At 37.5% G+C, this 144,179-nt stretch overlaps 2 protein-coding genes across 7 annotated transcripts; one reads left to right on the top strand and one right to left on the bottom strand.

Annotated features, from left to right (window-relative positions):
* Positions 1-26,019: 26,019 nt before the first annotated feature.
* On the bottom strand, positions 26,020-87,169 carry LOC121303595 (protein Hook homolog 3). Of its 4 annotated transcripts, none has more exons than XM_041234400.1 (24): positions 86,842-87,168; positions 67,414-67,499; positions 66,021-66,093; positions 64,045-64,095; positions 63,462-63,594; positions 61,200-61,267; positions 60,160-60,222; positions 57,272-57,355; positions 56,298-56,360; positions 52,117-52,280; positions 50,536-50,676; positions 49,334-49,535; positions 48,873-48,983; positions 48,191-48,275; positions 47,680-47,749; positions 46,369-46,509; positions 44,100-44,187; positions 41,764-41,798; positions 41,177-41,259; positions 36,619-36,719; positions 36,297-36,401; positions 34,358-34,429; positions 33,483-33,619; positions 26,020-27,786 (listed from the first exon to the last, which is right to left on the bottom strand). In XM_041234400.1, the coding sequence occupies exons 1-24, from the start codon at positions 86,899-86,901 to the stop codon at positions 27,771-27,773; spliced, it is 2,232 nt and encodes a 743-aa protein (XP_041090334.1). In that variant the 5' UTR covers positions 86,902-87,168; the 3' UTR covers positions 26,020-27,770. The 4 variants fall into 4 exon arrangements, with proteins under 4 accessions (XP_041090334.1, XP_041090318.1, XP_041090324.1 ...); XM_041234384.1 differs by lacking the exon at positions 26,020-27,786 and adding an exon at positions 29,642-31,195 and having other exon boundaries at positions 86,842-87,169; XM_041234390.1 differs by lacking the exons at positions 26,020-27,786; positions 56,298-56,360 and adding an exon at positions 29,642-31,195.
* Positions 87,170-87,350: 181 nt separating this feature from the next.
* On the top strand, positions 87,351-100,586 carry LOC121303619 (E3 ubiquitin-protein ligase RNF170-like). 3 transcript variants are annotated; one of them, XM_041234424.1, is made up of 7 exons: positions 87,351-87,448; positions 88,050-88,221; positions 88,591-88,666; positions 93,301-93,409; positions 98,354-98,427; positions 98,851-98,970; positions 100,196-100,586. In XM_041234424.1, exons 2-7 carry the CDS (start codon positions 88,085-88,087, stop codon positions 100,463-100,465), a joined length of 786 nt encoding a protein of 261 aa, XP_041090358.1. In that variant the 5' UTR covers positions 87,351-87,448; positions 88,050-88,084; the 3' UTR covers positions 100,466-100,586. The 3 variants fall into 3 exon arrangements, with proteins under 3 accessions (XP_041090358.1, XP_041090348.1, XP_041090366.1); XM_041234414.1 differs by having other exon boundaries at positions 87,400-87,502; XM_041234432.1 differs by lacking the exon at positions 87,351-87,448 and having other exon boundaries at positions 88,199-88,221; positions 88,591-88,742.
* The last annotated feature ends 43,593 nt before the right edge of the window (positions 100,587-144,179 follow it).

Below are 144,179 nucleotides of genomic sequence, written 5' to 3'. Positions count from 1 at the left end.
GTGCCTAAATACAAATATACATTTTAAACACTCGTGTTACACAGACCCGTTTATATCCCGTGTACCAATGACTATACACCAACATTTAACATACCACATGCAACATATAATAGAAAATACACACAGGGGCGGGCACTTCGTCACAAAGTTTTAAATGCTTTTAAGCATTGGCATCATCAAGTATATCAAATCAATTGAGTGCTCAATAATTTAACAGTACAAATAAGATGGAGGCATTGTAATGTAATGAAGCAACATACATGTCATAGAGCTTTAAATGTTACAACTTTAATTGCAGAAGTTACCTTAGTGTAGCTCCTCCCTAAGCAGTGCTGTTACTGGAGTGTTCACTTAATAAAGTGAGCTCAGTAAAGAAGCTGCAATACTGTCTGGTCTTCGTTACTCATAATAACTAACATTAAAGGCATATCTTCACATTAGTCACAATTACACTGGTAGCATTTGAATTAAAGTATATGTGAAAATGATTTAGATGAAATGTATAACATTATTTTGTGCAGTTATGTTTACAGAATTGACACCAGGACCACGGAACCAACCCTATCACAAATTGCAAGTCACAGCACGTCTCTGCACACTCCACGTCTGGATCCCCTGTTCACCTTACCCTGATCAGGATTTTTTTTTCTTCACAGAAGGTGCTTCTTGTTTTGTTAAGGTATTATCATTGTCACATTGCCCAGTCGTGATTAATGCCTGATGGATTTATTTCAACTAAAGGAAACTTACACAAGCAATAAGATATGTATCCTATACATATAATGCTTTTTTAAAACCAGTATTATAGAAAAACGATACTCTTCTATGTGAAAAGTAAATATTTATATGACTTATTAACCTATGTTGGCTCTTAGTGATGGACAATAAGAATAGAAACACAAGTAATGGAGCATGAAATTATTAATTTAAAGTTAACTACCTGTCACTGACAGGGATCCATTTATCACATAATAGGGTCATCCTGTTGGGTATTGCTATTTATTACTGTCTGGATGCAAGACAGATCTAAAATTAGGACTGGAGTCATTGTATTTTGTATCTTGCTCTTAATTATACTGTAATTCTTCATGTATTTTTTTGTATACAACTGTAAGTCGCCCTGGGTAAGGGCATCTGCTAAGAAATACATAATAATAATAATAATTTGATTGTTGCAAAGCTCTTTTTGCAAAATGTGCAACAAGTTCTCAGCCATATTTATAAGACCAAACCCGTTAACACTCTGTTTCTCATATGTCTTGCTTTTCAATGTAAAAAAAACAAAAAAAAAACAGCATTGATGGAGAGCAGTGCAGCAGAAAGACAGAAGCCTCCATTATGTGCATTAGTTTATTCCAGGATAATTTGCCCTCTGCAAAGAAAAGTATTACAGATGCTCTCACTGATCTCTCCACTCGCACCCTGACCAGCAGTTCACACAGCACCTAATAAACAGGCTACAACACGGCTTCCACACAGGTATCACCAGCCTCCCAGCTTCCTCCTTCATTTACAAAAACCTCAGCTCCGCCAATTCAGAACCACAAGCCATCTCCACCCTTATTCAAAAAGAAATCGAAAAGGGCTTTATGGCTGGCCTCTTCCCCTTCCCACCATTTCCGGAATACAGAATCAACCCAATTGGCATAGCTATATGAAAAACATTAGGGAAAAATCAATCTTTCAGCTCCTCACGGTCAATCCACCTGCAGCATTAATGCACCAATTCCCCACAAACAGTTCTCACTACAATACATCACTCCATCAAACACCACTAAATTAATAAAAATAGCAGGGCATGGCTGGTATACAAGTTGTGTGTGTTTGGTGACATTATATTTTACAAGGGCTAGATTCTCAAGCTATTTATTTCAAATTGTCATAAACCATTATGAAATAACTTAAGACTACTTACAGCACCCTAAATTTGAATTGTTTATTTGGTGGTAACTTTATTGCAGTGGAATAACGTTATGTGATGTATGTCCATCATTCAGGTAAACCAGGTTTACTAGCCCGTTTTTGCCTAAAACCATGTTTGAGACTTCCTCTTAAGAAAGTTTGAACTCGGTTTTTGAGTGGGATTACAAGCCATGTTTTAGATAGGTGCAAAATGTGTTAAAAACTTTTAAACCGCAACACAACTTAAAAACTCTAATGGGGTCAGAATATTAACAGTAGAAGAGATGACAGAAAAACATACCACTCATTATATGTATCTGTGGCAAAGTGGCTGCTGATTGTGAACAGGTGCAGAGGTGATGCAGTGCAGGAATAACAGACAGACAATTGTAATCCGGTTTGGGAAAAGGACGTTTATTTTGTAAATCCAGGTCTGGCGACCAAATAATAAGCTCTGGCTATACACAGCAATGTGTAAAACACGGAGAACAGAAACAGGGATTGCAACCCAAATATTAAACACACGTTCTCGATCCCACAATAATACTTGCCACGGTCACCAGTCCGGGTGCTTGAAGTAGTGCTTGTGGTGAGTGATAAGAATTTATTTATAGATACTGTGGTGCAGTGTTGATCCGGTTTTGTGCTGGCCCAAGGCGACAGCTCCAGATATGTGTTAGCCGTCTAGTGGTTTACAAACACAGACAGTTACTAACAGACACAAACTAACAAAACACTCATGAATATATTTTAAACGCAGGTTTCTCTGGGTCTCTCGTGGTCCTTCCAGTCTCTAACACAAAACCAAGCAAAGTAGTAGATTGCGATTCTCCGGACCCTTTTATGCTGTCACGCATGACCCCTTGGTAAACGAGTGCAGCTGTCCCTACAATCTGTAGCTGCTACGTCGTTTCCCTTCCAGGTCAATAGAACTTTCGGGCCAGCCTGTGCAAAGGACCCAACTTTTTGTTGCTTAGCGCCCTCACAGGTCGGGAGGGAGATTTACAACCAAGATTCATCATATTTCTGCCATTATATTTCTGTCACAGGGATACGGTGAGCGTCTGTTCTGTTGTTAGGCACACTTGGAGCCCTGTGAAAGTATTTTTTATTTGTTTGTAATTTTTTTTTTTTTTTTTTTTTTTTTACAACTTTAGTTTTATTACAGGTACAAGTTAATAAAAACAACTCTAATACGTTTATTATTTTTCTGTCACAGTATCTGAACAACTATGTGACTAATACACTTCTACTGCATCATCCTTGCATTTATAATGGTTTCCTACAGCTTTATATAGATTAATAATACAGATGTTTTTCCAAATTGACTTTTAAAAGTATTGTGTGTACAACTTTATTGGGTGCATTTCCTTTAAAAAGTTGGGCTGATGAAGATTTTGAATAAATTATTTAGCCTAAAATTGTGTCTAAAATTGCAGATGGCTATGCATACATGCAGTAACATAATGACAGCATGTTTGTTATTGTGCAATTTTAGTGTAATTACAATGCCATTAAGGAGATGTTCAAACCATATACATATTGAAAAAAAGCTGTCTGAAACGAGAACATTTATGAACATGGCTTCATTTGAAGGGCATTTTACAAACTATTTACATAGATTACATATTAATATCTGAACTTTACAATTGAACTACCATACAAATGTGAGCATTAACATATACGTCCTGGCTTTTAACCAATGCCACCACTATGCTGTACAATGATGCACTTGATAAGTTGCAAGTTACTTTAAATCACTGTTTGATGACAATGATTCTAAATATAGCTAAAAGATAACATAGTCACTTAGCTCTGCCGGGAAGCAAAGTGCTTATTGAACCCAGCAAGGCTGTTATCTTCATCATATAATTCACTGCCCACTTGCTGAAGTTATCTACCAGCCTTCATTGCTTAAACAAGAGTGTTTCTTGTTGACAGACAAACGTAGAACACAGGGTCAATAGACATGGGTCACATTTCAATTAGTGTACTGGAAATAAGGAGGTTGATGATGTGTTTATTCAACAAATAAATAGTATTATACACTTTGTGTATTTAATATACTTAGTTATGCTTTTTTTTTTTGTCTTATGATTTATTATTTTTTTAAAAATGGATTAGATTTATTAGTCGCAGCACTTACCAGTTTGTCATCAGTGAAAATCTGTCTCTTTATACAAGATTGCGGCTACTGCCCCGAAAGTTCACAAATCTCCAGACATTTATTTAAATTCTAAACACAAATTGTACAAAAAAATTTACTCACAGATCTCGACTGAACAGTCTGAATCAGGATGTCCAGTAGGTGAGCATGATCACCAGTGTTCAGACTGTGGTTTGGGTTGAAGTTTAGGCATATTTAAGAAGGTTTAGATGCCTAGGAATAACACCTGCTCTTGTGATACAGGTAACTTTGATGCTACCATTTTGTTGCCTCAAGTTTCCAATTTATCTGAAATGTTTTCCTATTTTTATAAAACAGTAACAATAGTCCTGATAGTATTTTATCAGGGGTGTGCCAAGTAAGGTGTATTAACACGTATTTGTAATGAGTATTGTCAAGACGTATTAGATAACTCTATCAGGATGTCAGTCACAGAAATTTGACATGGCCAGAGCTGTCAAATATTCATATACAAATGTTAAAGTTCTCCCCAATCAAACTGCATGCAAGTTTTGTGAGTGTTAGACAGGTTGTTCCATATATCCACAGATTTTGATATATGATTATTGAATTAAAATATGAAAACAATAGTGAATGTGTTTAAAAAACATACACACACACACATTCCTACACACATAGTAGGAAGCAACAGCATGTTATATATTAAATTATCTCGACATATTTCCTCAGTGAACATGATTAATATTACCACAGTTATTAGACTTTAAAAAAGCATGTGATATTTGGTGTCAATGCTTGCCCATTTTGCTATCTTGAATGAAGTTGTAAACTATCATTAATACATTGTTCCATGTGTATGCTTTGAACTTGACACGTTTCATTAAGTGTAACAAGGCATTGACTGAAAACGGTGGTTTTGTACAGGGTTTTTGTTGGTTTTAGAATGACTTTTTCATTAAAACAGGAAATGTAAAAAATAATTTTTAAAAAATATATTTTGTAGTGGTTTCTAGCAAGGGGTCAGGTATATTATATATATATATATATATATATATATATATATATATATATATATATATATATATATATATATATATATATATATATATATTTAAAGTTCTGTTTGTTTCTTGTTATATACATAGCTCTAGAATTAAAGTTTGGATGAATTGCTTCCTTATTAAATATATATGTTTAATATCTATAGAACAGTATGTAATTATTCTTTTTGGTCATTTACTTAAGTTTAGCTAATTAAATAAATAGGTTGTGCTTGAGCTTTGTCTGGTTTTCTCCTACTTTAAAAACTTTGTTTAGAAAATATTTTATGCAAAGTATATTAAAATGACATGGGCTTGAAATCTAACTCTAATTATATACAGTGCATTTAAAACATACGCTGGCAGTGTGTAACTGTTAAGCTTATTAGAATAAACCATGATGGGCTACTATTCTCTTTTCAATGCTGGCTAGTGGAGAAATGCATTTAACAGCCACACTGGAGAAAACATTAAGCTGTTGGGGGTTTAAGGGGACCCCAAGCCCTCTTTTTTTTCTGGCTCCCCATTTTTTTGGCCACCAGCCACCACTGGTTAAAGATCACTTTTGTTTTACAAAAGAGAAGTTTCCAAAATTTTCAGAGTACCACTGACCAACCTTTACAAACCCTAGTTTGATAACCACTGTTCTATTTTAAGGAAAGTAACGCATCCATCTCCTAATATGACTTTCAGTGAACAGATTGCTAGGGAGTGGACTTTAGACCCTTTGATCTTTTCAGTCACTGTAAAAAGTGTTTATTTTGAAAAAGATGATGACATATTCATTAAAAAAAAAAACTCATTAGTGCTCAAACTTAATACAGTATGTTTGTTTGTTTGATTTGAATTTGCTCTCTTTCAAAGTAGATTAATGTTTTAATTACATTGACAAGGCTAGTAATCACTAATGCTCAATTTCCAAACCACAAGATAAGAATTCCCCAGCTACCCACATTACAATAAAACATAGTTATACCATTCTAAGGAGTCATACACACCAGATGCTGCAAAGGAGATGCGTCAGCCACTGGTATGGGTGGAAAATATTAAAATCGTAGTGCTGCAGTTGTCATGTCAATTTAAGACATTGAGAAGCTTTTTTATTACAAAGTTCAAATTACCTTTCAAGGTACTAAATGAGAAATAAGCAAACTTACTTAAACTGCATTAAATAAATCAACTGCCGTGTTTATTTAGTTTTGTAACTTAACCAGGTGTTTTACTCAGATTGAAAATAAGAGTAATTTAGTCTTTAGAATAAAAGGCTTTGAAAATCTGCCAAAAAACCTTGGGGAAAAAAAAAGAAACATTAACTAGAATGTAGAAGTGCGGTACCGGTATAAGCCATCTATTAAGCCATTTATTAAGGGAATTCATCTTTAAAAGTTTTACATATACAATTCCAATCAGATAATAAAAAATACAATATTTCCTTTGCTTCTGTTTCTACTTTGAGATTTATGAATCATCTCGTGCAAAACTACAACTGGAAAAATGACCTTTGCTGGCAGATCTGTTTTAAATTTAAAAAGTTTACCTGAGTTTAAAAGCAGTCATCCAGTCTCCGGGTTTCAAATCAAATTTATTGGTTCATTTTTTTTCCATCTGTATGAGCAGCTGTTCTGCTTTTATTATCCCCCAGGACGCTCTTAAAAAGATGATGCAGCACCTACTGAAAAAATGGCCAGCTGACTCTTTTAAACAATGAGTATACCAGAAATAAATGTCTGTGGCCATCATTTGGGATTATGTGGAAGTGTTGTAGTGTGTGAACATCTGTGAGGTATAATAAGGTTTCTATCCACAAAATTCCAAGAACTTTCTACTGAGTCTGGTTAAATATCCAGTGTGTGGATTTGAACACAAAATGATTTTCTATGTCAAAACCCATTATAATTTTGTAAAGGTAGCTTTCCAGTCTTTGCCTCTCAAAGAAAATTGTCATAAACACCTTTATCTGCTGCTTGGCTTTTGCCAACTACAAATGGCATCTTTTGAAAGCAAGAAAAAAAACTGCGTGGTGAAAACTGATGTGGCAGGGGTAGCCCACACTGAACTATATCATTAGTTTAGGGGTGATTGGTCACCCTGATCCCCTGTAACTTGGGTTCTAGTTCCCAAGCTTACATGAGGTAGCATTTTTACCTAAAAAACAAAAAAATGTCTTAATCAGTGTTGTTATTTGTTTCTTTTAGTTTTACCACATAATTTATGAATTAGTGTTAAAAGTTAAGGATGGTTTTCTTAAAATAATACCGTATTGGCAATCATTGGTTTAAGTAAGCCTAGATGATTATTACCAGAGCCAGTTACACTACCTTCCACCTACAGCCAAAGGTCTGTGTAATTTACAGCTTTACACAGGCATAGGCGCAATTTACATGGGAGGTGCAGGGGACATATCTCCCTCACAGGAGTACTAAAACTTTTATTTCACGATAATTTATTGATATACTCACTAGTCAGTTAGACATCAATGGGAAGAAAAATGGGGTTGGATTCAGGATCACTGGAGCCGGATAATGCGATGGTGTTTTACTACGAGGATCTGGATCGGGCTCCACTTATCCGTAATGCTGATCTGATCCTGAAGATGCACATACCTGATGATATCTTACAAACTCGAAATACATCACCTGGACAAATGAATAAAATATGGAATGTGTGGTGGCTTCTTAATAAACAAATGTACCACTTCAGAGTTTGTAGTAGGTTGTAAATACATTACGACGCATCATCCAATTACTGTGCTTCGCATATTAGGTCAATTATTAAATTTCGTATAGAATAATTCCAGACTTATAGACTTTTCAAACTTCAGAAACAATAAGTTTTATTTACTTACATCCATGGCAGTGAAATGGTGGATAATCCTTTCATTGCTGTACAGCATTATGTTCAACAACAATACAGCTGTATATGAACAGTCTTCAATTTAACTACGACATATCTTCTTAAAGTGTTATGCAGTTACAACTCTCCTATTTCTTATGTTTCTCTGTATTTCTTACTCTATGTATGATTTTAAAGCATATCTGCATGAAATGTATGGTTGAAGAAAACTGTACTTGTGTCATGGGTGGGGTGACCAGGGGTAACCACAAGTAAATAAATCATTTGAATAGTACCAACTTCATCACCTTGAGTTTGAAAAGGGGCAAGGACCTTCTTACTCTCTTCCACCATTCTTATAATAATGCCTACACTCTAGAAGTAAAGGCTCTCGTTAGAACCTTGCTTTGCCACTATGGGGAGACCTTTTTAGGTGCTTCTAAAACCTTTTTTTACATGGATTCTAGATTCTCTATTTGCAGACCTTCTGTTTTGTCATGTAAGCTATGAAAGATGTATTGAAAATTGAAGTTTGCAAAACAATATGGTATCAGTATTATAAACCATAATTTACAAACTGACTTGATCAGAAGAGTTAAAAAATGAGCTTTTTGCAAAATGTTATTAAATGTTTCTTTGTCTTTGAAAACGATGTCTCCTTCTTGCAGCAGACAAGTCTCCCACATCACCTTGCCTTTTACATAGTCTACTGTCTGACTGCGGCAAATTAGCACCTGCTTTTCAGAGTTCTTAAAATAATCAAGCAAATGCGCGGCCCACAATTAAGTCAGCTTTAATAAATTAGATAGAATATTTAATAGATCTCATTTGCAAAATCCCCTCCCAATTATAACGGTTTTGTTCAGAAACGCCCCAGAATTACATACGCATATACAGAATTACATATGCATATACAGAATTACATATGCATCAAGGGCTAAAGCGCACAGAGACATTGCCCCCGCAAATCACGTATTAATTGCATGTTTATACCATTTATGCCAAGAATCCAGAACCCTCAGTGTCCGTTTTCCGGTCGTAAAACATGCACGATCCTTTTTAAATCTAGGCCTCAGTGCAGAAGTTAATTGCCATTGATTGGTACTCAGTTGTAAAGGTGAGGGAAGGGTAGCTTTTCTTGTTTTGAAATCAACACATTAATAAATAGGTGTGTTTTAAATTATTTAATACATGCCAACAAATACTTTTTAAAGGTAATTACTTGGGAAATATTAGCATTAGCACACCCCTAGTTGAAACTGGTTTGATCTTGTTCTGCTTCTAATGGAAACAAATAGAACAAATGGAAACAAGGCATAAAAACTCCCTAGTATATCACAGAATAGTTGTGTATGTTTGCTTGTGGCATTTCTTGTGCCTGCTAATTACAACAACCGGTGCTGTGATGGTAGAAAAAAATAATTACAATGGAACAACAGATTGTTTTCCAATGCTCCACCTACACTCTCTGTACTTTAAAGTTCAGCTGAACCCAACTGTGAATCTGCCAGGGAATTTCCACAGTGCATTAGCACAAAACAAAAATGATCTTAGATTGCAATGTGAAAAGTATACAAAAACAGAAGAACTTTGTATTTGTGGTTTTTCTACTAATTTCCAAAAATATTATTTCAGGGCTGTGGGGGGTTGGAGCTCAGTCAGACAGGAGGCTGGGGAAGTGCCTTGACCCACACTCCCTACTAAGTCCTGACTCAGAAGGAAATTGTGCCACATTCGCCCTGCAAAATGCAGAGCACGTTTGCTTTGTTATGCCTGGGAAATTACTCCTTAAGCAGGACGATGAAATGTAATTAACCTTAGGAAATGATCTTTACAGAAATAATTTAGCACTGGGATTTAAACAGCAAACCAATCAGAAAGCTCCACTCCCCCTAAGAATAATAGCCGGTAATAGCAGGAAAAAAGCAAAGAGACACCAAAGCCATCTTTGTGGTCTTTCTCTTCTCGTATATCTGTAGACTCAAAGAGTTTTGACAGTCCCCTTAGTGGGTCACTACAGGGCGTTGGTTATCAAAAATAATCTACTGGGTGGCTTCACTGCGGCCTAGTCATTTGAGAAAGTCCTGTTTGTTTGTTTTTTTTTTAAATATCAGGTATGGATATTTACTTGTGACCTTCACCAACCAGCTGTAAAACTAGGTACAATTAGAACCACTGCTCCAAAACAGATGTGGACAAATTGTTTGACTACCTTGAGAATTTGATTTATTTGAAACTTGTTTAATTATTGTAGGCCTTTTAGAATGCATGCTCAGTTCCAAAGAGGTTAAACCCTCCTCACCCCAGATGGGGGCAGCTGGCTGTGTCGATCGCTGCTCCTGTTCAACATGCACTGTGTGATCTTTAATAAGTAGATAGAATCTTGATTCTTCACATATGTAATACAATCCAATTCCAACAAATATCAATATCTACTATAACTTAACCATTCATGAATTGCATGCGAGGTAACATTATTCAAAAGTTTTCGTTTGACTTTATGAAGCAAAATTAGTTAATTTTAAAGGGTGATGCTAAACTTTTGGCCATAGCTGTACCATATTCCCATGTAGCCCTCAATATTAAAATTAATAACTTCCAAATGTAACTTGTAAGTACCTTATTGTATGGAGTTATTAACCCATCAACCTGTGCTACTTGCTTGGATCAAACCAGGTAGAGTCCCCTGGTTATGATCTTTGACAGCCACCTAACCAGTAAAAAATTATAATTATCCCTTCTTCAAACAGTCATCAAAGATGGAATCCAGTGCCTTTTTTTTGCTGTCAAACTGTTAAAGGCAGCTTTATAAAGCGAGACTGCAACATTCTTACAAGTAAATGTATGGCAGATGTGCCATTTGATTTGTTAAGGGATTCACATATGTTGACTGCTGGAATTTAAACCTCATGGAGATTATAATCACATTATAATATATATATATATATATATATATATATATATATATATATATATATATATATATATATATATATATGGGTTGTCTACCATAAAACTTTGCAATGCTTGTCTGTGCTTTACTACACTTTTATTTATTTTTTTTCCCATGGTAATGTACCATAAACATGTATTTCTTTAGAAAGTTCTTTGTTCTCCTCTATTCATTTGTGTGTGTTGGCAATTAACATAGTGCCAAATACTTCAGGAATATCTGTGCTTCCAGGACCACCTACACATAAACTTAATCCTACCCTTAAATCACAATTTTATCCCAACTTAATCCTACCTTAAAATCACTGAAATGAGATTGCAAAATTGCTGTTCAGTCCCGAAGTATGACAATTGTTCTCTTTTAAAGAGATCCTATTAAAAGTGTGGATGTTTCCGGGTGCATTTTGTACAGGCCACATCAACAACCTGCTTAATTTGTGTTTGCTTTACAGTATAGACAAGGTCCTTTATGTTTTAAAAGCAACTGTATTCCCTGTGAATATAAGTATGGACTCTGCCTTGCCGTCCAATATTAACCCGTAAGCAAAACTATGTTTGGTGTATATTTATGTCTCAGTCCCGTAACAATATTTTAATGATCTTGACAGATACACATCTACATTCTGCCAGAATTTACCTCCATACTAGTTCACTGGTGTTATCCCCAGGTAAATAGGGTAAGGGTATATTACCCCATTCCACTGTATTGTTTTTATAAATGATCTGACACTATTTAGTCATTAAAATTGACCTGAAATAAGTTTTGCACAGAATTTCTAATAAGTTTGGAGACAACTTTTCTAAACTACCTTTCGGAAATGCAAACAAACAAGCATTACTGATAAAGTAGAGCAAATCCCTAACTTTAGGAGAATACAGCAAACTTTTGCCAAAGAAGTATTTTTACTGGTGAGTAAAATTGAACATCATTGTGGGTCACTGCACGCGATGTATACGATGTTGTGGGCCTGCCTATGAAGTAAGTACAAACATTTCCAGTAACCAAAGCAAAGCAAGTCAGGCACTGCATTTTTTATGGCCATATGATGGTTTAAGATCCTTTCAGTCTCCAGTCCAAGGCTTTGAAAATAATTTTTGTGAGTTCAGCTTGCCGTTGTCTTGCGTGATTCTGAAAAGGCCTACAGGATTTTAAATGAAATCTTGAGTACAGTAAAGTTTATTGAACCCTGCGCAGTCGGGCTCACGGTGTGTCTCAAGCAACACAGATATAGCGAAACAGAATAAACAGAAACCTTCACGCAGGCATGACTGTTTGTTATTTTGTTCCCCGTCATGCATTTTGTCTTGCTAAACCAGGTCAAAGCATTTTGACCTACATCCTGAGGTGGGTCACTGAGACCAGAGTTAACCCAGATATGACCCAGGTCAGGACCCGAGTAGGAGTGCCAGTGTGAAAGGGGCTTTACTGTGCTTTAAACTTTACTCACCCTTACAGAAATTACTTTGACGTTGAAAACATGCAAATATATGCAAGGTTTAAGTCAACATTTACAAAGACAGCTTGTGCATGTTTAAAATGATTAGCCAGGGCTGATTTTGGCTAGACCTAAGTAGTCTGAACTAGACCTAACCCTGAGCTTTACAGTGTAGGGATCACAGTCTATACAGTTGTGTATTGAACAACTGTCAACTTGCACATTATGCCTATGTGACACATGCTGTTATGGGACCCCAAGCAGCTACATGATGACACTGAATTTACACCCCTTGAAGCCAACTTTGCTTTACTTCTCATTTTACAGTATAATTTGTGGCAAGGATTTAATAATATACAGGTGCAAGATACAACACTAAGAAGTAACTAACTAAAACCTTATGCTTGAAATGTTTATATAAAGAAAAAACCCTCAAAACATACTGACCCAAAATGCAGTCAAGACATTTGATGGATGTCCTTCTTCAGAGTTATACATGGCTTGGTTTCACATGGCCTGCTTTTATTTATGTGTGTTTAATTAGACTAGAAGAGACCTCAGACATAAATCACTGCTCCAGGACTCTTTTCTGCAGGCTTAATGCTAAGCTCCGGAGCAAAATTACAGTCAAGCATTATTTTAGGGGGTCCTTTGAATTAACACATTTTGTTAATTTTTTGTACAGTTAGTTAATTATTTGTAGCAACATATTTGTAAACTAATAAAAAAATAACTTTCAGCAAACATTAGATACCTACTTTAGAAATGAAAACATTGTAATGGAGTATGTTACTGTGGTTATGTTTAACAAGTGAGATCAAGTTTTATTTTATTATACATTTCTATTGTTATTTTATCAACAAGGTATTATATATTTACTTAACTTATAATTTACTTAAATATATTAATCATATACTTAAATAATATATATTAATATATATATATATATATATATATATATATATATATATATATAATATATATATATATTATATAACATATATATATTATGTGTAAATTGTTGTAGTCAGTAAACATGTTGTTAACAGTTAATAAACTAAGAGTGCCACCAGTTATTAGACTTTAAAAAAGCATATGATGTTTGGCGTCAATGCTTTCCCATTTTGCTATTTTAAATCAAGTTGTAAATTATCATTAATACATTGTTCCATGTGTATGTTTTGAACTTGACATGTTTCATTAAGTGTAACAAGGCATTTACTAAAAACGGTGGTTTTGTACAGGGTTTTTATTTATTTTAGGATGAATATTATTTTATTAAAACAGGAAATGTAAAAAGGAATTTTCTAAGTAAATGTTTGGTAGTGTTTTCTAGCAAGGGGTCAGTATATATTGAAATCCTATCATTGCAGGGTTTTTTTTTACCTTTAAAAGTAACTAAATGCATTTTGTCCTTCATCACAAATTATACAAATTATTTTTGCTTTTTCTATGCCTGCAAGTACCAACATCTAACTACTCCAGCTATGTAAGCTACCACATATGTATACATGTGGCATGGTACTTGGTTCTTTTTTTTTTTGAAGCCTGTGATTACTGCTGCACTGAAGAGACAAGAGACACACCATGCCCCGTGGACGCAACGTTAACAATGGAGCTGTCAACCTAGCGTGCAATAATGATGCCTTCTTCTTTGCTCTGCACACTCTCTAATGTTCCTTGCTGGAGGGAAGGGGACAGTCTTCATGGATTGTTCCTGATCCAGTGTAGCCTGACTCCTTGAAGTGACTGAGCAGCTTGAAGCCTGTGAACAGGTTGTCAAGATAGAAGTCGAATAGGATGTGTCTAAATTCGTCTGGCAACTAGTCAATCATCACGGCCAACAGCGAGGCAGTCTTCCCGAACTTCCCTTCATAGTTGGTGTTCCCATGTGGGTTCTTGCCTTTGTAAATATCAAAGTTGATGAGGTATCCCAGGTTTGTGTTTAGACACCAAACTTTGTATCCACACCTGATAAGTTTACAGAGAAAAAACTGCTTGCCAACATGCATTCGTCAAAGACGAGATATTGCACAGGCTTGAAGTGAGAAAGAAATCTTGTCCTTAGGATCCATCTAGGTGTTGTCTACACAGTGGATAAACCTCGTGATCTGGACAAAAAGCCCCTTCATCATGGCTGTGTAGACCAGTTCATTCCGCACATCACCCCCACTCTCCCAGTACAGGCACCTGCCAGGAAGTTGGTTATTACCACTAAGAATGAAAATTGTGATGAAAACCCTAATTTCAGAAATGCTAATTTTAGGATCTGGACAGTTCAAAAATAGCGCGCAGCGCATACATTCCTCCTTTAAAAAGTTCAAAACCTCGTCTTCAAAGATGGATCCAAAGATTTCTACCAGTGACATTTGGCAGAAAGTGGAGTAATCTGCTGCAAGAAAGAATGCATCTCCAGGTCTTGAGATCATCTTGTGTCCTGGTAGTTTTCAGGGCATTTACTTTATCCTGTTTGGCTGTGGCTCAGGAACATCATCTTCCATTTCATTGAGGCCCTCATCTCCTAGATGCTTCTGACTGGCAAGAACAACAACTGCTCCAGATGGTTCACCAAAACTCCCTCATCATCATCAACCAAATCCTCGTCCTGGATCAGTTGATTCTATATAGAGCTCTTGTGCATCCTCCTCTTCAGCCTCAATTATATCAAGGGCCTCCTGCACCATCAACTTCCCAGAGACAGCCATAGGTGAAAAAAGCATGTATTAAAAAATCGCTTGCATTGTTCTGAAACATGTTATTAAGCAAATAAAAAAAAAATGTTACATGAAAAGATTATCCATTTAATGACAAAAGATTTTCAAACTTACCGAAATCGTACTGCCATGTTTGGTGACCCAGCAACAACTGAGAACGCCTATGTGGTCAGGCAACTGAAGTCAAATAATAAAATCTAATAGGAGGCTGTGTGGTCCAGTGGTTAAAGAAACAGGCTTGTAACCAGTAGGGCCCTGGTTCAAATCCCGACTGACTCATTGTTTGACCTAGAGCAAGTCACTTAGCCTCCTTGTGCTCTATCTTTCTGGGTGAGACGTTGTTGTAAGTGACTCTGCAGCTGATGCATAGTTCACACACCCTAGTCTCATATCTTGTAAAGCGCTATGAAAGGCACTATATAAAGATTATTATTATTATTAATAGCCTTTAACAATGTCAATACTAAGTGCCGAATACAAAATTGGACAATTGTTGGCAATATTGGCTGACGTAATGGCTGTCACATGAGAAACTAAAATGGGTTAATATGGATTATTGGAACACGAAAGTCACACTATGTAATTTCTGTTAGAAACAAGTGCATGATTGACATTGAACCAGCTAGCTCAAGAGTTGAAGGCATCTTGATCAAGGGCATGTTTCCACCTTGCCCCCCAGACATGTTGTACAATACAATATTACATTTCCCATGAATGAATGGAGATGGCACAAAAGTTCTCACCACTCACTTGTTTAGTTCAGGTTCCAGGGGTTAATGAGGTGGACAGGCACTTTAAAATGAGTTTAGACAACAATAACCTGAAACCTCTGAGAACTGTAGACATTACTGCCTCCACCTTTGTAGCTTTGTTAATGAAGGTTCTAGAAGTCAACAGCAAATCCACTGACCCACTTCCTCCCACAACACTCCATGGTCTGTGGAATTCACAGTACTTGGGGGAGTGTTGGGGGGATCTACCATATATGATGTATAACTTTAGCAGCATTAATGAGGTTCAAGTTGGTGGTTTGGTGCCAGTTGGAGGTCTCTAGTGAAGGGTTTGGCACAGTGCAATGGCTGTTGCTAAGAGCATTACTATTGGACCACAACTAAACAAAAACAAATGGTGGAGTGAAACTATGAAGAAAAACACTTCAGTTAAAGTCTAACTGGTTAGAATGATGTTTCCAACTATGAGTGCTGCTCAATTCGTTTAAAGTGATGAGAAGTCCAGGGTTCCACTTGTTTGCAGGGTTGTTTAAAAGGCTGTGTTCTGGCTTCAACAAAGACACACATTGTAATTCTGTTATTGTGATACCGAACACTGCATATTATTTTATACTGAGAACTTACAGTAACTAGTGTTGTTCTCTTTTTGAATTATATGACAAGTGTCCTTTTTGAATGTCTGAAACTGAAAAAAAGACACATGTTAAAATGTTTTTATTTTTTATTTTACTTAGATTTTATTATGTTTTTTGCATCTTTGTTTAAGTAAAAAAAGGTGCGCACACTATTTATATTTAAATATCAACAGTATATGCTAAGTGTGGTAAGCCTTTCTTCAGGCAGCTGGATGACAGCCCATAATACACCTGCTACATGGCAGCAACATATTTCTGCAATAAATTACTTAAAACTAGCTAATGTGCTCTCACATTTAATAGGTCTTCTCCCAGCTGCTTTATGGAATTATGTAAGTTATTAAGTTGTGTGAAGGGTGTCTCTTATTGATTGGAGACGTCATCTCATGGTGTACACAGAATTCAATGAATAACTGTAATCGATGGATTTAGTACTGGCAATAAATAAAGAAGTCTAACATATACAGCTATGTCCAAAAGTGTTGCACCACCAAGAATTTTAGGATTGAGATGTCATTTAAAAAAACAAAATGTAATCAAAGAAACTACAAAATGATATAGCAAAAGTCTACTGGAAGTCATAATATCAGTACAGTATTTTATGTTAGATTTCAAAACATCAAATTTTTCATTTTCTGTCAGTTTTTCTTTAAGTATATGGAAAACTACAAAGCGGTATGTAATTCAATATGTTAACGTAACATTATTCAGCAGGTTTCATTCAATGTGTTAATTCTATAGGGTGATGAAAAACATCTGGCTAAGGCTGTACATATTTGGAATTTGGAAATCAGTCAATGAATAACTTTATTATAACAAGAAAATACACCATGTTCATTATGAATTTAAGTAGTGCCAGTCATATTGGACTGCACATTTTTTGTAGGTTTACTTTGCTAGTTTTGGTACTAGTTTGTTGCCAGTTTGTGACTATGAGACCTAATTTCAATACTAACCAAAATAACCACCAGAGTGAAATGAAAGGGCTGGATTCAGACCAAGGTCTCCTGAGGAATATGTTTAGTGTTCCAATTTAAACATAAAGTGCCGACACAGAGGTGATTAACAGTGATTGCAAGTCATTGAGGGCGAGTAATGACGCCTGAGGCAAAGCTGTCATTAATGAGTGGTGAGCACCAATGTGGAGGGTCTTTGTGTTTTTTTTTTTCTGTTAGAAACATAAAATTGTGTTTTCCATTTTTTATGTATAGAATCGAGACTTTTTAATTTAGTTTCAAGAGTAAGTAATTTCAGATGACCTTTTAATTGCTTTTTATTTATTTTTAAGTGTTACAGGGTTTTGTTGCTCTACTATTGTTTTTATCCTTATTCTTTCAATCTACCTTTAACTGGCTTTGAGCTTGTCTAGAGAATCTTATACTGAGAATGAGCAGGCTTCCTCATTTCTTGCAAATCATGTGACAACATGATCTTTTAGCTCCACCAAACCCACCTACATTAATATAAAGAAAGAGTATATGGGGCTGAAATGTCACATGATTTGAATAAATGCGTTTAGACCTAACATTTGGGATTCTCTGGACAAGCGCAAAGTAAACATTAACATATTGAGAATAAAAACATATTTACAACCCAAATACCATATGCTCTATATATTCTAAATGTTTATTTAATGTCACTGTTTAGCAACATTTAGGGTGTGCTTTCAATGTCCTAATCACACCTACTTACATGGGCTCATTCACTGTATTCTAGCAAGATGTCTATTATGGATATTTTTAAGTTGATGGACAAACTTTTGATTGCAATTACACTACATATTTATTTGTGATTAACAGAGTGGCCTTAACTTTTACTAACAGCACTATTAATTAAGATGTTGGAGGTCTATAATGGGATGGTCATGAACTTCTTTCAGCAGAGACTTTAGTAAAACATTGGCCAGGCATTTGTCTTTTCTTTCCTTTTCAACAAGGACCTATATGCTGATTTTGACACAATGTAATGCAATTGTGGGCATATTTAACAAATAAAGATGTTCAGTTCTTAATTATACCAAGCGTTTCCAGAAAGAATGTACGTATAATGTTAGCACACTGCAACTAGCAGGTATTTCACTAGATTGTAAGGCTGCTGTTAGTCTGCAATGTACAAATTATAAAGCAATTTTAGAATATCATGACCATGCAACTTTTATAAATTATATATATTTATAATAGGCTTGGATAAATTAAGTGTATGTATTGGTTTTAATTACTTCAGAAACATGATGCCTCGCATTTCAGAGCAAGTTGGACTTTCAGTATGTTACTCAAAGCATTGCAATCCACATATTATCTAATGCTGGTTTAAAGTTCAGGGAAATTATTTTGGTTACCAGCCATCGGCCGCTGAAATTATTGGTCACCTTCTCTTGACGATCACAAAATCTGTAGTGGGATTTACAAAGTCGTCTCCTCCATCCATGGCCTCACACTCAGAAGCCCCTCCCTCGATGTCGGCCCCACAGTGCCAGTGCAGTGGCTGCTGGCTATTCCGTGAACCCTCCCTCAGATGTGGAAAATCATTCTGCTTTCAATTTCAAATGCTATTTAATCTTGAATTGTTACTATAAATGGCAACGTTCAATTTAATGTTTTTATGGTAAATAGAAAAGTTAAAATATACAGTGCTGTGAAAAAGTATTTGCCCCCTGTCTGATTTTCTGCATTTTTGAATTTTTTTGACACTGAATGTTATCAGATCTTCAACCAAAATCTAATATTAGATAAAAGGGACGCTGAGTCAACAAATAACATAGAATTTTGATACTTAATTCATTTATTTATTAAAAGAAAGTTATGAAACACCCAATGCCCCGTGTGAAAAAGTAATCGCCCCCTTAGACTCAATAACGTTACACCACCTTTAGCAGCAATAACTGCAACCAAACCATTCCTGTAGTTATTGATCAGTCTCTCACAGTGCCGTGGAGGAATTTTGGCCCACTCCTTCATGCAGAACTGCTTCAACTCAATGACATTTGTGGGTTTTCAAGCATAAACTGCTCGTTTCAGGTCCTGCCACAACAACTCAATGGGGTTTAGGTCTGGACTTTAAAAAGCTTTAAATTTCCTTTTCTTCAACCATTCTGATCAAGACTTGCTTGTGTGTTTTGGATCATTGTCTTGGTGCATGACCCAGCTGAGCTTCAGCTTCGGCTCAAGGACAGATGGCCTGACATTCTCCTGTACAATTCTCTGATACAGAGCAGAATTCATGGTTCCTTCAATGATGGCAAGTCGTCCAGGTCCTGATGCAGAAAAGAATCCCCAAATCATGACGCTACCATCACCATGCTTGACCCTTGGTATGAGGTTCTTACTGTGGAATGCAGTGTTTGGCCAGACATAACGGGTCCCATTTTGACCACAAGGTTCCAATTTTGACTCATTTGTCCATAGAACATTGTTCCAGAACTCTTGAGGATTATTATCCAGTTGCTTTTTGGCAAACTTTTTCACACCTGAAAATTGCATGTTTGATCACCTTGCACACCAAACTAATGAAAGAAGCATCAAACTTTGGTGCTATTTTTCTCTCAGACTCCCTCTATATACTACTACAACCCACAAAAAGATCTGACCAAATTCAATGTGAAAAATTCGTAAAAATGCAGAAAAATCAGACAACGGGCACTGTATTTTTCACAGCACTGTATATGTCAGAATTAAACTGTCCTCAGGGACTATTTTTTCTCAGTGGAAGGATACAAAAAGCTGGTTTGTGTAATTATTTAAAAAAAAATAAAACTTGAAATTTTCATGTATTTTTTTAATAGTTTTGTTCAAAATTATTTTAGCACATAAATCTGTCATTACTGTAACACAACTAAAAACTGTTGTATAAGAGAAATATACATCAAATTGATTAGGCATTATGACATTACACATGAGGGAAAATATTTCTTTCATTTTTCATATTTATTGACTAATAAAATTAAAGTTAAAGTTTTGGCACTTACATCAGGTTTTGTACTGATATTTTGTAATGAAAAAATATGTTACCAATGATTAAAAGAATACCAAAATATTTTATTGTTTTTAAGTATGCCCTCCTCAACCCTTTGCTAATATAACTTCCACTCCTGCCAATGGTACTGCAGTTTTATTTACTAAAATAACTATTGTTACTGTAATGACATAAGGATTTAAACAGTAATTTAAAATAAATATGTAAAGAAATAAACCATTTATAATGACACTACCCAGGTTTCAAAATACTTTTTCAGTCGTTCAGGACAAACACCAAGCACAATATGTTTTAGTACAAATATTTATTGGGAATAATGCGGAATATGCAAAATTACACAGAAGTATGTTGTATATATGCGCATTCATTTGGCATCAAACCTAACTTGGTTTGACGGCTCAGTGCCTGGCCAACTGGACGAGGCAGAGACTCCCAAAAAGAACAAGCAGGTCTCAATGCTGCAAGTAGTACTGGATATAGCCCAGGTTTAGCCAACCTTTAACAAATAATCATCAGCGCACAGGAGAGGAAAACAAAACCCTTTTTTGGGAAATAAACCTCTGAGAATCCATGGCTGGTCCGATTGCCCTTCCTGCGGGCAGGCTACTAACGCTTAAGAGCACATTTTAGTAAAAGCATTTTTAAGATCTGTAATATTTGCTCTAATGAAAACCTGGTATTAAGGCACATAATACAGGATGATACGCGGATGGGAGAGTGTGCCGGATGTTGTTCTGGATGATAGAGGACAGACAAGGGATTGGATGAAGGCACTGGAGGAGTAGACATGCGAGCGAGGAAAGTTGGGGTAGTAAACACCGCCGATTGGAGTTGTCGTGAAGTTAATTCAGGCTCTGAAGGAGCTGGCTCGGTGGAAACAGTGAACAGGTTATCATCCGATGAGACGGAATAATCAATCATATTCTCCATGGTGTGTGTAGGCACAATGAAATCAAAACGCAAATGAGAGTTAAGAGAAAGAAGAGGGTATTTATAGTGCTAACAATGTTAATTAGTTAATGTGTAAATTGAATGATTCAATTTCAGGTTGGTGGTTGACCATCCTCCCGACCTTTAGTTATAAACTTCATTTTTTGGAAATCATAAAACTTTAAAACACATTGGGGCTGATGTAGGGATAAGCATTGTGCAAACAATTGCGGCTACAAAATCCAAACTGCCTAGCGGCCAGGCAATTAATTTGCACTGCGGTCTGTGTAAGCTTAAGAGCAATGCAAATTACTCAACATACACAAATAACGAGCTGCAATCATGATAATGAGGGTCGCAATGAGCACTACCTGTGCATCGGGGTATTAAGCGACTACACTTACAGCCCAGAGGTGAGATGAGTTAGGAGTACAGAGAGCAGTAGGCACTGTATAAGATTTGTGGAGCACGATAAATCAAACCAAACGAACACAAATATGGCAGAGTAATGGCAGCAAAGTCCTCTTGGTGCACGGAAAAGTAAAGTTCAGTGCTTACGACTGAGGTCACTCAGGATGAAACTGAGTTATTTGGAAAAGCCTCAGCCAACATCAGGTATGCTACTAAAGATGCCATATGGTCCTCTGTAGTGGAGAAAGTCAATGCTGTCGGTGTTACCAGGACAGTCAACCAGGTGATGAAAAGATGAAATTCAGGTATTAGGTCTAGGGTGACCTGCGGAGTGAAACGATAACGCCTTACCACAGCATCTGGCATCCCAAACAAAACGACCCTGGGTTTGAATATGCAGGGTCTGACAAAAAAGCACAGACGCCTAGCTGCCAAATCAGTGGAGAGAAAGCATTTAAAAACGAGTGTGGCAGGCTGGTGAGTGGATAGAGGCCCAGAGACAGTCTGGAGTTCAAAAAAAATAACTATTTTATTATAAACACAAAAATGAAAGGGCACAAGGGCCAAAACAAAGCAATTTAAACACAAAATAAAGCAAAAATACACTCACAAAAATAAAGGTTTCCAGGCTGGGCAATGCCTTCACTGGATTCAAAAACATTCAAAAATCACAAACACCAAAACACCAACCTGCTTCCTCAGCTCCCTCCTCCCAAATGAAAAGCAGAGGCCTCCTTTTATGTCAGGTGGCTGGGCGCTGATTGATCGTTAATTAAACTAGTCATCTAATCAACCCCAGCCACCTGAACGCAATGAACCAAGGCAGGTAGGGGAATTTAACCCCATCCCTGCCAATTTCTAAAGAGCAGAGCTGTGCTCTGCCACATACATCCCCCCATGTACAACGTACAACGGCCGCAATCGGCCAAATCCCCCAGCAGCCCCAGCCGATGCGGAGCAGCAGGCGACCCCAGCCGATGCGGATGGTTCATCCCTGAATGGTGCAAGGCAGGCATCCTTGGGCCATAGCTCCTCCCCTCAGGGCTCTGGGAGCGGCGGCTCCTCCTCCTTCTCGGGCTCTGGGAGCGGCGGCTCCTCCTCCCTCTCGGGCTCTGGGAGCGGCGGCTCCTCCTCCTCCCACTCTGGCTCTCGAGACGATGGCAGCTCCTCCTCCCTCTCTGGCTCTTGGGACGACGACAGCTCCTCCTCCCTCTCTGGCTCTGGGAGCGACAGGATGCATCACCAGTCCCAGATCTCCTGGGACGGTGGTGAAGGTGGTGGTGCTGGAGGTAGTGGGGTGGCCCCTAATGCCCGGGGTGAACACTGCACCTCCTCCTGGGCCTGGTTGTAGGGGCATCCTGCCCAGTTGTGGCCGTCCTCCTCACACTGGCCACATCAGTTTGCCGATGGCACATCTGGGCAGGACCGCCAACGATGGTCCTCCTTCCCGCACCAGGAACACCAGGGGAAGAGGCTGGCTGGGTCCTCCAGCGGTGGCTGCAGCAGCTTACATTTCTTCAGCTGCTGCTTGTCCTGCCTTTGCCGCTGTCTGCTCTTCTTTCCCATGTTAAAAAAAAAAAAGATCCCAAAAATTCCAAAAAAAATATAAAATCACACCGTGATTGGTCAAAAAGACTGCTATGGTAGTTGTAGTGTTAAAGGCTATTAATAATAATCTTTATGTAGCACCTTTCATAGTGGACAACCATCACAAAGCACTTTACAAGACCACAGTGTGTGAATTAGGTGTCAACTGTAAAGCCACTTACAACAATGTCTCACCTGAAAGATGGAGCATAAGGAGGTTAAGTGACTTGCTCTGGGTCATGCAATAAGTCAGTTGCTGAGCTGGGATTTGACCTGGGGACCTTCTGGTTACAAGCCTGTTTCTTTAACCACTGGACCACACAGTCTCCTTTTTTTTTTTTTTTTATAAAGTGCATTTCTAAAAGTGACAATTTTAAACATTTTTATGAATATATAAAAATCTGAAGCCTGCACACACTGACCTTTCCTAACTTTGAACATATATAGATCATGAAATAATCCTAACCTATAATCTTTTGTTTAGTAAAACATTTAATCAGAGCAGAATAACGGTAATGTTACGTGAAAGACGCATAATAAACCTAATCCATGATTGTCAGACATGAAACAATTTTTTAAAAGAAATGTTTGAAACTGATTCTACTCACTGATCAAAGGTGTGGCCTAAGGCATGTTTTCACTAGGGGGCAATACACTGCCTGTTATGGTAATGATTTTGAAAACTGGAGACAGGTTTTCAATGGCTTATTATTCAAAAATAGAAAACATATTTCAAAATAATAGTTCAACATTATACTAGGACACAACATTGCTTTTTAAAACACATTGCCATGTTTTAAAAGGATTCCATGAGATACTTTTGTTTTGATGAGAAAGTGTAAGAGCTGGAAGTGGGGACTGAACTTTTACAGAAAATTACCCTTAAAGTTTAATATTGCACACAAATAATTATGCACATTTGTTAAATTTTAATGAAAACCGCTAACAAAATTAATGTTTACTGCATTTGCCAAATTATTATTTTTTTTAATATTTAAATACACTTTACTTTGAGGTGGGGGCTCAATTTATCCCATTTTTGTAGAATGACCCTTATACTAAAACATAAGCTTCCATTTACACACTAAAATATCAGTTCACTAGGGTTGAATATTTTCTGTTTGTTAATTTAACAATGCACGTAACAGCAAGTGTGTAGGATGAGATGTTGCTCTATGTTATGTATGTGTTGATGCTCATTTAGTCTGTGTACAGAAGCTTTTTTATTTTCAGCAATAGACAGTCTAATTTCATTGCCACAACACATTGAAATTCTGGGCAAATTAAGTTCTAAACACTAACAATTAAATGTTTCAAAAGGTAATGTTATAAATCTCAACTATATTAAGAGCTCATTCTATAACATTACCCTTGTGGAAATGTCTAGAATGATAATTTTCAAGTGCCTTATGTATACAGCTTTCTTTGAAAAGCTGCATCATTTGCTAGCCATTGCCTTCTTACAGCTGTTTTACACGTTGTCCTAGTGAACATTAGCTGCAAATTTGTAGTGGCTAAACAGCTGGTTTGCAGATGCCATTTTGGAAATTAAAATACTTGTATATGAAAAGAGATTGTATTGGGCACTGGATGCTATAAGGGTCTACTGATAAAGAAGCAAGCAACATACAATCTGTATCTGTTTGAACATGAACACGTGTGTTATTTTCAACCCAATCTATTTTTGACCTAACCTGCATGTTTAAATTGGCTACTATGCACTGTGCACTTGTTTATTTCTCATATGAATGCAGTTAAAGGTTTAAACGCCAGATTGCAGGAAAGGTCAAGGGTGGCACAAACAGATAAAAGTACAGCAGGTACTCTCCTTTACCTCATGATTTCCCACAAGCTGCAATTGACCCTTCACATCCAGAACTATGTTACCATGCATATTCTTTGTGTGTTTGCTGTCCAGTGGTTATTTTTATGAGTTTGGTCTAAGGCTGTAGTATTTAATGCACTTGTGACTGTTCCATTAAAACTTCTAGAATCCTTTTCCAACATTACACATGATTCGGGCTTTCCTTTAAAGGGCTGGATTATTTTTCTAACTTAAACCAAATCAGTCATTAGGCTTAGTGACAACCTAGCCTCTGTATAAAGTTTCTTTGTTCGAACCATGTACATATTTACACCATGTTTTATTTCCAAGACCCTGTCAATAGAGCACATTTCTTTACTACTGTTGTTTTTTGCTTGTGGTAAAATATGTAGTTTCATCAAAGTTTATTATTTCTCATTAAATGTACCTACTTAACAAATAACAGCCAAATAATGGATCATTTGAAATTACAGAATATCAATACTTGTGGGCACACTGTATTTCAGTATGTTGCATATGCCGAAGTTAACACTGCCCTCTAGTGACAAAAGAAGTATCTGTACAATGGGCAAGTTACAGAAAAAATACAATTTGTCTCAGGATTTCATTTCCTGTAACATACAGCCATCTGGTCTTTATTTTCGTTATACATTCTTGTATACCATAAAAACTCAAATTATGTTATAATTATGTTGTACATCAACATATAACAAGTGGTTTGAGAATTATAACATGCTGATTAGCATGGTGGTTTGTGATGACTGGTCAACTCTACAGTTCACTTACTTTGTGTCTTGAACAACCTTTCACTTTTAGAAAGTTATCTTGGGGTTATTATGAGAGTTCATAAACTCCAACTGCCTTGGGGGAGGTAAACATGGAAGTTTTTGGTGAAATTTAAAATAAAATGAAGTTACACAAAAGTAGCATTTTTATACAAGCTTTATTTACAACTTGTTTAACAACTGTACATTTTTGCAGCATAAAGATGTATATTGTATTTCTAAATGGAAAGAGACTGTGACACCCCCCCCCCCCCCCCCATTAAACCACATATTTCCACTTGACCCATATGAACTCCTCCTGAAACTTCTCACATTATGTACATATATGTATACAAGCAATATAAAACTTGGCAAATGGAAAACCTTACTTTAGAGTCCTGTTAGAGAAAAAATTAAAAAAATAAAAAACAACAAAACCTATCAATTAAACACAGTGGCCTCTCCTTTCATAGATTTTGTTTTACGTGTCTTCGTTGTACTAAAAGAGAAGCAAACAGAATTACATGCTCTAATTATGGATGGGTTTAAATGGGAAACTTTTAGATCAACATTATTCTTGTCAAAACCATCAAACAGAAAATAACTTAATTGCTGCTTTTGAGTGTGGTAGATGGATTCCAAGAACATGGTTTTATAACAGAACTCCAGTGGCATCCTGGTTGTAATCAGTTGTATAACTGTTAGGGAATGAGGCAAAGGAATGCTTGAATTTGCAACTAAAATATCCTGCTGGCTCACAGGCTGCTGCATTTATATTCATCATTCTGTCTCAATGCATACATGCCAAGCAAACAGCAGTACATGATTTAAGGTTAAAAAAAATACCTTGCTCAGTACTTTGTTATTAGCAATCACCTAATAAAAGCTTTTTAATCTAAAATAAAATATACACAAACAAAAGTGAATGCATCAAATCTTGCTCAATACTGCATATGTAAATAAGAATAGATAATTTAACCAATATAAAAGGCATAATTGTTGAACAACCTATAACTTTTAGCTGAACACATTTTCCCCCTGATAGATCAATGCTTTACTTTAAGTTAGTCATCTATTGTTGTAACAAACTTACTATGAAAAATAGAACAAGATTGCATTTGAAAAGAAAATGAATGGAAGAAAACCAAGCAAATGAATGATAAAAATTGTTAGTAGGTCAATAACATTTAGGGAGACATGCATTTCAATATGGAAGCAGCACAGGGTTAGTGTCCATTTAAAATAAATTGAATTAAAATAATAATAATAATAATAATAATAATAATAATATAATAATAATAATAATAATAATAATAAATAATAATAATAACACACACAGAGATAAAGATCTCTCTGCCTGACCTTGTATAAAGTCATTTCCTCAATATTTTTGGCATATGGTCTAACTAGAAATGTACAACATAAAGCATGTTTATCTTTTGTGTTTCTTTTCTTTTTTAAATATAGCAATCGCAAGCTGAGAAATACAGATTTTGTCAATGCAACTATTCAACATTGATTCAGCATACCAAGTGTTTGAGAATAGGCTCTTCTGACTCTCAATATCTCCAAATAACATCCTTTTTGAAGTGGAGACCATCCAGGTTGGAAATAACAAGAGCAAGAATGGTGATAATAAAGTGACATGCTCTTGCCCTTTCCACAACACATTACACAGTAAACAGTGCAGCCCTTCCTTTAAGAGCCCTGGCGCGTGTTCTGTATTTGACAGGAATGCAGCATTTTAGTAGCCCAGGCAAGCTTCGGCTTTTGGGTGGGCGAATATCTCCTCTTTTGAGACCACTCCACTACGCGTTAAGGTAACTGTGATGGGTTAGTTGATGGGTTATGCAGGCTGAACTCAAAAAGTCATGCAACTGCTGGTTATGCAACCATCACCCAAGCTGAAGGTCATGCTATCACATCACTGCAAACAAGAAAAAACAAAGGAACAAATATATTAAAAACCAAATACAGATGGAATTGTTAGTACTACCGTGTTAGATAGATTGGTTATTATACATACATATTTAAAATGTGAGATTGTCCCCCATATTGCTTCTATACAGTACTCAATGGGGGGGGGGGGGGGGGGGGGGCATATCTGATGATAACTATTTAGAACACTTATTGCCAGTAGGCACAATTCATATATTTTTAAATGGATATTGAAAATAAATTAATAAATGTATGCCTACCTGTTTAAAAAGGCTAGAACACAATTTTCTACTAACTTTAAACAGCTGTAACAGTCACTGTATCAATATGGGGTTTGAAAACAAAAACCTCACAGGATTCCACATGTGTGAAAGTTCCACTGGTTGAGCCAAAATGGCACCCCAAAGGGGAATTTGGCAGATAATGGCTTAATGTAATTCAACAAGACCACTTCATCAGCAATACAATACAATGTGCATTGGGCCTTCAATCTTATATTTTGAAATTCTATGCTTCATGTATTAAATGTGTATACGCTTAACTACACTAGCTAAACAGTTAGTAAGACAAATTGGAAGGCCAGTAATTTGTATGTGCAGAGCAAACAAAAGTGAGTGGCAAGTATGTAAGACTAAAAGAGAACATTTTATCTGTTAAACCCTTTTTTTTTACCTGTGCATGTAGAACACTACCAGATTATTATTTTTTTTTTTAGTAGCTTTAAAAAACACGATTGGCAATTAACTTTTAGAGCAATAATTTTTTGGTTACAGTAACGTCTATGGCCCGTTTGGTTGTCCTTGTAACCCACAGTTTGTCCTCCATTTGCCAAGTACCATTACTCTGTAGTTTTATTTTATTTTCAGATCTGACAAAGTGACTTTGTACTAAGCCTGCAAATGTCTAAAAAAAAAAAAAAAAAAAAACATTTCCTTCTGGTAGACTAGTCACTGATCAGTCAGTCAATAACTGGAAGACTTCTTGGAGACCAATACTAAAACAGTCAAAATAGTTCTTAAGAAATCGTTTCTGTCAACATTGACCGACGGTAACTGACTGCTAAGTTACAAACCCCTATTATACAATTTACAACACAATTCTAGCGACATTATGTCTTGGAAAAACAGCTACGGGTTCTGCTCACTTATAAAACGAATGATACTTTAATTATGATGTGTGTGCTTAGTAGATTAAAAGAGGATGGGCAAACTGTTCTCTTTCACTATATTCATAACAAAAGAGCCACCTAAATCTAAGTCTTTAATATTCATGTCTGTGGATCTGAAAGCTGGGGAAAAGTTTTGAAGCCCACAATATGCTATGCATTTATATCAGCTCTGTACAGTACAGTGTCCCTTTAGGGCCTTGTCTGTCCCCATTCAGTATAATGGTAATGCACAAATCTAACTGACAGTAAAACAAATCTGTAAAAATACATTTTAGCAATAACACAACAGTATCAAACTTGGGAACCACCACAGAAATTTAGCACGAAGGAGCTTCACGGCCATAAAAATCCTTCTGTCTACTTCAGTGGTTTTGGCAGATAGTCCACGTGGCAACATGATTCAAACTTACAACTCTTTTTAAATGGGGAACACATGGTTTCCATGTTGTATTGAAATTAATATTATACTTTTAAAATATGTATATATTTGGAAAGTGAAAATAAAGTTTTAATATTTCAAAATTTGTACGAAATAATAATAATAATAATAATAATAATAATAATAAAAAACTTAAACAAAAAACAAAACAAAAACAAAAATCTAAAATTAGAAACAGGCAGCTTCTTGGCTTATTTGTTCTACTGCTGCAACTTAAAACCACAAATCACAAGTTTATACACAAAGACACTTAATTTATTTAAGTCTAAATCAGAGTTTGTGATAAACACGCTCACCATGCTATACATTTGTGTTAATATAAAACCTTGTTAGGGTATACTACCACATTCTGCTAAAGGTTCACTGCATAGAATTGTGAATTTTCTAAAACACAAAACCAAAAGGACAAAGACAAACAATAATGATGTAACTCTTTACCCAGGGCTAAACAAAAAAAAAACAAGTGGAAGAATCATTGTAATTATTTGCTAGCAGAGACGGAGACCGAGTTACATACTGTGGCTTTTGTTCAAGGGACTTTTAAGCAGAGATGCCAATATAAAATAAATTGACAAACTAATGGATGCACACAATTGTCAGTGGTACTGATGTGTGGTGGTTGCTAAACTGCATGCAATCTGGTCCTCTGTCAAATTGCTAAATTTCGGAAAACCATTGTGCAACTATTATATGAACTTTCCCCAAATAAAGAGACCACATTTTGTCACAATTGAGAAAAGTAAAAAAGAAAATAAGATAGCTCACCCTAAGTAACATATAATTGTTTTTTTTGTCCTATCCTGTGAAATAATTTAGTGTACAGTGAATTTTTGTGATGGTGCTCATTTGAGTGCTTCCCTACCATGCCCTGAAGGTGTTAGAGGTCAATCCTTGGTCTCTCTTGAGAGACTGCCTGTTCCCATGAGTGCCCAATGGGTGTCCCTGATCCACTAAGTCCCTTCCTTTACAAACAAACAAACAATCAATAACAAAATCAGCGCAAACCCTTTCATTCCTCAAAAATAGAAACACAGTTTTCTGTCTGTTTTATGCATACATTGATATAGAAATGTAAAAAGTGTAATTTATATTCAGGTGCATATAGTAAGGCAATTTTGCAAAGATAGACTCTGATTTGAATTTTTATTGATTGCTTGGTGGTATTGTGAAATGTGTTTTTATTGACTACAAAGCCATAGCTATTCAAATACATTAAAATGTTTCTTCCTAACGATCTTATTCTAACTATCTAATTATCTCTTATTTCTTAATTTTAAAAACATAAACAATGTTCTGGATTCAGGGGTACCTTGTCACAAATGAAGAAAACCACATGACAAATGTATGCTTCCATTACTGTACAAAAGGTGTGGTTTTCTCTGCTGAAACCAGGTAATCTTTCCCCAGTTATAAAAAAGGGAATCCCTATTTGCACAATATAAAATATAATTTGTCCTAGAGTTTCCGTCATTCATATATGGAAGTATTGCTCATGTTTGGAGATAATTATATCTCAGATTAAATCATTTGAAATATATTAATAATAAATATTACAAAAAATTGTTTTAGCCAAATTGTTAGCCTGCTTGTAGTTTTACTGATAGCATAATGTCACTTTGAAGTTAACACTAAGTGGCTTTGTTTTTTTGTTAAGAAATAACCTGTTATATAAAAAAAAAAAATACAGAGTAACAAAATAAATGTGATCTTAACTGTCCAGGAAGCAGCTGTTGAGGTAGGGTTAAGCTACAATCCACTGTTAAGCCTTTTAAAAAGGTTAGGCAGCCATGGCTTGAAAATAAATAAAAAAGTTATTAAAACAATCAATGTTCAATTATTAAAGGGTTGGTAGCTTCAAATGTTACTTTTATTATTTTCTCACCTATCCCTTACATTTTTATGCAGTTAATAATTATTCCAACTGGTTCGGAGTTATTTTGCTCCAAAATTGAATTTAAACCATAATTTCCCAGAGCCTGCGGAATCTTATTTGCAGGCTGCTTTAGTGCCTACGGAGTCCAAAAAGATCACGTAATGCGGTAACCTTTCCACTCTGCTGAACCAACTGAAATAGCAGAAGGAGGGGCCAGAAGAGTGAAAAAATCAACCAATCATGTGATGTCTTTGGAATCAGGAAGTAAAAAAAAATGTGTCTGTTGCTTTAACTTAAAATTCAATATTCAAGCAACATCACTCGGAATGGCTGTAACCCTAATAAAATGGTAAGGGAAAGCTGAACAAACAAAAAAATGACACAAAGTTATTTAACCTTTAAGTACAATCCATTTTGAAGAAAAAAAAAATTTAGTAAAATGTACAGGTGTTGGACAAAAACACATTTGAAAGACCTGTCATTAGTGTCTTTAGCGTGCTGGGCCAAAATGGGAGGCCTAGATAACAGTGATTTGACATACAAAGGATACATGAACATTCCTCAATGATTACCAGCATGTTATTCTTTCAGGGATGTACTGCAGGTGGTGCAAATCTGCAATGAAAAATGTTCCCAAGAATGGCCGACTTATATTTCCCAGTGAAACATTCATTTTTGTGCAGTTTCAGATATGGAAGCACCTGCTATCCGAGTGTCTACTGTACCATCAAGACTCAGATCAGCTGTCTAGCCCATTATGACTGAAACTGACCTGGAGATTCAGCATTGATATATTTCAAAACAGATGTTAGGGATGTCAGTTACACAACAAGCTAGTCATCATGTGAGTAAGAGCTAATTTACAGAAAAGTGTGTGCTATATATCCAAGGTGTTTTTAATTTTTTGTCCAGTCACTGTGTTTCTATTATTTTAAAATTAGTAAAATATTAAAATTATAATTTCAGGTACAATATTAAAACCAAACGGATTTGGCCATTATCAACAAACAGCAGCCTACAGCACATACTAAAGTTTAGTTGACGGTTGGCACAGTAGGTTTGAGGTGAATGCAATACTAATAGTGGCAATTCACTCGAAAGAGGAGTAAAGTGGCACAGTCTGCTATGGATTTAGGGTAAGATGGCAGTGGACGAATCAAATAAATATTTGCATTAGCTGATCTGATGACAAAGGTATAAAGGTGTTAGAGAAATAAATCTGAAACATTTGTCATAACGCTGTCAATAGGGTGAATAGCCACTATGGGCTGCAAAGGCAAAAGTCATCCAACGTTAACAGTCTGCAAGGTGTTTAAAATGTACCATTCTTTTATGCTAACTCCCTCTAATTCCTTCAGGGAAGTTGTGAGTCTTTTTTTGAGAATGTTCCCAGTGAAAAATCTGTAATTTGAGCAGTTTTTTGATAAGGAATAAGCTGTCAACAAAACCAACCCTTTATCAAAGCTGGTCAGATTTGTCACCTAGAGACCATCATGACAGAAACTGACTTGCAAACAGCAAGATGCACCATTTTCATTTTCACAGAATGTCAAAACATGAAATCTGTCATTTGAGGGGCAGTCTACTGACACAAAAGTATATGATACATATTGAAGGTTTATTTGTGTTTCTTAATATCTTCATGTATTTTATTAATCTATATATTTAAACATTGGCAGTTTTGTTCAATATGTTTCATTTCCCCTCCTTTATCTGTCTTAAGTATTCTGCTTCACTTTTGTAAACTAACAGCTTTTTTTGCTTTTGAATGTTTTTTAACTCCTGTTTTGTTGCAGATCACTGCACTGCACAGCACCGCCTCCAATTTGTAAGGACCATATTTAAACATGTTTGGCTGGTTTCACAGACCCTGATTACCACTAATAAACTACATAACATTTGGTAAGGTATACGAGCACTTAGAGATCTGTGGAACTCGTCGATTATATTAATCTAGAAATGGTAAATACATCTAAATCTTAAAGGTTGGCATCTCTGTTTAAATCCATAGCATAATATAAACGCATATGAAACCATAATACAATTGACTTTAAAAGTTAAACATAAGCAAAGCAACAGAAAACTCCTGAAGCTGTACAGTACTGAATGTTCACCAAAATTAGATGTTTTCTCCCGAATTGCTATGATGTGCAATTACAGATTGAATGGCTGATGTGTCCTCAGGCTAAGCTCCAGCTTCTCTACCTGGCTGTAGCTGGCTGGACATGCCCAGGATATGACCTTCTTGCGGTGGTTGCCTGCCTCTGACGTGCAAGAAACGACTGGCCTGTACCAGTGCTGGCGAGCCTGTCCTCTGCAGCTTTCTTCTGGAGGGCCATCCCCTGAGAAAGACAAGTTTACAGTCTACATACAGGATTTGTTAAGCATCATTCAGTGCCAGTAAAACAAACTGTGGTTAAAAACAAATATTGTAGGGTTGCTAAGTTTCACTGACCCCAGAGTGAAAGTACAGGACTTTGGACTGTTTATAAGGATTTTAAAGTATTCTTTTTGGTTTTTACACAAGACTCCTTAAAAAATGTCCTTAACATTTTATGAATACAGGGCCCTTTGCGTCAAGAACTCAAATGCATGGTACAAAAAGGCTGAGAATCAAGACACTGAGCATTAAAAGTAAACAGGATTGAGAGATATGGCGCCAAAAGCCTTGCAGCAGGCATTTATGTGGATGCCTCTGCGAGAGGTTTGTTGATTTCTGGTTTAGTAGAAAATACTCTAGTAGCGGTTGAAAAATCTAAAATGTTCATTAAATTAAACCAACATATATATATATATATATATATATATATATATATATATATATATATATATAATATATATATATATATATATATATTTTAAATCAGTGCTAATATTCATTAAACATTCCAGGTTGTTTGTAATCCATGCTTTTTATCTGTGTACACGATTAAGACTTGAAGGAATTTGAAGAAATATGCAGACAAACTGGTGGGCCGGGTCATGTTTATTATGACAGATTTCACAGCTTTGCTGTAGATTAGTATGTAACCGTGTCTTTACAGTCTTTCTATCATCACAATGTAGAAAAGGATACTCACCATATTGTACCAAGCAGAAACAATAAGCTTCTCTTCCTGATCTCTCTGGCCTTTTGTCTTCTCATATTCTTTCTATTCATTCAATAAAGAACAAGGAGTAACAAGGAAGCCACTTATTAGCATTTATATGTAATACATCTACAATACAAAACTGAAAGTTCAGCTTTTCTAAAAATAATAACTTGGACGGCCTGTGATCACAGACGATCTTAAAAGAACGACAAATAACAGCACTTCATGTGATGTAGGTCATGCAGGCTATGCTCATCATATAGCCGCAGGGACATTTATATTGTAAGTGCTTCTTATGCTGGGAACTGCTCTCCTGTATATGGTATACAACAACACTATGTGCATTCACTTTTTGTAACCCTAAGTATACATAGAGCAGGCACCTCTAATAGGGATGTAATAGGTTAAACGGTTTAATGGTTAACCTTAAATAAATTCATACCGTTTTTACATAACAGTTAACATACAATACAAATTAATAAAATATGTCTGGCATTTTGTGTTTTAAAAGTAAATATCCAACAAAGCATGTGCTCTTTACGCAATGCCTCTGAAGTTTGAAACTCCTCTGTCTGTAACTTTTTTAAATTTGGCAACACATGACATTGGGTTAGGCATGATCAGCCAACTGAAACCTAATCTATCAAACTAGTCTCAAGCTGTCGATTTTCAGAGTATGTACGCGGAGCACAGCAGCTGGAGTCAAAATAGAAAAGGGAGGACAGTAAAGATGTAGTGGTCAAAATGAAGTTAGTGCTTCGTTTTGACTGAGTGCTGTAGCTGTATCTGAACAAACTGTACCAGACCATGTGGAATAGACAACAGTGTCAAGTCGATGCTTTTAGATGAAGACTATGTTCTAAAACCAGACGGCAATACAGTTGAAAATGAAGTGGAATGTTACTTCAGGGAGCCTTGCCCTGCATTTTATTGCAATCCATTGGAGTGGTGGAAGGCCAATGCGCACCGCTTTCCCACACCGGAAAAAGTTACCTGTGGATTCCAGGATCCACTGTGCCTGCAGAATATAAATCGGTTGCATACAAGACTGACACCGGGTCACGCCCACGTATTCATTTTTTAGAATAAAAACCACTTGTAAATTGCAGGTGGGTTTTTTTTTTTTTTTTTTTTTTTTTTTTTTTTAAATATAGCTGATTTTACCTCAGCAGGACTTTGAAAAAGTACTTGCTTAATCACAATGCGACCATATTTTGTTTTCTGAGGGAACGTTTTGGATCTTTAGCAAAAGATTTGGATTTCCTTGTGTAAATAGTTGCTGCAGACATGTTCATGTTATGTTTCATGTTGGATGACATCTTTGAATACAGTGGTTTAAATTGATTTATTTTATTATTATTATTATTATTATTATTATTTATTTATTTATTTATTTATTTTTTTAAACTAATGTTGTTTTAGTAGTAGTTGAGGGCACAGTTTGCTAAAGTTGCAGTTTATCTGTAGTCACTTCAAACAACGGGAAAAATATCTTGTCTTTTACATACATGCTTTTAAAATGGATTCAAAGCATTAATTCATAAGAATGAATTAATGAGAAAAAATGAATCGTCGATTGTTATGCTACATTTATGAGATGGTAACATGTATTTATTTCTTTTTTTAAATGGTGTTTTATTTTAGGTGAAACCAGTGCCCTCTGTAGTGGATTGAGATTAACTACTATGAAAGGTGTATCAGTACACATATCAATGTGATACAATCGTGATGCAATTAAAGAGGATTTGTGCTCTAAGCTGCCTCTTTTTATGTTTGGTAAACAAATGTCAATGCATGACAAAGACCAAATATATGTGGAAAGGGTATTTATTTAAAGGGTATTTAGTATGACAGTGTAACTACAGTTAACTGATAGAAATCAAATAGTTTAACTGGATTTCTTATTAAACAATATTTACATCCCTACCTCTAATGAATGCAGCATCCTTTCCCTCTCCTGCAGCTGGTTCTTAAGAGCCTGAACTTCAGGTGCCGATCCCTGGTTCTGTTTGGGATCCAAGGTTCTGATTACCTGGAACAATGTTGTATGGAAGGTCGGTCATTAAGAGGTTAATCATGAAAAGAATAAAAAAAAGTACATTTATAAATAGTTGTATATTCTAATCTAATGTTATATATATAGTGGTTAAAATCCCGCTAGGAGGTCACTATTTAACTACGTAAAAGCTGTGACAGAAAGTACATGCCTAAGTATATTATAGAACCTGAAAAGGAAAGGCTTTACTTACACTTTTAGCTTTTTCCAGATATTTCTTATATCTGTCTTCCATTTGTTTCATATCTTCATCTTTCTTTCGTAAAGCTTCTTCTAACTCTTCAACTTTTTGAGCTTTAAGGGAAAAGACAGGTGAAACGATCATCCAGTCAGTGATTCTGTGAAGCTTCACTCAGTGGGATGCTTTCAATACAGATCCTTTTTATTTCCGTAGTAATGACCACTAGCAGATTACAGTATGTGTTTAAAATTACAGTATCTGCTGAGAAAATTCATTTGTCACACTGATCGAGCATACAATGCAAAGGACAGAAGGGGTAGGTTTAAATATTTAAGCAATGGGAATCTCTCAATTATGCTATTGGGACATTTTGGAAGTGGGTGAATTCATTAATAAATTTTACAAAACATGATACATAAACACAATAAGCCCCAGTTTGATATTGGAACAAGATGAGTTCTGTAGGGTTTCATAGTTAGGGCACTGTTTAACCTTATTTTAGTCTTACAGTCCCAAGGTGTCGATATAGCCTCCACAGTAAACCATGTAATGAGCAATCATTAAACAATCATCTCATTACGTTACTTGAACCATTTGAATGGCTCATCCCATTACTACAAAGGACGTATGAGCAGATTAATAAACTGAACGCTGTAGATGACTACTGACATTTATTTAACCCTTAAGTCCCTGTGAATATGTATAACAGGATTTTAAAAGGAATATTATTTCAGAGAACTTTACATAGTGTAAATTTACATTACTTAGAGGTTTTAATTTACCAGTACACTTCTACGCAATTAATTTTGAACAAAAAAAAAAAAAAAAAGGGACGACACTTTCTTGATATCTGGATTTTACCAGACACAAATATTTTATATTTATATACACACACACACACACACACACACACACACACACACACACACACACACACACACACACACACAGCTCTGGAACAAACTAACAGACCACTGCAAAATGATCAGTTTCTCTGGTTTTACTATTTATAGGTATGTGTTTGGGTAAAATGAATATTTTTGTTTTATTATATAAACTGCTGACAACATTTCTCCCAAATTCCAAATAAAAATATTGTCATTTAGAGCATTTATTTGCAGAAAATGACAACTGGTCAAAATAACAAAAAAGATGCAGTGTTGTCAGACCTCAAATAATGCAAAGAAAAGTTTAAACAACACAATGCTAATGTTTTAACTTAGGAAGAGTTCAGAAATCAATATTTGGTGGAATAACCCTGATTTTCAAGCACAGCTTTCATGCATCTTGCCATGCTCTACACCAGTCTTTCACATTGATGTTGGGTGACTTTATGCCACTCCTGGTGCAAAAATTCAAGCAGCTCGACTTTGTTTGATGGCTTTTGACCGTCCATCTTCCTCTTGATCACATTCCAGAGGTTTTCAATGGGGTTCAGGTCTGGAGATTGGGCTGGCCAGGACAGGGTCTTGATCTGGTGGTCCTCCATCCACACTTTGATTGACCTTGCTGTGTGGCATGGAGCATTGTCCTGCTGGAAAAACCAATCCTCAGAGTTGGGGAACATTGTCAGAGCAGAAGGAAGCAAGTTTTCTTCCAGGACAACCTTGTACTTGGCTTGATTCATGCATCCTTCACAAAGACAAATCTGCCCGATTCCAGCCTTGCTGAAGCACCCCCAGATCATCACCGATCCTCCACCACATTTCATAGTGGGTGCGAGACACTGTGGCTTGTAGGCCTCTCCAGGTCTCCGTCTAACCATTAGACGACCAGGTGTTGGGTAAAGCTGAAAATTGGACTCATCAGAGAAGATGACCTTACTTCAGTCCTCTACGGTCCAATCCTTATGGTCTTTTGCAAACCTCAGCCTGGCTCTTTTCACTGATGAAGGGCTTTTTTCTAGCTTTGCACAACTTCAGCCCTGCCCCTAGGAGCCTGTTTCGAACCGTCCTCGCCGTGCACTTCACCCCAGCTGCCGTTTGCTATTCTTTTTGTAGGTCGCTTGATGTCATCCTATGGTTGCTGAGTGACATTCGAATGAGTTGGCGGTCATCCCGGTCAGTAGAGAGTCGTTTTCGCCCTCTGCCGGTCTGTAGCTTTGTTGTCCCCAATGTGTGCTGCTTGAGCTTGTTCTTATGAACCACCGTCTTTGAAATTTTAATGATGGAAGCAACCCGACGCTCACTGTATCCCTCTGCCAGTAAAGCCAGAATTGAACCCTTCTTTTCCTCACTCAAAACTTTCCTTTTCAACTCTTTGGGCACGGTCAATAGTTATTTTTTGATTCCAATTACTTTTGAGGTACTACTAGCACTGTTTTGCCATCCAGCTGGTCCTATTGCCAGAGGATAGTGATGACCACAGGAGTGGTTTTTATACTTTTCCTCGTTAAATAAGATTTGGTTCAGGTAATCCCCTAATCAGTACCTCATTCAGTAGAATGAGGTGTGCCTGTGTTGGAATTCAACAGACACTGGAATGGAATGGCTGCCATGCATGTAGAGATGCTGATTTAAGAAAAATTTGCAGTGGTCTTTTAATTTTTTCCAGAGCTGTATATATATAGGTATGGGTTGTCTACCATAAAACTTTGCAATACTTGTCTGTGCTTTACTACACTTTTATTTATTTTTTTTCCCATGGTAATGTACCATAAACATGTATTTCTTTAGAAAGTTCTTTGTTCTCCTCTATTCATTTGTGTGTGTTGGCAATTCACATGGTGCCAAATACTTCAGGAAAAGCTGTGCTTCCAGGACCACCTACACATAAACTTAATCCTACCCTTAAATCACAATTTTATCCCAACTTAATCCTACCTTAAAATCACTGACATGAGATTGCAAAATTGCTATTCAGTCCCGAAGTAAGACAATTGTTCTCTTTTAAAGAGATCCTATTAAAAGTGTGGACGTTTCCGGGTACATTTCGTATAGGCCACAGCAACGACCTGCTTAATTTGTATTTGCTTTACATTATAGACAAGGTCCTTTATGTTTTAAAAGTAACTGATTTCCCTGTGAATATAAGTATGGAATCTGCCTTGCTGTCCAATATTAACCCGTAAGTAAAACTATGTTTGGTGTATATTTATGTCTCAGTCCCGTAACAATATTTTAATGATCTTGACATACACATCATCAACAGAAAAGAAGAACATATTGTTTTTTTTTTTTTTTAAATAGATTTCCCATTTCTGGTACCGATACCTGAACAGTATAGATATTATAGCTATTTATTGAAATCTGGGCATTTGACAGATTCTGTAATATATTTAAGCTGTGTTTTTTCTTTGTTCTTTTAGTGGTTTTGTTTTGTTCTTTGAATATAATGTAAACAAAAAAAGGTTGTTCATAAGAAGCCAATAACTGTTACTTATGTTTGCATGAAAGACAACAAAAAATAAAAATAAAAAATCCATCCTCAGTTCTTGTGCATTATATTCTGCTATTAAGCATCATCATTTGGTTAACCCAGACTTATTTCATGGATTGATGTTGCTCTGTGAAAATGTGCCCATATGAAGAAATACTTCTTTCAGTAAACACGGAATTGACAGCAACTGACAAATATCTTTTAGGCATTCTTGTCAAACTGGGAAAGAGTTCTGCATTTCTACAAAATTCAGTCAAAGAAATTCCACTATGGTTTTCTTTTGCATACAGTTGATATCCCTCCGTTACTGATTTACAGTAAGCACCACACCCTAGAATAGAATCTAACAGGAGGGGTGCTTTATCCAAACTTCAAACAAACAAAAATCCTTACTGCAGTCAGAAACTTGTGAGCTGGTTAAATAAAACACGGTTTTACTCTGCACTGACCAGGGTTGTAGTACTGCGTCAATTTTTCAAAAACTTAGTGGAAACATCACACGGTTCGTTTATTCTGCCATCTGTGCAGTGCTCTGTATGTATTTAATATTTCTGCAACTGTATTATACATTTGATGAATTCTAATGTTGTGCAGCTCACCAGGTGGATATTGCTGCGTATGATCTCTCAAACAAATGCCTTTTCAGTTTGTTGGCGCATTTATTTGCTCTAAAACAGCAAGTCTCGAGATCAGCTTTTTCTTTAAACACACCCATTTCTAGAATGGCAATAACTGCCCCTCGTAATTAGGGGGTGTTTTCTAATTAGCCAGAATTTCATGGGTTGGTTACTTATTATTTTGATCAATTTAGCTGGAGTAGCTACACAAACATCTGGAGGTTTAGGACTATATTGCAGGTTATAAAAGGAAGCTGAAAAACGCAGGGCCCTATTGATAGTACTTAAGACGGTAACGGCTGGTTTTACAGAATGTAAATATTGGACTACCTCACCTAAAGTAGCATTTGTTTGTCCAAACCAGGGTTTGAGAAAGAAAAAAATATAACAAAAGACATGAACCAAGGTTCCGTCCCACATAATGGGGGGGGGGGGGGGGGGGGGAACGACCATCTAATAAAGTAGGGACACATCTGCAACAGAAACAGGTGAATACCCCCGTGGCTAGTCATTTTTACACATTACTTCCAATGAATAAAAACAGCTGATTCACCTTCAGAAAACATTATACTCACAGCTGTTGTTGTATTTTGGCTCCAAATCTTCAATATAAGCTCTTTTCTTCTGAAGCTCACTATGTACTTCCCGCAACTTTTCTCTGTTACATACAAGGAAAAAAAGTGATTAGAAACAGGAACCCTGTACACACACACACACACACACACACACACACACAAATAAAAAACACAATATGGTCAGATCGGAATGTACTAAACTGCCAAATCAACCTGGTAATTCAAAACCTGGACACAGAATTATCCGACTGATACTGGGCAGGCAGAGGGGCAGCTAGATAACTATAATGTAGACGGATTACTACCTACTTAAATTAATTTCAGTTAATTGAAAACCCCTATCTATCATGCAGGCGTACGTTACAATATGTAATATCCAATTTTAGAGAATTCGAGAAAACTGCAATCAAAATAGTTCCAGTTTTTCATTTTTAGAAAACCTATTACAATTTGCCAAAATGTCTCTGCGCACCTGATGCAGAACGGAATGCATGTGCACACAACATTCTTCTTACATGGAACAATGCATAAAGATAAAACAGAGAAACCTTAAATATTATGGAAACACAAAACAAAGCTATACTTACAAGTGCTCTTCATATTTCTTCTTCAGAATTATTGACTACGAAAGAAGAAAACAATTTGAAAAAAATATTAACATCTTAAACATGTATTTTTGTAATGGCAAAATTACTGAATGTATTTGGTTGTGTTGGTTTAGTGCCCTCTGCTGTTGTATCTATGTTACTGAGGTCTTCAACAACAGTTGACACATTAAATCTTAATTTCTCAATTCAATATTACACACCCTTATTTGCTGGTCAGTCACTCCCAACGTAAAGTTGGACAGTGTATCAATTTGATCTGGTGCATTCTAAATCATTTTGCATAGGCCTGTTACATCCTTTTACCGGAAATTTGTTACTCTACATTGTGAACAGTTGCATAGCACCACAAAACAATGACGCACGCACGCACGAATACTGCAAACAACTGTTTAAAGTGAATCGAACTGTAAAGGTTACACAGAGATCCAGGACAGATGAAGGGTGTGTTTAGAATAACATTTGATATTTAAGCACAGACCACTACCCAGCACAACACAGAACTTTTCAATCATAAAAATCATACAAATACTGGTATATTTAGACAAACAGATACACATAATACATAGACCTACAGATACCATTAGTATATCAATATGCAGCATGTCTGTTTACAAATGTCATATAAAACAGAAGTTAATTTTTAAATTTCTATAGTGATATTGAGCACAGGAATGCTTTTTCTTGGGTTCGCCTTACCTGTTCAGGTATTACCTGAACGTGAAACGTGACTATTTTAAAAGGAAATTATACGGATTAACACTTAACAATATGAATAAAGGGAATATAACAGTTTGAACTAAATTTGGCATAAATAAATTGTACAAAGGTTTGAAAGCTTCAAGTAAAACAGAACATTACAAAGCATAGAGTTCATATTAATTAAAATGCAGGCCATACTCACAATAGCCTAGAATTGAAGCCCACACCAAGAGAAGCATGATTACAGCCCCAAGATGTCGATATAGAGAAGCGTGATAGCGCGAGGAAAAGCAGACAATAGAAGGAACAGTAATTAGTAAGTGTTAGAAAGCAATAAAAGCAATATATTTTGTTTCACACATGCATTTTTTACTTCTTGTCTTTTCATCTGTGGAGGAACCCACTTTGAAGATATACTGGGCATATCCACATTGTTTTCAAGAAATAGAATGCCTTTCTGCTTCCACACTAAAACATAAATGACATCACAGGAGTGAAAAAGCAAAACATAGACCACTACACAGTAACACAAAAAGATGTACATCAGTTCTGAATTAAGGTAAATGTCTAAAATGTGTTTAAAAGCAGTAGAACTTAGAGAATAGCACACTGCTTTAAAGTAAATATCAAAAATGTGGTCATTTGCAGAGATATTTCTCTCACTAAATGTACATTTTACTTTCTTAGATTATATACATAAGGTACAGTCTCTACGGCAAAACAAAAGTCTTTGAGCCAAACATTCAGTTTTAACGGCTTACTACAAGTTTCCATAGGGAATGTCCCTACGAAAACGCTTTTGATAAAGAAAATGGTTACATATTGCAATTACAAATGTCAGACGTTTCCTTAAATCAGCACTGGTGAAGCCTTTCTCTCCATTCTAATGTAACAAAAGCTAAACTAAAAGAGAAAGATGGGGAATAAAGTCATACATCTTTTAGAAAGTGGTATTTCAACATAACTTATTGTGGTTTAATTAAAAAAAGATATACCTTTTTGATTGCTGTAAAAATGTGGATATAGTAAGTGGAACATTTTTAAAGAATATAAAAAAATAAAAAAAACATAAAAAAAACATTAAAAAAACCCAAACACATTCATCCCAACACTACTGAGCAAATCAGTCCTTAAGAGCAAATCACCACTGGCTTCTGCAGCAGTTTCTAGACTTCACTGGCAGGCTCTGGGGAGTTGCTGCCAAGCGCTTGGGAAGCCTCACTAATGAGCAGTTGATTCCAGAGGCACAAAACAATATGCTGGCAAGTAACAAATGCAGCAGTAACTAAAGATATTTACAAATAAGTAACAATATATTACACAAGATTGAATGTCTCTTGGAAGGCAAGTAATTTCTTCTGATAGACGCTGTGGTATGGCCCACTATGAACATTGAGATAATACTAAGAATATGATTTCTTGTTAATTATTTCCCTTTTTGTTAAGAGAAGCAATGTGTCTTTAGTGTCGTATGGTTAGAACATAAACACACATATGCAACATGCTTTGTTAAATTGTTAGTAGTGCTGAAGGTTAGGTGTCAAATGTTAGAAAGTTTAAAAATATTAAACCAAAACGTATCTATTGGAGCACATTATTTTTGAATGATTACTCACGTCGTCCGTCTTTGAGCCCTGCTCTTGTAATGATTTCTGAAGTTCATCTACCTGGGATTGTACCTCCAACAGTCTCTGGTTCACTAATCTGAAACAGTATGTTAATATAAATCGTTATACATTGGTTGTCACAGGCACTTTATTGTCTTTGTGGTATTTTGTGTGGGGAAAAAAAAACAAAATAAAAAAAAAAAAACACAATTATATGAATTAAAACAGGGCTGTTCAACAGACATCTTGAGCCACACATAATATTACCCTTTTTAATGATCCTACTTAGGTTTTTTTAATGAGTTTGAACAGACTGCAAGGACAGTATGGCTGTGAACTAAACTACTCAAAGAGCTAACTCAGCTCAAATTAAGTGCCGACTTTCACACCCACTGTATTCACGGCCCTACATGTTCCATTTAAGAACTTTCAAATTAAACAAATACAGGGTTAATACTGTAAATTATTTTGATGACCAGTCAAAAGAAGGAGGTCATGCTATTACTATAGCGGAACAAGTGACAGCAAACCGCATGACACATTTTGGCATTTTAAACGGTTTGTATTCCAATGAAGCATGAAAGCAGAAAGCGAGTGCACTAAACTAGAAGTGTAATGCAATGTGAATTGCTGAGGGACTTCCTATCCCTCACAACACTCCTGAAAATGAGATACTCTGCTAAAAAGTCTTTCTAAACATGTGTTCCAATTCATTTAACTTCCCAGCACAGCCTACTAGAGAAGTTTTGAAAGACCTTTTCTTTGAGTGTTGCTGCAGTGTCTGGGGGTGGTGATGGATTTGGTGTATCACTCACACCAATGTTTTATACAGTTAGCACAATGTAGAAAGAATAGAATACTGTATTAAGAGATATTCAACTATTTAACAGTGTTTATGACGTTCCTGGTACCCCCATTGTCGCTGAGGTCGGTTGTCAAATTGCATGCAAATCCCGTCCGAGTAGAACTTCAGGTCATGGTTTTCAAAATAGCAGATTTAACATGTTGGCTTCAAAAGTGTCCGAGACGTGTTGTAACATTAAAATAGTTTATGACAAGGAAACACTTCTAATTTAAAATGTCACCAAGATTTATGGGAGCAAAAAACTATCTAGAACACAGGCCCACTGTTGGCTCTTGCTTAGTATGCTGGTTTATAATAGCCTGTTACTATATTATATATGATTCTATGGAAAGATCATATACCAACCGAATGCAGGAACAAGTAATCAGACAACCTAAACTAATTTCAATACATGCACAGTAAATAAAGCTGCCTTAATAAAAAATAAAAATGACCTGCTCACAGAAGCGTCTAATCTAAAGCAGCTTCCAGATATTTGTCAGCAGTAACCCTTTCGCTGGTTTGTAGATTCTCCCAGTTTGCTGGCCATTACAGTCTCACAATCATTTGGACCTCAACTTACATTTGTTTTCTTTCAATACTTTTGCATATGGCTGTTTTAATCAGTTTTGCATAATTATTAAATTTTTTTATTAGGTCTAACAGAATTCCATTGTCAGCCTTTTGCTTCTTAGGATGCTTTTTTTTTTTTTTTTTAACAAAGGGTTTAGGTTGGGGTATAGAATTTTTACATAAGCCTGCAAGTACTAGCTTCATCACCTGTCACGAACAAACCTGAAAAGTAAACACCTCTAGACACCCAATGTATGAAGCTACAGTTAGCCCTACTGAGGGCAATTAGGTAAGTTTGACATAACTTTTTATTTATGTAACTATATTAATTATTAAGGCATGTTAATATGAACTGTCTACACACAGCAAAGTTTGTGCTGGGCTCCCGAAAATGTCGCTGGCTTAGAGCTGAGAATGGCGATGCTGCTTCATTGTTCAAAACTATTCTGTTCCAGGTTGGTTTTACCTTGTGTGGGCATTGCTCAGTTTGGAATTTTATGCAATGCTGCTTTCAATTAGGTTTTAGTTCAGAAAAATCATAACCGTTGCATCCCTAGAAAAAAAAGTGTGCATTTTTCACTGTTACTAAGAAGTTAAAAGTGTCCTGAAAGTAGTGGTAATAGACCTGGGATGATCCCACCACTTTAAACAAAAATAAAATTGTTTGTGAAATATCAAGCGCAGCATTTTAAACAATATAAAATCCTACTGCTGTTATACAAAACAATAGCATGCTGAAATCATTTTTGGATTACTAAACTGAAAATAATCCAAAAGTAACTGTAGAACACAAAGCACAACCCAAAAGTGTTAGTAAACCCACAGAATGAGTTCCACCCCTGTGAATATCAATATCTCGACCTGTTCTCAGTCTCCAGTTCATTCTTTCTGCTGTTGGCATCCTCCAATAGGCTCTGTAACAAGGCAATCTTTTCATTGTCTGAACCTTCCTGATTCAGCTTCAGTATCTTGTTTTCATGCTGTAGCCGAATGAGCCTCTCTCTGATAAACAAGAAAAACAAAAATAAACAACCAAAAAATAAAATAATAAAATAAAAAACCTCCTCCGGACGGTATACAACTTGTTTGGGCCCCTAGCTCAACAGTTGTAGCATCTGGCAGGTGTTTGCAATCTTTAGTTTATTTGATGTAAGAATGTAATTAACTTTTAGCTGGGGAATTTTACTTACTTATATTTTTAAATCAATGCTAATCAGAAGAATAAAAACCTCACTCTGTTTAATGTACTAATGTATGGTTCCAATGCAATATTTATGTAACAACAACAATGCAATGGTTGACTTTTAAAAAAAAATAACTGCTGTACAGATTTTCACAGTGTACATGTTCACCAGGTTTAAGCTTTCTAGTCTGACTGGCAAAAACAATAAAGAATAGTCTGAATATCCCACAATGTGCTACCTGGTGCATTGTCCTGGTAGAAACAGGTACGCCTAGTCCAGTGTTAAAGGTTTCTGTGATTTTAGCCACTATAGCAAGCCTGTTGCTTGTCCCAATAACAGCCTGTAAACTAAGCTTGAAGATTCAGAGCATCATTTCAGTTGAAAAGGCGCTAGTTATGTCAACAGAGATTTTAATTTCCTAGACATACTGCGGCAGGGCTGAGCCCTGCACACGTAAATAGGGTTTTCTGCATTTTGTTTCTTTTTATTTTTCTAAATAGTTTATTGAAAAAAGTTTGTGTTAATTACAGCAGTGCTGGGACTAGAATCCCCTCCCTGATTACAAAAAGTGTGGAATGTGGCCAGGTGTTAATTGGTGTACTGATTGTCAATTAACTCAGACCACATGTCTTTCAACAGTCGTTGTAAAGCCAGTTCCTTTGTTCTCTACAAACTGGAGGTAAAGGGCTGTGAGTTGGTGGAGGACCCGCATGGCAGTGTGTGGAACCAGGGTGAGCAATAAATCACTAGTCGAGGTAGCACTCAACTCTATTTTATTAGCTTTGTTTTGGCTTTTTTAAAATTTATTATTGTTTGTGTATTTTCTCACGCACTTGGACTACCACTGATGGTATCCTAGTGGCGGCCACCTATTATTACAACTTGTAAAGATTGCAAATAAAACAACGTCAACCTCTGTGTCCCTCTGGTCTCTCAGCGGATACCCACAACCCACACAAACAGATATCTATGAAATGAGAACACACACCTGTATTCAGGTGTAACAATTTCTGCAGCCAAACAGTCAGTGGAATCCTGTCTGCCCAGTGGAACGAGACCTGTAAAAACATCACATTCATCTGTGAGTATGTGACTGATCAACAACAGGCTGCTTAATACCCTTCCTAAAATCATGACTTCTTACTAAGGTTATTAACATTCCCACTGCCCCCTTTTATTATGTTCATACTAGTTCAGGTATTAACTTTATTTTTTAAATACAACGGCTACATCCTGGTACTTACCTGTACAGACCATTAGTCAGCCTAAACTATAGTATAGGATAATGACCCCTTTAAATATGTTCACATTCTGAACTGAAGTATAAAGAAAAGCAGGCAAAGAATCAAAGGGTTTTTAACACATTAAAAGGCAGAGTGAAAATTGGAACCACACAGAAGATGAAAGTTGTTGAAACTGAAACACCTGTGGAAGCCAGTGCTCTATGTACTGTATGTTCAAGATTGCACACATGTGTATTTCAGAGCTCCAGTCAGTACCTGCTGTGAGTTGGCCTTCCTGTGCTTGTACACATCGCAGCTCTTCAATCGTTTCTTTCAGGGAGTCTCTCTCTGTGCGCAATCGCTGAAAGAAGAGACAATAGGAAAAGTCATGAGCAACAGAAAGAATGAACAGCTGGCATTATAACGAATGATCAAGGATACTTCAACCTACTAAAAGAATAAGGTCAACATCATTCACTAGCTCAGAGCTGTGAAACCTATTTGCCCAAATGAGCCATACTGGTTACCACAGACTTCTTAGAGAGCGATACAAATAAATAAATAAATAAATAAATAAACAAACAAACAAACACATATAACTTTTTTCTTTTGTTTAAATACAAGCTTATTAAAAAGCTGGTAGCAAAGACAGGAACCCCACTCCAGTATACTTATTACACAAACAATCTGCAGCATTTTGACATAGCTGCTTCTATATAAGACTACAGATTGTCCTTTCAGTCTTGTCAAACCCGTAAAAAACAAAACAAAACAAAAAAGATCTTGAATGACAATTCAAAAGAGCCATCGGTCAGATCAACTGCTCTAGTGGATATAAACTGTGAACTTTCTTATATAGACCAACTACATCTACACAACGTTTTCCTAACTAAATCTAACTTTGTCAAAAGCTGAAAATGTAATTTAAAATGTTTGAAATGAAAGTAGAACCAATTACATCTTTTTCTTTCTGTAGAGAATCCACTTTTTCTTTTAACCGTTTGTATTCAAATTCCATCTTGTCTGCTTTTTTTGACTCTTCAGACAACCTGTTCTGGAGCTCCACAACCTGCAAGATGGAAATATAAAATGTTACTCATTAATCTGTACAGTTTTGATACACTTACCTATTTACTTTATCGACACTAAGCAGAATTTTTCAAAGCATTTCTTACAGTCCTAATTTCAAAGAGAAAAACTAGAACCAAAACAACCAAGAATTAAATTCAAGGTTTATTAAGAATGCTAAAGTTGTTTGTGGAAACAAAATCAAGACAATCAACATTTTGGTTATTGCCTTCATCAGCCAACATGTGCACCTGTTTTGTTCATGTTCACTACTAAACTACTGGAAACTGAAATTGAAAACATTGGTCTAATTTTACTTATTTTAGTTTTCCCTCAGCATGCAGTCTCTACCTGTCTCTTGTATGTTTCCAGCTGCCCGCGTGCTGCATTAGCTTTCCTCAGCTCCTCCTCCAGGCTGACTGTGTTCTGCATGTACAGAGTATTCTTCTCCTCCAGCAGCTTCACCTGTCTCCTCAGGTCTCCCAGATCCTCCAGCTTCTTTTTGTAGGAATCCACCATGCCCTCCAGCTTGGCTACCTTATCTGAAGAATGCCTGGATGAAGCAGAGACAGGCGAAACATCCCGACATCCATAAGCAACACATCTCTTTATATGAGTGTAGTAATAAGCTAAACTTTGATTCAGTTCTTACGTCTGCTGAACAAAAAAGATTTGGGTTTGCAAAACGCCTCTGCCTGTTTTATTGGACAGACCAGAATATTTGCTCATTTTGGGCCCACTCTAAGATGACCAGGACACATGCGCTTTGCTCCTGTAGGTTATATCGACAGGCTGACCTTGATATAACAAAAACTAAATTCACACAATGTTTTTGAATGAATATGAGCAAAAACTCAAATCTTCTAGTACATCCTAACAGCTGCATTGTGCATTTTAAAATATAAACTCACTGTGTTTAACTGTCAGTTTATTTGTTTTCTATGTATTCATGTAAAATCTATTTTTGTTCAAAATACCAGGGGAAAGGTCTAGTAGCCAGAATGTATACCAAGCATCTTCCTGACTGATGTGAATGTTTAAGTGGTTTTCCTGTCCTAATAAAGCTCTGTTTTCAAGGACTTTCAGTAAGACATGCAAGTAATTTCTTGTCAGATGAATGCAGGTCACATTTGCCAGTCTTGCTTTGGAAAGTCTGAGGGTGCCATTGCAAATGTAGGATGTTACAATCAGGAGAAGTCCATCTAAAATATTAGACTGTGGAAAAGCAGATTACAAGAAGGTGTGTGTTGAAAGACATTTGGGAACACCTGTCTAACTAAGTTACAAGGGATTCTGAGCACCTCTGGAATTTTTAAAATCAGTAAGTGGATTAAAGTAAATTTAATTTTCATGTATTTGTAGGCAAGTGAGGTGGGGAAGCATGTCAATGTTGCACAGGTTTCAGTGAATGATGCTTCATGTATAGACACAGTGCAACATTAATATGCTTCCCACTTCATTTACTATATATAGTACATTACACATTTTCTGCTGAAATAGTTATTGTATAATCACAAAACTGACAAATACAATATAAGCTGTTTATACTGTACCTAAGGACATCCATCTCATCCTTCAGAGACTGGGCTTCATCTGCCAGCGACGTCAGCTCCTCATTTTGCCCTCGCAGCTCCCCGATTTCTTTCTCCAGCTCCTCGCACCGTATCCTGTAATCATCTTTAGCAGCTTCTAATCTGCAATGCAGAAAAAAACAAAACAAAACAAAACACCATTAGCTTGTTGCTGGGGAGAAAACAAAAGAATGCTTATTTCTAACACTGAATTAGTGGAAAGACGCACATGCAGCACAGCTGTGTGGGTTTGTGGAGAACTAAACCAAGGCTTCAGCAGAGGTGCAAGTGGACAGTTGTGCTGACGATAAAGAACCCATAGACTTTTACCTCCTTGTGGACATTAAAAGTATAGCAGTTAGAGGACTGGGATGCAAGGTGGAAGGAAATGGGTGCACATCCCAGCTCAGATTTGCACTGTCAGAGAAGGACTGCCTGGTGTAAAAGCAATGAAGACTGAAATCAGCTGCAGGGTTAGTGACTAGTCCTGGTAAATTTTAGTTTGATTGTCACCACAGTTTTAGTAATAGTATTTTTTTTTTCAAAATGTTTTGCTGCACCAACAGCAAGTCATGCTTATATTTTATGATGTTTCAACATTTTTCTGAACAAGTTTAAATAACCAATTTGCCAAACCTGGTTTAAAAGTTCAGTGTACAGTTTAGCATCGGCACTTTGCTGAATACAGAGACACAAATACTGAACATACTTTTGGATATGCAAGAGCCATATAGATCCATGTTACAGACAGAATAACACAAATGAAAAGGTGTTTTCCTCAAGACACACATTACAGTAGTTAATTCCTGCCTTCCTTCAGACTATTAATATCTTCTTCCACTTAGAATGTTTACAAAGAAAAATGACCTACATGCATTTGGTTCTTCAGTATTCCTTCATATGGATGAACATACCAATTATAAGAGAATAATGCTGTATATTCATTACCCTCTTCATTGGGTCATGCTTTGGCACACAGGTCTGGAATGGGAGGTTTCAATCAGGGGAGGATTGTTTTTTGGATCTCAATCATACACAGCATGGGGCTTGTGGACAGTGGGGTGGAGGTAGGGGAGGATATCCGAGCACGACACAGATTAACCCACCACTATCTGCTGAGCCAGAATATCCTCTAGTATAAAGAAGTGCACATCTATTCCAGTCCCAGTTAACCCCAGCTGAACTTGCTTAATGCTAGGGTGTACACAGTACTTCCTAGTGGGTATGAATACAAGGAATGAAAATTATCATAGATTTGAAAAGTCTGAAAATTGCATCCACGAGGATGGAACAAATGGTGGAATTTATAGGACAAATTTAATAACATTCCTAATGGCCATGCCTTCTATTCAACAAAAATTGAAATGCCCTTAGAAAAAGGCAGTCATTGCTTATTCTAGAGTCACATTCAGTGAGGGTCAATTCCAGACAGGTTAAAACCACAGCTTGCTAATTAGACGTAAGCGAAAAAAAGAAATGTCATTTGATTGGTAACATGACGAGTGAAGGTGGTTATTGCTTCACACCCAGAAATTCAATGACTGCAGTCCCAGTATACTGTACCTGAACGTTTCTTCCTGGAGCTGTTCTAACTGGGACTGCAGCTGCAGGTGTCTCCTCCCAGCAGGGCTGTTGGGGTCTTCGATGGAGTCTGACTGGTTGAGTCGTTCCATAAGGATCTGGTTTTCTGCCAACAAGCTGCCTTTCTCCTCCTGCAGAGTTGCAACCTACAGGAACAAAACAACATGGTCGCCTGTTATTTTCAGTAACCGAGAAAGACCCCCCCCCCCCCCCCCCCCCCCCAATCAAATATAATTTTTATGAAATTAATTGAACTAATTGTTATACACTGTCCACTTAGAACACAGTGAGACTGTCCACTGTGGACAGGTGAATCAAACAGAAAGATACTATAATATTATATATATATATATATAGATATATACATGTGTGTGTACATACACACAACACAGTAACTTTCCATTCAGTAATAACACATTTGTAGGTAAAATACAAGTAGACAAATGTCAAGTATAAGTCAAGTAGGCGAAAGGTCTTTATTATTATTTTATTATTATTTATTAAAAGAAAAAAAAAAAAAGCTATTTGAATATTGAACCAGTAAAAAAGCTTCCAGCTGCAGTGAACTCTCATTTTGATCACCACTGTAGCTGTAATGTACTGTAGATACGTTTGCACTGGAAAATTATAACTGCATTATACAACGTTACAATAAATAGACCTTTATGTTATAAAGATCACATTTTCACTAGAAAAGTGACTGATCCACATTTACAAGTGACTTTCAAACACTGTAAAGAAAAAAATTACATAAGTGCATGGAAATGTGTTATTGCATTTTGTTATTGTAAGTTTTACAAAAGCTTATTTACCAGCCTATATATTGTACTGTTTAAGAGAATACCTCTAGTTTAAAGTATTTCTTAAAGATAAAATCAAATATATGTTCAGGGCCCAGTGAAACTGTTATAATGAAAGCTGACTACATTTAAATAAAGGCTCAATCAAGCATGACAGATCATAAAGGAATAAAGAAACGAAATCGAAGAAAAACAACACAACATTGAAAAGCTAATCTATTGTTTAAAAAGCTCTGGAGGTCTTGTTTAATTGTCTCTAATCAGTAAACTACGATTAAAGGGTGTTACCTTTGAAGCTTGCCTTGTCTGCACAGTAAGTGCCTGGACCTCTTACCTTCCAGATTATAATGATAGGGTTAGGGTTCTATTATTTACATAGACAAGATTTGTTGTCATGATAAATACTTCTTGTTTTCCTCAGAATTAAATACTTGAGGACAACCCTGTACCTAACATCATTAGAAGTTCTAATTGTTATTATTATACAGTGTGTGTGTGGGGGAGGGTGGGGTTGTTTCCACTCTGCTGCTCACACATTTTGTGGATGAGAATTTTGGTGAAGTTGATTGGTGAAGAAATGTTGGTGGGAAATAAACTATTACATTTTAAACTAATTTTAAAGCATAAAGCACACAACTATAACAATAATAATACATAATGAGAGAAACAAGTACCGTTTGTAAAAAAAAAAAAAAACAGCATTAGTGATGGAAAAACAACTCATGCATTTCAATAGGTGTATGATTCAATTTGATGCATTCCATAACTTAATGACTGAAGCAGAAGCGACAACATGGCTGTATTGCAGAAGAAATGTCAGAGTGGCAGAATTAGTCAGGTCATTGTCTAAAAAATACTGTGCCTCCCATGAAACTGACAAAGGCTTAAATCTGCTCCTCGAAAACAAGATTAAACAGTGGTCCTGGGGTGTGGACTGTTAACATCCCTACAGTTCTCTGTGCTTTTCTTTAAGACTTTGGTGTGACACTGTGTAAAATGCTTACACAAGTGCAAAGGCAAAGCCACATTATCTGAAAGAAATTAAAACAATGTTAACAGTATAAATCAAGCAAGGAATAACTTAGAAGAATAACTTAGCTTCAGCTATGTTGTCCTTGCACTTGCTGAATTAGGGCCCAATGAGTTTAAATACCATATTCTGAAAATTAAGAGTAACTCACACACACACAGTTTATTTACAAATAAACTCCACCACCAGCAGATTAGCTGTACACCCCACTCCACTCCCCCACTTCTAGTGCCCGTTCCTTCTCCACCCTTGCCCCTCAGTGGCGGAACAACCTACCCACGGATATCAGGACTTTTAGTCCCAGACCACCTTTTGGTGCCTCCTCAAGACACACCTGTTCAGACAGCATCTGTAAACCCCACAACTCTGGACTACACTGGACTAGATGAAACCCAATTGTACCAGTACTTGCACTGAACTGAACTGCTCCACACTTTTCCATTAACTGTTCTTAGTCGAACTTGCTCTTAAATGTAATTACATACTGTATTCTTTATTTTGCTCTTATTTTAAATTTGTTCTTATTTTCTACTGTATTTTATAACTGCTGTTATCTGTAATGTGAAACTTTGATGTGATATTTTGTAACAATTGTAAGTTGCCCTGCATAAAGGCGTCTGCCAATAAATAAAGAAATACATAAATAAGGAACTAAATAAAGAAATATAAATAAATAAATAAATAGGTTAGGTCATTATATGGGTGCAGTACATTAGTTATTACAGACAATTACCATAATCGTAGTAAAAACAACTTAACTACTACACAGTCTGGCAGTTGGAAAACAGCTTAACGTGTTATACAATTTACAATATTTATTATAAATGGCTGCACTATAAACATAAAGACATACAACAAATATTACTTAATTTTTTTATGAGATTATATATAACAAAGTATGAAAGGGCAACAAATAGCAGATGGAAGACAAATCATATATTAATCAAACCAAAATTTAATAAACAAGCCTGAAATCAGTGAAGTTACTTTTTAATTATATAACTAAAATACTGTCCTGAGGTAAACCTACAATAAACTAATTGCCCAATTCCATTAACTATTAACTTTTTATTTTCAACGACTGAGACATATTTGATAAGGCATACAATAAACATAAAATATATCTCCTCATCCTTGTTTACTAATTTTGTATTTTCCTAAAATGTTTTTTTCCCAGCTAAATGTTAATGGAACTTGGCCGGCCCTCATTCAAGTAAAAAAAAAAATCATTCCATCTAATGTCTTCAGTGTCCTGCTAATAGAAACTCAAGAGTTTGGTCATCTTTGTACTCAGAAATGATCTCAGGACTGACTTGCTCTGGGGTTTTTAATGTCTCCTCTCTCAGATCTTTAATCCCTCTCCCCATATTTATATCCCTACTGTACCTTACTGTCTGAATATTTAGTTGGACAGTATTGCCATGTTTGCTCCTCTAAACGTGGCTGTCTTGGCTTTGTCCGGACACCGGCAAGCATTCCTCCACAGTCTGAAGTGGCGTAAGTAAACAGACTGCAGCCAATGCCTCCATGGCTTGGATGGGCAATCTATGTTTGGCCATACTGCCCACTGTCTGTTGGCGTCTGTCTTCTTGGTACTTCTGCTTGGCAGGCTGTTGGTTATGAGCTAATGCCAGAGCACCCAGGAACATTTGGAACATATATATCATTCCAGAACTCACAGCTAGCAGGTCAGGTATCCTTCTCGCAGAGGTCGCCAACCAATGACTGCTGAAAACTTTTGAGTAATGGTGAAAGATTTTCAAACTCATAGAGCTCCACTCAAAGGAAAGCTTGTTCAATAAATCTCCCAACAAACTTAGTTTAAGGTCTTGTTCATACAAAGCACATTATACATGTTCTATTGTACTGCACTGTATATTGTAATATGACTGTCCTGCAGGCCCAAGGCTACTTAAATATTTGCCAGTATTGGAATGTTAAATTTTTTCCACAACGTGAGAGGAGTATCTCTCAGGCTATTAAAAGTGTAATATGCATTATAACAGGAATATCTCCAATGCAATTCTGAGTGTATCAAGTGGCTCAACTTCATAGTCTTATTTGGAAGCATGAGTATGGCAATACAAAGAAATAATGACTTGGGTCCTATAGTGCCAAAAAACTTTTGGTCCTATATTATTAGGTTAAAAAAAAAAAAAAAAAAAAAAAAAAGAAGGTACAGTATTAGTTTTAGCATAGTGGCCAAACAAAACTCATTGTGACAGACTAATGCGCACACAGTGTTAGAGGGTTTCCCAGGGATGCTGTTAAAGCAGACTACAATTCCAGCGCCATGGAAGCCAAAACGAAAAGAAAAGAAAAAGCAGAATTACCCTTTCGTCTAGTTCAATACACTCTAATCTCAGTCTACCTCGCTCCTCTCGAACAAGGTATGCCTTCAAAAGCAAGGCAAAGTGAAGAAGTAGTTAAAAGCAAAAGGTAGGGAAACAAAATATGGGTATATAACAGAAAGAGATCAGATTACTAGAAAAAAAGGGTCTCCACAGCACCGGCCAAAAAACAATATACAAATTATTTACCTTTACGTTTCAGTGGTAACATTGCAGAATACTTAAGATATTAAACGACATTCCGTTCGCCTTAAAGGAGTGCTAACCAATATTTTTTATGCATTAGCAGCCTTGTCACTGTCCCCCTTTTTCTTGGTTTCATTCAGGACATACAATTTTTCAATGTGAAAATGTGTAGTAACTGCCTGCGATTGGTTACACGATCTGATTGCAGCAAGACCATTTGAATGAAATTGCCATACAGCACCGGGAGTGATTTCATACCACTGATGAAGCAGCAACTCTGAAGCATTGTCTCTGAAATATCTACACAATCCAAATTAAACCAAAATTTCTTCAACATAAGAAAAGGGGATCAGTGATGGTGATGCCAATAAGAGGTAAGGAAACATATTAACAATCCTTTGAGTTAACAGTATTCATGTGTTATTATTTTGAGCTAATAACTGACCATTCAGTTTAAAAGTTTTTAAATATTGCATTTAATAAAGTTTGCCCAATGTGTGGGAACCCAATAATAACATGGCAATTGCACATATTAAGAAGCAAAAAAAAAAAAAACTATTACCATTCAGAATAAAAAACACATGTGAAGCTGTGGTTCAGGTAACAGATATGAAAAAAAAGTAGAAGCGCAGGACTCATAATGAAGAAAATATCTCATCCATAAAGCCACATGGTTTGTTAAACACAGCTCACTTAAACAATAGCAACTCAGCCACCATTGTTAACATCCAATTACTGGACTTTCATACATAGGATGAGTCCAGACTCACCTGCATATCCAGCTCATGACACCTTTGTGCGATTTCTTCTTTTGTGGCCAATGCATCATTCAATTCCTCTACGGTTTTCTTAAGCTAAAAAGAAAGCAAATTCACCAAAGTTATAAATATGAGAATGGCAATTTTAGGATTTAGTTAACCACTTCAGAACAGTGATGAGAACATCTGTATTGTATTTAAAAAATCTTGTGTACTTTCTACAAATAAAAAGGTATACCTAAATTCCCTTTATCACCTATTGTTAGCTGAATGTTTAAGTGTTATAATACAAACTGTGGCTATGCCGAAATATAGTATGTCAGTAAGATGTATGATATATACCCTGCCCTGCCATGGCTGTAAAGATAGAATATATATATATTATATATATATATAGATATATTTTATATTATATATATCTATATATCTCATAAGATATATAGATATATATATATATATATACACACACACACACACACACACATACATACACACACACACATATATATACACACATATACAGTGCCTTGCAAAAGTATTCAGACCCCTGACCAATTCTCTCATATTACTGAATTACAAATGGTACATTGAAACTTCATTCTGTTCCATATTTTATTTTAAAACACTTAAACTCAAAATCAATTATTGTAAGGTGACATAGGTTTTATATTGGGAAATATTTTTAAGAAAAATAAAAAACTGAAATATCTTGCTTGCATAAGTATTCAACCCCCACACATTAATATTTGGTAGAGCCACCTTTTGCTGCAATAAAAGCTTTAAGTCTTTTGGGGTAAGTATGCACCAGCTTTGCACATAGTGTTGGAGTGATTTTGGTTCATTCTTCTTGGCAGATTTGCTCCAGGTTGCTCAGGTTGGTTGGATGACGCTTGTAGACCGTAATTTTCAAATAGTGCCACAGATTCTCAATGGGATTGAGATCAGGACTTTGACTGGGCCACTGTAGGACATTCACCTTTTTGTTCTTGAGCCACTCCAATGTTGCTTTGGCCTTGTGCTATGGATCATTGTCCTACTAAAAGGTGAATTTCCTCCCAAGCTTCAGTTTAGGTTTGTGCCACACATAGCGCTTTGAGCTTTGGCCAAAAAGCTCTATCTTGGTCTCATCTGACCACAAAACCTTTTCCCACATCACAGCTGGGTCAGTCTCATGCTTTCTGGAAAACTCCAGATGTGCTTTCAGATGGTACTTTTTGAGTAACGGCTTCTTTCTTGCCACCCTCCCATACTGCCAGTGTTATGCAGAGCTCTTGATATGGTTGACTGGTGCACCATTACTCCACTCCCAACCACTGAACTCTGTAGCTCCTTCAAAGTTATTGTTGGCCTCTCTGTGGCTTCTCTCAGAAGTCTCCTTCTTGTTTGAGTGCAGAGTTTTGAGGGACGGCCTTTTCTTGGCAGTGCCTGGGTGGTGTGATGCAGCTTCCACTTCCTGATTATTGATCCAACTGTGCTCACTGGGATATCCAAACACTTGGATATTATTTTGTACCCTTTCCCTAATCTATGCATTTGTATTACTTTATCTCTAACTTCTTCAGAATGCTCTTTGGTCTTCATTTTTCTTCAGATTCACAGCCTTACCAATGATCCTTCAACAGTGGGGTTTATATCCAGAAAATGTGACAGCAACTTTAATGGTTCACAGGTGGAGGCCAATGGTAAGGTAACTGTGTCCTCGTTAGGGCAATTTCTTTCATTGGTGCAAACTGGGAGCTTCCATAGCACAGGGGTTTAATACTTATGCAAGCAAGATATTTCGTTTTTTTTTTTTCTTAAAAATATTTCCCAACATAAAACCTATGTCACCTTACAATAATTGATTCTGAGTTTCAGTGTTTAAAAATAAAACATCAAACAGAACGAAATTTCAATGTACCATTTGTAATTCGGTAATATGAGAGAATTGGTCAGGGGTCTGAATACTTTTGCAAGGCACTGTGTGTGTGTGTGTGTGTGTGTGTGTGTGTGTGTGTGTGTGTGTGTGGTGTGTGTGTGTGTGTGTGTGTGTGTGTGTGTGTGTGTGTGTGGGTGTGTGTGTGTGTGTGTGTGTGTGTGTGTGTGTGTGTGTGTGTGTGTGTGTGTGTGTGTGTGTGTGTATATATATATAAAGCACCTCTACTGCATCTATCCCCTGATTCTGGTAAAGAATATCCTTACCATACTGTGCCACAACTGAATAAGTGGTTACCTAGATATATCTTAAACATTGTAAATTCTCAGAAACACTCTGTTACTTCTGCCTTTTTTCACAGCTTGCCCTGCCCTATAACTTGGCTTCAGGGGAAAAGGTTGTGAGTCAATATAATATGTACATATTATAATATATATATATATCTATATATATAGATATATATATATAGATATATAGATATCAATATATATATATATATATATATATATCAGTTTATATATATAGTCGGGATGGAATCATAAATCAGTATCAATGATGAAATCAAGGAAAATGTTGTTATCTGAATTTAAAGCAGTAAGAAGTTATTGTGTTTGGTGAGCTGTCTACGTATAAATACAGAAGTTGTGATGTTAGCTCAAGTCCTGTGGTTTTACAAAATAAGTGTATCGTTTCTGGATTACTGGAATACCTGCTTCTACTTAGGACAGTAGCCTGGCAACAAAACTCACCTACACAACAGGATTGTAAGAAAAGCCTACTCTTTAATATATGAAACAATTAATACAAAAAGTGGCTCTTGATGTTGCTCCATCATTATCAGACCAATTCACTTCAAATTCCTTTTTACACCTGTTTCGTAAAAAATTTTGGTATTTGTAACAACTAATATTTTCATACACAGTCTGGTACCAATATTTACTTCCATTTACATATTTTTTAAATCAGTGTTAGTGCAAAGAAATACCTGTCTATCAAGGTCAACATAAGCGTAATTTCCTGACGCCACTGGAGTTTCCTTGCTCATCAGCTGAAATGAAGAAGTCAGGATTACTCAAAAGAAAGAAGATGTACATCACAATATAAGGCAGTTGTTCAAACATGTACAACTCATGTGATGCTACACGTTTGTTAGGGTTTCTCAACCTTAAAAAGACCACACTACCTTACAAGCCCCTATATGCAGGACTCCAAAAAATGAAAGTAGCAATATTTCAAACTTGACTTTTTCCAAAACACAATTTACAACAAGAATCACATTTGAGTGTCAAGGGGGCACTTTTTACACACTGAAATTAAGACGCATTCATTTATTATATTCATATTACCAGTGACGTGCATCACACGAGACCCATGGAAATCAAGATTCAGCAGGAGTCATAACAAAGTGACAAGCTACTGTCTTTGTGTATCCACAGACTCCAGCATTTGAACAGCTCTGGCAGTGTGGACTTCAGCTAAAATCATCAACTGCCGATAGAACCTAAGACTCCAAAACGAATATCAACAAACAATGTGGAAATCTGAAGTCTAATAATGGGGGCACATGCTTTTAAGGTGGGGGGTAAAGCCAGTGCAAAATGCATCTCAACAGCCGTCACAATTTATTGAAAGGACATGTAAAAGGTGAATGCCTGAACAACTTTTTTTTTGTATTTATTTATGTCATATTTAATGTTTGCTCCTCACATTTTTTTACAGTACTGTCATATCTACACTGTTATACAGTATGTCTATCATGAGTTGTCCTCATTCAAACAATATAATCAGTTTAAACAATATAATCGATATTATCAGTTTGTTAAACTACTGCAAAAAGTTTATATCCCGCTAACAATATTAACTATGCAAAACACAACCTGAAAAAATGACTGTGTGTGTTGTTTTGGGGGTTTCTTTGCCAATAAACTTAAAGCTCAATACAAATTGAATGCACACACCTATTTTGCAGTGCCCATTTGCCAATCACATTTTTTTTTTTATACTGTAGTGTTAGTTTGTGTTTACCTCTTGAATTGCTGTCATGACAACATGTTGAACAGACTCTTCCATCATCATAATTGTCTGGATATACTCTATGAAATACAAGGAAGAACAAGTCTGACATGAAAAGAATACCACAGTATGCTACACACTTTGAAAGGTGTGTTTAGCAAAGAAATACAAGCAAAGGGATCTCTATGAAAGGGTAGCGTAGTGGCCAAGGCTTGTTACCGGGCAGGAAGGAAATCTAGGAGACAGAAGCTACAGTTAAATGCAATGCACACTTTTACTAATAAACAAATAAATAAAATAAATAAAATAAACAAAAATGGCACAGGAACAAAAATAAACAGTTTAAACAAAACAAATACAAACACTGCTATCAGGATGGGCATTCACCTTCACTGAACAGGGCACAAAACACAGTTCATAAACTCACCCTAAACTCCTGCAAACAATTAGGTTTTCTCTCCCTTTATGTAGATGGCCAATCCCCAATTATCACTCAGTTAACTAATTAGCTAATGGCCACACCTGTGATTGTTGGCAGGGGCAGATTTAACCCCATCCCTGCCAAACTTACATTTATGCAACTATTTACAATGGCACTTTTCTTCCCTGCTGCAATCTTAAACAGCTATAAATCTGAAATCAATACCAGTCTGCTGTAAACATGTTAACTACTGTGCATTATAAGTAGTGTTCCGTGTTTTCGGTTTTTATCTCAGTTTTTTTTCCCCCGGGAATTCTGTAAAAAAAATAGTTTTTTGAAACATCGGTATAAAGTCGGGGGGAAAAAAATCTCAGCATACACACTTTACATGTGGGATATTATGTGTAGCAGTTGTGGTTTCCGATTAGGTTTAATGTCCCTGACATGTCTGATAAAGCACAATCTGTGCAAGTTGAAGCCACATTTTCCCCAAGTTAACTGGTACTTTGGGCAATCGCTGTGCTGACGGAAATAGTATCTACAGAAGGTATGAACATGACATCAGCACAAAACAAGCCAGGTTTATTTGCCTCGAAATCATAAAAATAAAATTGACAGAACTAGGAGTTGCAGACATCGGAAGATGCATCCAAAATCACACTGGACATTTCCATCAATACGTTCCATGTGTAAGTTTACCAAATAAAGCATCACCATTTTCTGTCAAATATTAACGATTAAGATTGTCGGCATTAGGCAGTGTTTTAGATGATGGGCAGACAGTACGGTCGCACTGTCACCGATACATACCTCTCTGTAATAAACAGTGACTGTCCAGCAAAGCACAGCGCTCTGACAATCTCATTAACACAGTCATCATGTGCTCTATTTTTATTAAAGCGCGTGTAAAAGCTGCAATGGATTGCTTGTCTCTCAGTTCACTTTCTTGTTTTAGTTTAATGTGTCGCTTATTTTTCAGTACGTTTTTTTTGTCAGCACGAACATGTACCTCAGTGCAGCAGTATGTGCAGCGCTATGCATTCTCTGCCTCACCTGACCCACTTCTGCTATTTTTGCTTTTTGTATACCTCGAAACATTAATTTTCTTTTCAATATTCATAAACCGATTTAAGTTTTCTCCCCATTCCTCATCCACTAAAAATATTGTATTTTCGTGTAAGTATTTCAATTTAGTTTTTGATCAAGCTAGTAGTTACTACGCCTAGCAATTGCCACAATAATCAGACATTGATTGGCCAACGTAATCAGGTGATAGTGTTTTTGTGAAGTGACAGAGAACCACAGTTGAACATTATTTGATCCTGTGACATCTAAACATCTGCTGTATCCTAGGATACACTGTAGGGCTGCTTATTACAATGTTGGGAGTCAAAATAAAACAGCATTTATTATTACAATTACTATATCAAATTATTGTGTACTTCCTAGAAAATAGTACCAGGATAATATTGAATAAGAGACAAAAATCAGTAAAAAAAATGTTAGTAAAATTCAGAATAAACCAGAAACCCGGAACACTAACTATAAGATAACCCTTTTGGCTCTGGGTTTAAAATACACATAGCAGTTATATTTAGAAACAAAGCCTGAGTGTCAATACTGTGTTATCACATTCAGAAACGTTTAACTTGGCCCACTTAACTGTGAACCAACACTCAAGTGTTGCTTTCAGAACATGGCCTTACGTCTCATTTGAAAGAAGTTTGGTTGAACTTATCTTTGGACAGCAGTCCATTTCACCACCTTAAATTGACCCAGCTGGCATCTCAAAAAGAGAAAGTCTCAAAATAGAAAAAGAAATCTGGCACCAAAAATCAATCACAATTCCCCACCTTGTTTCTGGTCGCAGTTAACAGCACAGCCCAAAATGAGCTGCAGCATTCTCCCGAGCTCAGCAGCATCAGAGTGCTCTCCAACCAGGTTAACATCCGGGAGTGTGAAGTCATTAATCTGCTGCCCCAAAATCTTAAAAAACAACAAAAAGACTATATTTATACTAAATGAACAGATTGACTGTCATCACTGCAATTACAACAACCCTCCAGAAGACTATTCATTTAGCGCAGAGACGGTCCTCTGAAGAACAACGGAGAAAATTGATTGCTGGCTTCTGCAAAGCCACAGTATACAGTACACTGATATTTTTAAATCATATCACACAGAACAGCTACAGAATGCCTTGTATAGCGTAGTGCTGTGAAGTTACTGATAAAACTGGTAGACATTTACTCCAGCCCCCTCATTTTAAATCATCCATATTCTACTTCTTCTGTGGAAATAAACAGAAGCTGTTTGTCAGCAATACAATGGCTTTTCAGCCAGGAATGATGACACATTTTTCATAACTATAAGATGTACCTTTTAGATATCTGACTGAATACTCTAATGTGGACAATTTCACTCTATTTTTCTCACCTCATGATTGTAGTCAAGAATGCCTTTTAAAATTTTCTTCAAGTTGCTGATCTGCAAGAGAAGAACACTGATGTATAAGGATACATCTATACAGTAGAACAGTGGAGGATCTCTTCATAAAGCTTTAACTTGGGACTTATTTAAATAATGGTTTTTCAAAGACTTTTGTGTATATCAATCTTGTATTTTATTCATTTTTCCAGTGGCTACAAGATCCAAGACCACTGATTCTAAATTTCTAAATCCTCTAAAGACAGGAAATCTCCAATTTAAAACATTCAGCAAAGTCACCATTTACAGTATTTTTTTATAAATAATGATACACTTAAATATAAAATATAATGCAATCCATGTAATACAGTACACTTTGTATTACAGTAACAAAGATAAAAAAAAAACACTGGTTACATACAAACAGAAAAAAAAAACAAAAAACAAACACAACATGCCTTTGATGTATAACAGGATATTTTAATACAGTAATACTCACATTTCCTGCCTGAATGGTAATACTGAGTCAGGCTCTAGCATTAACCACAACTAACAATACAGCAGAATATAATAGACAGATTGGTGACACTTTATAAAACTTGAAAGGAATCTGTCCCCTTTGGCTGGTCATTAAGGCCAGCATGTAAGCTCTCTGTAGAGTGCTCTGAGGAACACTAATAAAACACCACATTCGTTCTAGAGCTACAGTAGAGTTCCACTGTAGCCATTCCCCAGACTACACTCCAATAGCAACATCAGAATGCAAATCATACACTGTACAAGAGACACACTTTCTATCAGGAAAAAAGTACAAAAAAATACTGTAATATTGTAAAATACTCACAATGCTTCACATTCATTGTTGAATTACTATTTTTTATTACGTTTTTAATTTCATAAGTTTTCATAAAAACAGTACAATAAGCTTCATTTATTTATTTATTACAGGTAATAAGTACTAGAAACTTGTACATGCTCTAGTCAATTAGGCTAACCTTGTAAATAATCCTCCAGAGGTACAGTATTCATAACCATGTGTTGTTATATATTTATTCCTCATTTAAAACCATTTGGTGGTCCAGAGGTACAGGACAGGTTTGATCTTGCATCATGATATATAACTGAATAACAATGATGACATTAAAACTAAATTACCATGAATTATCATAATGAATCAAGTTTTCTCCTATTAATTGATGGGGAACAATTAAAAAACTACTGGGCAGCCTTTCTAACTCACCAGAGCTCCAGTTGAACCACACAGAGAAAAGTCAGGTAAGGATACATGTTTCAAATTGATTGCATAGCAGGGAAACACATTACCAGACTGCTGAAAGCAGACATGTAAAAAATAACAGCCCTAATAGCGTTCATCAACACATGTACCAAGTCATCATGAATACACTGGACAGCTTTAAAAAGCTCAGCTCTAATCAGAACTCAGATCTGTACTGTTTGCAGAGATAAATCATAACTCTTTGCAACAAATTGCTTGTTTGATTGTTAGTACCAGGCAAACGGCAAATCATCTTCTCATATGAAGGATATTCATATGCGATAAAGATGCACAAATGGTTTGAGGGCAAACTATAAAAAAAAGAGTAAGTGATACTAAAAAAGCAAAAGTTCAGTTGAAGCTTGCTGTTTGAACAACGTATCTTGAAGATAATGTGTTGGCAGGCAAACAATTTGATATACAATTATATTCTACGTGCCAGTTAGTGGAAGACTGTTCACAGAAACTAATCAACTTTTTGTATTAATCCATGGCGATTTTATCACCTATTCTTGAAAGACAAGTACTGTATATTTTTTCCAGAACTCAACCAATTCAACAAAAACAGTAGGCCCACTGCCTAAGACACAACAACTCCTGCAATAATTTAGCCTTTTTAAATTTCTTTTTAAGAAGTGTCCTTGAATACTATACTAGTACATGCACTATGCTAATTTTCCCAATTTAAAGAAAACCCCTGGTACTCCACCTTTAATCTCCAATTATCTCCAGCCTCTGTTTTGATCCTGTTTATCCAGTTGTCATCAAAGTATGCAGGATCTCTGTGAAATAAACAGTAAACATGTTAAAGTAACAATAAAATCAGTCATATATATATATATTATGTGTTTGTGAGATTTAGGGACATTTACCATAGGTTTAAGCAAGCTGTCTAGTACTTGTGTGAATGTCAGGGCATAAATTAATTTTAAGTTCCTCATTTAACCCTTTCAGTTCTGAATTTCTTTTGTTGCGCTGAAGAATATGATATGGAAATAACTCCTATATTGACAATATGTGATATATATATATATATATATATGTGTTTATTTATAACCCGAAATATTAAATGCTCTAATTAGCCAGCTAATAGTTCGATTTCTCAACTAGCCTCTAATTAAAAACAATGTTAAACTTAACACGAAAAAAATAAATATTGTATTCTATTTTTTTTGTTTGGTTATCTTCTAGATGTACAAGAGGAACCGTCAGGTTCAGAATTCACTCTCCTCCGGCCTGTTGTCATTGAAGGTCTTGAGTAGGTTTAACCAATGGGAGAGTCAAAGATCTGCCCCTTGTAATGCAGCTGTCCAATCATTAGTGAGCAGATGCGGGACATATATATGATAGCGTGTGCAGTGTAAGAATAGCTGAATTTCGCATGATATTGCTAATATTATAGAGACCGTTATTGAGAATTATATTGAGAATTTCAAAGTCATATCTAGAATTGCTTTTTACAAACAAAAATAAAAATAAAAATGTTATCAGACAACAGAGGCATCGTAGTCGATTTGGCTACGAATCCATTTTCTAGAACTTCCTCAGAATAATTGGAGATTGATAAAAAAAGGGAGGTATACACCACAAATACCCATACTGACACAGGAAGGGAAGGGATATACCTGCAAAAGAAATGACTTGTACAGTAATCAATGTTTTAATTTTCTTTTGTGATGCAATCCTAGTTTTTGTTAAATGGAATGCAAAAAAAGAGAAATAAAACAGCGAGTAATTTTTTTCAATGTATAACACCCCCTTTTGCATGATTAGTTTGTTTGAATAGTGTTTTCAAGTTAACAACTAATGTTATTGCTTTATGAAAATGTGTCTATGGCCACTTGTTTATTGCAAAGACACAACAATGGCAGATAATGTATTGTCAATTTTTCCTAAACTCAGACCCCTTACTTATTAAATACCCTGATATCTCTGAATAGAAAATCGTCTCCTTTAATGAGCTAGACATGTTTGAAAAGAGAATATTCTGGAGAAAACAGTGAAACCTACAAGACAAATACGAAAATAAAACAGTATACTGTACTTATTTATTATCTAAATTATGAATTTAAAACTAGCAAAAAAGCATATGTAGTACTTACATTTTTTGAAGAACTTGAGCCATCACAACCCCATTCGTGAGATCATCTATTTTTTTACATGATGCTTCAACACCAAAGGTTTGTATCTGAAAAATAAATCAATAAATAAATAAATAAATAAAAGGGATTCATCTCCAGGCTATGGTTAATTTACAATAGCATTCCCAGATTTCGCCAATGCAAATTTTGGATAAATGTTCATTTTATTTTTCAAGGAAGCCGTGGACCAAAACTACGCCTTATTGACTCTTTTCACCCATTTTGGGAATTTATATTGCAACCTTTGAGTTAACTGCAAACACAAAATAATGGCAGATTTACAGTAGTAAAGAAACTTTAGCCTACTATGTTTTGATTAATGTTTCTGAAACATACAAGTAAGCCTATGTTATAATAAATCTTTTTCAGGATCATTTCAAGTATGAGCCTACAGTGAAGAACGCGAGACAAAACCAAGAATTACTGAAGTGGTAAAAGTCTTGTGCAACAACACCTCCCACATTTCCATTCTACAAGAATACAGGAATCAAGGACACAGGCACACAGACCTACAGTAGCTGAGAGAAGAAGTAAAGTAAAAAGCCACACAAGTTTCAGTGATTACAGATGCAGTTCCACAACGGTACTGTACTTGTGTAAGCGTACAGTAACACTAGAAGTAAACAATAGCCCATACAGGCTCACAGCCTATCCAGCACACCCAACTTCCTGTCCTCACACTCAGGAAATAATGCAGGCACATTTTAAAGCTAGGAGACTTTGCCATTCTACAGTGATGTGTCCAATTACAGGGCTTAATGTTCCAGCTTCAGTCTAGTAATTATGTCCTTTGTGTGCAAAACGCAATTAGCTACACTCAAGCTCCAATGGTCCTGAACTGTATAATCGTGTTAAGAAACTTATTTTTCACATAAAGCAGACATCTGTCTGCTGGTAACCTCCAGACTTTCCATGTCCTCTATGCACTCTTTACACAATGCATGTACAGTAGATTAGGCCTGCGTTATAACAATCAGTAAGTACAGTGCATAGAATGGCTTTCATTGTCACAATTTTCCTCCTGTTATAACTTTAGTACTGCAGTAAAAATGCACTGTTGGCTTACTTTACAAAATGAATTTACTGTACTTGCATACAGTTAGCCAACATGTAGTGTGAGCTCCCCACATTTATTACTGTCACTGGATAAGATGAACAAAAGGTATAATGGACAAAATGTGCATTGTGGACAAAACACACACACTCCCTCTCTACAATCTAGAAATATTTTGAGAACAGTTTAATCATACAGTTACCCAACACTGACAAGTCATGTGGAGAGGCTTTAATATTAGGTTTCAGTGCAGTGGGATCCTGTTTGAGCCTGTGTTAATCTCAATGTGCTTCTTTAAAGTCAACAGTGAGATAAAGGTTCTGTACTTTTTGGGACTTTCTGTAAGAAACTATCAGTGTACTAAATTATTCATTAAATTGATTAGGGTCTTGTTAAAATTAGTATATTCACTTAAAATAGCTACTGCACTTGATTACCCTTAATCCATACTAAACTGTGTATTTTTTCTAAAGATCTGGAGTTAAAATAATACTGACAATGTCTGTGTTTACATGGAGAAAGTATTCAGTAGTACCCAGCGTTCCCACTAGGCTTTTTACATACTGAGAAACTTGCCATTTTGACTGAGAAAGAGTAAATTCTTAGTGAGAAACTTTCAGAAACACATCAACTGTTTAATTTATTATTGTTGACACATTATAAAATTTTGAAACAATATTCCAACACAGGTATCTCAACAATGTTACAATTTTCTTTAAACTGAAACATATACAAGACATTTATTCTGGCTCTGCCACCGATTCACCCTCCGAGAAAACATAAATATAGAAGTTTTATGAAGTGTGTATTTACCTTTGTGAAGCCTGTCTGAGAGCCTATCATAACTCCAGCCCATCAGTTATCATAAATATAGACTGCATGCTTAACTAGTGGTCTACATAGAACTGCTTCATAAAACTGTATAAAACACTTGCGTCTGCACTGCCCTCAATTAAGTGGTGTAGTGGTAAATAAAGAAGTGGGTAAACTCCCCTATTTGGTGGAGTGGAACAGACAGATTGAAGAACAGACAAACATGAACAGATACATTGTTATTGGCCCTCAGCCAACCACAGCCCCCCATACGTTATTTCCCCTCTCAGGTGCTGTTCACGTGTGAACAGCAGGGATCGGCAAGGTGTCCGTGGTAAAAAGTTTGAGGTCCATGGTAATTTATTTTAAAAAAGTACGATTTACAATCTCTGTTGAAAAAAGACATGATTTATCTATGTACATATTGCAATTGCGATGCTTACTGCAGAATTTTGATGACACTGAACCGCCTACTGAAGCCTTGTTATACAATCCGATTAAGCGTTAGGTACGTTCACGTTGTGCACTGTTTTCTTTTTCTGAACATTGAAAAAATACATGGCGTTTAAAATTTTAAAAAAAAGATCGTTCAACCCAGCTTGGGAAAGAGAATATTTCATTTTTGAAAGACCCACAGATTATTTGATGGAGTGCCCAAGATGTGGCCAAGTAAAGAAACAACTCAAGTCAACAGTAGCTCGCGACCATGCTGAAAAATAGTGCAAAAAAATATCTAAGACTTCAAACATGTCGAGTGTAGAGAAGGATAGATTCATCAAGGAGGCCAAAGCCAACAGAGGAAGCCAGGTAAAGTAAATGACCGACTTTGTCAACCGCAATCTCAAAGATGCACAGAATGATCTTTGCCTTGCCTATGGTTTAGCAAAAGCCAAACTGCCATTTACAGCAGGCATCGTTTTTAAAGAAATAGCTGAAAAAATTGACCCAAACTCTGCTCCTTTTCAAAGACTGCATTGCAATGCAAAAACTGTGTCAAGAAACACTGAGGATTTTGGTGGCTATCTTTACAGTGAAACTGTTCAAGCGACTGCAACTGAAAGTGTTTCAAGGCGACTGAAAGATCGCTATGGCGATTTATTTGTCCAGCACTGTATGACTAATCGCCAAGTCTTAATGGCTAAAGACGCTGAATCAGTCATACCTGACTGTGGAAGACACGATCAAAGTAACACTGAGGCATTTAAAAAAAGGAGTTTAGACAGATCTGTGAGCTAAATGAAGAGGAATACTCAAACCTGGTTAACTACAAAAAAAATTTGCTGGTTAAGTTTGGCTGCCTGCGTTGAGAGGTTTGAGTTACTGCGGGATTCTCTAGTGCAATACTTTGAGAGAGAGGCATTTGGGAATGGGTCACCGAGTTATAGAACAAGTTGCCAGAACATCCATGACATGCTACAATCTCCTAAATTCATTCTATATCTAAGTTTCTTGAATTGGGTTTTGCCACTTCTCGCATCAACGAATCTAGCGCTGCAGAAAGAGAATTCAAATCTACACAACGCATACTGTTCTCTGGAGAAACGCTGCAAGGTAATTTTAAAGCTGTTTAAATGGCCTTCAAATGAGGATTCTACACGGGAATCTTTCATAACTCCAAGCGACCTGTCTATCCCTAGTGCCACGGTCACAGAGATACTGAGGGAGTGTGAGGAGCAGCACTACTTGCCAGAAACGGAGATTGCTAAGGTAAAAACAACGGCAGCAAGGTACATTCAAAAACACAAAATGAGTTGAATTTATTATTATTATTATTATTATTATTATTATTATTATGATGCCTAGATAACTACTGTAGCTATATACAGTTGTGCTGCTCTTCATTGATATTTGTGTGCTTAGGTCCTCTATATATATATGGGAGAATGTGCTTTAAATCGGACTGTGCTCTGCTGTTTGCTATACACCCCCCATATCCGTCACTGAGTCCGGTAATTTTGTTAAGTGTCCGTCGCGCAACTTGGTGGTGCCGACCCCTGGTGAATAGTCACAGAGCCGATGGTGCGCTTCATGTGAACAGTTCTGCGAATGTCCTTTCGTGGGTTAGAATGAAGGCTGCTCGCACCGCCCTGCAGGTCCAGTGTGCCTAACAACGAACATTAACAGAACATAAACAACCAATCACAGAACACTCACACAAACAAAACACACAGTCCAGTGGCCCCGCTGCCCACTTGCGCAGCACAGTTCTGACTGAGAGCTCTCAGCAATCAGTCTTACGCACAGCAATACAAAAGACACTCACCATTAAAATATCTTGTCTTTAACCAAGGATTTGCATATCACAGGAAAGTACAAGTGAGTAAACTCTGTACCCCTAATATGTTGGTAAACGTTATATTGCCCAAATTAAAAGTGGGTAAACGCTGTTCTGCTACGTAGATCCTTGACCCCATCACTGCTCCAGTTGTAACCATCTTGAGAAACTTAACCTTAAATTCTAAATAAAAAGCATAGAAATCAAATAAAAAACACAATAGTATACTCAAAAGTTTAATGCACCTATTTTGGTTGGATATATTATTACATAGTTGGATTTATTTTTAAACCACACTAAAAGAAGAAAAAGGCTGTGATATGGAACTACAACGAAATAACTTAACCACATAATAACCACACAAAGGCCAACCATAATTATTAATAAGCTATAATTAGCATTTCAGTTTTCACACAATCACTTTAAAAGTATGGTCTAAAGAAAACCCCATTTGTCAGGAGCTACATTACAACAATCCCTCTGTGCATAAGATTTCTGAATTTACTAGCTATTTGCTGCTGCCACATTGTTAATTCTTTAATACAGTATATATTTTTACAATTCATAAATATGTAGGACTGGAAGTACAAGTTAAATGTAAAGTTACTTCTGACAGATATATTTTACGAAAAGCAGCAGCTGCCTCTGTTGCTATGTCTGTGCTTTCGTCTAAAATTAAAGTATGGAACCTCGACTCCCGCAAAGCATTCACAATTTCTGACACAACTGGTTCATTTAGCACATCCACAAACTGCCAGGCGTAGTTTTTTCTTATATAATCAGCACCCATTGAAACCCCATGACTTTCCATCAGCTTTACAGAAAAACTGCAGATAACGTTTTGACACGACGAACAACTGTTTAATTAATGCTATTATTGTAAAATAAACAAGCAAACAAACACTAAAAAGAAACCTATTCCTACATGTTGTAATTTATTAGCCAGATATCATTTCTGAGGACATGTGAAAATGTGGCTTTGCTATCATTTCCCCACACGACAGAGTATCCCGTGCCCGAATATGCTCATTTGTAGAAAAATGTCAAAGCAAATATTCTTTCCAGATGTCCATTCATTGGATAAGCTGTTACTAAAGCAGTTTTCAAATGCAATTGAAATAAAATACAGTATTAAAATGTGAACATTTAAAATAATAATAATAATAATAATAATAATAATAATAATAATAATAATAATAATAATAATAATAATAATAATAATAAAATATAGCGAGAAAACAATTCTTGCTGACAGAAGATTTGTTTTGTTCGTTGTTGAACGAGAACTCTGAAAGCCTTGGATCAGACCGTATCCAGTAAAGAATCCCAGAGCGCGCTTTACAGGTTGTTTACCTGTGTGCTTGATTTTAATTCGGTTGATGGACCGATATTTGTGGAAGGAGGGTTGTTGGATGTTTTATCAACACTGCCAGTATTTTCACTTGAATCCTGCAATGATGTTGCATCTGTTAATAATACACTCATGACTGCTATAAAAAGTACTACTAGCAAACAACGCAGGTATAACACATCCAGTTTCTATTGTGCAATGCATACTTGACATGCTCCAGTACTGTACTGTACAGCTATGGTCAAAAGTTTTGCATCACCCAATAGAATTAACTCATTTTGCTTTATAAAGTCAAATGAAACTGGCTGAGTAAAGTTAACATATTGCATTAGATACCACTTTGTAGTTTATACTAAATGAAATGCTGACAGTCTAACACTGGACTACTATTATGGCTTCCGGTAGACTTTTGCGATATCATTTTGTAGTTTCTTTGATTACCTGATGTTAAATAAAATATCTAAATTAAGTTCATATAGGGTATTGTTTTTTTTTTTTGTTAATGAAGGTCTCAATCCTAAAATTCTGAGAGATGCAAACTTTTGGCCATAACTGTATGCAAAAAAGGGTTGTGTCCTCTGTTGTCTGAAATATGTTTACCCCAATGCTATTTATTTTCCATAATGAAAATGATGTCTATACTAGACAAACAAACAAAAAAAAAAATGTTTATCTCTGGAAAAAGAAACTGAATGAGTGCTACACACACACACACACACACGCACGCACACGCACACACACACCTTAGTCCCAGTATAAAACCATGCTTGAACTGTTATACCAAAGACCAAACCAAGGAGATACAGTAGCCATAGCAGCAGAGAGTTATAAAATTATTATGTTTGTCAAATTTTCATCCTAGAACATTTCTGACATTTAATTGTAACAGAGGTCAAACACCTTACAGTACAGTCTGTATACTAACAAAAAAAATACACTTTGTTATTGACTGCATGTGTTTGTTTTTTTTCATTCATTTACATTTCTATTGTAGCACACGTGCCTCAGTCTTTGCAATGATGTCCGCAAACAGCTGCTTGACACTGTGTTTCCCAAAGGCATGCTAGGAGATTCATCAAAGCTGATTAACATAATTGACTGCCCCACTGCCAATTCTCCATTGCTAAATTAAACATATCGCTCAAGGAAATCTCTTTATGAAACAATAAATAGTAGTCTAATTTTATAAGTGCATATTGAGGAGAGTATTTTAATTGCATTTTCTCCAGCACAAAATGTGTGTGTGTCTCTCTCTCTCTCTCTCTCTCTCTCTATATATATATATGCAGAAATTAAATGAGCTTTCTGGTAGAAACTTGGTTAATTCATTTATAAATTCATTTACAGGTTTAATCAATCAGCAAAAGCCATTCAACTGTACAGTGCATAGAGATGCGTCTTTGAAATGCTATTCAGTAAGGCTGTTTAAATTGTAACAAAATCCTAAAAGACATAAAAACTAAAAAAAAGTCATGATTTAAGAAAATCTTGCATTCACTATTACAGTTTTTTTTTTTTTTTTTTTTTTTTTTTTTTTACACCTGTGTTCCTTTATTATCTTCAGTTGCAGAACAAAAATCAAACCAATGTGAATTGGGACTTTATCGACCTAATTTAGATTTTGGGCAGATGACTTGGGTGCTCAAATGCAAATGAAACATTGACATACTTTAACCATTTGATCACAAATTGGGTTTAGACTGCATGGAACTGGCAGAAGCCTTTTTTTTTTTTTTTTTAAACATAATAAGACTTGACTTGTACAGACTGGTTTCATGAGCAGAGATGGAAACATACAGCATAATACCATTAGTTGCTACAGCCTGGTTTGCAGTGCTTTGCTCTCCAGAAACCAATTTTTAATTTCTTTGAGAAGTTCATAGATTAATTACATTCCATTCTATCAAACCCATCAGCTAAGAACAAAAGCATTTGGCAGTACATTATACGGAGCACACTGCCAGTAGAGCTGACGGCACACACTTCGGAGGACAGCATGTGTTCGTCTTCGCCGCTCCCGAGTCAGCGCAGGGGTGGCAGCGGTGACCTGAGCCTAAATAACAATGCTGGCATACAGCAAGGACCCTAGCTGTCTGCTCAAACCAACAATTCCTGTGAGTATAATGCCATTAGACACATGGGGGCTAATGTCACAGGTGCAGATTTGGCTCTATGGCACTAGTTTCTAGTGCCAGGGTACATCATATAGTGCCAGCAACATTAAATCCCAGCACCAGTATAAGTGTCTCATTTTTTTTTTTTTTTGCACAGCAACCATAGATGGTGATAGTTTCTCACAGGGGCTGTACTACTCACATGGCCACTTACGCCCGCAGTCGTATGCACGTTACGCACGGTGCACACCATTGGTTTGCAAAATTTCAGCTTTGTAAGGGTGGACTTGTATATAATCTTGTGCTATTGGTTGAAACGAAACAAACAGAGATTTGAAGCTTATAGGATTGTACTGTTTATTTAGTGGTAGTAATGAGCAAACAGAAGCAGATATGTTTGGTTGAAGCTTGAAAGAGCAAAAATCTTTCTTCCGATAATCCAGAATGTCAGATGGAAAAAAAATAAAAATAAAAAAAATCAGTAAAAGCACTAACCGTTTGTTTCTTGCACAACTGTGGTGGAGTTTTAAGCGCCAAAAATACATTGGCTGAATGTTAGTACTGAACATTTATACAAGTTTCATTTGTATTTTAATTATCATATTTAAGTGTCATATTAAAATGAATAATACATTTCCTAATCAGTAACACATAATTGCCAAGTCGTGTTATTATTATTATTATTATTATTATTATTATTTATTATTATTATTATTATTATTATTATCTGCCTGTTTTGTCTATACGCCATGCTTAGGGAGCGAGTATTGATTACATTAGTTGTAGTAATTGTGAGTAATAATTAGAAATGGAACCAGCACAACAGATTTGTGAATTAGGTTTTCCCCTAGTTTAAGTCTGTATTTCAAATAGGTTTCTTTGTACTTTTTATTGTTGTTGTGGACTATTCTGTGATAATTTAGCACTGGTAGGCTCTGTGATGATAAACTTTTAACAATTTGCACCCCTGAATGTGCTTTCAAACTGCTGTACAACCCCTCATACTGACATTCTGTAGAGGATTAGAGGCAGCCCCTGGCCCTGGCTGTACTTTCATCCCTAATGGCAATGAACAGGCCTACAACCAATTAGCCAAGCGAGGAATATTGATTTCCATTGTGTGTTGGAGAAAAGAAAAAAAAAAAGAAGGTTGAACTTGGTCTTTTTTCACACTTACCCTAGTGCAGATATTCATTATATTCCAAACAGTTACAAAAAACATACAGTGGCCAAACTATAATTTACTGGAGGCTAGAACATTTTCAAATATGAGACTACCGGATTTTTGTGAAGAGCCTGATGTTGCTGTTTATGTTTAAAATCTTCATTGATCTGTATAAATGATCCTGCTCTATACTGTATTTGGGGTTGTTCTGGTACTACTGTAGGTAAATAAACCCCCTTCTCGCATTATGTTTTACTGTCAGTTTTGTAATACCGTACAAGGCTCTTGGGGACGCGTCCTTTGCACATGCAGGGCTTGTCGAGAGTCTCACGTTTGCATTGTCTGTGTCCCCGGGAAGCGTGTCTGTCTAACATGGGCAGCCCTATTATTATTATTATTATTATTATTATTATTATTATTATTATTATTATAAATCAAGCTTCAGGATGTTAGCAAGCAATACTCCTTGTTGTAGTTCCTGCTCTGGAGAACTGGAAAACATGGACCTGGGAATACCTGGATCAGAGCGGACCAAGGACTGAACCTATACTGAGTTGCACCCTTTTCGCGTGACTGCCTGTGTACAGTTGCTTGTTTTACAGAAATCCATTTCAGGTTTTCTCACTAACCGTTTCCAAACCATAAATAATTGTTTTTGAAAATGTTATTGGCTGCTGACAGAAATAAATAGTTCAGAAGTTTCATGGATTTTTTTTTGCTGTACTATAGTAATACTGCTAAGTTTAAGGGTCTACTGGTTGCTTATCAATTCTGGCAGAATTAATGGTAGTCCTGATGTTGTGCAGTTTTTTTTTTTCTTTTTCTGATGACTGTAGCTACAAAGTAACAAAGAAATTCGATCATTTAAATCTCCCTTTGTTGATTCGGATTCATTCGCTCATTCTCACAATCTCCCTCTCGAACTGAGAGAGCACTGTATAGCAGGAATTGTGTGCCCCGTACTGAATGGTTGGGCAGTTCATTCCTGGGGCAGTCGGAAGCCATTCAGGAAAGGGACGGGTCACGGTACCAGGCATCATCGCTCTACTACGGTAAGCAAAGTTTCATTCATAAATTGGAGGAGACGTGATTGAACTAGCGGAGGGTGGCGGGGCTGAGGATACTTTAGGGGGACGTGACACCGTAATCGGTTCCTTTGTTGTGGTTGATGGGAGGAAACAAGGACTGTGGGATTGTAAGTGTTTTCATGTTTTTGTACCTGACAAATTGTTGCTGTTTGTTCTTGGTAGACAGCTAAAGAGTTCGGGAGCTGTTGCTTGTGGCCAGCACTCAAGCCCGGAGTACACAGAGTACCACTGACAACCTGCACCCCACTGCACCGTGAGCACACACTGTGTTGAAAGTGTGTGCTTCCTTTTTGTGTATTGTTTGTTTGGTACTGTAGCCCTCCTCTTAAGCATGATGCAATACACATTATTGTGTAGAGCCTCTGCAAATTATTATTTAAAGTGTTGTTGACACGCAACACAGCAAAAAACTAAAGCTGGGAACTGTGAACTGTCTTGTGTTTGTTGTTGTCTGGAGCACCTACATCACCTTTCACTACTAGCCGATCATACGAAATATGTTACAAAAAAATCTGCTCCCATCGAGCTAAGTTTGATATAAATTATGTTATCCAGTTTTAAGAAATGAAACGAAAGCAGGAATTCACTTCCCACTTTCCTACAGCTTAGTGTTCTGGCACTGAGAGCCGAGCATGCGTAGTTTGCAATACTGAATAAGCAAGTTAGTTAGTTTGGGGAACTCGGTAGAAAAATATAACTTCTGAAGAATTTGGTCTCCTTTAATATTAAGAGCAGTGGTGGATGCTCTTCATTCTTTTAGACAGAACAAAAAAAAAAATGTGTGTGGCTTTTAGTGTTTGTTTCTTATTGTTAAAAACTGACAATTTTCATAAATTAAAAAACATGAGATGTACCATAACATTAAGACTTTGTACTTTACTGTGTCCACCAACATTTTCACTGGGACCCCCAAAATTTCTCCTAGGACCTTCAGGTTTTTTTTAGTTGAGAGGCCTACAGCCTCAATGGGAGTTTTGGAGAGCCCTGCTGTAAATAAGGATTTCTGAACCAATTTATGAACAAATTGGCACTTTTCAGTAATTAACATAGATGCAGGAAATGCCATGTGTTACTGTTCTCAGTGGCCAGTAAAATTCAAGTAAGCACATAAACCCCCTCTTTTATACATATAGGGGGTGATGTAAGGATACGCACAAAGTGATTTGTGGGGTGCCAAACCCCCATAATGCTGCTGTAAACGGCATTTAGCAGCCATAGAGTCTGATTTTACCAGTATCTAAAAATGCAAACATTATGTGATGTAAGCATTTTGCCTTGCTGACCCTCCAAAAACTTTACACCTCTTCTTACAAGGTGCAAACCATAGTAGAAGCGAGTAATTAAGAGCTGTATAAAAGCACACACCTGCAGAGACCTATCAATGGCTTCAGGATGGCTGCTGTGGTACACTTCCTGATATGCGGCAACACTTGGCTCTTGTTAAGGAGAGGCAGGAACACGTTCGGAGAAGAACTGATGTTGGTTGAGGCTTTTTCAAACAACTCTGTTTCAAACCGAGTAACCTGAGACATAAGGACTCTCAGTACTTCTCAGAAAACCTCAAACTCCCCCACCCCACCCCATATGCAAAGAGGACTTTGCTGCCCTTCTGACATTATTTTTTTGCTTCCTATTTTCGTGCTCCAGAAATGTCATACAGCGAATACTGCTCTCTGTACTCCTAACTCTCCAAATGCGTCCGCTAAATAGACCGATGCGCTCATTGAGACCCTCATTATCTTAATTGCGTGTGCAGTGTAATTTGTATTGCTCTTATGCTTACATAGGGCGCAATGCAAAATAATTGCCTGGCTGCAATGCAATTTTAATTTTGCATCCGTAATTACTTGCACTCGCCTATACATCCCTGTGACGGAGAGCGAATGAATCCAAATCAACAATTTCCCTCTCGACCGGTGAGGGCACTGTACAACAGGAGCTGCGGGCTTCCTACTGAATGGTTGGGCAGTTCATCCTGGGGACAATCGGGAGCCGGCCATTCAGGAAGAGGGGGGCGTTACGGTACCTGGAGTCATCGCCCTAGTACGGTGAGCGAAGTTTCAGTCATGAATTGGAGGAGACGTGATTGAACTAGCTATCGGAGGGGGCGGGGCTTAGGGTACTTTAGGGGGACGTGACGCCGTAATCGGCTCCTTTGTTGTGGTTAATGGGAGGAGACAAGGACGGAATCTTGAATGAAGTGTGGGGTCATTGAGGAGTATTGTGTTTGTTTTGCCAGACGGCTGATACGAAGCTGGAGCTGCAGCAAGAAGCCCGGACCTGAACGCGCACGAGCACCAGCACTCAGCACCAGCACTCAGCACCAGCACCCAGTTTGGAGACGTGTTTTTGTGTTTATTATTTCGGGACTGCAACCCCTTTGTTTTGTAGCTGGTAATACCCATTGCTGGGTAGAACCAGCTTTATTATTTTGGGTCCAGTTTTCAATGGCAATACCCATTGCTGGGTAGAGCCAGCTTTATTATTTGAAACCCGGTTTAAAGGGCATTAAAAGAAACCTGACCGGTAGACTTCGTGTTTGTCCTTTGTTGGAGCACCTCAACTCACCTATACACCGGAGCACTACAAACCACTTTGCCACAATCCCCCATAATGCATTACTGGCGCGTATTAGCCTGGATGTACACTGTAATTTACTAGTGTATTTTAAGCACTGTATACAATAATAAGATTGTATTCACCTAAGAGTAATGTTGTAAAACAGTCGTTTCATGTCACACCATTGTAATCTTGCCTACAGAAAAGGGCTAGAGGGGAGAAGCATGGAGTTATGTAATGAAATTTAAGATGTGTTCACATCCAGTCTGCTTAAATATAGACAAATAGAAGCCACCCTGAAGTCACTGAAAGTACTGTATCTTACAGCAAGTGAATGTTCAAATAAAAGCAAAATTAATGCAGATTTTGCTGTTTTTTATTTGTTACTGTACATGGAGAAACAAAGTACTGTATACCAGGGGCGTAGCTAGGAATGGAAATATAGGTGGGCCCCAACTTCGGGTGCACGGGCAAGTACCTAAGGTCTGACGTCACAGGAAATAGTTTACATTACAAACATGATTTAAATCAATTAACTCTGAATACATCAAAAATCTCCCCAGGATTTGAGCAGAGCAAAGGAGCCAAGACTGAGGATGTATGGTGCCGAGTGAAGCAAGGCAAACATTTTTTGCAGTTTATAACATTAGTTGCACATATGCAGTACACATACAAAGCACATTTGCATATAACCTACCGAAACAAACACACCGTGTACAATAACTGCAAAAATCATTTCATTTGACATAAAAAGTGTAAACAGAAACTAAAAAAATCCCCAAACAAAAAGCTGTACTGCTTTTTTTCTTAGCTGTATTGTAATCTCTTAGCTATATTGTAGCTATATTGTAATAAATAACTTGTTAACTCGCCCTGCATAAGGCGGGCATCTGACAAGCAAAAAAAATAAATAAATAAATCAGGCTCCTGCTGCCGTCAAAAACATTCTGAATAAACCTAATTGCAAAAGTACATATCCAAATAATGTGAAATATTGGGATAACATTACTGTATTTGGAAACCTTAGACTTTATCTGCATTGGATTTGCAGACATGCACAGCCAGGGTAATAAAAGACTCCTGAAGCCACATTTTTCCCAAGGGTTGGTTTACCCCCAGGTCAAGCAACAGAACCTTCTACAGAGTCTGGAATGCATCCTCTTTGTTTTACAGTATTTCCCCAACAGTTAACAGGATGCAGACTAGTCTATTGAAAAAAGGAAGCAGGGAGTTTTACTGGTTCAAAGTAAACCAGTACACAGGATCAGGCCTAAGGAGGTGAAATGGCATTACCCAGGGTCACACCCAGGATCTACTGATCACAGAGCCTCATCTCTGACTACAGTTCCTTTAGTATTCTGAAGTCTCTTTTCAAATTGTTAAATGTGATATAATAATCCCAAATGTGAATGTCTAATACCACAGAGATTACATTAATAATAAATGTGAAGCACCTTCTACAAACTATAGACACAGAAAAACTAGGGCTGTAAATTTACGTTACATAGATTATACATTTAGGCTAAACATTTTGTGGATGTTTATCATTTAAACTACTTTACCATACTATATAAACACTTTCAATGAAAAAGAATAGCAATGTAGATATTCTGATTTTGTATTTATTTAAGAAAAAAAATCACATACAATAAATATTCAATTACAGTGGTTACTACATTACGATTAAATAATTCAACTTGGCAAAATGTAAGAAAGAATTAATGCAAGATACATTTTTGGAAAACGGTAGTAAAGTAACATACTATTTTGTTTGTAGCTTTGATTATTGTTTACTCTCTAACGTTTGCGTCAAGGCTTCTCTCTGAAAGTAGGTAGATACCTGCTTATATCATTCTGTAAGTACTGATTATTGTCCCTGTGCTGTTCACGTAGCTCAGTCTTATTGCAATGAGTGAATTTTACTGTTTTAATGTCTACTTTGGTAAAATGACCCCAAATAAAATGCTTTATTTGTCGTAACTAAAAATTGCAAGTCAGTTATGTGTTTGTCACAGAAAACCAATAATGAATACTACATATCAATTTAAATACAGTACATCATGGCAGTGCCACATTTCTTTATATTAGGCCCAGGAGGGTTTATAGTTGAGTGGAACGAGGTTTACATTTCTGTATTTAGGATGTATGTTTTCACCACCAATCCCATCCTTTGTATAAGCATGAGGGCTGATCCAGCCACGCTCCTCTATTGACACACGCATGGGGGAGTGATCCAGCCACACTCCTCTATTGACACATGCATGGGGGAGTGATCCAGCCACGCTCTTCTATTGACACATGCATGATGGCTGATCCAGCCACACTCCTCTGTTGACACATGCATGGGGGAGTGATCTAGCCACGCTCCTCTATTGACACATGCATGGGGGAGTGATTTAGCCATGCTCCTCTATTGACACATGCATGATGGCTTATATATGTTGGGTGCGCACAGCTTGTTTGACATTGCACCCCATATTTTTAACAGAAACCAAGGCTAATGTGTAGGAACTTTAAACCAATACTGGTAGCGCCCTCCTTTCAGCAGTTCAGACCCTTTAATACAAGGGCACACTGCTCAGTGGCTTGCATGGTTTTGTTTTGCATTTGTCTGTATGTGTGAAAATCTTACAATTTTATTTTATATATATATATATATATATATATATATATATATATATATATATATATATATATATTATATATATATATATATATATATATATATATTTAAAATAAAAAAATCAAGGTCATTTTTTTCTTTAGTCTTTGCAACTCATGATACTACTTCCTACTGCATTAGCTGAAAGTAAAAAAAATATATATAACAATAAAAATAATTAAGAAGTTATTAGTTTCATTTTAGAACTTTAACAGCATGTGCCATTTTCACCAACAGGCTTGGATTGTTTTAATACCACTTACTGTATGCTTGAAAAGTTTCAAACTTTGAAAAGTTTCAACTAATATGGACAGTACTTTAAAACTTGTTTAACGGAAGCAAAAATGTGGGTTGTCCCTGCTTACCTGTACATCAAAAGCACAGATATGTTCCCTCTCTTATTAACAGCTTAGAGCAAAATGTCAAGCAGCAACACAAAATGATGACACTTTGAAATCGTGACAGTCTCTTATAAATTAGAACATAAGATGCTTATAAAACCACAGGCCACAAAGAAAGTTTCCGACAGCTAGTTCCCAAGTGATCTGGTAACATCAGTTCATAAGAGTTCAAATGCAAAGGGATGTAATAGTTACAGAAGGTAGCAGGATAAAATCAGTGGTGGGTTAAAACTGAAACAAGTTGTGACCTTGATCTACAGTAGTTTAACTTGTCAACTGTATCAGGTCATTTTAATGTTTATATCATGTAATTTAGCCAGCCCTTTCAACATAAAATCTCAATCTAGTGAACTTAAAATCTTTTTAGACTGCATTGTTTTTGTTTTGAACCTTGTACAGTAAGTTATGTCCTTAAGTGTCCTGTTCAGTTGTCTACAGTACATAACAGTAACACTGTTGCTGAAAGGACAGTGCCATGATTGAGAAGCTTACTGTATGACAGGTATTTTAAATAAACAAAATAAGTGACAACCAATGTCTCCCTTTCTTGGCAGCTGACATCACATTGTGGACACACACAAAAAAATTAAATAAATAAAATTTATTCCTTCTAAACAGACACAGAGGTCATCGCCTGGAAGGATGCATTGGAATCAAATATGGTCAATCCTTCTAAATGGGGGCATCATTAATGCATTAGAACATTTCTCCATTAGTCTAATGTCAAGTAGTAGCCTAGTAGTTAAAGAATCACTGCTCTTTACGTCCCCACACTAATAAGACATTTTTAAAGCAGTAAACAGGACAGTAACATGTTCCTTCACTTCACAACTGAACCGGTGCTCGCGTGGAGGAGTTTCAAGGGTCACTGCAGATCAACCGTACCACAGTAAAGTTTTGTATGTCTTTTTCTCTCTAAACATTCTGCTGCAGAAGGATACCAAAGCAGCTGATGCCATCATACAGTACATGACACCATAAAAGCACCATTCTATACTTCAGGTTGCACATTTTCAATAGGAAATTCTTTTTAAAAAGATCTAAGGGAAAATAATCACCATAGTAATGTATGTTTATTTGTTGTTTTCTGTAAGCTGCCGATATCCTTGTTGTTAGAGAAATATACCTTAGCAAGACGAGAGATAGTACAGCTTTGGTTTACTGTATCTGTAATGTTGCTTCATTGTATGACCTAGCTATGACCTTTACCTTGGGATATCCAAATGCAAGCCTAGAACTGTAAACCCTTCTGCCCACATGCAAAAGCACAGGATCCCATCAACAAATTCATATTCGCATAAAACGATTAGGAAAATGTTAAGACAGCTGACAACAACAGAATGTCTTCCCCTTACAGACAAGACACAACAGTTATTTTGGGTCAAATTACTGTACACTGCCCACAAATAGAAAAGAAATGGGTATACAGTTCGCACTGGCAGATAAATAATGTTCAGTCTAGGTTCATCCTCTGCAGGAAGGAAAGGGGACAGAGAAGGCAAAAATGCAGGTCAGCCAAGTATCGTCTTCATTTTACATTAAGCAACCATTTTTTAGTATTAAATAATTCTGCCTTATGTATTTTTTTGCCATATTTATTCACCTGCAGTATGAAAATTATACTATCTAGGCAACTGCCCCTTATCATTCATGCTGTACAGTACCTTCATAAATGTGTACAGTAAGCAGATTGGCGCAAAGACATATGGTCCAGCACAATTACCATTTTGTTATTTTTTTTTACCTCAAACTAAATCTTCTATCAATTCACAATTTTTACAACACTTGAACCTGTATTTTCAGATAAGTTCTACAAACTCAAGCACTGCGTGTCTACTTCATGATCCGTACAGCAGGACACTAGCTATCACAGAATGGCAGCTCCTCCATCACACAAGTCCAGAGTTCTACTAACCTCCACCGGATACAAAAAGACACTGAATTGCATTCCACTGAAAAAAGTCCACACAATTAACACAGAATTACACAGTTGCTGTTCACTTCTCCAAAAGTAGTACTGCCTGAGTTTCAACAGCTACCACAAAAACTATTTAATCTCACTCTACTCGCAACAAATACTGTAACCTATTGCCAAAACATGGACAACGTAACACCAGTGATTAATTACCATGGCTAGGAAATACTGGAGGTTTTCAAAGTTTTTTTTTTTTTTTGCACAGTAGGCTATGTGAATAATATTAAATAGCAAAATATTTGTAAAATTATTATTTTTAAAACACCTGCTAAGTTAGAGAACTAAACACATCAGATATTTAATTAAGACAAATGTTTTACTTTTTGAAGAAAAGGGGAGTAATTTATGTATTACAGTAAAAAGTAGACAGTAAACAAAAGGCTGAAACTGGATCACTGGACTGAATTTGTTGCTGCATAGTTTACTGTAAAAACCTTTGTATAAGTCTATTTTCTAGGTATTTTAGGGGGTCCTAAAACGAGGGTAGCGACTTATACACCGTTTTTTACGGTACTTGTCAGTCAAAGAAAAGGCCATGCAACACCACAAATTAGCACATGCTCCACTGTCTGCAGTGACATCTTCACATATGTGTATCACAATGAGTAAATTATACATCAAAGTGAATTTAAACTGTTAATGCATTTCCACAGTGGCGTAAAATAGACCGTACACTAAAAAAGTAATTCTTCTGAACTACTAGCATTGTCCATGACCAACTAAACACTGTTGCAGTGCCTTGTATAAAATCCCAAATCACTGCATGCTCATTCTGAGAGCAAGTCTGGACAAAGCAGAAGCTCCACCAATCTGAAATAACACAAGAACAATGCGCCACGTGATACAGTATCAAATCAGGTAGCACCTCTCTACCAATAACCAGCTGATTGAACAACACACACTGCTGCACTAAAATGTGTACTGCGTGGGAATATAGGAATGTTTTCAGGAATACCAATTGAACAGCAAGTTCACACCCTACAAGACCAGGTACAATGAACTCCACAGCATACATATAGATAGTTAACTACTGGTATCCACGTTAAAAAACAAAAAAAAACAAAAAAAACAATTGAAATGCCAAAGTATGCATCAAAATAATATATACATGTATGACAACAGTATGGGAGAACCGTCTGTCTTCACAATGGAACGGACTTGGTGAAATGATATCAAGTTAAACATTTCTAGTTATTACTTTAGTAAACGACACACACAAAGCATCATTTTAGATGATGGTGCATAAAGTAGAAGAACTTAAAATCATATCCAGGTGGCACTGATGTAAATTACACTATTATTATTATTATTAAAGAAAGAAAACACAAATGTTGGCTTTAAACTAGAAATACACGTTATGCCTAGTAATGTACTGTAACTAACTAACAAGGGCGGAGTACACTTACATCAACCCGCTGTCAAGCTTGCAACATCAACCGAGTCAGACATCCCGGGCCGTTCAGATCACAGTACAATAGTCACCCTCTCCATTTAGCTTTGCAACTTTTTTTTTTTTTTTTTGGATAGCGATGTCCCCAAAACTGAGTGGTGAAAATAAAAAGCTGCGACGGACCACTGCCGCACAAACACGCAGGCAGTTCTACGTGGCTTCCCTATGATTGTAGTCTACAAACTCAATTAACTGGTCTATAAGTTAACTTCAGTCGGGGGAGGAAATCTTAACAATAATGACCTGGGACAGTCTGCTAATCACAACCTGCCGTTTTAAAGTACAGCATGGTTAGTACAATATTATTTACATATTAGGACAGCACCCTTCAGAGGCTCTTACGACATCAGCTGTCAGGAAAAGACATAGGATATTCATTCCAGCTGTAGCAATACAGAACAGCAGCGAGCAGACTGGGAAACTTATTTTAAATTACATTGTATAACTAGATCAGATGTGTCGACAGCAGAAAGGAAACTCACCCATGTCATCAGACTCTCGCACAACTCGACACGATCCACCGAATCTAGGGTATTCATCATGGATCGCCGCGATAGTCACCAAATATAAGTTAATAAAAAATAAAATAAAATAAAACCTTCGGTTTCAACACAGCACCAGAAATGAATATCCACACAGGCGTTCTCGGTCACCCCCGACCTTTCCCTTTGTTGTAAACCACCGGGATACTGATGGTGGTGATGATAACAAAAATAAACGGTAACAGACAGTAACACAGACAGGCGTTGAACCGATATCTGCCTTTCTCTCTTTCTCTCCGTCTGCAACCAGGCGGGGTCCTACAGCTGCCACCCAACACGCGTCGGGCGCCTCAAGCCTGTCTGACATGGGCGTGAGAAACAACAGCTAATTTTGTTCCGACTTTTTTGAAAACAGCTGCATTGCTTTCAATTAAATATTATTCCACAACTGGATATGAAAGTAAAAAAGAGTATTGTCGTGCATGCATTATTTTAAGACGGCAAAGTTGGAGGCAGCATGTTTCAGTATGGTGGAATTTACGTCAGAATTCCAAGACACCGTGTCAACACGGAAGTAGATTGATGTCCAATGGAGAAAGCAGGGAAGGTAACGTAAAAATGATTATTTTGTAACACCAATATTGCAGAAAATAACAGTGAGGTTTGTATTCCATGCATTTTAACTGGTTACTTATTAAAGTTAACATCTTTGTTTGAGGGATATCATATAGCAGCATTTTAGAGGACCATATTTAAGAAATATGTTTGGGTTAGAAATCGGTGTACAGGCATTAATACACCACAACTGTTGCCGAAAAAAGGGGGGTTGAAGTGTCATTTATTATTAGAGTTGGTCAAACGGGTGGAGGCATATCTGAAACGAACTTACGGATTTGACAGACTCTCGGTGACACCTTACTGTACTGAATTTGTGTGCTCTGCTGCACCGGTATTCTTTACAATGTATACGTCTGAAAAGGAAAAAAAAAATGTCATGAACATATAGAATAATATCAGTATATGATATGTTCGGCCTACTAAAGTAAATTAATTTAACGTCTGTATTTCTATTGACATGTTTATAGTTATAAAATTAATTCATTCAAGCTTTTATTTGATTTTACTTGTAAGGAAAGGTTTTTTTTTTTTTTTTTTTTTTTTTTTTTGCACATTGTAGTAATTCCGTTTACAGACAAATCTCTTTCCAGTTCTTTTTTAGACCTATAGGTTATGCTAGTCTGGAATGGATGAGAACCAATGGGATATTCTGGAATCTGAACAGGGTGGTATTTCACTGATAGAAGGGATAAGTAACCTGGTTCTTGCTACAGTGGTTCTCTGTGCTGCATTTCTGGGTGGACTTACAATTCTTCTGTGCAGGTGAGGATGGCTTTAGTGTATTATCCAAATATGCTGTAATGTAAAGGTTAGAATGGGTCTCAGTTTATTCATAGTGGTGCATCTTAGTTGAGTGGCTCATGCAAAAACAAGGCTCTTTACATTCATTTACAGATAAAATAGTATGCACTGAAGAAAATAACACTTTTTTTGTTTTAAAAAAATCACCATGGATTTCTTCAACAACCTATATGTGTATTATTCTGAAATTACCCTAAAATAAGTGGTTGGTGTCATCCAGAGGGTGTTAAGTTATATTAACTGTAGACATTGTTTAACAGCTAAAAGCAGTTTTTTCCCCAGATCAGCAGATATTGATCTTGTTCCTTTTTCATTTACAAACCTTTCCAGGAATGAACAGCAGAACATCCACCCTGAAAACCAAGCACGAGTGACTGCTGTAAGACAGCATCTGCAGTCCGAACAGGTGGAGTTCAGTAATATAATCAGTCTCCACTAATTTATTTGGCCAGTCCACACAAATATAGACAGGGCACTGATATGTGAGTATATGCAAAGGAAATGCCTGTCAAAGCTGAACAAAGTGCTTGAATCTAAAATGTCTAAGATAAACTTTGTGCCTTTTAAATAGTGCAGAAAATAAACACATTTATAATTGTGTTGTTGCTTTTAAAATGTGCGCTAGACATCTTTAATATCTAATTTACAAATGTACTTTAAACATTAAAGATGTAAAATGTAACCTTTTTCATTATTATTTTTGAATGCAGCCAATCAAATACTGATAAGTTTTCTAAAGCATTATCATGAAAACAAACACGTTAACAACAAAGTACTCTTCTCAGAACTCAAATATGCTGCTATATTGGTTTTGCTTTCCACTGTAGAACAGACTATTTTAATATGTAAAACAAGGTCACCACAAACTAATGAAATATTAGAAACCAACAAACAAAAGTCCTCTGCTGTCCTCTCCCCATAAGTTCCTCCCTGAACAGCATTGCTGTCCAGGTCTGGTTTTCCATGTAGTCAAGTTAAATTGCCAATGAATTAACCAATTTAACTTGACTTCCTTTTTAGCTTAATTATTGAGCTTATTGCTTCATTGAAATAGTTTTCTTTATGTTAAGTTTTCAGGGCATTTTGTTAATGCACGTCTATTATAGTTTTTCGTTGTTCTATATATTTTTTTAATGCAACTGTTTATTTTAACAATTTAACAGTATTTGCACATGTTTGGTCACCACCATAACTGTTCCATTAACCCGGAGTGTAGTAATCCAGTACCTCGGCACTTAAGCATTTGTATGTCAGCTGACAAGTATTCAGCTGATATCCCATCACGCGTACAGCCTCTATACATGAACCCCCAATATCTCTCACAAGCACCTGGGTACATATTTTTACGATATCACAACAAAAGGAATAAGCTTTTTTTTTTTTTTTTTTTGTTGCATATGAATAGCTATTGTGTACTATATATCACCGTACAGTACAATAATATGACAACAAATTGACTGAATGATAATACCCGAAAATAATCTTAATATTTTTTTAATAAAGTAGCAGGCACAAATATAATATTAGCTGGTGGATTGGTTATTTTTTTAGCAGTCATTTTAGCCTCTCAAAGTACTTAACACAGAAAACCCACCCCTTCAATTCTCCGATGTGGTTCCAATATTTATTTATTTTTTTTCACCCAGCAACGTGCAAGTGATCTGGTCTGCTAGATTATTGTTAAAGGCACAGTAGCATCTGTAAGACGGGTGGATCTGTTTTTTTCAACCGAGCGGCAACTGCTACTTTGCCAGACGGCCCACAAAGCTGAAAAGACCTGGGGATAACCCTGATAAATATTAATGTCAGAATCTTCACTCTCTCATATTTGACTATTACAATGCTCGCTCATACAGGAAACACACTGTTCATCTACTTTTTTGTTCAAGCTCAGGCTCAAGTTCAAGTGTGCTTGAATGAGGCTTGGTGGTCCAGTGGTTAAATAAAGGGGCTTGTTACGAGGAGGTTCCAGGTTCAATCCCAGCCACTAACTTGCTGTATGTGACCCAGAGCAAGTCACTTAACCTCCTTGTGCTCTGTCCTCAGGATAGGATATACTACTGAGGTCCCATTGTGAGTGACTCTGCAGCAGCAGTTGTGATGCATAGCTCACCTCCTAGTCTCGAAGTTGCTTTGGATAAAAGCGTATGCTAAATGACTAAATAATAATACTACTTTGTTCTGAAGTAAATTTAGATTCACAGTTTATAAATAATGCACACTTATTTCAGGTTTCTATAACAAGAATACACTGTAAAAGTCATTGCGGTAGCTAGCAAAAGTTTGATTTTTATTCATAGACAAAAGTAATGGTAAACCAGTCTTGTGTTTTTTTTTTTTTTTTTTTTAAGAAAATATGACTGTGGCAGAGCAAAGCTCTGCCCTTTTAAATTGGCAGGGATGGGGTTAACTTCCCCTGCCTGCCTGGGTTTATTATGTTCAGGTGGCTGGGGTTGATTAGTTGATTAGGTTGATTAACGATCAATCAGCGCCCAGCCACCTGATATAAAAGGAGGCCTCAGCTTCTCATTTGGGAGGAGGGAGCTGAGGAAGCAGGTTGGTGTTTGTTTTGTGGTTTTTTGAATTTTCTAAATCCAGTGAAGGCATTGCCCAGCCTGGAAACTTTATTTTTGTGAGTTTTGTTTTTGCTTTATTTGTGTTTGAGTATCTGTTATTTTGCCCTTGTGCACTTTATTTTTGTTTATTTATAATAAAATAGTTATTTTTTTGAACTGCAGTCTGTCTCTGGGCCTCTATCCACTCGCCAGCCTGCCACATTTGGTGTCAGAAGTGGGATAGCGCCACCTAGAGGCTCAGAGCAGTATTTATTTTTTTTTTTGAAAAAAAAAAATGGGAAAGAAGAGCAGACAGTGGAAAAGGCAGGACAAGCAGCAGCTGAAGAAATGTAAGCTGCTGCAGCCACCGCTGGAGGACCCGGCCAGCCTCTTCCCCTGGTGTTCCTGGTGTGGGAAGGAGGACCATCGTTGGCGGTCCTGCCCAGACGTGCCACCGGCAAACTGGTGTGGCCGGTGTGAGGAGGACGGCCACAACTGGGCAGGATGCCCCTACAACCAGGCCCAGGAAGAGGTGCCGTGTTCACCCCGGGCATCAGGGGCCACCCCACTACCTCCAGCACCACCACCTTCACCACCGTCCCAGGAGATCTGGGACTGGTTGATGCACCCTGAGGCAGACCTCGTCCACGATCTCCCCATAGTTATCAACACGCTGTGGCGTCGAGATGGGGAGAGGTGGGAACAGTGGGAGGAACAGCACCACCCGGCCTCCTTCCCAGAGGTTGCCCTCATGGTGGTTAATTACCTGGCGGTAGACATGGGAGATCCACCGGTCACTCCAATAAAGAGAGGTGAGCCGCCTTCCCGAGAGCCAGAGAGGGGTGAGCCGCCTTCCCGAGAGCCAGAGAGGGGCGAGGAGCCGCCGTCGCTCCCAGAGAGAGAGGGGCGAGGAGCCGCCGTCGCTCCCAGAGCCAGAGAGGGGCGAGGAGCCGCCGTCGTCCCCAGAGCCAGAGAGGGGTGAGGGGCCGCCGTCGCTCCCAGCCAGAGAGGGGTGAGGAGCCGCCGTCGTCCCCAGAGCCAGAGAGGGGTGAGGGGCTGCCGTCGCTCCCAGAGCCAGAGAGGGGTGAGGGGCCGCCGCCGCTCCCAGAGCCAGAGAGGGGTGAGGGGCCGCCGCCGCCGCCTCCGCCACCAGAGGGAGCCGGGCCGCCGCCGCCGCCTCCGCCACCAGAGGGAGCCGGGCCGCCGCCTCCGCCACCAGAGGGAGCCGGGCCGCCGCCTCCGCCACCAGAGGGAGCCGGGCCGCCGCCTCCGCCACCAGAGGGAGCCGGGCCGCCGCCTCCGCCACCAGAGGGAGCCGGGCCGCCGCCGCCACCAGCCGGGCCGCCGCCGCCTCCGCCACCAGAGGGAGCCGGGCCGCCGCCTCCGCCACCAGAGGGAGCCGGGCCGCCGCCTCCGCCACCAGAGGGAGCCGGGCCGCCGCCGCCACCAGAGGGAGCCGGGCCGCCACCAGAGGGAGCCGGGCCGCCGCCTCCGCCACCAGAGGGAGCCGGGCCGCCGCCGCCGCCTCCGCCACCAGAGGGAGCCGGGCCGCCGCCGCCGCCTCCGCCACCAGAGGGAGCCGGGCCGCCGCCGCCGCCTCCGCCACCAGAGGGAGCCGGGCCGCCGCCGCCGCCTCCGCCACCAGAGGGAGCCGGGCCGCCGCCGCCGCCTCCGCCACCAGAGGGAGCCGGGCCGCCGCCTCCGCCACCAGAGGGAGCCGGGCCGCCGCCGCCGCCACCAGAGGGAGCCGGGCCGCCGCCTCCGCCACCAGAGGGAGCCGGGCCGCCGTCGCCATGCTACCTTGGAGATTCGGGGCCCCCTCAACCAAAGAAGGCTTGGGGGCTCCGACATCAACCCCGCCCACCACCACCCACCATAACAGCCCACCCAAGGGACATAATTGGACTCTTGGGGGGGGGGGGGGGGGGGGGGGGAGTTGGCCGATTGCGGCCGGTGTACGTTGTACATGGGGGGAGGTGTGTGGCAGAGCAAAGCTCTGCCCTTTTAAATTGGCAGGGATGGGGTTAACTTCCCCTGCCTGCCTGGGTTTATTATGTTCAGGTGGCTGGGGTTGATTAGTTGATTAGGTTGATTAACGATCAATCAGCGCCCAGCCACCTGATATAAAAGGAGGCCTCAGCTTCTCATTTGGGAGGAGGGAGCTGAGGAAGCAGGTTGGTGTTTGTTTTGTGGTTTTTTGAATTTTCTAAATCCAGTGAAGGCATTGCCCAGCCTGGAAACTTTATTTTTGTGAGTTTTGTTTTTGCTTTATTTGTGTTTGAGTATCTGTTATTTTGCCCTTGTGCACTTTATTTTTGTTTATTTATAATAAAATAGTTATTTTTTTGAACTACAGTCTGTCTCTGGGCCTCTATCCACTCGCCAGCCTGCCACAATGACCCTATCTCTTTTTCCTGGATTTGCCTTCCTCTTATTGCCTTGTTATAGAATATGTTTGAGCCTATTTTATCTGCTGTTCCTTCAGGATGCACCTGCACAAGACCGACAGCAGTTCTACGCAGACATGTCCTGTCCAGTCTGTTTACAACAAGCTTCGCTGCCTGTTGAAACCAACTGTGGTCACCTATTCTGTGGTCAGTATGTTTGCTCAAATTGTCAAAAGTATTGTGTGAGAAAGATTTAAAGCTGTAATCTAAAGGCTCCCTGAGCCATGTTTTTATTTTATTTTCACCAGCCTTTTACCAGGACAAGCTGAAGTTCATATCCACATAGATCACATGTTAAATGTAATTGATCAACACATGTCAGATGATCTCTGTTGTTGACTTCAGAAGACCAGGTTGGGACAAACTTGTGTTAGTTTGTCAGTTTGTTCTGTGCTACTGACAGTTTTTTTCTCTAAAGTACAGTAGCTTGTGATTAATGGCTAGTTATTCATTTCAAAGTCAGCCTATAATGTTGTTCCATATGTTGTCCAGAAGAGGTCTCACCTGCCCATAATAATTCAGATTTTGTTCCATGCCCTCCCTGGTATGTGACTGGTTCATTTTAGTTGTGCATTTTACTTTTATTTTATTTTTTTATTCTAAATGTCAAGTTTTCCATTTCAAGCTATTTCATATTTTGGAAACAGTGCAGTATTGTTGTGTTTATATTGTATCAATGTATTGCACTAGGTTTAATAATACATTACATTAAAAATATTAAGCAATATATTATAATTCTGTGTTTAAGTTTATTTTATATATATATATATATATATATATATATATATATATATATATATATATATATATATACATATAAACAAGGGCAATGGAACATGAAACAAGCAATGTGATTGGTCAAGCAAGGTTCCAGATGTCTGTATATTGGATGGATACAGACAGTTAGAGCCTTGTCACATATTCTAAATCACTGCGATGCATCACAGAATTTAAACTAAGTATCGGTAGCCATCTTGCTTACACTCACTTATGGCTGTACAGCTGTAACTATGAAACTGAGTGACCAATTACCTGCAAAAAATACCAAAGTAGTAAGTAGACATGCCGATTTGGATGAAGAACAATTAAATGAACTGGAAGAGAGCAAAACAGAAAAAAAATACCAACAAAAAATAAAAACATTGCTGTCTTTATGCTCACTCACCCTGACTTTGTCACTTCAAATAATGTATTTTTAGCGGTTTGTAAACGCTAAAGAAAAACACAAATTGACACTTGTGCACATTATCCACCACTCTCTGACATAAATGAATCTGAAATCTGAGACGTTGTTGAATTTATCTTTATTTCTCCCGTCTGTTCTGCTCTGTGTGTCTGCACTGACAGGAAGAAAAAAAATAACTCAGTGCTGACTCAACTCCGCCTAGGACTACTATTTGGTGTACTATTATAATAATAATAAAAAAAAAAACAACAAAAAAAACCACACTTAATACTTTGCCTTAAACATGATTTATGCTTTTTTTTTCTTCAAGTTCACTGTTTTACCTGGATTTTAAATGCAATAAGGCCCTTCACAACGCCCCGAGGTTTCCGTATATTCGACGTATATGGAAGCCCAGCCGGGCCTTATTGCATACATATAATCCAGGGCCTGCAATGGAACGTGAAACAAGCAATGTGATAGGTCGAGCAAGGTTCTAGGTCTCCGTATATTGGATGGGTACGGACAGCTGGAACCTTGGCACATATTCTTAATCACTGTGCTGCCTCACAGAATTTAAAGTATCGGATAGAAGCCATCTTGCTTTTACAATTACAGATGTACAGCTGTAATTATGAAACTGAGTGACCAATTACCTGCAAAAAACCCCAAAGTAGTAAGCAGACATGCCGATTTGGATGAAGAACAATGAAATGAACTGGAAGATAGCAATAAAAGAAAAGCAAAAAAAAAAAAAAAAAAAAAAAAAAAACAGGTCTATACTCAGTCACCCCGGCTGTCACTTAAAATAATTTATTTATAGCGGTTTGTAAACGCTAAAGAAAAACACAAAAAGTCACTTCAGCACATTATCCACCCCTCTCAGACATATACCTTGAAAAATTACTGAAATCTGAGATATCATTGTATTTATTTTTATTCTTCCAGTCTGTTGTGCTCAAACAGTGTGTCAGCACTGTCAGTGACAGAGAAAAAAAATAACTCTGTGCCGTCTCAACTCCACCCCTTGGTGTATATTTCAATGGCAATGTCCACAATATAAAAAATACAGATGTACTTTCTTTTGCATGTTCCAGTAAAATTAATTTACTCTGCTCTAAGACTGATCAGAGAGGCTACCAAGAGACCAATGGCTACTTTGCAAGAGCTACAGGCTTTTATGGCCAAGACTGGTCAAAGTGTGCATGTGACAACAATATCCCAAGCACTCCATAAATCTGGCCTGTATGCTAGGGTGGTAAGAAGGAAGCCATTGCTTCCCATTTGAATCCCATTTGAAGTATGCAAAAAAAAACACTCGGGAGCTTCTGTAGCCATGTGGCAAAAAGTTTTGTGGTCTGACAAAACTAAAATGGAACTTTTTGGTCTAAATTCAAAGTTCTAAGCACAAACCCAACACAGCACATCACCCGAAGAACATCATCCCTACTGTGAAGGATGGTGATGGCAGCATCATGTTATAGGGATGTTTCTCATCGGCAGGGACTGGAGCACTTGTCAGGATAGAAGGGAAAATGAATGGTGCAAAGTACAGAGAAATGGTTGAGGAAAACGTGTTGCCCTCTGGAAGAAAGCTGAAACTGGGATAGAAGCTTACATTTCAGCATGACAATGACCCAAAGCACACAGCCAAAGCTACACTGGAGTGGCTAAGGAACAAAAAGGTAAATGTCCTTGAGTGGCCCAGTCAGAGCCCCGACCTATATCCAATCAAAAATTTGTGACATGACTTGAAGATTGCTGTCCATCAATGCTCCCCAAGGAACTTGACACAGTTTTGTAAAGAAGAATGGTCAAATATTGCCAAATCTGGGCAGAGTTGGTAGAGACCTATCCCAACAGACGCACAGCTGTAATTGCTGCCAAAGGTGCTTCCACCAAGTATTAACTCAGGGGGGTGGAGACTTATCTAATTGTGATCTTTCAGTTTTGTAATTTTAATGTATAATTGTTTTCTCAATAAAAGCTTTTTTCCCCTTAACAGTGTGGAGTATGGTGTGTAGATAAGTGGAAAGAAATTATAATTTAAATGCATGAAACTGAGGCACTGACACAAAAAATGTGAAAAAGTTCAAGGGGGGGTGTAGACTTTCTATTTAATTCTGTCTAATCTCGTCCTTTCTGCAAATCTTGACAAATGTAAATTGACATTATTATTATATTATTATTATTATTATTATTATTATTATTATTATTATAGTCGGTGATGAATTGTTGTGCACCCATTTCTTAACTGAAGATTCGGTCAATCTTAGAACACTGCTGCCGATTTAGACCGCTCTTCTTTCTTCTTTGTTTTTAAACGTTTGTGAGCTGGCATGGTGCTCACAGATGGATAAATCACAGTGACACTGCCAGTGAATATGAGTGATTGAAAAGATCTGGAAATGCAGTAATATTGAACTCAGTCTAACATAACAGTACTCCTCCCTCTCTTTGCCCGTCATTAACCAATGATACAGTACGTCTTTCTCATGGCTTAGTGCTGGGAGGTGCACAGTAAAGAATGGCAACAATAATGCGTTATGATAATGAGTCATTTTCTCACAGGACGAGATTAGACAGAATAAAATTGAATTGTGACAGAACGGGCTAGCTGACGCTGAGTAAATTTGTGAATGGGTTGTAGATCAGATGTGCTGGTGCTGAGGGACACCGGGGGCAAAATGACGGGCATGCTTACCGTAAGTTTTTTTTTTTTTTTTTTTAATTTGAGAGGCATTGTGGCGTGCAGCTTGGGCACTACTGCAATTGCCACTGGTACAGTCGGTTATTTTGTGCCTGGAAACAAAAACTGAGCTGTTTGGTCACGCTAATAGTCATTACGTTTGCAGAAAGTCTGGTGAGGCTTACAAAGAAAAGAACACCATGCCTACTGTTAAACATGTAGGTTGTAATGTCCTTCTATGGGGCTGTTTTTCCTCTAAAATGTAATTCCAATACATGGTAAAATGGATTCTATAGCATACCAAAAGATATTGGCCAATCATCTGAAACCTTCTGTTACAAAACTTGGTTTAAAGCGCAACTAGACATTCCATCACAACAACGATCCAAAGCACACATCAAAATCTACTTCATAATGGTTAAAGAAGACTATAATTAAGGTTCTGGAAAGGCCTAGTCAGTCCCGATCTAAATCCGATTGAGAATCTTAGGTGTGAGTTGAAGAAGGCTGTGCACAAGAGAAGTCCTTGGAATTTGAATGAACTGGAACAATTTTGCGTTGAAGAGTGGTAAAAAATCTCTAAAGAGGTCGCAGGAGTTCCCAGAGAGCGGTGCAAAATTGGCGCACAATTGGCCAAGTGCTGCCCGGAGGGGAGGGCTTAGGTCGGTCAGGGTGTCCTCCGCTCACCGTGCACCAGCGACCCCTGTAGACTGGCCGGGATCCTGTGGGTCTGCTTGTGAATTGCGCAGAGGTGAGGTAGCTGCATGGCGGACCTGCAGAGTGAAAAGAACCGGACAGCTGACAGCACACTTTTCCGAGGAAGCGTGTGTCCGTCTTCATCCCTCCTGATTCAGAGCAGAGGTGGCAGTGGTGAGCCGGGTTGAAAAAACAATAATTGGGCTTACCAAATTGGGAAGAAAATAAAAAATAATAATTGGGAGAAAAAAAGAAGAAAAAACACTAAATAATCATACCAAAAGCTCATTGACAAATATCCTAATTGTTTAAAATAGGTTATTATTGCTAAAGGTTCCTCAACTAGCTATTAATTTAATTTTCCTTGTCAGGGTATGAATACTTTTGAATTGGCATTTTGGAGTTTTGTAAAACATGCTAAAAAAATCTAATTGTAACACAAACAAACCTTGAGCAGTTGGTGTGTCTGATACAAATACTGAAATTATTGGGTCGGAATAACAATTTTCATATTTTTTAATGTTTGCTTTAAATTCATTAGGATCCTGCATTATTGCATACTGGAGACATGGGTCATGGCTTGGAGCTGTTAATTGCCCCGTCTGTAGACAGATGGTAAGATTTGCTATTATTTTGATATTTGGAAGCAGTGCTTTATACCTGAAGCACTATACTTCCAGATATAGTGAAATATGTCTGTTTTATTTGACAATACTTTAGTTGTATTGGGTCACTCCAGATCAAGCCGACGAAGAGGCATTGCTCGATCCATTGCATTAATAGAATACATTTTTTATTGGAAAGCCCTTGAAGCAAGTTGAAATTATACAAACATTATTTCTCTTGCCACACTTGGGCTGTAACATCTTAAGGTGTACTTATGTATTATATAGAATATGAATAGTAGATTCATAGAAGGATGTTTATTGTTCCATTAAAATAAGTCACATCAACATTTTCTTTCTTGACATTGCTATAGAATACAACAACCAAACACTTGTTTGTAATCATACAAATGTATTGTTATTTTTGATGCAGGTGACTTTGCTGTTCCCGTTGTTTCAAGAGCAAGACCAGCCCCAGCAGCAGCAAGAGGCAGGCCAGATACTTCAGGATGTCAATGATTACAACCGGAGATATTCCGGCCAGGCCAGACCTGTGAGTAAAGATGATTGATAAAAAGCTTGATGTTATTTTTTATGATAGTTGCAGTTGTGTTATTTATTTCCTAGGCATAGACTTACTGATTGGGTCGGAAGTATATATTGCAGTTGTTTTTTTTTTTTTTAAAAACTAGAGTCTTTTACATATTGTATATGGTTCTGTCTCCTGGAATTTGATTTAGGGAATCACTAGTATTGTCAGCTATTTACTGAACAGCTGTGCCTAATCTCTATAGCGTTGTGCTCAAAACAGCATCTTGTGTATTGTTTTATTTTAATTTTTTTATTTATATTTAATTTTTTTTTATTAAAACAGATTTTTAACCAATACAGGAATAAACTACCTTTGATCCAGAGATATATTTGTCAACAAATATCCCAAATGAATGCAAGTCAGTATAAATCAGACAGTTTCCTCTGTAGAAAAGCTGTACAGCAGAGCTAGAAACATGTATAGGAACTGATCTGATTGTAGCTTTCTCATCCAGTAATAACACACATGTTTTGGGGTGTAAGAATGTAAAACTTTTTTTCACAAAACTGTATGAAATATATCCATACACCCAAAAAGTTATTTATTACAGTTATTGTAAATGCCAAAGAAGTAAAAGGGAAATAATTGTTTTTGTAATTCATATATTTTATTCTAAATTGATATCTTTCTATACCAATTAACTAAATCCTAAGCTGCCAAACTAAAAGTAAAAAATTAAAAAAAGCCTACAGTACTTTCTACTGGCTTGCCTCAACTTTCCCCTTTCCTTTCAAACAAATTACACATATTTATCAGAACATAAATAGACTACATTTCAGAAATCATCAAGTACATCTAGTTTTCCACAAAAAAAAATGTGACACCAATTCTGAATTGTTGAAAAAAACAAACATGGAGTTGGAATATGTATGAAATACATAAAAATAAACATTTTAAACAAAATAAGTTGTCATAGGGTGCTTACAGAAGTATTTTAAAAGTCTGTTCAGCTTTTACCAGTTGAATCTTTTGTAAGACTTCACCAACAACCCACTCTTTCACCACAGAGCTCCCTGAAAATCATCAAACACAGCAGTGGATTAATTAAACCCATTTTTTTCAAACAGAGTCTATGCACAGGATAACCTGTATATACAGGATAAGATGTAATGGAATTTTGACGAACTATTGATGTCGATTAGTGGATTTCTCATACGTGATGTGTCATTTTTTCCTTTCTTTTTAGCTGATGGATCACCTCCGAGATGTCCCGACATTGCTGCGCCATGCCTTCAGGGAGATGCTTTCAAGGCGGGCATTGTTTTGTATGTTTCAAATTCGAATCCTCCTCTGCCTGGTCGGTGCTTTAATGTACCTTGTGTCGCCCTTGGATTTACTTCCTGAAGCTCTATTTGGAATCCTGGGTTTCATGGATGACCTTTTTGTGATCGTCTTGTTTTTCATCTACATCTCCATCATGTACAGGGAAGTGGTGACCGAAAGGCTAGTCATGTGAAGTATCGACCAGGGTCATGGGAGACAGTGCTTGAAAACCTCCAACGCATGTCAAGGATGTCAGACTTGCCTATCACTTCTGTATCTTACGCAATATATTAAAAAGACCAACAGGGTCAAGAAACAGTTGAATCTCATCACTTGAGTACTTCTTAATAGATTACTGTCAGTTTATAGCCCCACATAGTTTAATTTTTCACCTCAGGATCATCTCATGTTATTTTACATTGCTGGTGGCAAAGAATGAGCTTGTAGTGAGGCAGTGTAACCCTTTTGTGACATTGTTGATTGGGGGTTTCCACAATCTATAATGTTCTACTGTTAAGCACTCTCAGTTAAGCTGTTTGCTGATCATTCTTCAAATCATCAGGGATAAAGATAAACTAAGCAAAAATAGTCAAATTGTATGTGTGGCATCAAGTTCACTTACTATTTTCTTTTTACTGGAAAAGCTACAGCATCCCTGTTATTGTAAACTGTCAGAACATCGGTTCTGTACAGAGATAGCAAATTTCAGAACAATGTCAGAAAAATGAAATTTTTAAAAAGGGAAATAGTCTTGTTTTTGCCTTTCAAAATAGTTTTTTTTTTTTAGGCAGCTGCTGGTTATTTGTATTTATTTTTTATTTATTTTTTTTATTTTAAAAACATCTCACAATTTAAAAATGCGATAATCTTGCTCAGTGGAAACATGTCAAGTTGGATGACAACTCCTAAGGATCCATTTTATTTTGTTAATTTTGATACGTGGACTCAAACCCCTCTTTCCCTCTGTTAGCCTAGATGCACTTTAATGTTTGCTGATATGAGAGGAAGTTACTGCATCACTCAACAAACCCTGCCACAATCAATACAGAAGAATCTGGCCTTGCACAGTTTGTGTCCTTTACAGTGAATGGGAATGTTGCTTAATGGGCTTGCTTGCTTTCCGTAATATCAAGGAAGAAAGGAAGAAAGCACATGTCGGGGGAAACAAACTGGAATCACCCTTACTGTGGTACAGTAAACATCACACAAAGATAAGGACACTGATTTAAAAAAGACGTGTTGACAATACTGGAACTTTCTAGTTCTCATCAAGTATAAATCCTTAAAGGTGAGTGTGTTTTTGTCCAGTGTACACAATGTTTTGAGCTCAAACTGTCTCAGGCTTAAGTAGCATTCTGAGCACATTTAGCTTCTTCTGCTGACTTCCTAACACTCTTGTTTATGGATCCTTCTTACTCTTGCTTCACCATGTACACATGACATTTGCAATTATAATTCATTGTAGCATCTACTGATTGAATACCAGGAAGCAGCTAGAGCCAAATACATCTACACACATTTTTTATGTTAGATTTCAACTGTTCATCCAGTTTATGGTTTGCTGCATATCGGATATCAGTCTGTACACAATATCGTTCCATACGCATACTTTAGACTCTATGCCCACCTATACAAAACTGCTTTACAAAACCCTAAATTGCAAGTGGCCAGTTTTGTTGCAAAATCACAAATCTGACATTTATGAACATGGTAATTGATCCCTAGAGCTTTGTAGATTCATCAATTGCTATTGAATGACATCTGTTCCAACTGTTTTCATTAGCTATAATGAAATAAATATGAACACAATTAATATAATAATAATAATAATAATAATAATAATAATAATAATAATAATAATATTTCTCAAATGTAAAAAAAAAAATAGTAATAAAACATCGTACTGATTTACTGTGTTTCTACCCAGACAATTAAAGCCTTGTACATGAAAGTGAAAATTAAATGGCACACTATTTAATATGAAATAAGGTTGTGGATATTAATGACCTGGATTGATTGTTAGCAGTTTAAATGTACTTTTCTGTAATTTGGTTTGGTTAAAAACAGTATTTAAATGGTTTGACAGGAGAGGTAGGGAAGCATTTTGGCCCATGTCAAAATGTTTTAATGTGGTCCTGATCTGAGAAAGAGGAATGGCATTTCACTCCACCCACTGAACATGTCTCCGTTTACAATGTGGAAAAGGCATAGTGGCTGTGAAATAGAAGTGTTAACAGTCTAAACGTTTAACTGTTATCAAAAATATACATGGCATGTTAGCCTCTGTGTGTATACAGTAGTAATTGTACAATATAAGGCTAGTTACTTGTTTATATTCCATATTTATTCAATTATCCATAAAACACAGATAATAGTAATAATTGTCTCGTGAAGCTTTTTCTGAGATTACTTGTTAAAGTGTTGTCCTTCAATCTCGAATGCATATACAAAATGTCTCATCAGTTATGGAAGTCAATAGCTACATTTACAACAAATATAGAGGTAGCATGTTATGGTTGTTGCACTATTATTACTCTAAAAAAAATCATTTTTTATTTTGTTAAGGCTTTACATCCATGTACTATGCCAGCCATTGTATGGTAATTAGGGAGGGAGTGCTAATACAGCAGAACCCCAGAGTTACGAACATCCAACTTATGAACTGACCGGTCTACCGAACACCTCACATATGGACGGAAGTGTGCAGTCACTCAACCATGCGTTCGATGCAACCAGAAAGGTGTGAGGAGGCTGGGGAAATTTCCAAAACAAAACAATTCTGGCGAATCAATACATTAAATTATTATTTTAAAAAAAAATCAAGTAATAGCCCCAGCCTTCAGCCCTGCACAGGACCATTTTGGGTCCGCGGCCACCACCACACACTATGTGGTTCTGTGGTAGTCTAATGAACCCAACATTGCAGGCGCTTCAAATTCAATACTTGAAATATATAGTGAGAAACACTGGATTTGTGTCTATGACTTGCAATGGTCAGTATTGGCCTCAATCTTGCTCTAAAAAGCATTTTACAGTAGTTCTTATTTGGAAGTGTGAATTTGCTGACTAAGTTGCTCTGTCAGTTTTAATGTTATTTCTCAGTTCCGTACTATAGTAAAGCTTGGACTCTGGAAAGGAGGGTGAGCGGTTTGGGTTATTTTGACATTATTTTGGTTCAATTGAACCCGGGGCGTTGTTTCAAAAAAATTATGGGGGGGGGGGGGGGGGGGGCTGGTGTCAGCATTGAACATTCTCAGTCCCAAATAGCATCGTGACTGAGAAAAAAACAGATTGGGCCTGTTTACAACGGGATAGCGTGCTGTGCTTTGTCAACACTCCCATTCTTAAAATATAAAATATCATAGTGCTGAAGGCATCACCGTCTGTGGGATCACGGTGCTATGGAATAAATACTGCTCGGAAGCAATCGCAGCATCGCATTTCATTTTGAATTTACCGACTTGCCTTGATGAAAGCTAGTCCACGTCTGGGAGGTTGCTAGACATCTGAGGATATGTGATTCTTAGTCCCATTCGAATCATGCTTTAGTTATTTTTTTATGAACATTAATCATGCCTTGTGCGGTGACATTGCCCATCTTTGTTGACTCATGCTACTGGTTGCTTTGCCCTCCACATTTCCGTTTCTTGTAACAGACTCTGGTCTGTGTATGACTAACAACCAACTGGAGAGACATTCAAATTCTGCCAACTAAACTACATTTAAAGACTTAAAGTTTTTTTTTTTTTCTAGCTTTTAGAACACTTATACATTTATCTAATGCCCAGAGCAAATTACACTGAAAGATGTAGGTTGCACTACAATGTACAAATGCCCAATATGAAGTTCTGTGAGTGCACCTAATGAGAACTGAGTGAGTTCCAGGAATTCGACGGAACTGGCTTATGCAGTTCACTTGCAATATACTGCAAGGGGAATTAAAGGAAATTGGCTAGTCTCTGTTATGTAGTTATGAAAGAATGTATCTAATTTAAAATAAACATGTCTTTCAGTCATGTTAAGAGAGGTATTAATTTTTGTCCTTTTAAAGTCTGCTAAGTTCCAAACGCTAGGCCGTCAGGGAATCAAGCTGGTCGAACTGCCTTTGTCAGTCAAAGTCTTTGAATTTCAATAGGCAGAGCAAAAATTGTGACAAGAAGCAGAGCTCTCAGGAATTCATTAATATAACCTGACAAAATAACCTTTAAAACACTGTTTATTCACAAATGTGTGTTGGGTGGAACCTATATCGAGCAGTATAATGATGCTCAGTAATAATATTTATTTTCCATCAGTACAGCCTATTATACTGCACACGCACAACACATTGTAATTAAAAACATAAAGCTCTGAACACATGTGTTATCTACTGTGCTATTATCTAATATAGCAGCTTACTAACATGTTAACTTTCTAATCATTCCCAAAGTGATATTAAGTGGGTTGAAAATTAAAGTGATTGATAAAAGCATAAGACTTTTTATTATTATTATTATTATTGTGTTGTTTTTTTTTTTTTTTTTCCAGTAGATGGCAGTGTTGAGCTTTTCTCTACTTGGTTACTATTACCGTAATTCTCATACTGTGGAGCGCTGTGGTCAACAAAGTAAATGTATGGGACCGTTGTACTTTTTGTTTTCCTTTTTAAGTTGGCCTCTTCTATTTGACTTGCTGAACCACAGAACACTATTTTAAAAACAAGGAAGTCGCTCAGTTCATTAGACTGGGTTTCAGTTTTGCTTTAACAGTGCATTAAAAAAAATTATAGCATGATGTAACTAATTTATTTTCAAAGATATACAGACAAGTATATGTGTACCTGTGATGGGATAACCCCCACCTCAGGTGTATTTTGTATAGTTTGGGTTATGTAGCGCAGGTGAGTAAAAGTATCTATAGTAGGGCTTATCAAACTGGGTCCTGGGGACCCCCTGTGGCTGCTGGTTTTCATTCCAACCAAGCTCTCAGTTACTTAACTAGATCCTTAATTGAACCAATCATTTGCTTAATTAGACCTTTTTACTTCTTTTCAGCTCTTGAACAGTTGCATATTTCAAGTTAGCTATAACATTTGATAAGTAACTTGAACTGCATTAAGAGCTGAAAACAAGTATTTTTGTGTAGTCAATTTGTGTTGTGTGTAGTTGGGTTCTTGGAATGCTCCTTGGGTGGAAGGTGGGATCATTTGAGAATTTGTGAGGTAACATCTGGCTTTCCCAGACTTTAATAATGAATTAAATAATTAATAATGTTGGATAAAGGCTCAAACAAAGCCATAGGCAAATGACCAACAGTACCTACCTTAACCCCCACCCCCCCATTGTTTTTAAGAGAACACAAATGGCTACAGTAAATATTAGCTGTACATCTTTTTTAACAAATAATATTATATATATATATATATATATATATATATATATATATATAATATATATATATTGTAATCACTTTTTGTGTGTCACTGAAAACACAAAACTCAAATTTGTACTTAACATGGATAATAGATATCTTGACAATTGCACACACAAGTACATGTTAAGGCAGAGAAAAAAAAAAAAAAAAAAAACTTTTCAGTTCTGAAGCAGACATGTGAAAACAAACTCACCCACAGGCTGGTACAGTAGGAATGATAACACAAAGCCAGGTATTGAAACCCAGCACAACTTCCTTTATAAGATGAGTACCCAACTCTTCCTACACAGCAAAGGATTGTAATGAAGAAAGGGGATAGGGGCTGTATTGTAAATTGAAATGCTTATATTCCCAAGTTTAACAATGTGCTGCTATGTTCATTTACTTTTACCCATTAAAAATGGTAGCTGGTTACAGCAACAACATCCAAGAGCATCAGCAGTTTCTGAGGGTGTAATCGCTTGGTTTATTCATAGATCTTAAAAGGGATCATTATCTTTTTTTAATTGTTGAGTGTCAGTTAAGAGCTAAATCAGTCTGGCTACAGACAGTAGGCGGGCCCAAGGCAAACTTTCACATCAAGCTCCCCAATGCACCGCAACCTTGGCCAACCATGAGCCCTGCAATTCAGTCTTGTGCCTCTGTCAATCATTGTTTAAATGCCAATTCAACGCAATTAATTTCACTGAGAAATGTTTCTGTTTTAAACTGGGGTGTCCAGATGTCACAATCACATATACCCCAGATGATATCACTGAGAAGGGGAGGAGGGAGTTCAAATGGTAACATGATACAAATGACCTAGCTTTTTGGCATGTCATCGGTATTATATTATTTCCCTTTACTAAAGCCTATAAAAGGTATTTTAAGTACTTGTCATTGGTCCATGTATTAATTAGGGTCGCTGTCAATCACATAAAAACTGACCACTAACTGAACCCAACTGAATTTTGCTGAACATTATACACTTTTGACTAGAACATGTCTTTGCTGTCTCATAATGGCCAATGCATTTTTATTTATTTATTTATTTTATTTTTTTAAATATTGCTTACATTTCACAATTACATGTTGTTTCAGTAGTTAAGATTTGGAGAAGGCTGTGTCACCACAGAACCTCCTTGTAAAGCAGCCATTGCTGAGAATACATTGTAGAATCAAATATTACACTTCTATTTCCCTTTTGCTTTGTTATTCTCCTGCTTTAGTTTCTTATCACTTTAGTTTTTTTTTTTTTTATTTTATTTCTTATCCAATTTCTCTTTCATTTCAAATAATTTCTTCTGATGATTTCCAATACTGAAACAGCATTAAATGTGTTACAAATCTTGATAGTGGCTATTGCAGAAACTAATTGGTTTCTGTTTACAGTATCCTTCCAGATCAACAACTTTTGCGCTCTCGTTTACACAGAATGGCAACAGTCATGTGACATGTAAAGTGTAGAAATAGAGCAGGTCTATATATATATATATATATACAGACTTGCAACATGTGTTGTGCAACTGATTATTGACTTCAACCTGTAATTAAGATAAATAGACAATTGGGAAGCCCCGTGTTTAATCTCTGTAGCCTTGGCCACACATACAGTTGCTTGGACACGACTTACTTCATAGTTGACTGTAATCTACAAGTCTCGTTCCCCTCACAATTTATCAGAATTGATCACAATTTGCATATAAGTATAGTAAGAAATATATTGGAAGTAAGACACGAACCCTGTGGCAGGGCGGAAGCACCTTGATAGCTTCGCTTGGTTGCGCTATTAATTTGTATATTTGGTTAAACCCTTTGTTTTACCGTTTTTCTGCAGTGTGCATCTGCACTTAAACTGCAGCTTTTCCAACTCTGGGTCTACATCCTGCCATTAACCAGCTTTACGCCACAACACAGCCCTTTCACACCATCCTTCAAGTTTTTTAAGGCCAAAGCTATACTAAAAAGCTCAACTCTTGTTCATGTTCATAATAAAAATGCTCTTGACACTTCTGATTTTCAAAGAGTAGCCTTGTCTGTAGATCAGAGCATTCCAGAGTTTTGAGGCCCTCAAATGTCTCCTCATTCATTTTACACTTGTGGACATTTTAGTTTTCTCCATATGCATCTTTTCAGGAAAATGAAAAGAAAGCATACGTCAACAAATCCTGTCATTTTGTTCTGATGCGTCTCATTCCACAGTCAACATTAGCAGCGTTTCATTTTGGCATGGATGGAGTTTTAGTTGAAATTGATTTAAACACTTAATTGCTTGTTTTATTCTATGGACTTTTAAACCATTAATACAGACTGACACAAACAAGAAACAGAATGACCTATTTTGATAGGGAACATCTTTTCAGCTAATGGAGTCTTTGAAATCAATATAGAGTGTAGAGGCAGAGTATGACTTGTTAAAAACCTCGGACGGACACACATCTTTTTAAACTAATTGCAAAATTCTTTACTTCCACACAAGAAATTGATCTGCAATTTCACACAGTATTCAGTATTCAAGCAGAAGAAATGCAATTTTTAAAAGGTAAATAAATTAATCCAATACCAAAATACTGGTTTTAACAAACATTTAGCAGCAGGATACTATACCCTTGTGGCAGGCTGGTGAGTGGATAAAGACCCAGAGACAGTCTGCAGTTCAAAAAAATACTAATTTTATTATAAATAACACAAAATAAAAGTGCACAAGGGCAAAATAAAGATATTTAAACACAAAAAGAAAGACAAAAAAAGCAAAATGTACAAAATAAAGATTTCTAGGCTGGGCAATGCCTTCACTGGTTTTAGCAAAATTCAAAATAAATCACACACAAACACCAACCTGCTTCCTCAGCTCCCTAAATGAGAAGCAGAGGCCTCCTTTTATGTCAGGTGGCTGGGCGCTGATTGATCCTTAATTAAGTTAATCATTTAATCAACTAATCAACCCCAGCCACCTGAACATAATAAACCCAGGCAGGCAGGGGAAATTAACCCCATCCCTGCCAATTTATGTATTATAAACATTTAACATAAATACTTACAGTGTGTACATGCAGACTGAAAACATTAAATAAACTGCATTTGTGAGTCAATTGACAGCTTTTAGTCATGGTCCTTCAAAACTAAAAGCAGACCTTTATTTTCGGTATCTATCCTTAGAAAACCTTAGAGAACAAAATGTGTTTTGCTTTTGGTTTTCCCCCCAATAAAAATGTACGCTTAAGAAGATTTCCACCATGAATAACAAAGAGCAGCAGTGTTCTGGGTGTAGAAGTGTCTGTTAGAAGAGGACATGCTGACAAAAAAGTTACCTTGATTGATGGTCCAGTCCCATGCAATTTAAAAGACAGTTTAGAGTAATAAACAGAAATTTTCAAAATTAAAGAAATGCATAAGACAAGCCAATTTCCTTTTAATCATCCCAATCTCAATCACCAACAGTCAATTTCCTCAAGTGCTCAAACACGTGGGACTAATTGAGTGCAACTTTAAAATATGCCCCACTGGAAAACATTTTATATAACTACAAGAGGGCCAACATTTAAAGCAAATAAAGCAAAATACAATTACAATTCTCTTACCAGACTGTGGTAACAAAATGAAAACCCCCTATTCTGCAATTTCATCTCAGTTTACGGTTTGGATCCACAAATTGACGTCAAAGTATTCAGTCCTGCAGACAAACTCTAGATGAAAGCAGAACCTAAAGCAGAAACATAACAACTAATAAAAAAGGAAGAAAATTCCATTATCCCTAAAGTAAATTAACAGCAGTATTTTTACTTGATGGCGCCATGTTGTTGGTTTAGACAATTCTTGGGCTTGCATGAATTTGAATGTTGATTTGGCAGTGTTTCTTTAAAAAAGAAATACTTTTTTTGTGATTAACATTTTATTGAAATGTTTTTATTATTTATTTATTTATTTTTTACTCTCATTAGACACATTTTTTTCTAAGCAGAAACAGATTACTTGTTGAAAAATTGAAACTGACATATTAAAGTTCCAAATTAGAACCAAAGCCTCAACTGCTAATGATTTGTCCTGTCTTCATAAATTGATTGTGACTCCTAAGAAACATAAATTAAGATTTTGCTACAGGTGTTGGACTTTGTCTATATTTACTTCGCTCTCTCCCAGCCAAGAAAAGCAACGAAAGAGCAACCCACATCCAGAAGGCAGTAACTTTCATTTTTAGCAGTCCCATAGATTTCCTTCATCTTTTTGGTAATAAGTAAGGTCTGTGTAGCCCAGTTAATTCATAATCAGTCTGAAAAACATCCTTAATGTCACTAGTCCAAGGAATTCAATAACAAACTAATAGAACAATAGACTGTATGCTTAAGTATCTTAATATGATTAAATTAGCATCCAAGAATTAAATATCAAACTTAGAAGCAAAAACCTTTTTCATCATTAGATTAGCTGTTATAGTATTATAATTTCTGATTTATTACTTAAGCCAACTCTATGTACAGTGTCAGAGGAAGTCTGCAACTGCCTGAAAAGCTAACACACATGTAGCACAACAATAAAAAGAAAACAAATATGAAAACATATTTTATTACTAATAGTTATTGTCTTTGTTTAAATCTAAGTATACCCCCTCAATTCTCTGGTGGTTTGACTGGCCACATTATGAGTTTTTCCGCTAGCCTAAAACATTCCACACGGCTTTTCATGTGACTAATAAGTGTACTTAATTTAAGAATTCTAGATTGAATTACACTCAGATGAAGTAATTTTCCTCTGGGAACACTTTTTGTTCAAATCCAAAAAGACTCCATATCCTTCCCTAATTATGCACTATCCTTTGTAAGGAATGCCAAATTCTTCAGAATGTTTTTTGTTCCTTCAATTCTGTGAAACAAATGTTGCTAGTAGTACTTTGTCTTGATCTCGATGCATGTGTTGTTCTACGAATAATAATAATAATAATAATAATAATAATAATAATAATAATAATAATAATAATAATAATAATAATAATAATAATAATAATGTCCATCCATTCAGTCATTTCACAAAACAAAAAAGATTATCTTGTATCCACTCTTTCAGAGAGTGCCCCCAATGTAAAACTATTTAGCACTGTAGCAACAACCTCTGACAAGTTTTGAGCCTCATATAGTGTTATAGTCAAACTTGACTTTACCAACAATACCAAATCATTGTAAAACGTAACTGCAATACTGATGGGAAATATAAAACCTCACCAATAGGATGTCCACTAGACTGGCTTATTTCTTCAACAACCCAGTATCAATATTCTGCAACTATGTGGACACAAAATGCTAAATATTATGTAACTAACACTACTAAAGGCATTTCCCCTCATTTGCTTGAACTAGCATGATCTGCAGAAACCATCATTTATTTACTGAGTTAGGAGAGCCTGAATTACTTAGTGTCTGTGGATTTACATTTTGTTTTCCTTTTCCTCATTTTACATTTAGCCATGTCTTCCTTGAGAACTCATGAGAAATATATACTGTATGTGCAAATTTAGGATCCTGACTAGAAGGTTTCTAAGAGTGGTGGCAGGAAATACAAATACAAATAAAAAATGTACTGCCAAACCAAGCTGTCCTTATAAACTGCACTCTTGTTCTGTCAGAAACAAAACATTATTCCCAATGAGCCTCTGCTTTGTCAAATATGTTTGCTTCTCCTCAAATCTCACTGTAAAAGACAACGTGAAATGCATTTATTCCTTCCAGAGAGGGTAAGGCAGGGTTTCCCAATCCTGGTCCTGGGGACCCACTGTGTCTGCTGGTTTTCTTTCCAACTGAGCTCTCAATTACTTAACTAGACCCGTAACTGAAATGATAATTTGCTTAATTAGACCTTTTTAATTGTTTTCAGCTCTTAAACAGTTGCAGAATTCAAGTTACTTATAAAATATTATGGCTAACTTGAACTTTGCAACTGTTAGAGCTGAAAACAACTAAAAAGGTCTAATTAAGCACATAATTCAATGAAGGGTCTAGTTAAGTAATTGAGAGCTCAACTGGAATGAAAAGCAGCAGACACAGTGTGTCCCCAGGACCAGCATTGGGAAACCCTAGGGTAAGGCACATGACTTAAAGTAACTCACAAGCTGGTTATGCAACACGTCTTGGTTAGTAGGCCTTTAAAATAAAAACAGACATGTTGACCAACCAAGGTATTGCGCAAACACATTTTTCTTCTCTGAATCCAAGATGATAGATAGATACACAAAGGTTAAACATTTAAATAACACATTTTACTATTTATTTGTCATGCAACCCTTTAGAGGAGTTTACTTCATAGAAAACAAATGCTTTTATTCAGACCTCAGGGTCCTCTTCCTTCCCACCATCTCCTTTGCAACTATATCTCTCTTCCCGGGGTTAAGGGTCCTTCATCCTCTGGCCTTGGCTGACTGATGTCGGGGCAACTCCTGATAAACTAGATCCTAGACCATCTAGAATCCTAGGCCATCTAGAATGAAGAATGAAGTGAGTAGTTTTTCAAGATTTACGATTATACTGTAAATACTCACTTCTAAATCTTTTGTAGTCATTTTTGTATTATTTTAGTATAAATACATGTTAATTTGGATTCATATGTTGTTTTTTTCTGACTTTATGTGAACGAAAAGACACACATTTGCCCGTTTTCCCATTGGAAATAGTGATATTTTGAAATATCACTGTCCTGGTCACAAAAGCAAAGTCTGTGGGGAATAATAGCCATTTTCTATACTTTTGAGACATAAGCAATTAGGAAATAACACTTACTACCCAGGAACAAAAAATAAATAAAACATTTGTTACACGGTGTGATTGGCCATCTAGACAGAAAGTTTGCTCATAGTAAGTATCACATTTTCCATGGAAATGGTATGCACTATTCAGCATTAAACATGTACATGAAACTACATTGTTTAATTGTTATTATCTATATATTACATACAAAACATTGACTGGGGAGGATATTGTGGTGTGTCTGTCAGCATGTATCATACAGTATCCTATATGATATTCTATAAGTAACTTGAATACTTAAAAGTTCACAGGATCCATACTGTTTTGTTTTTATCTATGTTTTCTCTGTTGGACAGACACTAATTGTCCGATCTGAAATCAACACACCACCCCTTGAGTTGAGAAACATATCTCACTGTAGCTAGGGTACAGTATGCAGTTTATGTACAGCGGTTGTATTCTCCATGTGGAATTAACAGTTTTTTAAGTGAAAGCTTTGTAAATTATCTTTTAACTATTTTGTCTCTGGTGTTCACAAGCAATTAATGAGCAATGTGTTGTCATATTCACAGCAAATGGAATTAGTGGTCTACCCTTTATTCTCCTAGAGGTTGATACTATTAATTGGATGTGTCGAGGGGCATTGAGTAGAATATAAGCTTGAATACCTCTTATGCTCTTGTAGTCTAATTTGTAATGTGCTTAACAATTTCCGGGTCACAAGTTTGAACTCCATCTCCCTCAGTTGGATAATAATCCCTTCATGTTGCATGTCTTGGAGCCAATAGATCACTTGAAGTCTCTATGGCATGTCTGGAGTATTACATTCTTTAAAAAAACACACACATGTATATAAGGGGAGCAGAAGTTCTCTATTCATTTGGATTGTGTGTATTTACAAAAAAAGGAAAGCAACATGCAATGTTCTTAATGCAGAACAATTTGAAAATCTATTTATCAGAAGGACATTTTTAAATGCCTGGGTACTGACCTAAAGACAAATGCTTTTTCATGCATGGCTCATTGAAGGCATGCATTTTGAGGCCTTTTAAACTCCACTTTAATGTTTTTTTCAGCCTATTACCGTTTGTTATTGGGGCTCCTAGCTTCCTATGAGGCACTGAACATGCTGTGTGTTCAGTGAGTTGGTTATTCACTGTGAAGAAATGTTTTAATAGAGCATAAACAATTTAAAAATAGCATGCTACAGAGAGTAAATATATAAAAATCTACTCATCTGTGAAGTCATACCCCACCCGTCACAGGTTGCTTTTAGTGCACATGACATGCTGCCAACTACATATGTTTTGTATGTTTCAGTGAGATATGCCAGTGATTCCTGGGTGTTAGTGAGGCCAACCTGGTGAGATATGTTATTCCACTGGTGATTCGCCACTTTGGTAAACAGAAACAACAAAGAATAAATAATTGTTTAATATTTTTAACATATTGTCAGGAACCTTCTCTTTTTGTTGGTATGCACTACACACCAACAAATATATGGTCCCAATTCTATTTCAGGGTAATGTATGGAGTGTGTTTTTCTACCTGAAGCCATCAGTTGTGGTTATAAGAAGCACTGGAGCTTTGGTGAGCTCCCAAGCAGGGGCCTGTAGTAATATAAAATAAAAGGTGCTGACAGCATAAAGATTCTCATAAAGCAGAGTACACATGGACCATTCAGCAATGGAATTATACTTCCATAGTTTTCAGTGGTAACCAATCTTATTTAACCACCCATTCTTAAAGAAAGCCTTTATTTTCTGAATTTGTTGTTAAAGCTCAGTGCTTTCATCAGCTTTACTGGAAAACAATGTAATATAATCTATTCTCACTGTCACTCTTCACAAGGTATTTAATTCTAATCGTACCACCATTACCACCACTTTTCCCCAATACTTGTTGGAAGGTAGTGTACAGTTCATTCTGGCTCACATACATATCAGAATCTACACAAAGCTGAGACTTGCTTTTGGCATGTGGAATATTTTGATTTGCGGGTAGCTTTTAGTCAGGTGCATTTCAGACTGTCTGTGTATGTCTGGGGGAATTCTGCAAACATGCCTCTGTAAAGAGCATTCAAGAAAGTTCCATCTGTCTCCAGCTATTACAGAGCTTTCCCCTCATCAGTGTCCAAATTAAAGAAGAAAAAGTCAATGTTTTACTTTGCTTGTGTGAAACAGCTAGACACAAAAACAAAATGGAAGTTTTTCTATAAACAGTAGGTAGCAGGGTTCCAAAAAATATAATGTTGCAAGTCCCCATGTGTTGCTACAATTGTTTAAATAACATACCTGTCATTTTTCTTTTCATTGTTAACATCCTGACGACTTTTTACATTTATAACTTTAAACTCTGTTTCAAAGCTGTTTTCAAAATGGCCGCTCTACATTGATAGTGTAAGGATTATTGCCCACATTGTCAAACAGGTAACACAGCAATAGCGATCCATGATGTGGAAGAGAAAAGCCAGAGTACTTGTTGTTATGTATTTTTTTATTTTGTTTTTTAAATCGCTTTTTTTGCTATGATTTAGAGGACGGATCTCAAACCCCAATGCACTAGGGCGGCCATTTTGAAAAGAGCTTTGAAACAAAGTTTAAAGTTATAAGTGTAAGAAGTTGTCAGGATGTTAACGATGTAAAGAAAAAAGTACGTTATTTAAATGCTGTAGTCTATATTTTTCTGTTTTCATTGAACCTAATTGTGTCAGAATTTCTTATTTGACTTGTGTGTCAGTTAAAATAGTTACAACTGGATTACAGTGCATTGAGTTGATTGAATTCCACTTTTTATGACCCCATTGTTGACCCAATATTGTTTGAAAGGTCAAAATGTCTGTCCAGTATTATTTCCTACTTAATATTTATAATACCAAATACATGGCCACATGTTTTTAATTCAGGGCTTTCGCATGTATGGCTATGGCCCAAGGTTTTGCATCATCTAGAATATTAGGATTGAGACATAAAAAATAAAAAAATAACAATAATGTATAAATAATGTAATCAAAGAAACTACAACATGATAGCACAAAAGTCTACCAGAAGCCATAATAGTAGTACAGTATTTCATGTTAGATTTCAAAATGTCATATTTCTTCATTTTTGTCAGATTTTCATTCAGTATATGGAAAACTATGCAATTCAATATGTTAACGTAACATTATTCAGCAGGTTTCGTTCAACTTTATGAAGCAAAATGAGTTAATTCTATAGGATGATGCAACAATTTTGGCAATTCTATACAATTAATGTGTTTAGTCTAGTATGCTGTATATAGTGATCCGAACATGACGCTTCTTGTAATGCCGCTATAAGCATACAGTATGTGTAACTTTCACAAATTGTCTGTAAGTGGTAGTAGTTTGTGAAAAAAGCTATCACAGTGTAACAATAAATTGCTTTCTTTTGATATTTTTTTTTTCCTCAGGTTATCCAAGTTTTCTGATTACCAAAGAATGTATGCTGAAAACTTGTACAAAGCGTCAAACTTTTCTCACTGTCTTTTTTTTAGTCACATCTTAAAACAACCAATTTATTTAGATTTGTGAATTATCATGCTTAATCATCATAGGGCGCAACACCAATTTCTTTCTGATTCACCAGTTGACACATGGTGCAATACGTAATTCAAAGAATTAACCCTTATGCATTACTAAAAAAACAAACAAAAAAAAATCCTTACATGTCACTAGAATTTGCATAGCTTAAGTACATGTATCACGACTCACTTTACCATTGTGCAGTTCAACTTTTTATTTATAATATACTGTACATGATCTCCCTTTAGAAGATCTTGGACATATATGATACAGTTTTAAAAAACTACTGTGTTTTCAGAAATTGGCCATACATATATGCTTTGTTTTCTGAAGAGTCTGTTACTACTGACTCCAAAAGCTAATCCTGAATTACTGCTTAGTATCTGATCTGCCACTTTTCTGAAACCAAGGAAAACATACTTGAAGTTATTGACTGGCAGTGATTGTGATATGAGTTAACAGATTCTTGCTCTGACAAAGATTGAGAATCTTTGATACTTTGACACATGTAACTATGTACTTACATTGCCAAACAACTATCAGAACACTATGGAATTACAGGGTATTTTACAGAATATCTTTCAGTAAAGCAAACAAAGTAATTTGAATGAATGTTCAATAAACTACAGTATAAAGAGAGAGAGAGAGACACATTATTTTTTTTTCCATTGGGTAAACTCCTCCCACGGAATATGTCAATAAAGAGGCTGTGATGCAGATCCATTAAATCATATTTCCTCTGACGCAGGAGTTGACCAGAACTGGGAGCAGCATTTCCTTTGATAGAGTAAACCTCCTGCAGTAGTGAGTTTGACAGCAGGGCTTTGTGGATGCTGAGTCATTCTAGGTGGGATGGCAAAGCAATGACACGTCCATAGTCAGATCTACACAGTGTAGAACAAAAATCAGTGTGAGAATAGATAAGGTTGTGATAAAGGGCATCTGAGCTAATCTCCCTCTCCTGACTGTGAGTCTGTAAGTCCCTGTGTCATGGCTTTATTAATGTATGCCTGCACAGCAATCCAAAAATAAAATTTCGTAATGGGGGGAAATAAAAAAAAGTTTTACAAGTTTGGCAGTGAAACTGTTTTCAGCAAGGGGAATCTGCCATGGATGAGATTTATTGATTGCAATTGCAGATGGTTCAATGAACTGTGATGGGTGCTCAGGACCCAGTTGCTGTGATTGGTTCTCAGGGCCTGAGTGAATATTAAATATGGTGAGAAGCCTCATCCATATGTGCACAAAGGCTACCTGCGTGAGGCTGGCAAAGCATGAACTGTTAATTGCATCCCAGTGCCGCAGCTAGGAGCTATGAGCTCCCTCCCCCAAAAGATGAGGCTGCCAAACCATGAATGATCAACGCACCCCACAGTGGCACAATGCCACCTACCCCCCAGAATATTAAAAAATTAATGAAAATGAGCAGCTGAGACACGGCCCGTCCCCCAGAGCATGACTGTGCTGGGTGAAAGAGCCCTACCTCTCCATCCTGACAATGCACCCCACAGAACTAAATACAAACTGGTAAGGAAAACCCCCCTACTCTCACACACACACACACACTCACACACACACACACACACACACACACACACACACACACACATATATATATATATATATATATATATATATATATATATATATATATATATATATATATATATATATATATATATATTTATTTTTATTTTTTTTTTAGGGGGAAACCTCAGGTAATCCGTGGCTAAGGGCAGCCCTTCCTTCAGGCTCTAAGTGGGCAACTCCTGTTTTGGCTTCCCAACGCTTGACTGAGCAGCCGAAACAAAAGAAGCAACACAGAACCTTTATGCGCTTGCTGATGACGTGTTGGTTAGGGGCGGATTCTCCTGCAGAAAAGCAACCGAGTTTACAATTCTGGTGTTTCTTACAGTGTCTGTAAGAGAAAACAATATGTGTCATGGCTCATGTGCATTGCGAAGTACACAATCGTTTCAGTCAAGCCAGCAAAACCACAACATATTCTATAAAGTGGATCCTACAGCTGTATGTGAGCAAACACTACAGCAGTCTCTCTCTCTCTCTCTCTCTCTCTCTCTCTCTCTCTCTCTCTCTCTCTCTCTCTCTCTCTCTCTCTCTCTCTCTATATATATATATATATATATATATATATATATATATATATATATAAAGGTAGATATTAGGGGTTTTAATCTTGTCATTTTCTATTGATCGAATAATCATCTGATCTACACGATTGATTAATTGATTAATCACACCTTTTTTGCTAGTGATATGAAATTGTGTTGAGAAACAACTACAAATAATACAAAGTATTGACATAATGTTTCATAATGCCAGCTTCCCTTTCAATTTGAAGACAACCACCACAACATTAGGTATGGGATATTCCTGCCCTTCGGGTAGGTATTGCTGAGCTAACTATACCTGAGCTGCCGATAGGCCCCTTCCTGGGATGATGCAGTCTGTCCTGCCTACCGAAGTAATAAAACCGTCACTCACAGGAAGATCCTCCTCTTTTTCCCTCTCAAGACGGTACAGCAAGACCTCTGTGTTGAGCTGAGCATGTTGATAGAAAAGAGCTTCTCAAGTCGATTTGAGTCGGTTGTATTTCGCTTGCATTTGTGCTGAAAGCTGGCTTGCCGCTTTCTTGGAATCAACGACTTAATAAAGGCAAAATCTTTTTTTGCCTTTCTGTCTTTCAGCAGCCTCCCCACTTGCATGATAGGCTGCTTTTTTTGGTCTGTCGTATGTGAGCGACTGCCTGTGCAATCATCCGCAAGTGATTGTCTATTCTTCCTGAGAGTACACAGTTCCACCATGGGGCTAGGCTTTGCCTTATCCCTGCTGCCGAATGACTCCTTCAGCCGTGCTCTCCTCCATGGGTCTAGGCCTTGCAGTATCCCCACTATCGAGTAGACCCTGCTGACCTAGCCCCACCCACCTCAGTAAGTCGAGCCTTGTAAGCAAACAGTGTACTCTCTATCCCTTTCTGTCATGTTTTGTTGTTTGCTTCAACTTGCCCACAGCGGCTTTGGCCCTGTGCCACCCCCCCCCCCTCCCCCCCACCGGTGCACGCTACCAGATATGTTTTGATCTAGCAGTTAAAGTAGGCACATTGCATAGTGCCCCCTCCCCCGGCGCTGCGGTACCCCGGCGCATGTGTGACCGTGATATTTAGGTATTTCGCTGCACGGTGCTCAGTGCCTCAGTGATAGTGCATAATCAGTGCTGCATGGTACACAGTGCACCTAGTGCTCTTGGTACTCAGTGTGCGCGGTGCAGTAACGCACGGTGCTGTATGGTACATGGTGCACATAGTGCACAGTACTCAGTGCGCACGGCGCTTAGGATGCACGGTGCAAGAGGTGTATGCGGTGCACGGTGCACACGTTGCTTAGTACTACACTAGACTGCATGGGCATACTGTGCTGCATGATACGCAGTGCATGGTGCGCAGTGTTTACTACCCTTGCTACAGCGCTAGTGAGTGAGCGCATGACGTTCACACTTAGCCAGTGCTTGAACGCAGTGCAACAGTGTTCAGAGTGCATGCACAACATCAGACTAATGTTGGGAAAATCGAGATTCCATCCCTTCATGACCTGCAATGGCAAACATCCAGCAAGATAGAAAAGCATATGCTCTGCGTGCTGTGCTTGTGCGTTCAACGTTCCACCTTGGCCCTCTATAGGGACGTGGCCTGTAGCATTTGTGAGACATTCCAACCTTGAGTGAATGAGGCTGGTTTGGAAAGTGACTATGACTGGACTGTCAGCGGCTCTGGGAGCCCCAGATGACCTGTCCCAGGATCCCCTGCTAGACATGCCTGATGCGCAGGCCACCAGCAGTCCCTCTCCATCTCCATGGGAGTGCAGGGGGGTGGGAAGGGTTGCCTCAGCTGGCGCAGGAGGACACGATCTCCATAGAGGCCTCTGGAGATGGGGCCTCCTTCTCCCCCGAAATGCAGGTGGATGAGACCCTTGCTGAGGAAGAACCTAACTTTGAGAGTTCCTCAGAGACCAGTGCTCCCCTGTTGTCCAGCTCAGTCTTGGCACTTATTGGACGTGCTGCAGCGGTCCGTTTTCCAGACACAGGCGATGGCTCCTCATCCTCAGAGGTTCCCGGCTTTCTCAGACTTCATAAGGAAGTACGCTCTTCCTGGGATCGCCCAGCCTTGGGTGCTAGTGTACTAAAACAGGCCGCACCGCTTGCCTCCTTAGAAGGCGCAGATAAGCTTAGCGGGGTTCCCCCTGGCAGACTACACCACTACGGCCCTAGTTAAGGCCCTGCCGATGGGTGGTTTGGCTAGAGACCCGGCGTGACCAAACCCTCAATGCAGGGTAATGGAGACGCATCTAAAGCAAGCTTATGCAGCTGAGGCGCAGGCAACTCACCTGGCTAATACAGTGAGTGTGTTTACCGCATACTTGGACGGTGCACTGCGTGAGGCTCCGCTCCCCGAGTTGGTAGTCATGAACTTGCATCTCCTGTCCAGAACACTGCTGCAGATCTCCGGTCTCCAAGGGCAAGCTAACTAGCTTAATCGTGGCTTGTAGACAGCTGTGGCTGACACAAGCCTGATGCGGATATTCCTACGTTGCTTGATGCACCCATATCCCCAGGACATACCTTTGGGCCAGCTGCGGAGGAGATATTACAGAAATCCCTCTGGGAATGCGAGATGTCCCATCAGGTGGCCGTGTTGCTCCCTCCCCATGCCTCCGCATGGGGCAGGTCGAGCCGCTGGTGAGCTCCTCAGTCACAGTCACCAGAATAGTTCCAGTCCCCACGGATCGCCAGGGGAACCCAGGATGTGACCAGTCCACACACCAGCGTCACAGGAGGCGTTTTCAGCGCCAGAGCCCTAAACACTCACCCCAAACTGCCCGTCCACAGCCTCAGCAGCCCGAGCAGGGCTCCTGAAGGCTGGTGGACTCAGACCCCCTTTTCATCACAACAGCTGCAGTACTGGAGCACTTGTACCTCAGACTCCTGGGTGCTCACCACTATGCAAAATGTCTATGCACTTCAGTTCCGCTTGGGACCTCCTCCCTTTTGAGGCATCAAGAATACTTTCATGACAGACCCTCTACAAGCCTCAGTACTTCAGAAAAAAAGTGGCTGCCTTGCTGTGCAAGTGAGCCATTCGTCTCATAGACCCCACCTCCCACGGAGAGGGGTACTACACGAGGTATTTTCTGGTACCCAAAAAAGACGACAGCTTCCCATCTTAGACCTGAGGCTCCTCAATGGAGAAAAAAAAGAAAGGAGGTTCCAAATGCTGACGCACCGTCACATCCTCCAGTCCATCCGTCCGGGTGACTGGTTCACCAATGTGGACTTAAAGGACACGTACTTTCATGTTCCCATTTGTCCAGAGCACAGAAAGTATCTCCGCTACTTTTTTCAAGGAAGCGTGCACGAGTTTGCTGTGCTGCCATTTGGCCTCTCCCTAGCTCTGCGTACGTTTTCAAAGTGCATGGACGCTATCCTGGCTCCCCTGCAGCTGCAGGGGATCAGAATAATAAACTATATCAATGACTGGTTGATCTGTTCCCAGTCATGAGAGGGAGCACTGGCCCACACGGTGGTTGTGACAGAGCAACAGGTCAGGCTGGGCCTCACCATAAACGATGCAAACAGTCGGCTTACACCAGTGCAATGCACTAAGTACCTGGGGCTCCGGCTGGACTCCACTATGATGCGCACATACCTGTCAGACGACAGAGTTGCAGCTATCCAGGGTTGGCTCTCCCTGTTTCAACAGGGAGCGCAGGTCACCCTCAGATTGTGGCTATCATCGCTAAGCTGATCAGTGAGCTGCAGGCGCTGTCTGTGCACAGCACCTGCATGCGTATTTGGGAGGGTGGCAGCAGGGTGTCTCTGCGCACCAACCCTGTTTTCCTCCCCAAGGTGATTACAGCCTTCCACATTAATCAGTCTGTGGAACTGGAGTCCTTCCATCCACCGCCATTTGCTTCAATTGAGGATGAGAGATTGAATTTCCTCTGTCCAGTGCAGGCATTGAGATGCTATGTGCATAGGACAAGAGCTCTGCGTCAATCTGACCAGCTCTTCTTCTGTCACGGAACACAGACCCTAGGACAGCCCCTCACTAAGCAGGGTCTGTTACACTGGATTGTGGACACAGTCTCAACTGCATATAATGGTGCTGGCTTGCCCCCTCCTGGTAGGGTAGCGTAGGAACACTCCACTAGAGGGTTGGCTACATCTTGGGTCCTTTTCAAAGGTGCCTTGATGTCTGATATTTGTACTGCGGCTACCTGGGCTATGCTGCATACTTTCTCCAGGTTCTACCGTATTAATGTGGTAGACCCTGCCATGCCTTCTGTAGGCACAAGGGTTCTTGAGGATGTAAGTTAACATCGCTAACCTCTGGGTTAGACAGTGTTGTGCGTCCCTCATATGCTGCTGTTCCTTCTCCCTCATGACTGCTCTGGTATACATTATCCCATACCTAATGTCGTGGTGGTCATCTTTGAATTGAAAGGGAACGTTAGGTTACTTACCGTAACCCTGGTTCCCTTAAAGAGAAGACAAACACCAACCGCTTCAGTCGCTTCGGTGGCTCTCATGGGTTCGATGGAAAAAGAGAAATGGCTTCCTTCAGATGGGAGTTTTATTCCCTCTGTGGGCAGGACCAAGTGCATCATCCCAGGAAGGGGCCTATCGGCAACTCTGGTATAGAAAGCTCAGCAATACCTATCCGAAGGGCAGGAATATCCCATAACTAATGTTGTGGTGGTCGTCTTCTCTTTCAGGGAAACAGGGTCATGGTAAATAACCTAAAGTAATGTTTAATAAACATATATTTACTTATATGTTATTTGACAGTTTGAAAATATTTGCTTACTTCTAATTGGAAGTTACAGGTAGCTAAAGTGAGTCATTTAAAACATGAACTTAGTTCTGAATTGCTGTTTGTGGTGTTTTATAGGTTGGGAGGGTTAACACCTGGCTCTTTTTAATTTTAATGTTTCATTGGAAGGAGTGGGAGAAAACTACACATGGATGGTTTTCTTTTTCTTTTTAATCAATGGTGCTGAGGATGGGTTAAAATGTGTACATAGATTTACAAAACAAAAAAGGGAGAAAAAGGGTGAAGATGTGTGAAGATTGTTTGGAATGTCAAGATGTGTCTGTTTATTTGATTCACCACGTTTTTAACAATTGATTAATTGCATTTTTTTTTTTTTGATGGACATAAAAAAGTAACAATTAAAAGTTAAAAAAATAAACGTGTCCAGCATCACAAATGTCTTTAGATTTATTCACCTTAAGTTTTAACACTCCTATCTAAAAACTATCTAAAAAGAAAAAAAATATTGTATTCAGAATAAGGCAAGAAATTAAAAAAACTCCCCACTTCTAGAAAGATTATTCTTTAACTTTAACTCTACCATCTGATTTCTGAACTATTTTTTATTTTTTATGATGCGAACATATGGTTCTAATTCCACCAATAAACGAAACAGTGCTCAAACATAACATATAATAAATAATTTGAAATAATATAAATAGAAATCTCAATTAATGTAAAAATGTGCACATTAGAAAAAAAAAAGAAAAAAGAAACAAGAACACAATACATCAATTGAGGAATTCAGAGGCATTCTAATTTAATCAGATAACTCACTTCATATAGTGTAGAAAATGGTAGGAACCTTGTCCTGAACAGCAGTGTACCAATTTATATGAAAACTTCAGTGTCTGACCAGTCCAAACCTTTGTTCCAACTATATTACTACAGTAAGACAGCTGAGAAACTTACCAGGTCCTAAAGTATTCAATCATTTACGCATACATATTAAACCTGGAGTGGAGTAGCTATGGCTGCAACATTAATGAAGCATTGATTTAATTTGGGCCTTGGTCAGAGATGGGTAAACTTGGCCCTTCCAGCCTCATCCTAACCCTGTTCTAAATGATTAAATTGTGCCAATGAAACTTCCATTCAATTCCTAAAGCAGCTATTTGTTTAATTTAAACATGTAACTGAATAGCCCTTCAGGACTGGAATTGGGTACCCCTACTCAAGGTGAAGTGCTTAAGCATGTTTTTCAAAGAACCTGCAATTGAATACATTTATCCCACATATCTTTGTTGCTAGCCCATGCATATGTAAATAAATAAAAATAAAAAAAATGAAAATGAATCACTAAATTCATAATCTCATGAATACAAATGTCATTAGTTGCAAAATACATTTTATTGACATTAGCTAAGTATTTAGCAAAGCGGTGGTTCAGACAGGGAAATTACTTTTAAAATCGTGAACATTAAACATGCTAGGCGCCTCCATTACCAGAACATTTGTCAGTAAAATGGCAAGCATCTAATTTGTCATTCGATAACCAATACCTCAATCCATTCGTTCCTGTCGTATGTCAAAGCCTCTTTCTCCCCAGCCTCCACCTGTTTTTCGGCTTTTTTTTTTTTTGGGGGGGGGGGGGGATTCCTGCTCCCCTGTCCATGGCTTCCCTATAGTCCGCCTTTCCTCTATCAGCAAACTAAATTATGGGCAGGGGTACCTCGAAGGGTGAAGCGAAAGGCCAAAGATGTAATGAAAATATTTATAACGCTGTATTTGTTGTCTTAATAAATATTGTCCTTTCTATCACATGTGTTTTCCTGACTGTAACTGTACATTAATTCTGACTTGTTATCATTATTCTTAAAAAGCAGAAGCTGTTAAAAAATGACCATTTTAGTTGATGGAAACACATTTATGTAAATTGTCAGAATGCCAGTAAATTAGAAATATAACATCAAAAGGAGCTCTGCCATCATGGATTTCATGAGCTGCGTTTTCTGTCTGTGCAATATGATCGTCTTATGGTTATCCTACAACATGTCATAAACACATTAACACTCAGATAATCTCCAGCAGTGTTGACCTCAGTTTACCCAATTAGCCTATCATAATAGAAGGCTTGTTGTGATGGGTGGATGACGGTGTAATACCTTGTTTGAATTCAATGATCATTTATATAACTGGGCTGGCTCCTGTAAAGGAGAAATTATTTAGATTATGCAGTTAAATAATCACACACTTGATCATGCAGATCACTGAAAGTGTACGTGAAGTACCTGATTACTCACGTTTGCTTTTTAACTTGAGTGCCAGAGCTTTTGTGGGTGATTACTGTTTTTTTTTTTTTCTTTACACCTTCCTGGCTCTGAATGAACACTGTTAAGACTTTATAAACAGTCACACATCTGAGTCACTTGCTAAATGGTTCTTTTGCTGCCATGCAAAAGCTGTACAGGCCTGTACTGAAACCACTTAAACGTCTAGTTAGCAGCACTGAGTTTGGATAATCACAGCTATCATTCTCCTAATTATCAATCAAGGTGACCACTAAAATCAATCCAAGAGTAGCATCCCAAAATGCAAAACAAATGTCCCTTCTAACACCATGGTAACAGAAACAATACTTGGAGCAGACATGCGACTTTATTAATTCAACCAAAAAGTACTGTGCTTGCCATCTATGTATTTTTATTATTTAGTTCGGTACCTAAAACATTTTTCAACAAAAGGCATTGTTATCAGTGATTGACAAAGAAGCATCATTAAAAAATATAGTGTAGTGTTTTCATTTATTTATTTTTTTATTTCAAAATGCGATCAGTATCAAATGACGCTCCAGTTGATTTTTTCCTATCTGATAGTGTTTTTGATATTGGAAAGTATGTGAGAAACAAAATTGACTAGTTGTAAACCTTCCAAACACCAAATTACTCTGTACTCTAAACCTAATTGCTGTAAACAGCACTGGAGGTGCACAGTATGGGTCACATATACTAAGAATTTGACATTTCTCGTTGCATCTTATTAACTCCTTATTTTGGAGGTGACAAGTGTGTTCGTTATTAGTGTGTTGTGTGGCATCTATGTAATTTGTGTTTGCCACCATTGCTGTTTTGCCTGCCAGTATGGCGCTGTGGTCACATGACTGCAACCCCTCAATAGGCTTCAATTTTTTTTTCACTCTGTTTGCATTTACTCTTATGTGTTTATTACTCACACCATTCTCATCCTTGACCTAATTGAATATGTATGTTAATTTTGGTGCATTTGAATAAATGACCAACCAAATGCAATCAGAATGTGTTCCAAACATACCAAAATAAAAAAAAAAACAAAAAAAAAACTCACCTGCTAAACAAATGCCACCAGTAGATTTGAGTTTTTTTCATTTACAGCCACTGGTGACAAGCCATGTATTATATCATACAAAGTGCTTGTCCTTTCTCTTCTTATAGAATGCTGATAGCTTAGCATTTAGCGGAAAAATCACTACCATTAAGCATAGACCAGTTTTATACAAGTATTCTCTGTACAACTGAAACCCCTTTTTTCTTTATAAAAACAATACAGAATAGCAAGTGAGAAACACAGCATTTTCCCAGTCTGTGAAACTAAATGGTCCTAAAAATCAATATCATTTTTGCCATGCACTTAACTAAAAACCTCCTATACTGTACATAAATTCTATTGTTTTTAATGTATTGATTTTGCTAGTGCTGCTGTGGAAGGGCCATGGTTACTGGGTAGCGGAAGCCCTCAGGGAGGGTTGCACTTAGAATAGGTGAATGTAAACAAGCATACACTTTTTTGAAGGTGGAAAAAATGAATAATGAAATTGAATCCTATTTTTATCGAGCGAAAACATTTAAACACAATGAACATGTTTCTTTATGTTTTAATTAGGAAACTGCTCTGTTGTACACATTCATTACAATATTAGCAAACCTCTTCATCATTCCAGGTTTATTGCATTAGGATATGTGTTAGAGCTGATTAATCATGACTGGACTCACCATGGGTGCAGTTTAACTACAACAGAAGAGAGTAGGTACTTCTGAGAGGGGGAAAGGGCTCCTGACATAAGGGATGCATTTCAACCACTAGACCTGCTTGTATTTCGGCTTAAAAAAACTTCCCCTTGCTCTGGGGTTTGGTTAAAACAATCTCCAGTCTCCAGTATATCTGTCTGTGGCAGAGCAAAGCTCTGCCCTTTAAATTGGCAGGGATGGGGTTAACTTCCCCTACCTGCCTGGGTTTATTATGTTCAGGTGGCTGGGGTTGATTAGTTGATTAGGTTGATTAACGATCAATCAGTGCCCAGCCACCTGATATAAAAGGAGGCCTCTGCTTCTCATTTGGAGAGAGGGAGCTGAGGAAGCAGGTTGGGTTTTTTTGGTTGTTTGGAAAGTTTGAATCCAGTGAAGGCATTGCCCAGCCTGGAAATTGTTATTTTTGTAAATTTTGCTTTTTGTCTTTCTTTGTGTTTAAATTGTTTTGTTTTGGCCCTTGTTCCCTTTCATTTGTGTGTTTATTTATAATAAAATAGTTATTTTTTTGAACGGCAGTCTGTCTCTGGGCCTCTTTCCACTCGCCAGCCTGCCACACTGTCAGATTCCCAGGTTCCCTTCAAAATTGTAATTATCGATGGAACTATTATATGATATATCACACACAAAATGGCCTCCTGTGCTTATACTTTACGATGGGAGGAATTAATTTGCTATAGGGAAGACATCGATATAGATATGTCTATTATTGTTTTACTGCAGGTGTAATCTAATTCACAGCAATAAGCGACTGACAGAGATGGAATCATGATGTAACGACATTGTGGACACAAGGATAGATTTTATTTAATAACTTCTTTAATGAGTTCTGAATGTAATATTTTGCAGGTATCAAATAGAAAGGGGTTGAAGACAATTTCAAATAAAAGCTGACCATGTAAAGACAGCTCCACGAAAGGACCTAAAAAAGAAAGACCTTCTGATGTGCTGCAAGACAAAGCAGCTGAAATAACCTTAGGAAAATGGCACGGTAACAGCCAGGTCACTGCTACAACCAAGAAGGCTGTGCCTCTGTCTTCTTTTATCAGCGAGTACAATAAGAGATTAGGTGGACTTGACCTCTGTGATCAGAATCATGGAAAGAACTGTGTGAAGATCCACAGTAAGAAATGGTACTGGTCAATTGTCCTATTCCAAGAGCAAGAGCTGTTTGTCCCAGAAGAATCCACAAAATAGATATTTTTCAGTCTATTTGATTTTCATATTTTAAACATATTCACATATTCAGAAAAGGGGATCATAAAAGGTACAGGTAAAGAACTACAGCATATTTTTGACGCCAGAAAGGACTGTCATATGATATATCATATATTAAAATGGTAGGTTATTGTTATTCATTATTTGATAATTCACATATTTGGTTAAGTCCAGCCACAGTAAATTGACAATACTGTAGCGTGCACGGGTGGGAAGGCAGCAGCAGAGCTGGTACGCTCCTTACAAAGGAGCCGGCTCTTTTGTACAGCAGTATTGGCGCTATGCTTTAGTTCGAAAAGTCCCGGGTTCATGCCCGACCTTTGCCTGTGTGTGGATTGTCTCGCCCTGTGTGATGCGCCTGCCAGCGGGAACCGTGAACGCTACAGTATTTTACAGGCTGTAATGTGCTGGATGGCAAAGGAAAGACCTGCAATTGTCCACTTGAGCTCATGAGGTGTCTGTGCAGTAGTGACCCATGTAGCACAATGAGGAGAAACAGTCAGTGATGGTTTAGAGCACCAGAGTCAATACAACGCTCCATATGGAATACCCAATGACTCACCCTACACACCACGAAGTCATGCCTTTACCAAGTGAGTTAATCAGAGTTCCGATTAACGATGGATTACTGTATCACCAGATGTTTTACATTGAAAATTAATGTATGCAAAAACAACAGTTTCTTTCAATACTACATATTTGAGAGTTATATAGTGAATGAAGGTGTATGACAAGTAAGATTCATGAAATTATATTTTTAGCAACAACCACTTTAAGTAACTTCATTCATGAACTGTTATGTAGTTAAACATTACCTACTTATGTACACTTACTAATGCCAATGATCAAAATGAAACAATAATAATTGTGATAACAACTTTATAAAGGCATGTCATGAAATGTGGTTTCACGCTATCTGAGAATTATAGTGACTGTTTTGTTTTTGTATAGGAAGTGCAATGCTGAATTCCCAGTTCAGTCTATTTCACCTCTGGTATTTGAACAGCCTGATTGCTCTGTCATTCCTTTTGAAAAAAAAAAAGATTAGCAAAACAAACAAAATCAAATATCACTTCTGTGCCTGTGTGGAAAAAAAAAAATCAATAGCAAGCATTCAGGAAAATGTGTGGCTGTGTGTTTGCACAATTAATATTTAACAAAAGAACAAAGGACACTGACATTACCACCGTCAGTATACTGTATTCAACTGACAGCGCGCATTAAATAGATGAAAGGAATAGGCCAATAAAAAAGCATTCGATAAAAACAAAAACGTTTGGATTACAACAAGCATGTCCTGATGGTTCTATTGGCATAGCTCACAGTTCATTGGTCTCTGAATCAGAAGACCCAAGGTTCATTCCTCCATCTAATCCTGTACTGTATAGTCAGTGTGCAAGATATTGGTATACCCTACTCCCCTAATATCTGGCTTACATTTGACTGCCACAAGCTTTAGTCAAGATACAGTATGGATACCAGCGATTCAAATTTAAATAACTATGTTGAGATTCAGAGGTGTAGCCTCTTTATTAGAAAAAAAAAAAAAAAACTTGTCGGATTATGAATGTCTTTGCATTGAGAAGCTTGCCATGCCATTTAGTTTGGGGGTTTATGGCTGGAGGTTCAGTTCCCCTGGCGTCACCTGCAGCTGCGAGAAGAACGACTTGCTACACCCCTTGCTCTTCTGTATTTTCTTGCTCTTGCTGTTGTTCTTGTAAAAAAAGATGCCATTAACACCCCTTAAGTTATTTAGTAGGTTTCTGAAATCACTGTTCATTATAATAGGAGATAGGTATCTCTTGCACTGTCAAGGTGACATTATTTGTGTTGAGAAATCTTAACCCCTCCATCATTTTTTAATTTTTTTTTATCTTGCTGACGCAGCTCTGCTCTCAGTGCAGGGAGCTGCTTGAGCTACTCTGTGACAGCATGCAGCTTGCTAAAGAAGAGCGTTCATCTAGCTGCATGAACCTGTGTGAGTAAAATGCTACCATGTTGTTTGTGCAACCATTGTAGTTTAGTTCATAACTAAGTTTGCACACTTTAATTGCACTTTCATACCTCTGAAATATCATCCACCTGAAGAATGATAATGAGGTTGTCTCCAATATTCTATTGTATGCATAACCCATTGTTTTATCAGCCCTCAAGGGGTAATTATTTGAATTAAGCTTTGCACTCAAATATGAAGCTCAGTATGATTGTATTTTGTGTGAAAGGCTGCATTATACCAGAATATGAATTAAATAAAATGGCACCCCAGGCAAATAAAAATAATTATATAACTCCCGAGCATCCAACCATACCATTATTCTTACTGCAAGCTTTATTTATTGTTTTAAAAAGAGTTTTTTTTTACCTATGACATAATTTACCAAAAGTTGTCCCCTGAAGAAACTGTTTTCCTCAGAGAAGAGCACATTCTGTGCAGAGTCAAGTGATGAGCAAAGACACAACCATTGAGCACCAAGGTTCTTTCAAAAGAACTCCAGGACAAAGTTGTTGAAAGACACAGATCAGGGGATGGGTATAAAAAAAAAAATATCAAAGGCCTTGAATATCCCTTGGAGCACTGTCAAGACAATTATTAAGAAGTGGAAGGTGTGTGGCACCACAAACACCCTGCTTAGATCAGGCCGTCCCTCCAAACTGGATGACCAAGCAAGAAGGAGACTGATCATAGAGGCTACCAAAAGGCCAAAGGCAACTTTGCAAGAGCTACAGGCTTTTATGGCCAAGACTGGTCAAAGTATGCATGTGGCAACAATATGCCAAGCACTCCACAAATCTGGTCTGAATGGTAAGGTGGCAAAAAGGAAGCCATTACTCAAGAAAGCCCACTATGAATCCCATTTGAAGTATGTAAAGAAACACTCAGGAGATTCTGCAGCCATGTGGCAAAAAGCTTTGTGGTCTGACAAAACTAAAATTGAACTTTTTGGAAAACCTAAATGCAAAGCGTTATGTTTGGAGCAAACCCAACACAGCGAATCACCAAAAGAACACCATCCCTACTGTGAAGCATGGTGGTGGCAGCATCATGTTATGGGGATGTTTCTAATCGGCAGAGACTGGGGCACTTGTCAGGATAGAAGGGAAAATAAATGGAGTAAAGTACAAAGAAGTCCTTGAGGAAAACCTGCTGCCCTCTGCAAGAAAACTGAAACTGGGGCGGAGGTTCACCTTTCAGCATGACAACAAGCCAAAGCACACAGCCAAAGCTACACTGGACTGGCTAAGGAACAAAAAGGTAAATGTCCTTGAGTGGCCCAGTCAGAGCCCCGACCTAAATCCAATCAAAAAAATTTGTGGCATGACTTGAAGATTGCTGTCCATCAATGCTCCCTAAGGAACTTGACAGAGCTTGAACAGTTTTGTAAAGAAGAACGGTCAAATATTGCCAAATCTAGGTTTGTAAAGTTGGTAGAGACCTATCCCAACAGACCAATCACAGCTGTAATTGCTGCCAAAGATGCTTCCACTAAGTATTAACTCAGGGGGGTGGAGACTTATCCAATTATGATCTTTCAGTTTTGTATTTTTAATATTTTTTCTCAATAAAAAACTTTTTTCCTCTTAACAGTGTGGAATATGGTGTGTAGATAAGTGGAAAAAAATCTTAATTTAAATGCATGAAACTCTGAGGCACTGACATAACAAAATGTGAAAAAAGTTCAAGGAGGTGTAGACTTTCTATATATATATATATATATATATATATATATATATATATATATATATATACACACACACACACACACACACACACACAAGCGATGCTCGACTTAGTAGGCACGGCCCTTACGACTCTTTTGCATTATTACCCTACTTCGACATAATATCGATAAGGCATTTACGACATGGCGAGACCCGAGCCATGTGTCATGTGTGTATGCTCGGTGTCCGAACCGCAGTACCTGTCGTGGTTGCTCTGACTCAGTCTAGTGTTTTTTTAAAATTTTTTATGCATGTAACTGTTTTTTTTTTTTAGAATGTATTTGCCCTTAACAATGTCTGATAAGAGCAATGGACTCAAAACGAAGCCTAAGCTGTGAACTCTGCCACATGATGAGGGGCTTAACTTCAGGCGATCGCAGTTCCGACTAGGAGTACCGCACACACACACTGAATACGTCATTGGAAAGCCCCTAGTCGTACTTTTAAATAAACACAGGTACCTGAGTAATATGTGCGTAACCACCTGGCTGAGTGTAAAGAGTTAAATAAATATTTGCATGAGTACAATATAACGGGTCATTTTTGTAAAGATATATTATCTGGCCAAAGAGTCAGGAACGTAACCGTGATTTAGAACATTGTTCCTATGGGAAAATGTGCTTCGACTTACGACGCTTCAACTTACAAGGAACCAACTGTGTCCTAAGTGAGAGGACTGCCTGTATATATATATATATATATATATATATATATATATATATATATATATATATATATATATATATATATTATATACACAGTGAATCTTAATATCAACATCTAACAAATATTTACGCTTACCATTCTTGGAGAAAAAAAGACAGAGGTGAACAGTAGAATGCTTTGATTAAATATGCTGTAAACCTGGATGGGACATAATTAGGGAAGTAAAATTGAAACGCGTCTGTAATATCATTCTAAAATCTTACAGTGATTGTGAACACCCGTTTTAATTATTAGCTTATCTCCTCCTTAATTACTATAAAATGACACCCACTTAGAAGGTTGTTGTTTCTTCAGCAATAACAGTGTGACAATCATAGTGTGCTACCTCTATTTTCATTGTAACAGATGTCAAAGAGATAGATCTAGAGGGAAACAGACAGTAAATCCTGAGTAGAATACCTCCTGACTATCTGAGGTGAATTTTCTTACATTCTTATAGCTCCAGTAGTTCACTAAGGTACAAGGGGGAGGCCTTGAAGATTTTTACAGATTAAAACAATATTTTTTAATTCAATACAGAACTAAATAGAAAGCAAATTGTATAGTATCCATGTTAAGAAGCCATGTAAGAAGTCTAGCTGCCCAAGTTTGAACTTGCAGAAATTAAACCAAGATGACACCAGAGCAAATGACCAAAAATGATTCGTTTATTCTCATGAATAAAAGCTTCAGTACTGTTGGTTTTATCTGCCTCGTTAAAAGCAAACACAGACACTCGAAACACAGCATTTTGTATTCCTGATGCGTTTATGTGACTAATTTAGTGCGTACTACAGTGGGTGAAATACATGCCTTATGTAATTAACTTTAGCTCACTTCCACCTATGTAACTTGTGTCATTAGCTCATAGGCTAACCAATTAACTGATATGACTGGAAATCGGTACCAATTAAAAAAAAGACACAGAAAGACATTTATTTTGTAAGAATAAAATAAAACCTACAATACAAAGTGCAGTGGCACACGTTAGATGCTCAAGTAGAAGTGGCTTTTATTAGGAACCCAACTGACATCCACTTGTCAGGGTCAACGGTTCACTCTTATTAACAGAGCTTCATCTTTTTAATGGGTGCAGAGAGGGTGGCTAGAGTCTGCACAGTATAATCCTGATGGGATATCTGGCATGCCCTGAAGAATCTTCCATCCCTCTCTAAAGCATGAGGCACCTTAAGCGAGACTGCACTAACAGAGCTCACTGTAGTTTTTTTTTTTTCACGTAGGATAAATAGGGGAATACGGGTTCAACTCCTTAGCCACTGATGTGAAAATTTTTTCAACTCATAGTTGTTCAGCGGAAGAACTGAAAACACAATACAACATTAGATTATGTGTTGTTTTTCTGGCTTGTTATGATGTGTTTATGACATTTTGTTTCTGCCAACTTTTTTCAGTCATGTTTTAGTTACGCATGTTTGTGTTCTATACTATATATAAAGAGCTGTCCCAACAACGCAGCTAATCCTCTTTGTTAAGCATCACTTTCAAGAATTTATTTGTCACTTTAAAAAAAGGATGCATTTATGAAGGCCTGCCTATCATTTGCAGGTGATTTTCTTGATTATCTGGTCTAGATTCTCAAATAATTTACTCCAGTTTGTCATTTGCATGTTTTTTTTTTTTTTTTCGGATAGTAGAAATACACCCACTAAGGTTACCATCCCAGAAATAAACAACTAAGACATTTGATTTTGGGGCTTGATCTTTTTTTTTTTTTACAAATGCAAATGATATTTTTTTTTCTTTCAGTCAAAACATGCTCTAGTGATGATTTGTAGTAAATAGCTTTGAGAATGTAACCCTTTCTTACTCAGAAACAAACTCATCAGGTGTTAGTTCTGTGTGACACACAGGAAATTTAATTTTATTGAATCCCCCCAAGCTTTTACATACAACTCGAGAAAAACTTTTTTTAATTATTTTTTTTATTTTTTATTTAGAAAGCCCTACACCATTCTAAATTATCAAAGTGATCTCTGCAAACACTAATCAAACACATCTTACCAAACTGTTTAAAAGTGAGGTATTATGTTGCATCCACAACTGTAAAATGTTACCAGAAACTTGCTTTTTACATTTGATTTGTTTAACCAGCATTAGAGAGTTGGCATTTTCACAACAGTTAGAGGTGGCTTTCTCAGACTATGCAAAAATATTAATAAAATATGTATTTGATAAACGGCACTCAGATTAGTTGCAATAATTCATATAAGAACATAAGAAAGTTTAGAAAAGAGAGGAGGCCATTCGGCCCATCTTGCTTGTTTGGTTGTTAGTAGCTTATTGATCCCAGAATCTCATCAAGCAGCTTCTTGAAGGATCCCAGGGTGTCAGCTTCAACAATATTACTGGGGAGTTGATTCCAGACCCTCACGATTCTCTGTGTAAAAAAGTGCCTCCTATTTTCTGTTCTGAATGCCCCATTGTCTAATCTCCATTTGTGAGTCCTTGTTTCTTTTTTCAGGTCGATAAAGTCCCTTGGGTCAATAGTGTCAATACCTTTTAGAATTTTGAATGCTTGAATTAGGTTGCCGCGTAGTCGTCTTTGTTCAAGACTGAATAGATTCAATTCTTTTAGCCTGTCTGCATATGACATGCCTTTTAAACCCGGAATAATTCTGGTCGCTCTTCTTTTCACTCTTTCTAGAGCAGCAATATCCTTTTTGTAGCGAGGTGATCAGAACTGAACACATTATTCAAGATGAGGTCTTATTAATGCATTATACAGTTTTAACATCACTTCCATTGATTTAAATTCAACACTTTTCATAATGTATCCGAGCATCTTGTTGGTCTTTTTTATAGCTTCACCACATTGTCTAGATGAAGACATTTCTGAGTCAACAAAAACTCCTAAGTCTTTTTCATAGATTCCTTTTTCAATTACAGTATCTCCCATATGATATTTATAATGCACATTTTTATTGCCTGCATGCAGTACCTTACATTTTTCTCTATTAAATGTCATTTGCCATGTGTCTGCCCAGTTCTGAATCTTGTCTAGATCATTTTGAATGACCTTTGCTGCTGCAACAGTGTTTGCCACTCGTCCTATTTTTGTGTCGTCTGTGAATTTAACAAGTTTGCTTACTATACCAGAATCTAAATCATTAATGTAGATTAGGAATAGCAGAGGACCTAATATTGATTCCTGTTGTACGCCACTGGTTACCACACTCCATTCTGAGGTTTCTCCTCTAATCAGTACTTTCTGTTTTCTACGTGTTAACCACTCCCTAATCCATGTACATGCGTGTATATGTGTGTGTGTGTGTGTGTGTGTGTGTGTGTGTGTGTGTGTGTGTGTGTGTGTGTGTGTGTGTGTATGTGTGTGTGTTAAAAAAGGTAAGAGGACAGTAAAGAAAAAAGCTCCTGAATGCTGCCAGCTAGATTGTGCCAGTTAGTTTTCTAAGGTTTGGCAATGACAGTAGAATGTCTTCCCTGATGTTACTTTCCAGGCTTCCAGTCTGTAACTTGTGTATATCATGTCTGGCATAAAACCACATATGTATATGTTTTTATTATTTGTACAAAATACATTTTGGCTGATAAAGAAAACAGTTGTACGGACCTGTTTTCATTATCTATGGAAATTTTTATTCCTCACAAGTAAATTAGCTAACATAGTGTAACAAATGATGTCTTGGACTGAATTAACTCATTGATAGGGCCAGGGCCATCGTCACAAAACTTTAACTAGTGAGTTACTTGTTATTGAAGTATTTTTTTATGCATTAGAAATGGATTCTAAAACCGTTCCATGAGTGTCAAAATTGATTTTATCCATTAAAAAACATTATCACAAAAACTTTGTGAATTGGACTCACAATATACCAGTGGGGCTAAAAATGCTTAGCAAACAGTAACTCTCCAACTGCCATAGAAAAGTTGCTCTGGTACTGTAAACTTTTTATTTGGTGTAGTTTGAAACCACTCTAATTGTCTAGCTGTAGCCACAAGTTCCAGGTGCAGAAGTTTATCTATAGTGAAGTGTCAAGTGAATAACTAAAACATCCTCAGCAAAAGAGGTGCAGTAATTGTGTTAATACAGCTACACTTGATTCGCACTTTAAGATCAGGTTATTTGCTTTTATAGGGTGTCTGGTTTAAGTATTTTCAAATAATATTTTGCAAACCTAAATACATACGTTGACTGACGACTGAGTAAAAGTTTTGTGAATAGAGCCCATAATTAACCCTTTATATGTCAAAATAATAAAGTAATAGACTTTCTGAATGGTTGGTGCTCTCAGAACACCATGCTATCTGGATTTCTCAACATCTAACACTATTGTATACATTGCCCTTGACTTTTGATCAATTCATATCCCAGATTAGCCAATTATCGATCAATGTTACACTATAATTCAAATGCAATAAATGGAAAAAAACTCCCCAAATTGCTTAGTCTGATGTACTGTATAAAATAGCTTGCTGCTCTGGCAGCTTCTGCATTAAACTAACTTTGCTCCAGATTACATAAACCACAGAAGTACTCAATCACAGAGTTTAAACGATCGCGAAACTTTCCCAAAGCTGGGGAAGAATGGCAGTGTTCCAGTTTACGTAGTGTATAAAGTCAGATAATAAGGACCAGCCAGGATTTTTGGAGGAGAGATGTAAATGCTGGTGCCAAGGGGTGGTCACATTTCTATAAGTCTGACAAAGCCTAAAGTCAGATAAAAGGTATATGTAAATCAGAGTAAATGATTAAAAAAAAGTAAACCATTGCCCATGAGCTGTACAATCATTTTTACTCTGACGTGTGTGCAAAGAGGCTGAACTTTGCTGGGGACTCCAAAGGGGGCATCACATTGGCTCTAACACTTCCGGGGTGGGGGACGGGAAACCGGCAGGGATTCCTTCTCCACATCATGCAACAGAGAGCCCTATTGGCCAGACACTGAGCACATTCTGAGTGGATAAAGCAGGGCTGATCTCTGTTCTCTGGGATTGATAGCCCGCCCACCTCTGCTCTGGAATGCTCAGCGTAAAAGCAATTCTCATTTTAGGCTTGTGAGATCGGAGGACGCTCACACACCGTCAGAAAATAAATATAAATAATAATTGGTCACTCTGGATCAGACATTTCCTTTAACCTGATTGGTCAATACGAGGTCCTTAATCTCTGGTAATGGGCCTGGAATGTTCCAAATATATCTGCATGAAAATATGTAAACACAGTATTCATGTATTTGACCTTTTTTCTGCTTGATAAAAGAAAATCTCTGTTCTAGTACATAACACACCCTCTGAATGCTGTCTGTCAATGTAAACTAAGTCTGCTTCCTCACTGTCCTATACGTTCAATCTAGCATTTTAAATTTAGCATAACAAATAAAGTTTTAAAAAATTCGAGAATAGTGTTTTTTGCCAGCGGCAATAAAGAAACTACAACAGCAAAACCTGGATACAGTCTGATTACTGGTTCAGAACATTTCACATCACGTGACGGGCCTTACCAGATGGTAAAGCCCTCTTCTTCGGGTTCTATTGTTTAATTGTAATATTGCACAGCGTATACTAGAAAGTTGCTTTTTGTCGTTGTTTAAAATTGAAACTTGCTCCATTTCTTTTTTAATTGAAGTGGGGCTGCCCACCTTATTTATCAAGGAGCTTTTGAGCATCACATCATGTTACCAAATCCTGCAAAAAAATCTTAGCAATGGAATATCGTGACAGGAGGCATAGAAAACATGGTTCAGATTGAAAAACTTGTAATTGTCTTCTAGAATCGATGTCTTTCACATAAATCTGATGCGATATAATGTGCACCCCATCAATAAGTATTACAAATGATATACAGTAAAGTTAATTGAAAAACATATCTTACTGAAATATAATAATAATAATAATAATAATAATAATAATAATAATAATAATAATAAAGACGTATCATCCATGACATTTGTTGCTTCCTCAACATATCTCTACAACAGTGTACACTGCACCTCTTCAGAGTTTTATGACACTTTTTCTTTTAAACAGTACAGCGTGCACTGCTGTGGGATTTCTTGCCAAACGCTGCTGAAAGTTCCCCTGAGAAGTATCTGTAGTGTGTATTTAAAAAGTTTCTGAAACGTTTGTATGCTGGCCTAAAAAGAGTTGATCATTAGCCTGTCTGCATTCAGACCTGCACATAAGATCAGTGGCTGCATTTGGCAGTGTCAGCTCAAACAGAAATTATATTTGGAGATGGCTGGTTAGGTATTACAAAACACGAATTACTGCTCCTTAGTATACCGTCTATAGTAATAATAAAATAAAACAAAAATACTGTTTTTGCACGATGTACATTTCATACCTGTGGTTTTAAAACGGTTGTTTGTCTTTGCATCCAAACTATAATTATTTGGGTTTGTTCAATTTATTCTTAACCTATTCATTTCAACTTTTTGCTAATATGGTCAGTTGATCAAAAAAAAACATATGCATGTACCAAAATATGTGGAAATTTGCCCTTTACAATCATCCATTCCTTATACAGTATATGTGTTGTTTTTTAGTTTTGCTGATAGACTGACTGGTGTGGTGTTATACCAGGCCAGAAGGCAGCACTGAAAGTATGATTTTTGGGGTACAATTTAAAAGTTCTTCTTCTATAAATTGCAATCTTATAATTGTTCAGTGCATTGACTAGTTAATAAGTCTGTTAAAGTTGGATTCTCTGATATCAGTTTTTCAAAATGAATTCTGTTACACAAGGTTGCCTTTAAGGACAACATTGAAATAAACAACAATGGCCTCCAGATTTCACATCTGTTCTGAAAAAGAAGGGACTGCATGTTCTTAACTTGTACAGTATGTCTGTTGCAGCCTTTGCATATTACTTGTATATTGCTTGTGGAAGCCATGTCACTGTATGACAGCTGTGATAAACTCGTAACCAGTAAGGCTAATATCTAAGTGAAGACGTCATCTATATTGTTGATGCTGTCCTCTTAGGTTATCATCATCTCTAGATAATTATAATAAGGATTAGACATGCATGGTTTACGACACTGCAGGCTAATGTAAGACTATAATGAGATCATTTAAAGCTCTTCGTTACACTGTGGAAATAGTGCATGGGTCAATACTTTATTAGGGTCACTAAATCTTTTTACACACATCCTTAAATTCACTGTAACGTGATAATGAATTCTTAAGGGGCAAGCTATTAATGTTGTTAACGTTTCTGATAAGAAATGCATAAAATCTGGGATTTTTATAACCTTCTCACTTATACCATTGCCTCTTGTGTACTACTTTTTGCAAATGTATTTATGAACATAATTATATATTTTTGTGTGTGTCCTTTTGACATGGTTACACTGGGAAATTACTCAACCATTGAATTTCTCAGAGAGCATCTCCATTTTGCAACATAATAATCATTTAACATACAAGGTAGTTATCAGCTGTTTACACCAGGATGCAAGCTTGAGTTTTGTTTATTTACTTTCAATCTATAGCGCTGTCTTTGAAATATCACTCTATTCTGAGTGTGAAAAAGGAAAGGAACCAAAGATCGTTCATGAATGAAAAGGCAGACCATGATACAATTGCTAGTGCTAATCCGAGGTAATAAAATGGATTTAATGCCTTGATCATTCTTTTCATGATTCACACTTTAGCCTAAATTGGCAAACAGTAAAATCTCTGATGGGACCAACTAAGCTCTCAAAAAACATGGACTCACTCAAAGTGCAATACAATGGTTTTGTTATTTCCATATCCGTTATTATTTTAGATTTTTTTAAAGGGAACACATCAGCGTCAGGTTGGAAAGTAAAGACATCATATGAGTGTTCATCAAGTGCTGTATGGTACTGCAAGTTCGACCACATGATGTGATGAACCAGTAGGACTGCAAAGCACAATATGTGCAGAGGTTCCCTTTGGAATAATATGCACATCATTACACATGTATTCTTACTGGCCGGGGGCATGTGAGCTGCATATATTCATAAACATTTTCGGAATTCAGAAATGCATACTGTTTCGAGGAGAATCCAAATATTTCCCCTTCTTTAAACATTTCCAGGCCTGTAAAACATTGCAACATAGATTTCCAGCTTATTACTCAATATTTATGGGGCTTCATCAAAACCTCTTATTCAGGTCAATACCTTGAAAACATCCAGCAAAGGATGTAGATCAAATTATCCATCCGTCTGGAAATTGAACTTAATGGCCATAAAGAATCTCATTGAAAAACAACAGCCTGCAAACTCCTTCCAAACTAAATATACTTTCAACTTACTTTCCAGAAACCTCAATTCATGTTTTTAAATCCAACAGCTCTGCAAATCTGGTTTACAAGCCCAGGATGTTACTTGGCTGAAGTACACAGCAACGATCAGGCTGATATTGAAGTCTAAAATATCAATAGTGCATATGTATCTGTGGATGTATTTATTAGATTAAAACACAATTTCCTCAGTTTTCAGATAACGTCAAACACATTATCTAAAAAGAAATATTAACTCTGGACCTGTTTTTTGTTGTTATAAAAGAAAGTCATATTGAGTGACTCAGTCTCTCTACTAGTTCCTGAGTAAAATTCCTAATTGAAAAGAAAGTAAGTGACTATTACTCCTTCCACAGATTCAGCCTGTGTGTGCCCTGGTATACACTATACATGGACCAGGTGTATGACTACATGTGGTTAGGGTAGGCACCGCTTCTGTTGCCCCCCCCCCACTTCGGTATCTCAGTGTATGCTCAGCCCATGGTACTTCGGTGCCTTGGTGCATGAGCTGCTCGGTGCTCTCAGTGCGCATATTAATAATAATAATCTTTATTTTTATATAGCACATTTCATAGTAGACCACCATAACAAATCGCTTTACAAGATACGAGACTAGGGCGTGTGAACTATGCATCAGCTGCAGAGTCACTTACAACAACATCTCACCTGAAAGACAGAGAACAAGGAAGTTAAGTGACTTGCTCAGGTTCACACAGTGAGTCAGTGGCTGAGTTGGAATTTGAACTGGGGACCTCCTGGTTATAAGCCTGTTTCTTTAACCACTGGACTACACAGCCTCCTAACCGCCACTGGACCACATAGTGCCTACAGTACCTGGTGCTTGAAATCGGTGGGACATGGTATTTGTTCAACCAAATACTCAGTGTGCACAATACCTCATACACTCGATGCACATGGCACTTACGACCACGTGCGTACTGTACTGCGGTACTTGGTGCACTCGGTGCTTATGGTAACTGGTGCATCTAGTAACGTGGCTGCATAGTGCCAGCATTATTACTGGAGACATGCCTGTGACTCTGACCATGACAAGCCTACCGTGATTCCATGCCTGCACGTGCATAATGGTGGGCACTCTCTCTGAGTGCGGTGCCTCGGTGTCCAACACACCATTGAAGCCATCGGGGACGAGGACTTTTGTGACATCTGCACAGCTTTTCAACCCAGAATCCGTCGCAATACGGACAGATGTTCCGCAGCCCTTGGGGCCCCACCCCTGTTCCTCAGTACCCGGTAGTTACTCCCCATCTCCGCAAGCGAGAAGGGTGAAGCACTCAAGGCAGACAAGAGACATCATGGACATCAAGGTTCAGATGGCCCAGGTCCTTGAGCTCCTGTCTAGACAGCAAGCTCCTGTGGAGATGGAGGAGGGAGAGGAATTGACGCCGTTGACCGAGGTGGAACCGAGCTCTGAGGTTGCCTCGGAGGCTAGATTGCCACAATTGTCCAGCTCCATGTAGGCAATGATGGGACACACTGCAACCTTTTTGCAGGTCCCTTGGGCAACACTAATAGAGCCCCACCGGTCAGTGTTTCAGACACAGGCAGTGGCTCCCCAACCTCAGCCCTTTCCACCATTCCCTGACTTTATGAAGGAGGTGCACTCCTCTTGGGAGGAGATTTTGCAGTGCTCTCATTGAGCGCGAAGCATCTCGGCAAAGGGCTACGCTGCTTCATCCCCATGCTCCGGTGAGGGGTAGGTCGAGCCGTTGGCAGGCTCCCCAGTCATGTACCTTCACAAGAACCTGGAGAATGTATGCAGCATGGCCCAGCTAGCCGCCATACATATATCAGACAGTGAGGCCCCTCTGAAATGTGGTAGATCCTTCTTTGTCTTCAATAGGCATGAGGGTCCTTGAGGTTGCACGCTCACACCACTAACCTAGGGTTAAGCGGTTCTGATGTGTCCCTTGTAAGCAGCCGTTCCTTCTCCCTCACAACTGTATACATTTCCCACACGTAATGTTTTGGTGGTCGTCTTCGAATTGAGAGGGAACGTTAGGTTACTTCTGTAACCCTGGTTCCCTGAAAGAGAAGATGACCACCAACCAGCGAGGTCTCATCAGTTGCCCTTTTGGCTTTGATGCAAAAAGAGAACATGGCTTCCATGGTTTGACTATTTAATCCCTCTGTAGCCAGGATAGAGGGCGTCATTCCAGCTCTGGTATAGATAGCTCAGAAAATATCTACCAGTAGACAGGCAAATCCCACACGTAATGTTTTGGTGGTTGTCTTCTCTTTCAGGGAACCAGGGTTACGGTAAGTAACCTAAAGTTTTGTTCTGTGATTTCTGTTCTACATAATTACACATACAATATGGAAATATTCATAAAATGTAAGTTACAGTAATTGCATAGGACTGCACAGTGTTACTGTTTACTGACATGCCAAGAAGTGTGACTGCGAGACTGATGGGGTGTTTCATTACAGAATTGCAGACATGGCTTTAGTTAAAGAGTACATAGCTCCAAATGCAATTTTGCTTGCTTTCTTTCCCCATCACTTTTTATAGTGTTCACAATCATTCTGGGTTCTTTTACGCCAGTGTTGAGGTATTATCATTTTTTAACAAAATTTGCCTTACCTAGGGTGACCAGGTTTCCACAGCTCAGAATTGAGACACAAGATCTAAAATGTTTTTTTTTGTTTGTTTTTTAAAGAAAGCTTTTATCACTATTACTAGTTTTCACATTAAACTAAGAAAAATAACAACCATAAACTGCTGCCCAACTACTATTTTTAGCCTGTTTCACAAATGAGATCAGGTTTTATAATATTCTCTTATTAGTTTATACATTGATTATTATATATTAAATAACAATTTACCCAAAGGGATCAAGATTTGTTAAGATTTTGCTAAACTAGTTGTTAGAGTTATTAAACTAATAGAAATGGGCTAATCATACCAAATGTTATGAAATGAGTTAAATGGAGGATTCACCGTTCAATATATTGAAAAGGGAACAATGTTAAATAATGTAGTTAACTCTGTTTGTATTTACCACCATAAGAACATAAGAACATAAGAAAGTTTACAAACGAGAGGAGGCCATTCGGCTCCACATTACTGGGGAGTTGATTCCAGACCCTCACAATTCTCTGTGTAAAAAAGTGCCTCCTATTTTCTGTTCTGAATGCCCCTTTGTCTAAACTCCATTTGTGACCCCTGGTCCTTGTTTCTTTTTTCAGGCTGAAAAAGTCCCTTGGGTCGACACTGTCAATACCTTTTAGAATTTTGAATGCTTGAATTAGGTCGCCACGTAATCTTCTTTGTTCAAGACTGAACAGATTCAATTATTTTAGCCTGTCTGCATATGACATGCCTTTTAAGCCCGGAATAATTCTGGTTGCTCTTCTTTGCACTCTTTCTAGAGCGGCAATATCTTTTTTATACCGAGGTGACCAGAACTGCACACAATATTCAAGATGAGGTCTTACT

The sequence above is a fragment of the Polyodon spathula genome, chromosome 2 (genome assembly GCF_017654505.1).
Source record: "Polyodon spathula isolate WHYD16114869_AA chromosome 2, ASM1765450v1, whole genome shotgun sequence".
NCBI classification, from domain to species: Eukaryota; Metazoa; Chordata; class Actinopteri; order Acipenseriformes; family Polyodontidae; genus Polyodon; species Polyodon spathula.
This window is presented reverse-complemented; position numbering and strand designations above follow the sequence as displayed.

Coding starts and splice junctions, on each gene's coding strand:
- LOC121303595 (XM_041234384.1), bottom strand. CDS start 86,901: ATGATGAATACCCTAGATTCGGTGGATCGTGTCGAGTTGTGCGAGAGT. Junction 46,510..47,679: donor ATTGTTACACCTGAATACAG/GTGTGTGTTCTC, acceptor CTTGTTTATCAG/AGAGAGGCTCATTCGGCTAC. Junction 34,430..36,296: donor GGATGCTGCATTCATTAGAG/GTAGGGATGTAA, acceptor TTGAATGAATAG/AAAGAATATGAGAAGACAAA.
- LOC121303619 (XM_041234424.1), top strand. CDS start 88,085: ATGGATGAGAACCAATGGGATATTCTGGAATCTGAACAGGGTGGTATT. Junction 98,428..98,850: donor GCCCCGTCTGTAGACAGATG/GTAAGATTTGCT, acceptor TTTTTGATGCAG/GTGACTTTGCTGTTCCCGTT. Junction 98,971..100,195: donor ATTCCGGCCAGGCCAGACCT/GTGAGTAAAGAT, acceptor CTTTCTTTTTAG/CTGATGGATCACCTCCGAGA.